Source organism: Microtus pennsylvanicus, chromosome 1 (genome assembly GCF_037038515.1).
Source record: "Microtus pennsylvanicus isolate mMicPen1 chromosome 1, mMicPen1.hap1, whole genome shotgun sequence".
Lineage (NCBI taxonomy): Eukaryota > Metazoa > Chordata > Mammalia > Rodentia > Cricetidae > Microtus > Microtus pennsylvanicus.
The window spans coordinates 206,029,069-206,145,819 of record NC_134579.1 but is presented as its reverse complement, the minus strand read 5'-3'; the positions used below and the strand labels follow the sequence as shown (position 1 = coordinate 206,145,819).

The 116,751-nt window shown below is 45.1% G+C and overlaps 3 protein-coding genes across 13 annotated transcripts; 2 read left to right on the top strand and 1 right to left on the bottom strand.

The window, feature by feature from the left end:
• Nucleotides 1-34,983: 34,983 nt before the first annotated feature.
• Nucleotides 34,984-49,894, bottom strand: Dcph1 (damage control phosphatase 1). Of its 3 annotated transcripts, none has more exons than XM_075949809.1 (5): nucleotides 49,651-49,894; nucleotides 47,437-47,542; nucleotides 43,879-44,123; nucleotides 38,069-38,231; nucleotides 34,984-36,630 (listed from the first exon to the last, which is right to left on the bottom strand). In XM_075949809.1, the coding sequence occupies exons 1-5, from the start codon at nucleotides 49,689-49,691 to the stop codon at nucleotides 35,866-35,868; spliced, it is 1,320 nt and encodes a 439-aa protein (XP_075805924.1). In that variant the 5' UTR covers nucleotides 49,692-49,894; the 3' UTR covers nucleotides 34,984-35,865. The 3 variants fall into 3 exon arrangements, with proteins under 3 accessions (XP_075805924.1, XP_075805931.1, XP_075805941.1); XM_075949816.1 differs by lacking the exon at nucleotides 49,651-49,894 and adding an exon at nucleotides 46,709-46,840 and having other exon boundaries at nucleotides 43,879-44,119; nucleotides 47,437-47,538; XM_075949826.1 differs by lacking the exon at nucleotides 47,437-47,542 and having other exon boundaries at nucleotides 49,651-49,762.
• Nucleotides 49,895-49,988: 94 nt separating this feature from the next.
• Rmnd1 (required for meiotic nuclear division 1 homolog) lies at nucleotides 49,989-84,990 on the top strand. 6 transcript variants are annotated; one of them, XR_012907960.1, is made up of 13 exons: nucleotides 49,989-50,101; nucleotides 56,132-56,649; nucleotides 61,709-61,817; nucleotides 65,132-65,207; nucleotides 66,719-66,758; nucleotides 68,842-68,942; nucleotides 69,757-69,863; nucleotides 71,248-71,312; nucleotides 72,872-72,948; nucleotides 75,618-75,738; nucleotides 81,300-81,416; nucleotides 81,725-84,649; nucleotides 84,746-84,990. XR_012907960.1 is itself a non-coding variant. In XM_075949792.1 (12 exons), exons 2-12 carry the CDS (start codon nucleotides 56,146-56,148, stop codon nucleotides 81,755-81,757), a joined length of 1,350 nt encoding a protein of 449 aa, XP_075805907.1. In that variant the 5' UTR covers nucleotides 50,810-50,991; nucleotides 56,132-56,145; the 3' UTR covers nucleotides 81,758-82,533. The 6 variants fall into 6 exon arrangements, 2 of the variants coding, with proteins under 2 accessions (XP_075805907.1, XP_075805902.1); XR_012907966.1 differs by lacking the exon at nucleotides 84,746-84,990 and having other exon boundaries at nucleotides 72,872-72,929; nucleotides 81,725-82,533; XM_075949792.1 differs by lacking the exons at nucleotides 49,989-50,101; nucleotides 84,746-84,990 and adding an exon at nucleotides 50,810-50,991 and having other exon boundaries at nucleotides 81,725-82,533.
• An 8,307-nt stretch (nucleotides 84,991-93,297) lies between these two features.
• Nucleotides 93,298-115,661, top strand: Zbtb2 (zinc finger and BTB domain containing 2). Of its 4 annotated transcripts, XM_075949766.1 has the most exons (4): nucleotides 93,854-93,951; nucleotides 106,974-107,115; nucleotides 107,375-107,559; nucleotides 112,825-115,650. In XM_075949766.1, the coding sequence occupies exons 3-4, from the start codon at nucleotides 107,387-107,389 to the stop codon at nucleotides 114,194-114,196; spliced, it is 1,545 nt and encodes a 514-aa protein (XP_075805881.1). In that variant the 5' UTR covers nucleotides 93,854-93,951; nucleotides 106,974-107,115; nucleotides 107,375-107,386; the 3' UTR covers nucleotides 114,197-115,650. The 4 variants fall into 4 exon arrangements, with proteins under 4 accessions (XP_075805887.1, XP_075805864.1, XP_075805872.1 ...); XM_075949749.1 differs by lacking the exons at nucleotides 93,854-93,951; nucleotides 106,974-107,115 and adding an exon at nucleotides 93,304-93,436 and having other exon boundaries at nucleotides 112,825-115,661; XM_075949757.1 differs by lacking the exon at nucleotides 106,974-107,115 and having other exon boundaries at nucleotides 93,818-93,951.
• Nucleotides 115,662-116,751: the final 1,090 nt, after the last annotated feature.

Below are 116,751 nucleotides of genomic sequence, written 5' to 3'. Positions count from 1 at the left end.
CTGCTATACACAGAGGAAAGAGACTTGTTCCGTTTCCCAAAAGCAGCTCATACTGGAGTCATAGTTTTTATTCAGAGCCTCTTAAAAACATCAGTGTTGCAAAATAGCCTGAATGCTGCCATTACTGGCTCCGACAAGAAATCAAAACACTTTTCACTAAATCCCCAATTTATAGCTTTTGCTGGTTGTTGACCTGCCCGATCCTTGGGTAACATTTTCACACAAGGCTATTGTTGCAAGTGCACTGGGTCTCATGGCATCCCACGGTTCTACCATGCTGTTTACAAATTCTCCAGAGCACGGCACCCTCCTCCCTGCCTGAGAAGCCCAGTCAGGTTCTAACACTGCCCACCGCTCTCATGTTTTCTAGCTTTGTGAAGCTCTTCTGGTGAGTGATTTAATTTTTGGAAATTCGACCGAGAAAATTTTAGCCTGAAATCTGCCTCCTGACCATGAACACTAACTCTCCAGGAAAAGCAAGAACTCATTTCTTTTTCAGGCTCACTCTTGGATCTTCAAGAGGGACTGGTTGAAATATCAGTGACAGTATTAGCAGTAGGGACACCAATGGCTGACTTTAATTAGTACCATAGCAGACAGTCTGTGAAGTGCCCTTCATACACTGACTATGAAATCCCCAGAAGACACTACGTGCTATTATGATCCATGCGTGGTGGTGGTTTGGATGAGAACTGCCCCCCCCTCCACTGTCCACCCCCCCATCCCACACCCCGCACGCCATAGACTTCCATATTTGGACACTCGGTCCCTGTTGATGGCACTGTTTGGGAGACTATGCAACCTTTAGGAGGTGGAGCCTTTCTGGAAGAAGCATGTCACTGGGGCTGGCTTTGAGAATTTACAGCACAGCCACACTTCCAGCTTGCTCTCTCTGCTTTCTGTGTGTTTTAAGATGCGATCTCTCAGCTCCTGGCTCAAGCCACCTGCTGCCATGCTTCCCACATGATATGGATTCTCCCGCAGGAGCTGCAGGTCCACATCAACTCCTTCTTCCATAAGTCATTTCTGGCCATGAGATTTTATCACAGCAAAAACAAAAGGTAATAAATGTGTCATATTTCTGGTGAGAACATTCAAGTTCTAAAATCCGAAAGAATTTTTAACCAAAATAGTCTGGAGAAGTAGAATAATTCGGATTGTTTGAGGCCCGCTTTTATTCCAAGCCTTTTATTCCAAGGGTGACTCATCCCTTCGACATCTACACTATCAGAGAGGGGCCTCCTACCCAGGCTTTGCATTCTAATCCATGCTTCAATGCAGCACAGCAGGAAATGCCCAAAGCTTTCAGGAGACAGTCAAGTCTCAGTTGCATCCTTTATCACCTGAGCAACCCTACTATATAACTTGAAACCCCTTCATTATCTACCTAAGATTATCTCAGATGAAATATTTTATAAACTCAGCTTCTAATGGAATACACGCTGGTTTTCTGCTTCCACCCTTCTCAATAAAGTCTCTCTCTTCCAAACCAGCTCAAACCTCAGGTGTAGTAGAAATTCTCCTTTACATAGGTAGGGGCTTATCCTAAAAAAAATAATTATACAATTATGATGATTGTCAAACAAATGTTTTTATGTGTATGAATGTATTGCCAAGTATATGTGTATGAGCACCATATGTATTCCTGGTACCCGTGGGGGCCAGAAGAGAGTGGTGGGCCCCCCGGAAGTAGAGTAACAGATAGTCACGAGCCAGCATGTCAACATAAGGTCAATACATGGTCTAGACCACTGAGCCATCTTCCCGGCCCTTATAACCGTTCACTTATCACAGAGGGAATTTTACAGTGGAAGCATCTGGCAGATATAGTCCCCATTATTGGGAACATCAACAATGACTGCCATGCTCCTAAAGTTATGCACCAACAGACAACATCTACTAGTAGTCTCCTACCAATAATCAGCTCAGGGGGGCCAGTTACAGAAAGCTGAGGAGCTAGTTCAAATTTAAAGACACTAAACACAATCTGCGTGTAGGAGGAGTAAAGTATTTTCTATTTGGGGTAATTGCCAATTTAGCAAATAATATACATTAGATAATACGATTATAAAAATTCTAAATATTCTGAACTTGACCATTGAACTTTGGCGAGTTCCTTTATTTTTACAAGACTATATTTGGAGGTAGGATCTGTAATTTACATTGAATGGACTTACTAAAAATATATTAATAACAAAAGTATCATGTGCTTATATATGATTCAACCATCTTAATTCACAGAGAATTAAGATAAAATACAATACCAAATATGAAATTGTCAGAAGAAGAATTAGGTGTACTTGCAAACCGTGATATTGGTCCCCCACGGTATGTGAAGAATTGGAGAAGCCTAAAATTGGGGTGATGGTCAAGTGTGCTAAATATCTGAGCTGTGATAGCATGCTGGAGAATCCAACTCATGTTCTTAACCAAATTTTGCTTAGAGGGTGTACACGGTTGGAATCCTCGAGGACAGTTCCTGGGTTAGAGATTTATTCTGAAAGCAGTACACACACACACACACACACACACACACACCAGCGTGCGCTCCCTAGGAAGACCCCAGCCTCGTCCAGAACTTCCCCATTCCTGTATGCAAGTGTTACACTTCTAAGTCCCCAGTGCCAAGAATCCTAGGAGTAAGGGAATGAATAAATAGCTCCAAGGAAACACTGTTTGGGGACCTGTTAGCAGCCTACAGGCTGGAGGCCTTGAGGGGCCCGGTGCTAATCCCACTACCTCCAGGGTAGAAGAAGCTGCTCCAAATTGAAAAAGCAGTTCTGTGAAGCAAACCCTTTGTTCCCTGGGGATAGGGTGGAGGAAGAACTGCCGGGAAAAGCCACTGGGTGGAATTCGGCCAGTTTCAGTGGTCAAGGAGGCCGCGTGGCACCACTTCAAGACCTGCTATTCCTGACCACTGCCCCAGTGGGAACTGAGCGGCTCTAGTCTCACCCAGGACACCCTGCAAACAGGAGACTCCAGAGCCCCTCCCATGAAACAGCTGCGGGGACTCTACCTCGGGTGGTGAGGCGGCGTCGCGGGGGCGCTCCATGCTCCCGGAGCCCGAGGTGCCGCTCTGGCTCATCTTGGCTGGCCCCTCGAGATGATGCTGAGACCCAAGAAGCCGGGAGTGTTGTTCTGAGCGCAGAGTCAGGGACACTGGTGCGTCTCCTAGAGCAACAAGTAAACAGAATAGGAGGCGGCGCCTGTTGCCTGCAGTAGCCGGAGGCCAAAGCCTGCTCCAGACCTGCAAACCACAAGGCAATTATCCCTTAGGGATCTATCCTCCTACCTACTAAAGACAGTTAGGGACAGAGACAAAGGGGGAGAAGGGGGACACATTACCACCCGCAATTAATTCCAGGTTCTTAAGGCAGTGCTAGAGACTGAACCCAGGGCCTCATGGGTGTTAGGCAAGCATTCCAAACAACTGAGCCGCATGTCCAACCAACCCTCTTAGCTGGTTTTTTGCTTTGTTTTGTTTTTTTAAAGAGTCGCGCGTTCAGTCTTTCCCTGATTCTGCAAAGTGGTTTGTCCTGGTGAGTGAACAGTCTTCGTTCCACCTTCTCAACAACCCCACCTCGAAGCACAGATGTAGCAACGCTGTGCCGGTATCCTCGTGGCTTCTTGCGACAGAGTTGAAGGTGGCCTTTCACCAACAGGAGCTCCAAGTGTTCCCCCGAGATTTGAGAGTGGATATATAAGCCAACAGTCACAGGGCAATGAAAGAAAAGTCAAGGACACACAGCTGCCAATGGAAAACTGAAGACATCCCAGGTGGAGGAGCTTGTCTTGGTTAGAGAGACTGAAAGCCAACCCCAGGGCCACATCCTTTGAAAGCCCTGGGACACATGTGCTGTTGGAAACACACATGAAATTGGGGCTGAAGCGGCTTTTCTCAGATTCCATCCAGCCATTCTAGATGTATCCATTGCTGTCTCTCGGATTTCTTGGCCTTGGCAGTGGTTATTGTTGTTATCTTTCTGAGGTTTTGTACAAGGATATATTGTAGGCTGAGCATAGTTCCTCTCCCACTATCCCCACTGCCTTTCTGTGACCTCGTGAGTCCCCTCTGCCCCACTGAGAGTTTTCTTTCTGCTTCTCTGCCTTGAATATACATAATTTACATATACACACATGCACACAAAATCTTGGAACCACAAATGGGAGAAAATTTGTCCTCCTGAGGCTGGCTTAGTTCACTTGATGGGATTATCTTTAGTTGCAGCCATTTCCCAGCATTTTCCTTTGTGACTGAATGACTACTGTGTGTGTGTGAGTGTATATATATGCATATGTATATATGTATATATGTATATATGTGTGTATATATATATATATATATATATATATATATATATATATATTCCTTATCCAGTCCTCTGTTGTTGGATACCTAGGTTGATTTTATAATTTAAATACTATAAATAGTACTGTGAAAACAACCTGCACTGTCTTAATTGACACATGTATAGGGTACCATGCAGTGCTTGGCAGTAGCTTGTAGCGTTACAGTAATATAGCCGTATATCCAATATATCTAATATTCAATATAAGCATTATAATAATATACCCATATATCCTATCTAAGCTCATGTCAGTATTCTCACTTGAAGACACATTAATTTTTAAGTTTCCTCAGTGGAAACTATGCTTTTGGAATCTCCTATTTACAGTAGAATTCATAGGAAACACATCTTCCAGTGAGTCTTTACATGGCAGTGGAACTGCTGTGGATTTATTTACCTTTCCATGAACTGGCACTGTCCAAGCAACTACAAAGCAGATGAAAACATGAGGTGTCTGGGAAAACCAGCCTGGAAAAAGGCCCCTCTCCATTAACTTCTATGCTATTGTAGAATTCCATTTGCTAAAGTCTATTTCTGGTCACTCTGGTTGACCTCAGTTTTTTTTTTTTTCATGAAAACAAGAGATCTCAGTTTTCACAGTTCCCAAGGCTCATTGTGAAAAGATTTGTCCCCTTGTCAAGGCATAAGTACTCTTACAGTAATGGACACAGGAAAGTATTGCCTGTGCTCTTTCTTCCATGTTAAGACATGAACCCCAGTGACTCTTGGTACCTACATCTGATGCTGGAATCTAGCGATGTCTAGGCAGTTGGGCAGGTGGGCTCAGAGGCCTGGGTTACGGAGGGGCTGCACTGGAGAGCACTGGGCCTCTGGCGTGATAGCACTTTGGGCTGGGCATTGGAGCATACCATTAAGATGGTAGCTTTAGCAAAAGAAAGAAATAAAATAAGTAAAGTTTGCTCCCATCCTGTCTTCTCCCAAAACATTGAGGGTGGGAGCAGCCCATGGGTAAGCAATACACTAGGGTCCACAATTCCCCTGTGGACACTTATATCTTTCTTTACAATGACAACAGAGGCATGAGCTACCAGCTGCACACACTTGTACACAGCACATGACTGTTTTTATAGAAGAGAGATGCTCCTAATTAGGGCTCAGGCTGAATTTGGACAGTGTGGACCTGGGGTTCTAAAGGTAGTAAGCTGGGGAAGAGCAATATGAACACTAAACTTCAAGAAGGCAGAAGGACAGCAGTGAGCTGGATGTAGAAAGAGAGGCGTGGCAAGGAGGCCCCGGGGAGAAGACTGCCACAGGGAACATGAGAGGTGAGATTCAGTAGAGGGTAGCGGAATGATGAGGAGACGGGAGACCCATATGTGTGAACGCCTATTTCTGACCTCACTGAACTCAGGGGATCATAGTGGGAGCCAGTAAGACAGCAAGAGGACAAAGCAAAGGAGGGAAGAAGAGAAGGGGTTCAGTTAGTGACTGTCTTAGTTAGGTTTCTATTGCTGTCAGGAGACACCATGACCATGGCAAATCTTATAAATGAAAACATTGAATTGGGGCTGGTTTACAGTTCCGGAGATTGATTTGGTCCATTATCATTAAGGAGGGAAACATGGCAGCATGCAGGCAGACATAGATCTCTGTGAGTCCGAGGCCAGCCTGGCCTACAAAGCAAGTTCTAGAACTGCCGAGGCTGTTACACAGAGAAACCCTGGCTCAAAAAACCACCAAAAAGAAAAAAAAAAGTGTGTCATTCAAACCACTCCTATGACACTTGAGTAATGTAAGGATTCTTTTTAAAAGTATGTTTGGTTTAACTCCAATCAAGTTCCTATGCCTATGTTTGTATCTATCCAAGATCATATATTGGGGTAATTGTAACAGTGGGAACAGGGCTGTCTCTGACTCTTTTACTGGCTTTTGGGACCCTACTCCTCATACTGGGTCACCTTGCCCAGCCTTCATAAAAGGGGAAGTGCTTAGTCTTACTACAACTTGATAAGCCATGTTTTGTTGATACTCATATGGGAGACCTGCCCTTTCCTAAACAGAAACAGAGGAGGAGCGGATTGGGGAAGGGGGTGTGGAGATGGGGGAGATCTGGAAGGCGAGAAGGTTGGGGAAACTGCAACTGGGCTGTAAAATAAATGAATACGCATATTTATTTATTTTAATAAATATGTTTGTTTGTTTGTTTGTTTGTTTATTTTAAAAGAGAGATGAAAGAGATCAGTCCCTGTGAAAGAGTTGCTTCAGCAAGCTACTGTGGACACTGTGTCAGGATGCCCTCATCAGGAAAGAGCTGAGCCAACAAACACCAAAAAATGCTGGTGGCGCTTTCACCTTGAACTTCTAAACCCCTAGAACTATGAGGAGTAATTTTATGTTTACAGTGACCCGTTCTAATTTTTTTATATTTTATTTTAGCAACCTGCATGGACTAAGACAGAACTAAATGGAACCTAGTCAAAGGCTACACATAGCTATTTAGCCACGTAAAGAAAAGAGAAATAATTTCAGCACACATTACTGAAACCTATGGAAGAGCAGGGAAAGGTCTCCCGAGGGTTTGCTAATCCTTGCTCTCTAATAAATGAACAATGGTTATCAGTTTATCAGTTCATCCTAAAATGGATCCCCTGTCTGTTACTTGTGTTCCTGTCATAGCTGGTTGGGAAGCACCAGTGTCACTTTCGGTGATTGCCACAAATGACCATTCCATTGTCTAAGAACAAAATTCAAGCTGGGCAGATGGTTCGTGAGGTAAGCCAGATGGCCGGATCTCCAGTGCCCACGAGGAAGCTGGCCAAGGCGGCACATACTGTAATTTACAGAAGGGAGGTGGACACAGGAGAGTTCCTCAGACGCTATGGACTAGTTAGCCTGCAGTTTACAGCATAGCAGCAAATAAAAAAGGAGACCCTTCCTCTTTAGACACACACATGCACATAGACAGAAATAAAATAGAGTCTTAAAAATTAGTTGCCGGGTGGTAGCAGCGCACACCTTTAATCCCAGCACTCGAAAGGCAGAGGCAGGCAGATCTCTGTGACTTTGAGGCCAACCTGATCTACAGAGTGAGTTCCAGGACAGGATCCAAAGCTATACAGAGAAACCTTGTCTCAAAAAAACAAAAGAAAATTAATACCATGGGCAAAAGATTCAGGAAAGCATCTAAGAGATTTGACTTTCTGACGTTGGTAATGTGCTTACTTTTGAAGTTTTGAAGACTTGAGTATGATCCCCAGAGCCCATATAAATCAAAGACGGGTGGGTGTAGTGATTCTTGATTATAATCCAGTTATCCTAGGGAGGCAGAGACAGGCACATCCCAGGGGTTGATCCCAACCAGTGTAGTCTAGTCGGTAAGTTCTAAGTAAATAGGGTTGGGGGGGACATTGGCAGCTGTCATCTGTCCTACATACACACACACACACACACATACAAATATACACACTCGGGCACAAACATTCACCCAGAACTGGTTGCAGGTTAGATTTGGCCATGCTTCCAACCTGCAATCCCAGATCTGATGTATAAGGGTCGGGGGATGGTCTCTGCAAACACCATGGCCAGCAGAGTGTCAATCAAACAAGACAAGAAGGAAATTCATTTCAACATGACTCTGTATCTGGTGTTGGTTCAAACTTTAAAAGCCTGACCCCAGTTGGTTTATTTCAGGCATACTTAAGCACAGCCCAACTTGGTAAAAAGATTCCTGGGGGTAATGGACTCAAGCCTATGTGTACAACACAGCTTAAGACATGACTGCTTGAAACTCTTGTAAAGTACAAGTGACATCACCCATGAGTGTCTCGGACTCTCGGCACTGGGGCCCAAGTCACGAACTAAAAAACAGTACCCAGGAGGGTGCTGTGTTAGCTAGCAGGCTACCTGCTTGAGTTGGGGGCAAAATAGCCCCACGTTGGGCGCCAAAATGTAACGGCGTAAATGAATGCAGACAGATTGTAAATATATATATATATATATATATATATATATATATATATATATATATCTTTAATGTAGAAATAGACTTACAGAACCACCGTTCCCTTGGAGACCAGGAAAGCAGAAGCGACAGCTGGGAGCAAGCTCGCCAAATTTATAGGCAGACATTAGCCCGAGGCGAACACGCCCCCCAAGGGGCTGGACTTATCCCTACACATGAGGATAGGTTCTATAGATTAACTCCAGAAATAGGCTCAAGATAAACCAGGTCAGAAGGATCTAGGGTAGCAGATGTGGCCTGGTCATACAAACAGTGCACAGGCCACTCATCACATCCGATGCCAGCTTCTGGGTGGAAAACGCATCATACATTTCTCCCTTTGAAGAGATCATACATGTCTCCCTGTGTGTTTAACATTCCTTAGTGCTCATCGGTGAGTAGAAGGTTCTACATGCCTTCTACAGTCTAGAACAAAATTTGAAATATAGATACACTTCCTTTTATTTATTGTGTTTGCATTTTGGGACAAGGTCTCACTCTGTATCCTTGGCTGACCTGAAACTCACTACATAGACCAGGCTGCCCTCGGATTTGCAGTAATTTTCCTGCTTCAGTGCAAAAATTACAGGTGTGTGCTGACACGCCCAGCTTTAAATTTCCATCCAGAATCAGTTTAAGGTAGCTGGTGTAGTAAGTGATTGCCTAGGAAGTGTTCAGATACAACGTTACATCAACCTCACAGATTAAGTGCCCTTAGTACCTCTGTATCACAGGCAGCAAAATAGGCTCCAAGAAATTAAAGAATTTGCCCATGATCATAAGACTAGGAAAAAGCAATATCAGAATTTGAACCCAGACAGCCCAGCTCAAGGATGTGTCCACCCTGGCAATCTGAGAACTTCAAAGGCTAGGGATAAATTCAAGAACTTTCCATAGTTTTTAAATGAACAGATATCTTTTACTTTATGGGCATTTTTTCCTATATGTGAAAAGATCTTGATCTCATTAATAATCTGATTTCAGTGAAGGACGGATTGCCAACTTAGTTAAAGCCAAGAGAATGCTTCATTCTACATCATTTTCATTGATGCATCTATTATTTTCAGTCATCAGGAAGAGCCTCTAGGTGACCGAGGAAAGGCTAGCATTTGGAAAACACTGTAAAGGGAAATAGCAGGATTTCCTAGTAGCATTGAGGGAACACCTAAGGTTTATGGCCAAGGTTTTGAAACCAGTGATCTCTATTGTATTATATTATTTTTCTCCTCCATTCCAATTTTTGGAGAAAATGAAACACATTTGCTTTCAACCAAAGTCAAGGTTACAGTAGGCCAGTAAGATCGAGAGGAGAACAGAGAAGTTCCGTACTTGCAAGGGAGTCGTCACAATAACGGATATGGACTATGAGGGGATAGTAAAGGAGGTGGAAGAGAAATGAAGGCATGTGATAGTTAAAGAGAAATAACGAGGTCATAGCATCGATGAATGAAGGATGGGAGGAGGTCAGCACCCCGCAGCAGTGGGCTATTCTAGTAAATAATTGGGAAGACAGTGGGTGCTGCATAGAGTGAGATGTTTGAAGCCAGAGAGGGTGCAGTCTCCTGGGCTAGGCTGTAACCATGGAAACGGGTAACTCAGTTGAAAAATGGGGGACAAAAATCATTGCTCCCAAAGCAGGTAATCAGAGAACAAAATGGCCCAGATGTTAGACAGGTCACCTGGTGGGATGCTGATGTCACCAAGGATGGTGGTAGAGGAGGACAGCCAGGAGCAAAAGTCCTCAATAGATATGTCACTCAGAAACCAAAACCGGCCTATGGAGTTGGCAGGATTTTTTCTCAGACAAGAGCCTAGCTCTTTCTCTTGATGGCTAAAAATAATTAATGGCTCAAAGAAAATGATGTAGAATGAAGCATTCTCTCAGCTTTAACTATGTTGGCAACCAGTCCTTTACTGAAATCAGATCATTAATGAGATCAAGATCTTTTCACATATAGGAAAAATATGCCCATAAAGTAAAGGATATCTTATCATTTAAAAAGTATGGAAAGTCTTTGGACTTATCGCTAGGCTTGGAAGATCCTAAGATCACCAGGGTGGGCATATCTTTGAGCCAGGCTGTCTAGGTTCAAATTCTGATATTGCTATTTCCAATCTTATTATCATGGGCAAATTCTTTAATCTCCTTGAGCCTATCTTGTTATATGTGATATAGAGGTACTAAGGACACTTATTCTGTGAGGTTGATACAAAGATGATATTGTTTAACATGTGCAAGGTATCTGCCATGCAGAATTTTGGACAAAGTTAATAAGTATTAGCTGTTAGCATTATTATCCTAGAACAGAATAGAGAATTCTCCCAATAAGGATCAGAAAAAGAGAGAATGCTTTTATTCTGCCAGACTAACAACTTTGAAAGACCACAAGCTTAAATTATTCTAATTAAATGTACAAGAATAAATTTTTATAACATCTTCTTTGCTTTGGGAAAACAAGAAATTTTAGAAAGGAGTGAAAACATCTCACTTTTAAGATCAGACATCAAGCTGGTCATGGAGACACATGCACGTGACACCAGCATTTGGGAGGCAGACTCAGGAAGATCAAGGCCACCCATGGCTACATAGGAAATCTAAGGCTAGCCTGGGCTACATGAGGCCATGCCTCAAAACAATACAGGACCTTAACAGTTGGAGGCATTTCTGATTTTTTTAGGCCTCCTATTCTTAAACTACAGCAGAGAGATGCAGAATACCTTATAGAACTCTAATATTTCCTGAGCCAAAGGAAAGCCTTAATCTAATTAACTTTCTCATCACACTTAAAGAATGTGGTCAACATGGGATAAGTGGTTCCGTAATGAGAGCAGGAGACAGGGAAAGCTGTAGACCTCAATCACTAATGCCTCATCCCTTCGGTAGCTTTGTTTATGACCTAAGATAATAAGTAGGCATTTAGTTTTGAAAGATCAAGCCTCCACTCAACACAGCACCAAGCAAAACCTGCTAGAGCTGGAGGGATCTAAGAACTTCACTCTCAACGATACTCAGCTGTGCCTGGACCCACACCGTAGCTTTGTGCTATCCTCGGCCTGAGGTCAGAGAAGCTTCCTTTTACAGTGGGCAGCAGTTAATTCAGGGCCTGGTGGTTGACTGTTGCGTGCTCGGCCCTAAGCATAAGCTCCGTCCCATCGAGGGGGACATCTGGAAGAGGGGGCAGAAAGAACGCGATAAGAGCCGGAGGATGAGAGGAGAACCCAGAAATGTTGCCATCTGGGCACAACATGGCCATAGCACCCACAAACACAGCAGCAGTTATCTGTAGCAGGCCTGGTCTAGATCAAGCCTGTCAACATTTATTATCATTATTTGATGTGAGATTCCCCTCTGTATGCTGTGAATACCATTGGTTAATAAAGAAACTGGCTTGGGGAAAACTAAACTGAATGCTGGGAGAAAGAAGGGCAGAGTCAGGGAGAAGCCATGGAGATGCTGTCAGAGACAGATTTGTAATAACCTTGCTGGTAGGCCACAAACGTCATAGTAAAATATAAAATACTGGAAATGGGTTAATTCTAGATATAAGTGCTAGCTAGCAATATGCTTAAGTGATTGGCCAAGCAGTGATTTAAATAATACAGTTTCTGTGTTGTCATTTCAGGTCTGAGCTGCCGAGTGGTCAGAACTACCAAGTGGCCCTCCTACAACAACTATTATTGTTGTTGTTATTATTACAATGGCATAGAGCCTCATCCATGGGAGCCCTGGTTTGTTCACATGTGTGATGAGGGTGGCTGGCTGAGCGTATGCCACAGTACACCTATGAATTTGTCTTCCTTAGGATCCTGGACCATTTGTAAGAAGTTTCTGCGGGTAATCTAAGAACAGTGTGTTAACAGAAGACTTACAGCAACCTACTCGAAGGTATTCAAGAATACTCTGAGATAGCAACGAAAAACCACTAACATTGGATTGTTATTAATAATATTGTCATTGTGGGGTGTGGCATGCATGCGTGGGGTCAGAGAACAACTCTCTGAAGCCAGTTCTCTCCGTTCACCTTTATGTGAGTCCCCAGGATCAAATCCAGCACCATACCTGAGCAGCAAAGCATCTCTACCCGCTGGGCCGCCCTCCTCGCCAGGACCCTTCCCGACACCGCAAAGCTCTCCCAGGAGCAAAGAGAACCCTCCTTAAAGCACGACAACTTTCGGCTAAAATCAAGCGGAAGCCCCAGCTATCTCTGAATCTTTCAAATGCTTTTATCAGTTTGGAAAGTCTCGCGTCTCTGAGCGGGGTGGAGAGGGATGTGGGATATTCCTGATCCCATTTTAGACATGTTCCGGATGGCTTTTAAAACTGTGCCAACTTTCAAACAAAAGGCCGTTCTCCTTTCTTAAAATCAAGAGGGAGAGCTACCTCGCTCGCACTGCTTCTGGTCCAGCTGCCTGGGCTGACTTTATGTTATCACCAAGGGTTCTTCTCTTCTACTGATTCATAGGTTGATCTCAATTAAATCTATTTATAAATTTGCATTACCAGTCATGAGCCTACTTGACTAATAAAACTCTTTAAAGGAGAAAGAAAAGAAAGATGAAGGAAGCAAGATACAGGAAGTATCTTGGTAAACATATGATCATTTTAAAAATAGGCAAGCCCTTGAGTCTTCCCCAAGTTTCTTCACAAAGCTCTAGAAGTTTCATCCCAGACAAAGCAATCAGTTCAGAACACCAGCTTCTTCTCTTTCATTTAATAAATCGGTCTGCTCAATATGCGCATTGATCAGGCAATAGGAAGGATTTAGGGCTCCCCTCTGGGTTCAGATCGATGAGAAACAGTGAGATTTCAAAATCTCAATACGTTTATTGTAAACCTGATAAATAATAAAGCATAATTCAAGGTAATAAAGTCATGGAAAAATACAATCAAGGAAGTTTTCTTTAAAAAAAATCGAAGACAGGTTTTTGGGGATGGGGCATGCAGAAGGGATTTGCAGCAGCTGGAGAACTCAGCTGGAGCCAGACTTCGCTTCCCTCACAGGGAAGGGGAACTCGGAGAAATGGGAGGCGATGTTTAGAATTCTTTGAGAGACATAAGGTGGAAGGAGGCGAGTTCAGCACAAATCAGGGTAGTTATAAATTTTGCAAGCGCATTGGAATGTCCAGGTCAAGAGGCAAACTGGCCAAGCTGGTATTTCTCAAACTTTCCGAGGTATTTTCGGAGTCTGGAAAATTGTTGCCTCTGGCGAATTCATTTCCCAACATAATCTCTGTGTGGCGATTTTGCCCTGTTGGTAAAACCACTGACTCGAAGGAGAGTTTTGCTCTTTTTGCCCATTCTGGAGCCATTTTGATTTTTATGTTACCAGTAATAGTTTGATGACAGGCTAGAAAATGACTTCCCAGGGAAGTAGATATTACTCAGCCTGTCAAAGACAGACAGGGAGAAATGCTCCCCTCGCTGATATTCTGGAGCCTCCAGACAGGCGTTTGGACCTCCCATGAGCACACAGATCTCTGAATCAGCCCCTATGCACCTAAGTATTCACTCTCGGTCACAAAACACAAAAAGCAGCTTTAGCTCGCCCCAAGGCAAAAGTGTCGATTTATATTTCTATTTTTCTACCACAGTCATAGGGTCGCCAACTGTTTCGCTGGTCACAAAACATAGTTAGGTGTGACCCTGAAATCTGACCTCTGGGACGTGGGCAAAAGTGAAATATATGACTTCCGAGTTCAGCCCAGGAAAAGACTCCCCTGTGCTTGCCGCCTCTCTTTTCCCTCGTTTTCATAGACCATGATTTCCTTAGGACCCCAGAGTCTCCCTCTTGACTCCGCAGAGCTAGATGCTTCCACACGTATCCCAGACAAGTGGACTTCGTAAGAATAATTTCTATTCTATCAAGCTGCTGAGTTGTGGCTGTTATAGAAGCTAGCACAGTCTTAATGATAAGGTGTCCTGTCATTTAAGACAAAGAAAACGGGGTGGGGGGGTGGGGGGGACATAAGATGGCTAAGCAGGTAAAGGTGTGTGCCGCTGAGAGTGAGGATCTGAGTTCACTCATTGGAACTCACACGGTGAAAAGAGAGAAATGACACCCACAGATTGTCCTCTGACCTCTGCGTGCAGGCATGCACGCACACACACACACACACACAAACATACACACACACACACACACACCAAAGAAAGAAGGAAAGGAAAGGAAAGGAGGAAGGAAGGAAGGAAGGAAGGAAGGAAGGAAGGAAGGAAGGAAGGAAGAAGGGGTAACTTGAAAAAGAGAGGGAAAAGGAAAGAAAAAAGGGAGGGAGAAAGGAGGAAAAGAAAAAGAAAGAAAAGAGATATACTAAAGTTGAAGGAATGGCTCAGTGGTAAAGAGCACTTCAGTGGACCTGGACTCAGTTCCCAGTACCCACATGACAGCTCACAACTTTCTGTAACTCTAGTTCCAGGGTATCTGATGCCCTCTTCCGGCCTCTGCAGGTATTGCACACACATGGTACATTGATACTTGCAGAAAAAAACACTTACATACATAAAATCATTTTTTAAATTATCTTTAAAAAAGAGTACCTCTGAGCTGGGCAGTGGTTGTGGCGCACACCTTTAATCCCAACACCAGGGAGGCAGAGGCAGGTGGATCTCTGTGAGTTGGAGATCATCTAGGACCACACAGGGAAGCCATGTCTTGAAAAACAAATGAGTATCTCTGTATATTTGTCCCCACTATCTACAGGTACCATTTCTGGCATTGCAGATGCCCTCATCAACCCAGTCTGAAAGAACTGGCATTTGCCTTAATCCTCTTAAGGGAGGAATTAACAGGGGTGTTAGTTTTATTATCACACAGTACTTTATTACTAATCTCATACTGTGCCTACTTTATAAGATAAATCTTACCACATGTAAGTATGTGCTGTAGTGCATTTATTTATTTATTTATTTTTGGTTTTTTTTCAAGACAAGGTTTCTCTGTGGTTTTGGAGCCTGTCCTGGAACTAGCTCTTGTAGACCAGGCTGGTCTCGAACTCACAGAGATCCGCCTGCCTCTGCCTCCTGAGTGCTGGGATTAAAGGCATGCGCCACCACTGCCTGGCTATAGTGCATTTAGAATGGATTTCAAACACCCCATTCCCAAATGTTTTAGACCCATTGGGGTGCTTCATATTACCAGGGGATTTGAGGTCCCCTTTGAGGACCCTTAGACTCACTTGGAAAAAAAAATTCAGAAAAAAACTTAAAGAAAATTTTATTACAATTTAAAAGCAAAGCCCAGAGCAAGCAAGCTATAAATCTTAGCAACCCCACCCTGCCCCACCCAAAGAGGAAGATGGAGAAGCAGTAGAGAGAAATTCATGCTGTTGACTTGAGCTGACATATTCAACAGTGGAGGTAAGCCACATAGCAAAAGGGGATGGGCTTTAGAGAAAGCATGAGGAAGCCCCAACTGTTAAATAAAGCATGCTTAGATAAGAGACAGAAGAAAAGGAAAACCCATATGCTTTCCTGACTCATTCAGAAAAAATGGGCTGACTTAGGAGGCTGGACGGCTGTGGTTTCATAAGGGACCACACAGGAGCCAGGAATTCTGGGAGAGAAAACTACACTTATCTCATTAAAGGGATAAATATTCCTCCCATCTCTTTAGCATAGCATTAGATGAACCCAGCTTCCTAGAGGTGGTCTCTTGGCCAGGAGATTAGCCCGCCCACCTGGATTAAGTCTTAAAGGAGTAGACAATGGCATGTCTCCACCTAGAGGTAGATTCCATCCTTTTGGCTGGGAAGCAACAGCTTAATGGGCTTTCGGTGCCTGTAACACTGGGGGAATCCTGGAGGGAGTGCTCCAGGGATAAAAGGGAATACTTTAAATGAAACAATGTTCAAAATTTTTTTGGGGGGGGATGCTATGTACTTATGAAAGGAAATTGCTGTGAATTCACTTTCATTTCTAAAAGTAAAAACAAAACATTTGAACAATGAATACAGCTAAATTCTAAGTGAAGTTACACTCATAAAGTATGACAAGTCTACATAACTAACCTCATTGCCCTCTCTCCATTTGCTGTGAGGTCAGAGTAGATTCTGTCTGTGGGGGAGACTAAGACTTCATTCATCACACAGAAAGTGTTTAGCTGTGTGATAACACTCTCACTTGGCAACACCTTATCCTGATGAAGTTTTACAGGGAATCAAACACACAAAGCAGACTATGCCAGTGCTGCCTTCTCGAGAGGGACTTGAGTATGTGGCTTCAACTTGGCTTCTGGCCCCTCAGAAACATTGTGTGTGTGGGGAGGGGGGTGTATCCTTGCTGTATTTTTTTCCTACCATTGCCTCATTCACAACTGATGTTGGATTTCCCTCTGTATGCTATGAATACCATTGGTTAATAAAGAAACTGTCTTGGCCTGTTGATAGGGCCGAACTTAGGTAGGTGGGGAAAACTAAATAGAATGCTGGGAGAAAGGAGGCAGAGTCAGAGAGAAGCCATGTAGCCCCACTGAAGACAGATGCCTGAACTTTACCCAGTAAGCCACTGCCACATGGCGATACACAGATTAATAGAAATGGGTTAAAGTAAGATATAAGAGTTAGCCAATAAGAAGCTAGAGCTAATGGGCCAAGCAGTGATTTAAATCATACAGTTTCTGTGTGATTATTTCAGGGCTAAGCAGCCCGGGAACTAACTAGTGTCCTCCTTACAACACACACCAATGTTACATTATTGCCTTTGCCTAGGTTTACCCCACCCTTCCAACCCATCTTACACACATTCTCTATTAAGCTATTCTCTGGTCAGGCAGCCCAAAAGGCCTTCATCAGACACAGACCTGACCTACTCACTTTTTCCCTACAGATCTCTCCAATGGATACTCTTACACTGTGAGGAAGACCTAAAGACCTTTCAGTAGTAACCAAGACCTCCCACGGCCTGACTGCATCCCCACAGGTGTACCAGCATTGACTCCACTGCCACAGTGTAACCACCTGAAACATGGCGACCAGTTCCCCAGGCCTGATCGGATCCCTCATGGCTATGTGGCTTACTTGTATATTTTTTTTCTTATCTGTGGTCCAATTTGACCTACTTGGTTACCTCCCCAACCACTCTTTCTAAGAAAGCCCCTTTCTGTCTGCCTGACTGCCCAGTGCACAACTTTCTTGGCATTTAAGCCTGGGAGATTTGCATGTTTTCTTCTTTTCAAGATCCTTGAAGAGAGATTGGAGAGGTGGCTCAGCGGTTGAAAACACTGCCTGCTCTTCCAGAGGACCCGGGGTTCAGTTCCCAGCACCCACACGGCAGTTCACAACTATCTGCAACTCCAATTCCAGGGGACCTGAAACCCAGGGCAAAACACTAATGCACATAATAAAATTAAAAAACAAAAAGCCTTGAAGAGAATTTATTTTCCCCAATGCTAGACACTGAACTCAGGGCCTTGCAAATTCTGGGCAGACACCTTTCTAATAAGTGATAGCTCTAGCTCAGAGAATGGGGATGAGGGGCCCATCACTCGACTTTTCACCCACTACACCCGTGTTTAGCTGGCACCTGTTTGTTGCTCCATAAACAATATAAAAGGATAAATGGATGGATTTCCTAGCGAACTTACAGCACCTGATTCTTTCTGTCCCAGAAACATCACAGCCCTACAAGAGAGCCCGCAGTTCCTTCCCACAGCTTCTTTCATTGCCCTTTCCTGAGCCTTGTCAATCATGATACCCATGCATCATTCCCAGAGATTTTATGCTAAGCGAAAGAAGCCATTCAAAGGCCTGTACTGTTGGGTCCCATCTATGTGACATATTGTGGAATATTAGTTGAAGATGTGTTACATTTGTTTACACTGTGGAACATTTATTTAATGATGCAAAGATGTGTTACATTCTTTTATGTTGAATTTGTTTAACTCTGCAAAGCTGTGTTACTTTGCCTGTCTAAAACACCTGATTGGTCTAATAAAGAGCCAAACAGTCAATAGCTATGCAGGAGAGGGAAAGGTGGGGCTGCCATTCAGAGAGAATAAATAGGAGGAGAAATGGAGGCTCCACAAGAGGAAGCCAGGGTCCAGTCACCCAGCCACACAGTCAATCATGAAGTGAGAAGGAATGAAAGATATATAGAATAGAGAAAGATAAAAATCCCAGATGCAAAATGTTGTTAAAGAGAAAAAGGATAATTTAAGTTAGAAAAGTTGGCTAGAAACAAGGCAGGCTAAGGCTGAGCATTCATAAGAAAGAATGAGTCTCCGTGTATTTATTTAGGAATTGAGTGGTAGCCCTTCCAAGAGAGAGAGAGAGAGAGAGAGAGAGAGAGAGAGAGAGAGCAAGCGAGCCATACTGGGCATGATGTCATGGTGCTGTAATTCCAGGGCTTGGGAGACAAAGACAGGAGGGCAGCCTGTGAGTTCAAAGCCTCCCTGGTCTACACAGAGCTCCAGGCCAGCCCCGACTACATAATGAGACAAGTCTCAAAAAACAAAACAAACAAACAAACAGCAACAGGAGAACACTTGCAAGGATAGATCTGAGACCCAAGAATAAGAGGGAAGGTAGGAGCTGGGCACTGTAAGTGCACAGGAGGCCTAGGGGAGTGGAATTGTTTTGCATCTTAATTACGGTGCTATTTGCATGTCTGTATGTTGAAATTCACAGAACTGTACTCTAAACCCAAATTTGTAATATGTCAATTTAAAATGTGATGTTAAAAGCAAGCTTTTATTCTGAGTGTGTTTGTAAAATAGAGGAAAAGCAACGTGATGTCCATACATGGAAACCTTCTGAGAATGGAAAGAGAAATCTCCTTCTAATCATTCCCTCATGGTTTACCCTTTTTAAAATTATTTGTTTGTTTACTTCAGACAGGGTTTTCACTGTGTCATCCTGGCAGTCTGGGAACTCAATCTGTTTACTGGGCTGGCCTTGAACTCACCAAGAGCCTCCCGCAAGCTGGACTAAAGCTGTGCACACCACACCCCACTCATGATTTACCTTACAGGAACCATTTTAAATCTGCCAAACTGCTAAGCTTCCAAAACCACATTGTGCAGTAGCCCAGGTCCCTCTCACCTGCTCAGGATGGCTGTGTCTCAGTGCACTTTCTCTGAGGAGAGCAGCTTGAGCCGAGGGGTTCTGATAGCTCACCAGTCTCTTACCACGGCAGAGGACTCAAGGCCCCAGGAGTGTGGTGCAGCAAATCACACCTGTGCTTTCGGGCCCCTCCCAGGTATCTCAGATAGGAGTGAGTTTACGTCAGATTATTCATTACAGCTGGCTATTTGTACACGAACACGTTTGTCACATGTAGCTTGTCCTTGTGATTGCACACTTTGCTCACATGACTCTTGTAAAGTCTCAAACTATACATTGTCTTGTATTTTGTATTTTGAATAAAATCGGCTATTGCGTGAGACTTTAGTCTGCCTCGTGTATTGGCTCCATTCTCCTGGTGCCACAGCCTCTAGAGTGGTAGAGAGGCCCCTTCCCACCTTAATTAGCTTGATCAAGATAATCGCCCACAGACACGTCCACAATTTCTAACACGTCAACACCACCAATCACCATATATCTCACAGGGGTTTTCCATGAAGAAAAATGACACTAAGTGGGGAAGAGGGTGTGGAATTTCTTTTATTAAGTACCAACTTTCAAGCAGAAAAAGTTACCAGGATTGTCCTGTTTGCTGCATGACAAAAAGAAAGACCCAAGCAAAGAAAAACCATCACAACCACATACACACACAAGCAACTGGACACTAAAATTATTGCCTGAGCTAAAAGTGACTTTAGTGTTTATGGATAAAGGACCTTAAGTATAAAACTAACTGAACACTGAAGCCAGATATGCTATCTGAAAGGGCAAAGTTAATTAGTATTGGGGTAGGACTGGAATCCTTGCCCAAGTTCTCAATCCTGAGTCGGTACCCATCTTGATAACGGCCAGGTGCATTTTCCACAGTTACGAGGGCTTCAGCAGCTCAAGTCAAAAGAACCAAAGGAAATGGAAACATCGAAGTCTCCTTCAGAGACGAACATAAAAATGGACCTCATTTAATTTTAACTAATTTGTTGGGAATGTTGTCAAAGACCAAGCTAGAACTGGGATCGTTTTATGAGCAAAATTTGGATCTCACCAAGAAAGCAAAACAAGTTTTATTAGCATCCCTTTGGTTAGAAGAGCGCGCCAGTTCATCTTTGTCAAATGCTTCCATCTGTCCCCCCAGATAATTTCCTTTTTCTTCCCCACTAGCTTCCAGCTGCTTGTGGCCTGCACTATGAGCCATGTCTTCTCATCGTGGGAGTTGTTCATGTTGGGGCTCTCGACACTGAAGATCTTACAGAAGGGTTGCATCTCATGTGATCTTCAGCTCATTGTAAAAACCTAGGAATTTGAATGTGCCAAGTGATGCTAACTGCAACATTACCAAAAAACAGCCTCCATCTGTCCACCATGGATCTTCATTGCAGAACTTGGGAGGCTGAGATGTAGTTGAACTTTTTTTATTTAACTTTATTTTATATGCATTGGTGTGAAGGTGTCAGATCCCTTGGAACTGGAGTCTCTGACAGTTGTGAGCTGCCATGTGGGTGCTGGGAATTAAACCTGGGTCCTCTGAAAGAGCAGCTGGTGCTCTTAACTGCTGAGCCATCTCTCCAGCCCCCTGTGATGTATTTGAAATTCATAGTGCAGCTTACATTCACAACCCTGCCTCCTGTTGCTGCTGTTAGTGTATTTACTCATTGAAAATAATCGCATGGCTATAATTTATGCTAAAATGAAGTAACTTACAAAGATATAAACAGAGTTTTGAATTCCAACAGAGTGGAGTTTAAATTTTGATTCACTGACTAGCTAGATAACCTTGTGCCTGTAACTTAAACTCCTGTGTTCAGTTGGGCGTGATGATTCATGGTCATCATCCCAGCCCACTAGAGGCTGACACAGGAGGATTGTTACAAGTTTGACATCAGCCTAGGCTATACAGTGAGTCCTAGGCAACCCTGAGCTACAGTGTAAGACCTGGCCTCAAAGCAACAACAAACACTCTTGCCATTTAATGTCTGTGAAAGCCATCCATAGTAAATATATTTGCCTGCAGTATCTGCAGGCATCTGTATTAGCATATTGTGCCACGTTTAATACTCTGCCTGCAATGCAGAGCTTCATCCATGGTATCCACACATTTTGTGTCTGATGCATTTTATGTGCCTCCAGTCTGGAAAGCCAAAAAAATGAATGAAATATTAGTTCGTGAATTTTGGTTCTAGGTTCTAAATAGGAAAACCATTCCATTGGGGGTTTTTCCATATTTTGCTTGCCTTTTTCATGTTCTTTTTTTTTTTTACTGACTTATATCATTTGTGAGACAGTGTCTCATAGAGCCCAGGCTGGCTTGGAACTCACCATGTAGTCCAGACCAGCTTCCAACTCCTGATGGTCCTGACTGCCCTTCCCGGATACTTACTTGTAGAGACACACTCCTACTTGGGATTCCTCTTCAACTTTGGTTTTGTTTTTCAAGACAAGATCTTGCTGTATTGTTCAAGATCTTGAACTCATGGTCATTCTAGTGCTTCAGTCTCCCACATGATGAGGTCACAGAAATGTACCACCATGCCTGGCTTTCTTGGTTTTTATAAAAAAACAAAACAACAAAAATCTTTATGTCAGGGTTAGTGGCATACACACTTGTAATCTCAGTACTTGGGAGACAGAGACAGGAGGATTACTATAATCTTAAGGACATCCTGAGCTACATAGACAGTTACCGGCCACAAAGGGTTACATAGGAAAACCCTATCTCAAACAAACAAACAAACAAATAAACAAAAACTAATGGCTTAGTCTATATGCATACATAAGAATCTTTCATTTGCTAAGTAGTGGTGGTACATACCTTTAACCCCAGCACTTGAGAGACAGAGACAGGTGAATCTCTATATTTGAGGCCAGTCTGGTCTACAGAGTGAGTTCCAGGACAGTTGGAACTACAGAGAAAAATCCTATCTCAAAAAAAAAATTATTTTAAAGATTCATTTGAGAACATTAAGGAGAGAATCTCTATTGAGATTCAAGATAAAAAGAAAAACACACTATAATCTGTCCCCTCAATGTGTGAGGTTGGAAGGGCTAGGGATGTGACTCAATGGCACAGTGTGTGCTTTGTGTGAGCAAAAAGACCCTGGAGTCTAGCGCTAGCACCAAACAGAAAAATAAATAGAAATCAAAACAAACCCAGCTGTTCTTTTCAACAACTTCATGAAAGGAAAGAAAGGAAGTATGAAGAGAAAAGGGGGGAAATGAGATTTTTAGCTGCTTTTATACAGTAATTTGGACTTCTCCAAATAAATGTTTAAAGGCTTTAAATCAATTTAAGAATGGACCTAGGGTTCTGACTGAGACACGGTGAGGAATCAGCACTGAAGGAACTGTCATCTGATGTGACACATGACTGCTTGTGCTGAGATCTACAACACTACAGCTTAATTAGAGGATATTAAAAGTACAGACTCACCACCCCCGCAGTTTATAAACCATTGCACTTGAATGCTTCCCTCTGACCCTCTCGAACACCAATGTAAGAGTCCCTGAATTAGAGATGTACCAAGCCCAGTTTCTGTCTTCTTTTGTTTGATTTGTTTTTCGAGACAGGGTTTCTCTGTGTAGCTTTGGAGCCTATCCTGGAACTAGCTCTGTAGACCAGGCTGGCCTTGAACTCACAAATCTCTGTCAGCCCCTGCTTCCTTTGTGCTGGAATTAACGGTGTGCGCCACCACCTCTCAGATGTGTCTTTTTTTGTGTGTGTGGTTTTTCAAGACAGGATTTCCCTGTGTGGCCCTGGCTGTCCTGAAACTTCCTACGGAGACCAGGCTGGCCTCAAACTCAGAGATCCACCTGACTCTGCCTCCTAAATTCTGGGATTAAAGGCATGCGCCACTACTGCCTCACTCAATTTGTGACTTTATACATGAAGATAGTCCAGAAAGTTATTCCTTTAAATCGGTAATGTGGGATTTCCTTCTGTATGCTTGAATATGTTTTATTACCATTGGTTAATAAAGAAGCTATTTCTGCCAATGGCTTAGCAGAGTAAAACCAGGTGGGAAATTCGAACAGAGATATAGAGAGAGTAGGAGAGTCAGAGAGACACCATGTAGCTGCCTAAGGAGGAAGACACCCTGAATCTTTCCGGTAAATCACAGACTCATGGTAATATACAGATTAATAGAAATGAGCTAATTTAAGATGTAAGAGCTAGCAAGAAATATGCCTGAGTCATCCGCCAAACAATGTTGTAATTGATATAGTTTCTTTAAGATTATTCAGATCTGTGCAGATGGGAAATAGGTGAGCAGTCTCCAATTACAAAATGGTGCCCAACAGAAGAACCCTACCAATTACTCAGAGACTATCTGCAATTATACCAGACAGTAATCCTGAAACTTAACCATTATTTTAGTTTTTAGAGGATCCCATAGAAATAGCATTGTCCCCATGACAACTAGAAGTAATTCTAGAAAACAATGTCCCCTCTGCCAACAAAGTTTGTCCTCAGGGTTAAGGACAGCTATTAGGGGTTGGTAATAACTGGTATAGGGTAGGGGGTAGAAATAAAGTAGGCTCAGGGATCTCTCTTGAAAAAAAATAAAGGGGAATGAATGGGATGGGATAACAGGTAGATTAATGTGAGCTTGCTGGAGAGATGGCTCAGCAGTTAAGAGCATTGCCTGCTCTTCCAAAGGTCCTGAGTTCAATTCCCAGAAACCACATGGTGGCTCACAACCATCTGTAATGAGGTCTGGTGCCCTCTTCTGGCCTTCAGGCATACATGCAGAAAGAATATTGTATACATAATAAATAAATAAATATTTTAAAAAAGATTAGTGTGAGCTTAAGCACACTAATAATAATAGTAAGTATTAGTGAGATTATTTATGAGCTATTTGTTTTTAGACAATTTACATTGGTATAGATTCTTATATAATGACAAAAATTCAAATTATATTTGTTATATTGAATATGCTCCTATTTCTGTTTACAATATTTATGCACCTATGCCAAGTTATTTTTGTCATATTACACGCATGCATGTTTCTACTTCTGCTTAAGATATTTTGTATATATTTATCATATTACACTATACATTTCTACCTCTGACCAAGATACTTATATATTGTTTACATTTTGAGGTCCTCATTTGCTGCACAGTTGTTTAAAGATTGCTTAATTTCTTAATATGAAGCCTTAGTTAGACTACTCAGGTTCTTTAGATGCAGAGAGATTGTATTCCACATAGATAGGTAATCTTTAAACACTTCAAAGAACTGTAAAATATGGTATTTAAATAACTTAGGATTCTGTTGACGTGAGACACAATTGCTCCTTGCAGCACTGATCTATTCTGAAGAGAATGTTGGGCACTGAAGACACTCCACTTGGAGTTTGTTTTCTTCTTGACAAAACTGACCTTTGGGCAAAGAACTGCCCTTGCCTCGACCACTGACAAAATGCACAGTGTCCAGACTGGACAGCAAGATACAAGCAAAAAGACTGCCAACCCTTGTCAGGACAGAGTCAGACAGTTTTTCAAATTGTCCTGCCTCTGAAAATGGTCTATCAGTTATTCTAGGCCTCAGCCAAAGTTGGTCGCCCCAACATTGCAAATGAGACTTTGGGTGATTGCTCAGGTAGTCATTTCTTGCACCTTTTGGAAGTTGCTTGATTGTACTTCCTGTTTACTTGACTAATATTATTCCCTTCTCAGGTCTTTGATAGGGTTGACTAGATCACCATAGTTACTTTTCTCCCATGACTTAACCAAGCCATTTTTAATATAAGACTTAGACTCCTTCGAATGGGATAACTATTGAAAATCTAGCATATGTTATTTGTTTGATGTGTTCATGCTGGTTGTAATTCTATTTTTTATATATGTTTTTGCCTCTTCTTTTCCCTGGACAATACACTTGGTATTTGTTCTTATTGTATATAGTTTTGTATTAGGCTTAGAACTCTCTTTAGAACAGAGAAGTCGACCAATGGAATCGAATAGAAGACCCTGACTTTAACCCACAAACCTATGAACACCTGATTTTCGATAAAGGAGCTAAAAGTATACAATGGAAAAAAGAGAGCATCTTCAACAAATTGTGCTGGCAAAACTGGATGTCAATCTGTAGAAGAATGAAATGAGATCCATATCTATCACCATGCACAAAACTCAAATCCAAATGGATTCAAGACCTCAATATCAATCTGAACACACTGAACCTGATAGAAGAGAAAATGGGAAGTACTCTACAGCACATGGGCACAGGAGACCACTTCCTACGTATAACCCCAGCTGCACAGACATTAAGGGCCTCATTGAATAAATGGGACCTCCTGAGACTGAGAAGCTTCTGTAAAGCAAAGGACACTGTCACTAAGACAAAAAGGCAACCCACTTACTGGGAGAAGATCTTCACCAACCCCGCAACTGACAAAGGTCTGATCTCCAAAATATATAAAGAACTCAAGAAACTAGACCGTAAAAGGCTAATCAACCCAATTATAAAATGGGGCACTGAGCTGAACAGAGAATTCTCAACAGAAGAAGTTCAAATGGCCAAAAGACACTTAAGGTCATGCTCAACTTCCTTAGCGATCAGGGAAATGCAAATCAAAACAACTTTAAGATACCATCTTACACCTGTCAGAATGGCTAAAATAAAAAACACCAATGATAGCCTTTGCTGGAGAGGTTGTGGAGAAAGGGGTACACTCATCCATTGCTGGTGGGAATGCAAACTTGTGCAACCACTCTGGAAAGCAGTGTTTCGGTTTCTCAGGAAATTCGGGATCAACCTACCCCTGGACCCAGCAATACCACTCTTGGGAATATACCCAAGAGAGGCCCTATCATACAACAAAAGTATATGCTCAACTATGTTCATAGCAGCATTGTTTGTAATAGCCAGAACCTGGAAACAACCTAGATGCCCTTCAATGGAAGAATGGATGAAGAAAGTATGGAATATATACATATTAGAGTATTACTCAGCAGTAAAAAACAAGGACTTCTTGAATTTTGCATACAAATGGATGGAAATAGAAAACACTATCCTGAGTGAGGTAAGCCAGACCCAAAAAGAGGAACATGGGATGTACTCACTCATATTTGGTTTCTAGCCATAAATAAAGGACATTGAGCTTATAATTCGCGATCCTAGAGAAGCTAAATAAGAAGGTGAATCCAAAGACAAACATATAGGCATCCTCCTGAATATTAACCTTCATCAGGCGATGAAAGGAGACAGAGACAGAGACCCACATTGGAGCACCGGACAGAAATCTCAAGGTCCAAATCAGGAGCAGAAGGAGAGGGAGCACGAGCAAGGAACTCAGGACCGCGAGGGGTGCACCCACACACTGAGACAATGGGGATGTTCTATTGGGAACTCACCAAGGCCAGCTGGCCTGGGTCTGAAAAAGCATGGGATAAAACCGGACTTGCTGAACATAGCGGACAATGAGGACTACTGAGAACTCAAGAACAACGGCAATGGGTTTTTGATCCTACTGCATGTACTGGCTTTGGGGGAGCCTAGGCAGTTTGGATGCTCACCTTACTAAACCTGGATGGAGGTGGGTGGTCCCTGGACTTCCCACAGGTCAGGGAACCCTGATTGCTCTTTGAGCCGATGAGGGAGGGGGACTTGATCAGGGGAGGGGAAGGGAAATGGGAGGCGGGGAGGAGGCAGAAATCCTTAATAAATAAATAAATTAAAAAAAAACAACAAAACACTCTTTACCTAAAATGTCCACCCCCAGCAAAGAAGCCTGGTGATGCAGGGGGCAGGGAAGGAGTGTAGCTTAATTTTCGAAGTTGTGTACATGTGGCTCCCTGTCTTGAACACCTGATCTTAAACAAGTGCAGAACTGTAAAGCAAAAATGAATACCTTATTCCCCGCATGCCTTAGTACACTTGCAGATATTTTTATAGAACCCCCCTTACTCCATGTTTGCCTTCAAAATAATTCTCAGATGCAAAAGTAGCAAAAGAGAAATACAAAAAAGCCATGTACATTTTATCTGAAAAACCATATTGGTTGATTTGTATGTAAGATATCAGCAGATCAGGAGCAATTGCTAAATTTGGAAGGGTAACAGCTCACCTGGGGCTGTGCTTCCGCTAGCCTGTTCTGGTACCTCTGCACCGACTCTTGTAGTTGCTTCTCTTTCTCGTCTTTTGATGGTGGTCTTCTGCTCATGGTGCCCAGTGTGATAGAAGGCAGGTGCTCTGGCTGATTACAGCTTCACAATCAACAAAAAAACAGATTAGCATCAGAAGAAAGGGTAAGGTATAAGCTGATTGTAAAGGATGATTTACTTCGCAAAAGTGTTATATTTTCTCTTATACACACAAAATTCAAATATAAAGCAGGGTTATATGACTTTGGGGGAACAATCTGTCATCTTAAATTTCCAGTTGGCATGGGAAAGAGCTACGGAAAAAGGGGGGGCACATGTGTTTATGAGGATGGGAGAATACAAATTATTTTGCTGATGGCCCACTTATCCTAAATTATATAAAACAAGTATTTTTTATTTTAAAAAAAAGAACTCTCTTTAGACAAAAGGGGGAGGTACTGTGGGAACTCCTTCAGCCAACAGCCTTTAGGATATCAGCCCACTGTGGGCGTGGTCTCTACTATAAATGAAGATGAAAAGTGTGTGTGGGCCTCTTGACTGCTGGATTCAGTTCCAGTGCACACAGAGGACTGTGGATCGCTACTCTTTCTGTGAATTTATCCCCAAATAAATAAAACTTTGTTATACTCCATTCTGGGCTATCTTAAAACTCTTTTGTATGCCAACAAGTCCACTCAATTGTGTTTTTAAAACATCACGTGTTACATCCACAATTAATACATTAGGGAAGTTTATGGCATTCTTTCCTTTAATTTACTATGTGTAACATTCAAGCAAAGGCTGTAAGAATGAGAAGCTATTTCTTTTTCATAGAAAGATTTTTCTACAGTGTGACTGTTTTCTGATATTTTTCATCTTCCTGAATTTTAGTTTCCAGTCTGCCTAATGACAAATCATTGTAATATGTTGTTGCAAACAATTTATGCAGGAATTAAGTCCCCAAGATGGATGAGGACATGCACCTCTATACTATGCTTGCCCTGATCACCATGGCAGATGGCTGGCTCCACTGGAGTCATTTTAAAGTTGAAAACACAAAAATGCTTGCAGCCAAAATGAAAATCATGTTTTGCTAGCCTTTCTTGCTGAAATTTCTGTGCACAATCCAGCCACTCCACTGCGCTAACAGATCTCCCCCTTGTGCCTAAATTTTGTATTAAATTCCAGCAGAACTGAAGTCACCAAAGATGCAGGCCTTGGCTGTCCCAGAAGGTGGGCAACGCCTGAAATCCACCTATGAAAAGTATCTTCAGGATGAACTGGTTCCTTTGTTTATTTTGTAGACAGTCTAGAGATAGAGTGAAGAAATATTCAAGAAACTGAGCAGGGAAATGGGATGCCTCAAAAAGCAAAAGCAGAAGGAAAAGAGAATAGATTGGATGGTCTCTGGTGGGACTGCTTAGCATGGGCTGGGGTTGCAGAGCCACCGAGGTTCTTCAACTAAGGAAGAAAAAAATGTCAGCATTGATGCAATATTCTAATGCCCATACGTAGATACCAGAATGCTACTATGTGTTAATGTTTATAGCTTCCCTAATATAATCTGCTGTTGAGATTAATGTAGCCCAAACAAACCAGAAAGAACATCTGGCTTCACAGTATTTCTTGAGATTATGATTTGGGCCACACAATTAATAGGAAACGGTATCATGATTTAAATGTGTCTCTTTCAAAATTTGGGTGTTGAATTAATGACCAGTAGGATGCTGTCAGGGCTGCTGAGCATGGTTATGCACACCTTTAGTCTTGGAACTAAGAAGACAGAGGCAGGAGAATTTGAGGCCAGCCTGATCTGTAGGCTGTTCTAGGACAATCAGAGCTACATGGTAAGACTCTGTCTCAAAGCAGTCAAAAAAGAGTCGAGGGCTAATAAATATGTGGGGGAAATGTTCAACATTCAGAATAGCCAACTTACACCGTAAGACCAAGTACTCACAAACAGAGGCATGGGTAAAGAAAACATGGCTAACATACAATGAAGTTTTAATCAACCACAGAAAAAGAAATGGAAAATGGGTGTGAAGATCATCATATTGAGCAAAATAAGACAGACTCAAAATTATCATGGTTGGTGCCATTAACAGACTCCTTCCACATCCTATGAAAGCAGAAGAGGCCTGCTCTGGCTTAGTCTCATATGTAGTATCTATCAATCTTCAGGCCACTCTTAGCTTGAAATAACCCCATCGCATAAAGCTACAGTCTTAACCTGAGTCATGCCGCTTTGAGCCTCAACAGCAGGAAGGAGCAACTGTAACACATCATGTTCAAAGGCTCAAACAACCACTGTCAGCCAGTGCAGAAGGCACAAACAGATAATAAAAATGACGCCTAAGGATGCATGGGATTACACAAGCCATTCAGTCACAGTTCCACGGCGGTGGAACCTCCCTCCTTCTCTACTCCCTTCCTTCTATGAGCCTAACTTTCTCCTCCTACTTATTCTCTCTGCTCGCCAGCCCTGCCTATCCCTCTCCTGCCTAGCTATTGGCCATTCAGCTTTTTATTAGACCAATCACGTGCCTTAGGCAGACAACGGGGAAACAAAGGCAAGACATTTTTACATAATTAAAACAAATACAGCACAAACCAATGTAACACACTTTCACATAGTTAAAATATGTCGCAGCATAAACAAATGTAACGGATCTTTGCCTAGTTAAGGTAATATTCCACGACAGAGGCAGGCACATTGACTAATCATCCAGTCACCTGTCCCCAAGTCCTCATCCAAGAAATACTGCTCCAGTCAAGGATTCCTGCCAGTGTCCCCAGGCTCCAGTTCAAGTGCAGTTTCTCCCACCCTTAACCCTCGACCTATTTCAAACTGACCCATGAAATGGCCTGGGACTTCCTCCTGACATTCTGCACCTGCCCAGTTCTGGGTCTACGGCTCCTAAGGCTTTTTCTGAGGTGGTGATAAATCACTGACCAAAAACCAGCTTAGAGAGGCAAGTGTTTGGCTCGCAAGAACAGCCAGCCCAAATCAAGCAAAAGCCCAGGCAGGATCCTGGAGACAGGAACTGAAGCAGAAACTATGGAAAAGCCCTGCTTCCTGGCTTGCTCTTCTGATGTACCCAGCTGGCCTTGTTTATACAACTCAGGACCACCTGCCCAGGCAAGGCACTACCTGCAGTAGGCTGGCCTTCCCACAGCCATCAATATTCAAAAGAATACCCCACAGACAAGTCCACAGGCCAACCTGATGGAGGCGATTTCTCCACTGAGGCTCGCTCCTTCCAAGTGTGGTGTCTCTCTGCAGGGACCTCACTTCTCACATGGTGCCAAGTCTTGACTTCTCTCCATGATTTTCTCCATCCTGGGGTTTCTGCTGCACCTGAAGCTGCACCTTCGCCTCACAGTGCCAAGCCTCAGCTGCTCTCCGTGGCCCCGTCATTCCTTCAAACCCAGCACCACCTGGGAGGCTCTTACATGCTAGCAAGTTTGACAGCCAGCACAAGCACAGCCTCGGCCCCTTCAGGACCACAGCTTCTGACCCTGAAGAGAGAGTTCCCAGATTTCACCTCAGTGATAATGGGCTCTTACAATCACAACTGGGTTTCCAGCCCTAGCAGACCACTGTCCATTGTCCCAGGAAGGCAAAGGTTTCACTTCTACAGATTCATCACTCAAAACGATCACACAAATGACAAGTGTCTTCAAAGGACTCTCACAAGCCAGGCTTCCATTGTCGGCTTTTTTTCTGAATATTCTTACCTTCCAAGTTCCTGCAGCAACTCACTAGGCTCTGAGCACTTCCAGGCCAAAATTCCAAAAGCTTCTACAATACACCTCCCTCCCTCAAACTAACACAGTCAGGTCCATCACAGTGACTATCCACATCCTGGTACCAACCTCTGTCCAGTCTGGTCAACTACAGACTCTTCCTTGCTCCTTAAATCTGACCCTGACTTTGGGAGTTTCTGAGCCCCAGAGCCTCGTTAACCTTTTCTTAAGCACGTGGTGTGTGTGTGTGTGTGTGTGTGTGTGTGTGTGTGTGTGTGTTCCCATCCATCTGCAGGTCAATCTAATGTGTATATTTAATAGAAAGTTAGAGAATAGAAAGACATACAGACATACAGATTGTCTTTTGTTTGCTGGCTGGTTGGTTTTTCAAGACAGGATTTCTCTGTGTAGGCTTGGCTGCCTAGAACTCACTCTGTATACCAGGCTGGCCTCAATCTCACAGAGATTCTGTTTCTGCCTCCTGAGTGCTGGATTAGAGGCATGCGGCACCATTGCCTGACCAGACATATAGATTGTTATCTCAGTACTCAAGAGGATGAAGCAACAAGAGGACTGCAAGTCTGAGGTCATAGTTATGGAATAACCTTTTTGTACACTGTGACTGTTTGTTGCTCTCATTGGTCTAATACAGGGCCGAATGGCCAATAGCTGAGCAGGCAGAAGTTAGGTGGGACTTGTGGACAAAAAGAGCATGGGGAAGAAGGGGAGTAGAGTTGCCAGCTGCCAGACACAGAGGAAGCAGAACACGCTGAGCTGAAGAAGGTTTCACCATGTGGTAGAGCATAGGTAAAAAATATAGGTTACTCTAAGCTGTAAGAGCTAGTTAATAATAAGCCTAAGCTATTGGCTGAGCATTTATAATTAATAGTACGTCTCTATGTGGTTATTTGGGAGCCTGCAGTCCCAAAGAAAAACTCCACCTACAGGTCATAACCTGAGTTACATGGCCAGTGCCAAGCCAACCTGAGTCATATAACACTGTTTTAAAAAAAATTAAAATAGGGCTGGAGAGATGGCTCAGAGTTTAAGAGCATTGTCTGCTCTTCCAAAGGTCCTGAGTTCAATTCCCAGCAACCATATGGTGGCTCACAACCATCTGTAATGGGGTCTGGTGCCCTCTTCTGGCCTGCAGGCATACATGGAAGGAATGCTCTGTATACATAATAAATAAATCAATTAATTAATTAATTAAAAAAAATTAAAACAAGTAAAATGGATAACCTAGAGAATTGCAGGAAAATATTTACCAATCTTTTATCTGGTAAGATAATTTCCTGGTCCAATTTTTTGTTGTTAAGACAGGGCCTCACTGTGTAGCCTCAGCTGGTCTGGAACTCTAGTATCTATAGTCCCAGCTCACCTCAAACGTATGACCCAAAGAAATATAGAAATGGTCAGTATGCTCATCATTCGCTCAATGCCCAGCATCATGGATATAATCAAAACCATCAACTGCTGGGTGCTAACAACGGTGTGGGCCACTGGAGCCCTGATGCACTGCTGAAGGAACTATGAAGCGGTGACATTTGAGAAAGTTCAAGCCACTACGTGACCTAGCACTATCACTCCTCAATATCTACCTAGAAAACAGGAAACTCCAGTATCCATCCATCAGTAGCCATAGCAACAGCATCCTGAATGAGCAAATGGAAACTCTGGACCAGCCCATCACTGTAATCCCAGCACTTGGAAGGTGGAGGCTCGGAGATCACTAGTTTGCATCCTAGGATGCATAACAAGTTCAATGCCAGCTTGGGCAATGTGAGACCCTATCTGAAAACAAACAAGAGAAAGAACACTGATGGGCAAGTCAAATGTGGTATACCTATACACCGGAGTACTGTTTAACTGTCACAAGGGAGTACTGAAAATTGTGACTACTAAAGATCCTTTAAAAGAAGCCAATCACAAAGGGCCACACATTTTATTATTCTATTTATATTAAATGCCCAGTGTATGTAAACAAATACACAGAATTTAGTGTTCTCCACGGTGCTGGATCGACTTTAGGGGTGACAAATGTTCTGGTCTGTTGTACAGGTGACTGCACAAGCTTATGTGTACTAAAATACTGTGCACTTGGACTAAATCGTTTCTAATTACGGCAATAAAGCTGTTTTAAAAATCAACTGGTAGGCGGGCATATCAAACATACCTGTAATCTTAGCGCTTGGAAGGCTGAGGCCAGACAATAAGTTTGAGACCAACCTGCACTACAGCTGAGAGTTCTAGACTAGCCAGGTATGGAGGCACATGCCTTTAATTCCAGCCAGGGGACAGAGGCAGGTAGATCACTGAGCAAGGCCACCTGGCTCAGTGTTTAGGACAGCCAGGGCTACAGAGAGACGCTAGCCCAAACAAACAAAAGGAGTTCTAGGCCAACATTGGCAATATAGTAAGTACTAAAAAAATTGGGGGGGGAGGGAATCATTAGTTCATGTCTGTAATCTCACCACTACTTGGGAGGCTGAGACAGGAGGATCACAGAGAGTTCAAGGGCACCCTAGGCTACACAGAATGAATCTGTCTCAATGAAAAAACAACCAACAGGAAGGTACCGTTTCCTACTACGCATCCATAAGAACTCCATCTTGAACTTACTCTTCTGGATGACCCTTTCTTCTCTGGCTCTCCCTTGCAGGGGGTGGGGCTGAACCACTTTCTCAAACACTACAATGTGTGTTCTTCATAAACCACAGAGCAAAAGCAGGGGATGCCAGAACAGCGAACACCAAGTGTGTTGTATGACGGCTCACGTCACTGCCACGAAGTGGGGGACGCCAGAACAGTGAACACCAAGTGTGTTGTATGACGGCTCACGCCACTGCCATGAAGCGGGGGACGCCAGAACAGTGAACTCCAAGTGTGGTGTATGACCACTCACGTCACTGCCATGAAGTGGGGGACGCCAGAACAGTGAACACCAAGTGTGGTGTAGACGGCTCACGTCACTGCCACGAAGTGGGGGACGCCAGAACAGCGAACACCAAGTGTGGTGTAGACGGCTCACGTCACTGCCATGAAGCAGGGGACGCCAGAACAGCGAACACCAAGTGTGGTGTATGACGGCTCACGTCACTGCCATGAAGTGGGGGACGCCAGAACAGTGAACTCCAAGTGTGTTGTATGACGGCTCACGTCACTGCCATGAAGTGGGGGACGCCAGAACAGTGAACACCAAGTGTGGTGTATGACCGCTCACGCCACTGCCATGAAGTGGGGGACGCCAGAACAGTGAACACCAAGTGTGGTGTATGACGGCTCACGTCACTGCCATGAAGTGGGGGACGCCAGAACAGCGAACACCAAGTGTGGTGTATGACCACTCACGTCACTGCCACGAAGTGGGGGACGCCAGAACAGTGAACACCAAGTGTGGTGTATGACGGCTCACGTCACTGCCATGAAGTGGGGGACGCCAGAACAGTGAACACCAAGTGTGGTGTATGACCGCTCACGTCACTGCCATGAAGCCCGTCAAAACATCTCATTCTGAACATCAGGTTCTGCAGTTACAACTTACTGAGCATTTCAATGACTTGATGCTTAAAACTGACCTGTGAGCAGGAAGCAGCACATCCCAGATGGCTTTAAATATCTTGAAAGAAACCCAAGACTGAGCAAGAGCAGGGTCTAACTTCATTTACATCACACGATCTCACAACAGCTTTAGGTAACAGTCAAAATACACAGTGCGTATACAATGCAGATCTCATCGTCAATCTTCTCCTTTTCACCCGTCCCGAAAGAAAGCAAAACTAGTGATATTTCTCAGTAAAATTCATTTATTATTCCAGTACACAAAACATTTCCTGGTTTGTTTCCAATTTGTTTCAAAACAAAGTAGCATGAACTTGCAGACTCTGGCAGCTGAGGTCAAAAACAATACAAGTGTAATATAAAGAATGGGCTTGGACTGGCCGTATCCAAAAGAATGTAAAACAAGCTTTTACACCTGACACACTCTTGTGCTACTGAGGACGGAAACTGCTCTCTGGACACCTGTGTGTTGACTTCCGCATGGAAATCTGAGAATAGGAAGGCTGGATTTGTCCTTCGTCAGACACTGCTGTTTCACAATGTCCAGTTTGTGCTCTGACCCACATCCCAGACAAGTCAGGCAAGGAAACAGGCTTTACACCTTAGATGCATGCAGGACAGCAGGTGGTGGTTCGGTCTGAGGTAATTCTGTCTGTGTTCGAGCAGCACGACATGCCTCCCTGCAGGGCTGTCACAAGGCATATGCTCATTAGGCCATTAATGCAAAAGCCAAAACTAAGTTAAATAATATTTAGTCTTCTTAGAATATTAAATAATCATTCTATTCAAGGAAGGAAAAAACAAGGTTAACAAACTTAAAAAGCAGAATTCACTTTTTGCATTCTTTGCAATTAAAAATGAGTTCATTAAAAACCACTTAAACGTATGCATTTAACTTGAAATAGGGATTAAAATTCCAGCATAGTGTAACTAGCTTAAAGACCCGTCTTCCCAAACACGGCAGCAGGGAAACTGTTCCGCCATCTACCGTGTAAGGTGGCACAGGAGCTGAGAAATGGGGCTGCCCGTGGCTGATGAGAAGCAGGACTAGATCCATGCACTGCTTTTCTGGGGCTGAAAGGAGATTAGCTGGGAATTCCTGCGCACAGTCAAACGGGACCATCGAACTGAAATATCCCATACTTGCCAGTGGTCAGCCAGTGGGGATCAGACGCCATGAGCTGCTCGGCCTGCCCGGGCTGGAGACCCACCTGCAGCTCAGCCTTTAATGTTCTTATGCTACACAGAGGTGCAGGGTGGAAGCCACTCAGGGCCTGATGGAATGGAGTGGTAAACTCCCACTTTCTGTCACTCATCAGCTTCCTGTAATTCAAATCCCCCTTGAATAAAACAAGGCATGCCTTTTGTAGTTCAGCGTACAGATCAGGGGCGACCTGGGGCATCGCACAATATGGGTGAGGCAGAGTCCAAAATATATGATCGTGGTAAGTCCATCTGCCCATCCTAACATGGTCTGCCCAGTCAGCACCACAGGCAGACGTGGACTTCTGGTTACTACTCCTCACGTGTTCAACCGTCCAATTAAAGTCATGCACAGTAACGTCAGACACAAACCACGGGATAGTTTTCCCGTGAAAATGAATCTCAGTAGCTAACTCAGACGATAACAAGAAGTCAGCAAATACTAGATCTGTAACAAGTTCAAAGCCAGAATTATCCAGAACAATGTCTACTCTAACTACGGATGTTTCTGCTGTTTTCTTGCATTTACTGAGCAGTGTCCAAAGAGATTCTGTGTCATCTATCAGAATGAATGGTTTCAGGCCTTCCAAAGAGTTGATGACATTGGTCTTCTGGGAACTGCTTTCTCCACCTGACAGAGACAAGTCACACTTATTTCCCCAGAGGGAGATCTGAAATGGAAAGGGGAAAAAAGGCCATTACTCTTTTACATAACCAAGAAAAACTCCACTGTACAGGAAGGCACCCAAAACATTCATAGTATCTTTACAAAATTCCTAAAATGTCCACTAAATCTACATTTTCTCCAATGGCACAGAATGTATTTATGTGATCCTGTACTAAGGTAAAAACAATGATATTTTAGTGAATATATGAAAATTTTCAGCAATATAGTACCTACGTTCCTTACTTAAATACAAAGATATTAAAATGCCAAACAAATAATGTCTACATTCAAAATAAAAGTCTACACCAAGGGGTCCAAGGCCAGCATGAACAGCACGAAAGGCCCTGTCTCAATTAATAAATAAATGAAATGAAAAACTAGAATTGAGATGATACACTTTCAACCACGTGCATCATTGTTTTTAAAAAAGATCAATTGATGATTTTTTTTAAGGCATAAGGCTAAAATAAAACCTAAAATGGGGCTGGTAAGATGGTCCAGGAGGTAACAGCTTTTGCTACCAAGCCTGATGACCTCGATTTAGTCCCTAGAACTCACATGGTAGGAGGAGAGAGACAAGCTCTGTAATTTGTTCTCTGACCTCCATGTGCACACTATGGTAAGCACGCACCCCATAAATAAATGTAAAACCAAAGTTTGCAAAGATCACATGTACAGTGGCTACAATGTCTCCAGCTGAGATGAGGCCTTGGGGCCCTGCACACCCCCTTCATCCCAGCTCAGATCACCAAGTCCTAGGCCGGGAGTGGCAACCCCCACTTGTAATTCCAGCACTCGAGAGGATGAGGCAGGAGGACAGCTGTTGAGTTTCAGGCTCATCTGCACTACATGAATTACCATTCTGGGCTACAGAGTGAGACTCTGTCTCAAAACATGAAACAAAGAAAATTATGGCTGCTTGGGTCTAGGAAAGTGCTTGGCATAATAGGTCCAAAATTATTTGTGTGAGCAGTCACAGGGCTATACACTTTGGAACAGACCACTGCCCCCTGTGGACTAAAACAACTTTAGACTTCTCTTGGGACACCAATCGCTTGCTCATGGTGGCAATATGAGAAGACAACTCTGGCCTTCTCTAGGGGGAACAGGAGCCATGGGGACAGCACCTGAGTTAGAGCTGGCGGACAGCACCTCCTTTCCCTTTAGGGTCTGGTCTACTTCTGGGACAAAGGACACAGGAAAAAGAACTATCTCGTGACAGAGTGAGCTGCACGTGCAGTGTTCTCTTTCTTTTTAAATCTCAGGCTAACAGAAAGGACAGTTCAGAGACAAAACACCAAATAAAAGAAAGAAAAGTAGCCAAAACCATAATCATAATATAGGTGTCACTGACATAAATATCTGCATAAACTAATAGACATTTGTATAAACTAACACCCACAGCACTGTTTGCAGACTGAATATGGAAACCATGCAGATACCTGCAGAAGTCTAAGGAACTCCTCCTTCCGCCGGTCTCCACTGAGGTCTCTGGCTGGTCTCAGCTGCTGCAAGTGCAGACACAGGGCGTCAATTGACTCCTGTGACTCAAAGAAGTTCTCCTCTTTGCTTTCTTTAAACACATCGAAGTCGTGGATGGGAGGGCTGAGGTGGGAGGAAACATGCGTGAAGCATTTATGTGAGTCCTTCCCTTTGAAAAACAAACAACAACAACAAAGCCTCACCTGGTTGACGCAGTTCCCTAACGGGAAGAACACATTACCACCTTGACAGCCAGCACTCACAGATAGTAGACAGCACCAACAAATTCAATCACACAAAAATAAACCTCTGGGCCGGCATGGCTGCTGGTGCACATCTTTAATCCTGGTACATCAGAGGCAAAGGCAGGTTGAGCTCTGAGTTCAAGGCTAGCCTGGTGTGCAGAGCAAATTCCAGGCCGACCAGGGTTTCATAGTGAGAGCTTATCTCAAAGAAAATAATACAAAACTCAAACTCCTCAAACTATTTTACTAGAACTAGCTAGCAATTATAGTGACTGTGTCCACAATCATTTACCCAGCAGACATAAACGGGAGCGGGAAACGAGATTACAAGGTAACTGTTAGATCCTTTCGCACCCTATGTGGAGGACTCCTGATAGTAAACACACCCCTGAATGCCACAGTCATCACCAGACAGCTGGAGCAGAGCACTCGAGGGAAACACAACTAATACTCTTGTCCATACTAGCGAACGACAAGCGGTCATTTACGCACAGATTTGGAGTGTGTCAAATTTTACTCCCCGGTTACTTCTGGTCAAAGGTGAGGTTTGTGTTGTGGCTCTGTCAGCTTCATGAGAAGGTATGTGAGAAAATAACTAACAAGATATAAGTACGAAAATGATTGCTGTTCAGGAATTGAAAAGACATCCTGATTAGCTGATGTTTGCAATTAACAACATTCTTCATAGGCCATCCACGTTAGGTTAAAAATTACACAGGGCTTTCTGTAATGACTTTTTTTGTTTGTTTGTTTGTTTGGCGGGGGAGGGGTGTTTTTTCCGAAACCGAGTTTCTCTATATAACAGTTCTGGCTGTCCTAGAACTCGCTTTGTAGACCAGACTGGCCTCGAACTCAGAGATCTGCCTTCCTCTACCTCTCAAGTATTGGACTAAAGGTGTGTGCCAACACTGCCTCACTTATTTTATTTTCGAGACAGGTTCCCACTCTGTATCCTAGGCTGGCCCAGAACTCAAGGCAATCCTTCTGCTTCAATTTGCAGAGTGCTGGGATTACAGGCATAAGCCACGGCACCAGGCAAGGTTATGTTTTTAAAATGACGTACCAGGGGAAGGCTGCTCCTTCTGACCTCTATTCCAAGGGCGCTGTCACTGCCAGAGCACCCTGTAGCTCTTCTTTGGGAACCCTCTTCCGAACCTGTGGCATATTATTAAACACCCTGTCAGTGACCCTGGACCTCTCCACAGATTACTTTCAGCAACAGGCAAGTCACTGTCACTTGGTGGCTGGGCGGTGGTGGTGCACACCTTTAATCCCAGCACTTGGGAGGCAGAGACAGGTGGATCTCTATGAGTTCGAGGTCAACCTGGTCTACAGAGTGAGTTCCAGAACAGCCAGACTACACAGAGAAACCCTGTCTCCAAAAAAGAAAAAATCGTTCAGTAATATCAGTAGAATAGACCACAAACAAGCTGAGTAAAAACATTTGATTAACAAACTTGAGGAGTGACTCAAAAATAACAAAGCTAATTTTCCTTTTTAAGGACTAGAAATGGGCTCTGGAATAAATTTAAAGAATTTAAACATATTTTTTTAGCAATGACAGTGTTATTGAAATCAGTCAGTCCCTCAAGGTGATTTAGAAGGACAGAGGCCATTTGGATACAAGTTCAAATGTAAGGGATTGCTAACCAGAGTCCACAGACCCCGCTGAGACCTGTTCGGTCTGACCCACAAACCAAGAATTGCTAACAGTGAAGCGGAGAAGCAGTAGTAGCCTACGTCCATGAGCCCAGTGCTTAGAAGGCTGAGTCAGGAGGATTCCCTTGAGTCTGGGGACAACCTGGGAGTCATAATGATTTCTAGGCAGCCAGCCCCGTCTTAGCAGAAAAAGGAAGGGAGAGAAGGAGGGAGCGGGGTGTGCCACATTCTGTGCCCCACAGAACGGAAGCTCAGTGTCGGCAACCCAGGTTGTAACTACAGCACTTGCTGACCTGTGCGCTATGGCTGTAGCACATCACGGTGGCAAGGCTGTGTCCCTATGACAGAGACTGTTTAGTCACAAAGCTAAACACTCTCTAACCCTCCACAGAAAAGTCTGCAACCCATGGTCATGTTTTTAAATTAACAGCCATTCATTAAAGTCACAGCTCATGCTTCAGAGAGCAAATGTCACATAGATATGTACGGTTCCTCATTTTAGAACACTCATTACTTCAGAATCTAGTGACGCTGTGTATGTGCACATGCTCTGAGTCAATACATGTACATATAGTCCTAACGGAAACACATGTGTATGTTCATCAGAAACATGTCAGAATATGCAGAAAGATGGGCTCAGTGGTTAAGAGCACTAGTTACTTCTCCATAGAACCAAGATTCAATTCTGAGCACCCACGCAGCAGCTCCTAACTATCTGTGACTCCAGTTCAAAGGGATCTGAAGCCTTCTTCTGGCCTCTGTGAGCACTAGCCGCCCAAATGGTGCATAGGCATACATGCAGACAAAACACGCATACACACGAATAAAATAAAATGTATCTTTAAAAAATATCCATGCTAGGGGGCAGAAGAGATGGCTTAGCAGTTAAGAGCCCTGGCTGTTCTTTCAGAGGACCTGGGTTCAATTCCCAACTCTCACATGGTACCTTACAGTAACTTACAACTGTCTACAACTCCAGTTCCAGGAGATCTGATACCTTAACACCAATGCACATAAAATAAAGTTAAATTATTGTAAATATATAGGTATATGCACATATATGTATATATAATTAAGGAAATTATTTTTAATGCATATATGCACATATATAAAAATGTTTGTAGCTTTGTTCTTCATAAAAATCCCATACTGGATAAATCCCACCAATACAACAGTCAGTGGAGGAAGCCTGTCATAAATATATATCATACTATTTAATTTAAAGGAAACTTAGGAGCCAGGTGTGGTGGTACACACCTGTGACTCCAGCATTTGAGAGACTGAGACAGGAAGACGATCATTTTGAAGCCAGCCTGGGCTATGTGAGTTCAAGGATGATGAGACCATGTCTCAAGATGGGGGGAAAATGTGTATATCCTCAATCAATAAATAGCCTGAAAGTAGGCAAAACTAATACAGGTCAGATAGCTGTCTCTGAAAGATGAAACAGTTCTAGAATCTATCTGTTTGGCAAAAGCAACAAATTCCTATGTTTGAAAATATAAAAATTAAGAAAGGAAAAAAAATCCTAGACTGAAAGTTATACTATTTCTAAAATAAATTTATTTTATAATTAGTATTGACTTGTTTCATTTATTTCTTCCTTTCTTTCTTTTTTTCTTTTCTTTCCTTCAACAGGGTTTCTGATTCAAGGATAGACTGGAACGTACTATATAACCCAGGCTGTACTCAAACATACATTCTTCTTGCCTCAGTTTCCTAAGACCTACAATTACAACGTGAGCTGTAATCTACACTTTGATCATCCTGTGCGGTGTTTAGAAACAGGTACTAAAGGATTCCTCTTACATCAAACTTGTATTTTTGGAACCTAAAAAATAAAAGGACAATTCCCATCGCCTCTTCTTCTGCACTGCGAACCAGATGCACGTCAGGATTTCTTAAGAAAAAATAAACAGAATAAATGATCTATGAAAGGATTTTTTTTGGAATATGTAGCATTTAAACTTTTCTCTAGTCATTAAAAACAAAATACTAGGGCTGGAGAAATACGGTGTTTAAGAGCACTTCTGTTCTTCCAGAGGACCCAGGTTCTGCTCCCAGCACCCACAACAGGTGACTTACAACCTCTTGGAACTCCAGTTCCAGAGAATCTGACACTCTCCAGACTGAGCTGGCACCCGTGTGCAAGTAGTGCAAGCACACACCTACACACTCAAGTAGTAAGCACATACACATATACACACAAGTAGTGTATAACATACCTACACACTCAAGTAGTGCATACACACATATACACTCAAGTAGTAAGCACACACCTACACACTCAAGTAGTAAGCACATACACATATACACACAAGTAGTGTATAACATACCTACACACTCAAGTAGTGCATACACACATATACACTCAAGTAGTAAGCACACACACATACACACTCAAATAGTGCATATGCACATATACACTCTAGTGCACACAAAGTAGTGTATACACACACCTACACACTCAAGTAGAATATACACATATACACACAAGTAGTGCATACACACACATACTCAAGAAGTAAGCACACAAATATATACTCAAGTAGCACACACATACATAAGAAAGTAGTACACACACACACACAAGCAATGCGTACACACATACAGTGATATACACACATACACATGCAAATAGTGCATATAAACACACACATGTTGTATATAGACACATATAAATATGCATATGCATGGAAGTACTGCCTATAAAAACATGTATAAGTCTTTAAAACAAAAAGAAAACAAAGATTAAGACAGCTTGTGACAAGAGTCCCTATTTTGGTGGTTCCTTACATGGAATGGGTTCGGATATATTATTTGTAATGACTTCTATTGACCTTGGAGGCAGCTCTCTGAACAAGTCTGTGAGAGATTATCTACATCAGGTCAATTGAGCTGGGCAGACCCAGCCTAAATGTGCTGCAGGAAAAGGAGGACGTGAGCTGAGCTCCAGCTCCATCATTCCCTGCTCCTGCCTGCAGATGTGCCCGGCTGCCCGCACTGCCCACTCATGCCGCACGCCTTCCTGGCCATGAGCAGACGCATGCTGTGCACTGCAGCTAGTATTACCCTCCTCTTAAGTTGCTTCCTGCAAGTGCCCAGCCACAACAGTGAGAAAAGTGACTGCGCACATTCTTGTTAGAAATAAAGCATTTGTTTTTTGGTTTTTTTTTTGTTGTTGTTGTTGTTTTCTAAAAAAAAAGTCTCACTATGCAGCCCTGGCTGGAACTCATTATGTAAACCAAGCTGGCCTTGAACTCACAGAGATTCGCTTGCCTCTGCCCCTTAAGTGTTGTGATTAAAGGCATGCACCATGACACACAGATTCATCTTAAATTGTTTTATGTAATCATTTCAAATTAATGATTCTTTTACTCAGTAAAATCTGTTTTTACTGTAGAGGTATTTGTAAGAATTTATAAGGCTGGGTGTGAAGGTGTAAGGACAGAACTGATTCCGATAAGCTGTCTTCTGATTCCACACGCATGCATGGCATGTGTGCTCATACACACAGACACAAAATCTTCACTAAGATCATATTATTCAATCATTTGTGGAAATGTCCAAACATTATCCTTACTATCTGCTGAATTACTTTCCTTATACTTATTTATTGAGGGGTGCACACATGGCATGGCACACCTATGAAGTCATTTATTGAGGGGCGCCCACGACGAGGCACACCTATGGAAGACAGACCAGAGGACAACTTTCAGGAGTCAGTTCTCCCCTTCCACTATGTGGGTCCCTCACTTTTGGCAGCAAGCTCCTTACCTGCTCAGCCATTTTGCTGGCCCCTGCTCAACTATTCAAAAACAATCATCGATTACTAAACACTTGTTATCCAATAGCTGTAAACTTGCCTCTGGATGATGGCTTCGTGAATCCTCCGATACATGTAGCACTCTACAAACAACCAGGGCGAGAAGAACCAGCGAGGCTCCCCGTCGCTTTCATTTAACAGACTCCGCTGATATTCCAGGTACTGATTCCATATGTCAGCGTCAACACAATTATCAACCAAGGGGACAATTGGCTTATCTGTCTGTAATTCGTTCCGTAATTTAGAAAGAAGAGAGATGGCTTTCTTTTCAGCTTCCACTCCTTCCTGTGAAAGTACAAAGGGACAACGAGAAAGTTTGGCTGTGTCTGTGGGTGCACAAATCTATGCATAGTTCTTGAGAGTAGCATATCTTTACAGACCTAAAGTGAAGAAAGAAAAAACAGCATTGTAAACCTGCATTTCGCCTTTTATATTATCTTAGAGACATTACATTTTGACTTTTATATGATCTTGGCCTTGGCATGACTTAAACTTTCTTATTTTCTAAGATCTAGCCTTTTTAAAAGGCTGAGCAGCACACCTAGGGAAGGGAACCACTACCAGCCGTGTAGCTTCCCACTCGCACACCTTCCGCTGACAGGGCTAGAAAAGAAACCTGGACTCCCTGAGTCACCCCTTCCACCCCGCAGCTCTCCAGAGATCAACCTGCCTCTGCCTTCCAATCACTGGGATTAAAAACATGCACCACCAAACCTGGGCCCCAGCTGAGATTTGTATAAGACTATAAAAGCATTATTGCTGAGGAATATTTTTTACACTGGGTGAAAATGTGTAATTATGATTGGTTTAATAAAAAGCTAAGTGGCCAATAGCTAGGCAGGATTTTTCAGGGCAGAGAGAACACTAAGAAGAAAGGAGACCCAGAGAGTTGCCAACCAGAGTGAAGAAAGCAGGAAAAGAGCGTGGGCAGTACAGAGTAAAGATAATAAAGCCACAAGACAGACAGTAAATTAATAAAAATAAGGCAATTCAAGATATAAGAGCTAGTTAGAACAAGTCTAATCCATTAGCTGAGCTTTCATAGTAAGAAGTCTCGGTGTGGTTATTTGTGAGCTGGCAGGTGGGATGGAAAAATTCCAACTACACCTCCTCCCTTGTTATTGGCCATTCAGCTTTTTATTAGACCAATCAGGTGCCTTAGGCAGGCAAGGTAAAATAGCAATACATTGTTAAATAGTTAAAGATTCTGCAACATAAACAACTGCAACGCATCTTTACACAGTTTGGCAAATATTTCACAACATAAACAAATACAACATGTCTTGCCATAATTAAACCACACATCTTTGCATAAACAAATATCCTACAACATCAATTCTTATTTCTCAACTTGTTTCATTCCAGTTCAAACATTTTTCTGAGTCCTGTGTGTACCAGACACTATGTTCAGAGTCAGAGACAGATGGCCTGGTGCTATCCCCAAGAGACTCAGCATCTACCCAACCAGGTAGTCTAGGAGGTGGGCTTTGAGAACCAAATGGGGAACATGATTCCCTTGAGAACATAGCATTGCTCAAAGAAGATTCTAAAAGTATGGGCGCCCTGAAGAGGTGACAGGAAGACCACCAAGAGCTGACTCTACTCTGGCAGTGCTTTAAGACTGTGCTGACCCCAGCACAGTGAAATGGAACAGGGTTACATCAACAATAGACCATGCTTCCGCAGGCTTAACCAGAACAGCCACCTCTCACAATGAGCACATGGGCCAAAGACTTAAGGTAATGTGTGCTAAGTAAAGAAGTCAATATTCAAGCAAAGTACTTAAATTTGGTTCATTTATGCTTAAGTAAATATGTACACCCACCAAAATGAAGTTGCATGTATAGGATAAAACACTGGGAACATGATGTGGGATTCCCCTCTGTATGCTACGAATATGTTTTATTACCATTGGTTAATAAAGCTGTTTCAGCCAATGGCTTAGCAGAGTAAAGCCAGGCAGGAAATCCAAACAGAGATACAGAGAGAGAGAGTAGGCGGAGTCAGGGAGACACCTTGTAGCTGTCGAAGGAGAAAGATGTTCCAGAACCTTGTCAGTAAGCCACAGCCTTGTGATGATACACTAATTAACAGAGATGACTTGATCTGACATGTAAGAGTTAGTTAAAAATAAGTCTGAGCTAATAGACCAAGCAGTGTTGTAATTAATATGATTCCTGTGTACTTATTCAGGTCTGGGCAGCCAGGAATGAACAAGCAGCCTCCGTTTACAAAACTCATCTACTCAAATGTCAGTGTCCGAGATGAGCTGGATGTCAGCAATAAAGAATAACAGGCAGTGGGGTATGGTGGTATAAGCCTCTAGCCCTAGCCAAGAAACAGAGGCAGAAGAATCCAAGTTCAAGGCCAGCCTAAATTAAATAGTCTCAAGAAGAGAGGGGGAAAAAAAGATGATCCTGTATTACTCCAGAATTTATTTGGAAAGAATACAACACTGGGGCCGGAGAGGTGGCTCAGATGTTAAGGGCACTCACTGCTGCTATTGAGCACCTGGGTTTGGTTCCATCACCCACATGGAACCATCTGTAACACCAGTTCCTGGGTGGGGATGTGATACCCTCTTCTGACCTTCATGACCACAGCATGCATGTGGTACACAAACATACAAGAGACCAAACACCCATACACATAAAATAGATGATTTTTAAAAAAGAAACATAATTCTACACATTCAAAATACCTGTGTACAGCTTTGTTCCATTTCAACTCAGTCAGGAAAGAAAGAGAGAGAGAGAGAGAGAGAGAGAGAGAGAGAGAGAGAGAGAAAAGAAAGAAAGAAGTCACTAACCACTGCTCAACACATTCAAGAAATGCACAGGCCCTGGCATGCAGCTCAGTTGGTATAGCACTTGCCTAGCATGCAGAGGTCCTGAGTGAAAAGGAGGGGAGGGACCCCAAATTCATTCTCCAGTAGTGTATAATCTGTACGTGGTGGCCCACACCTGTAATCCAAGCATTCAAGACCTTTAACGACTCAAAACCTGTCTCAAAAGAGAAAGATGGGAAGGAAGGAAAAGAAGCTGGAGCAGGTGTAGTCTATGCAGCCGTCTACAGCACACTGAGCAATCTAAAGATTACTGGAGTCATAGGTTTAAAGGCGTTGATTGACAATAACGTAATTATTTAGGCTTTTTCCTCACCCGTTGATTGAACAGGCAAGGTGGCTTTTAAAGTCTTATTCTACTCCAATCAGCAAATCTTTTAATCACACTGAGCACCAATCAATCATAATTCACACCGCCCTCCACTGTGAGTTTTGCACTTTATCAAGATCTCAGGTTAGAAAAGCAAGTCCTGTAATACAGCTAGGTCTGAAACCTAAAAAGGCTTCTCCTTAGAGAAGTCAGCAACTTCATTTATAACAGAAAACAAGACGAGGGGTCCATAAACGTTTCGTGAGACTAAACAGTAAGCACACAGCACATTTAAACCAGAGGCTGCTGTCCCACCTCTACACACAGAAAAGCAGGTATGTGTGTGCACCAGAGACCAATGTTTACGTGAGAGCTGCGACCTTCCACGAATACTGTAATTCTCATGAAGTAACACAAAACTAAAGTTGAGACATAATTCTTACCTCTCCGTGTTTTTCAAAAAATTCACTTTTATGTCGATGCAACGTATCAATAGCCTTGGTTAGGATCTGTGGTGTTCTGTCCTTAATTGTGAGATATGCAAATGACCTAGAAGAGAGAGTCACATGTGACACTTAACATAGGAAAGTAACACTGCTTCTTCAACACTGGAAGACGAGTCCAAATTTCCGGGCACCTCATTTGGATTCAAATTTCTTTGTATACATATTAAAGGCAAACCAGTTTTATCTGCTTTATAGAGAGAGACGGGTCTGCGAATGAAGCTCAGCTGGGAGAGCGTTCGTATGAATGAAGCCCTAACACAGGTGAAACACAGTGGCGCCCCACTGTGATCCTAGAGCGCAGGAGGATCGATAGTTTAAGGCCATCCTAGAATGCTTAAGACCAGTCTGGAGGAAGGAGGGAGGAAGAGAGGGAGAAAGACAGACAGAAAGACACAGAAAATTTGAAATCTCTCTAATGTCATGGGAGCTAAGCAGACTATAATACCAGGTTCTGCCCCAGAACTCTGTTTAATCATTTTCTGTCTATTCTTTTCATTTTCTTTTCCTAAATCAGAAACTGCTTCAATAATGTGTAAGTTCAAAGAGGCTCCGATTCCAGGCCTATCACGAGGGATTTCATCTACTTAGAAAGATGGAAAGGGAAATGGGAGTAACGGAGCCACAGGGTGCTCGGGCCTGGAACAGCCGAGCAGTGAGAAAGACTGTTTCACTCCTGTCTAACCCTTCGCTATTTCATTTGCCCCATAAAGGATTTCCTCACTGTCTTCTCTACACAGAGAACTATTTCCGACCCTAAACAAATACGTACATGGTAGTCTCTCCCTCCTGCTGAAGAAGTAGCGACTTTACACAAGTGTCAAGAATGAAGCAAGATGCAGAGGAGGAAAACCTATTCTTGCATCAAAGTACAAAGTCATCTTGACTCGACATTAAAAAAACACACACACAAAGATTTACATAATTTTTCCTTTAAGGACATGCAATCCCATTCTTATCACTTTTAGTTGTGGAGAGGGGGTATGTGCACGTGCCTGCAGGGCTAGGGATCTAGAGCTGGAGTTACAGTTAGCTGGGAACCACCAGACCTGGGTTCTGGAACCAGACCTGGGTCCTGTGCAAGAGCAGGGCTTGCTCTTGATGACGGAGCTCTCTGCCTGGCTCCTGAAACACTAACTTTTTAACATAGGGTTCAGGGCTTAGCCGGTCAGTTTCTCTGCCCAAATCATCTCTGTTGAATTTAAGCAATTATTTTCTTCAAACTCAAGCGCCTTATTCTGGCTTTTTAAACTATTGCGCTTAAGCATTTCTTCAGAAGGCTTCCTTGGGCTCTGTGAGTCTCGGGGAAGCTCTGAACCTGCTTCCTAGGACCTGCATGCTTAGCCATTAGTACTCCTGTCAAAGGGGATGGGGAGAAGGACCTGATCAACACGTGGACTTTCTAAGGCAGCAGAAACAGAAAGTGGCAGCCCTTTCTCGAGATGCCTGGAAAGCCTTATTTCTCTATCACCCTCCCCACCACCACGCCAAGTACGTAGAAGAAAGCTGTAGATATGAGACTTGTAGGCTTCCACTAGCGAACAACCTCTGACGGTATTTATTTTGGGGACCAGCGAGATGGTAAATCTGGACGCCTGAGTTCTAAATTCCTCGAATTTCTATGAAGGTTAAAGGAAAATGAAAAACAATGAACTCCACAGAGTTGTTCTCTAACCGCCATTGAGAATAACGGTGTGCTCACACATATACACACCCGGACACGGACGGAAGGACGGACACACACACACACGCATTTAAGACATTTTTAAATTTTGTGGGAGTATTAGTTTGACCCAAACCATAAGTACACGAGTCCTAAATTTTAGCCCCCGCAGGGCTATGCCTCCTCGCTGGTTTAGTTTGAGGCAGGCAATGTACCCCCGGGTGGTCTTGAACTCATTACTAGAGCGAGCTGGCCTCAACTCGCAGCAGTCCTCCTGTCTCAAGTTCCGAAGCGCTAGCAATACGCGACAGCACGGAAGAAACTACAGGGCAGGTCCTGAGGCTGGCGAGTGCGGCGTGCCGGCTCCTTTCCAGCCAAGGCGGGACTCGAACTTTCAGCATCACAGGGTCAGTCCCCCGACCGTCCACAGCTTTCTCCCGCCCCAACCCGGCTTTAACTCAGAAGTGCGCAATAGAAAAAGCGAGACGCACCCCACTTCCTGAGCGGAGAGAAACGCCGGGGCCTCGGCCATGGCTGGCGACACGCGCCGCACGCCGGCGTCGCTCCGGGTTCAACCGCCGCCTCCGCCGGGCCCAGAAAGAGAAAGCTGGGGCTTTAAGAAAAAAAAAAAGGGAAAAAATGCGTTTTTGAATTAAAAAACTTTATTTGGTGGCCCGGCCAGGGACAGAGCACGGGACACAAGAGCCTTCCGGCTACGAGACCGGAAGCCCGAGACGACCGGAGGGGCCTGTCCGCCCAGCCGTAAAAGGGGGAGCACGGGGAGGTCACGTGGTCAGACTGTCACGTGTCCCGGCCGCCAGGCCTGGGACTCGCAATGCGCCTGCGCCGCAGCGGGGCGGGGCGGGGCGGAGCGTGTTTCCGCAAAGGCTCCTGCGGCGGGAGCGTGCGCGCGGGCTCTGCCGTCCTCCTCTCCGCGCACAGGTCAGTGCTTGGCGCTTCCCTGGCACGAGGGGCTGGCGAGGAGGTGTGGGCTTCGGCGGGACCGCCGGAGGTAGCCGGGAGGCGAAGCACCTAGGACAGAACACTCCTGACCCCTCGTCGGGATCAGGGCATGGTGGTAGCCGTCACAATGCATGAAATCACCCTTGAGTTTAGGAATTGGAAGATGTGCTCCCAAAGGTCGGCACCGTTGGCCCATCGGATCGAACCGGGACACAACCGCCCTCTTAATTGATAGTATCCTGAATCTCATACATGCATACAATTATTTTGATAATGCCAACTACCACCCCCAGTCTTCCCCCACGAACTTCTAGACCTACGCCTCTTCTGTGTCCCCCTCTCAACTTAATGGAAAAATATAAAACACTGAGCCCAATTAGTGCTGTCCTTAGGCATACACGGGCATATTGTTTAAAGATAAGTGCCCAGTAACGGTAGCTGCCTTGTGTCTGATTTTAAAAATTTAGTTGACACCTATGCCCTACTATCGCTGAACACAAGGATACAAACACAGACACTTACTTTGAGGAGAGACAGAAATCGCCGTTATTGCTTTCTGATATCACTGTCATTATCTAATTTGCATTATATTGATTTGCCACATCTGTTGTTTGCCATTCCCAGTAAAGCGATCTTTGCCCGATTTCAGCTGGATTAGGAGCTAGCATAATGCCTAGGACATTAATGCCCAGTTCATAACCGTTGTATGAATTCATAAAGAGAAGGTATGTAGGTGATGTTAAATGCGATGAGAACGTAGAAAATGGAGAAAGAATGGGTGGGCATTAGTTCTGTGGACCTGAAGAAAAGAGCTGAAGGAGGCTAGGAAGGGAGCCTGGCAAATCCTTGGGAGGAGAGCCTGAGGACAGGTAAGTACTAAGACCCAGGGGGCCTAGAACAGAGCAAGCAAAGGCAAGAACTGTCGGGAACTCTACAGTGATGCAGAAGGCTGTGAACATACAAGCTCGGGAGGCCGTCTTAGGGGCTTTGGCTTTTAGTGTAAATGTAAAGCAGTCTTCAGATTCGATACTGGAAAAAGACACGGTTCTAGTTAAGGTCTCAGGATTTTGCTAGAGTCCGCTGTTAGGAGGCCCAGTGTGCAGTCGCCTTTTTTGTGAAAAGTTGTGTGAAGGGGAGACAGCTTAAGGGAGGGGCTTGCCACTCCCGCTAGAGTCCATTATAGCGGATTAGGCATGCTGTCAGGAGCTGGCCACCTTCCTTGCACGGCTAGGAGGCAGGGCGATCAAGGCTGGCACCGTACTCTACTGTGCCCATGCATAGTACCATCCACACTTCAGGTGGGTCTCCTGGCCTCATTTAACCTCCTCTACAAAGTCCATCACAGACACAGTCAAGGGTGTGTCTCCATGGTGATTCTAAATCTAGTCATGTCTGGGTCAGCCATCGTAAACAGGTAAAGAGCTATTATAATAACCAGTGGGAAAGACAGGAGAACCCGTGCAGAGTTCTGATCAGAAAAGGCCCGCGGGATTTACTGACAGATTGAATGTGGGGACTGAAGAGAAAAGCTCAAGGGAATTCCAGATTTAGGGCTAGGATTGGCACGTGGATGGGGAAAGGTGCAGTTCGGGTGTTTTTGTGGAAGAGTTGGCATGCTCAGTGTTGAGCAGGTTACATTTTTGATGCTTAGAGTCATCTGGAGTCATATTTAATATGTGCTACTCCTCAGTGATGGTGTGTCGTTGGCCAAGGTCACCAAGAGACTGGCAGGAAGAGAAATGACTCAGAGACTGAGTCCCGATGTGTCTCATTCTTGAATGGATGCGTAACTAGCAAAAGAGACCGGGAGACGAAAACAGCCAATGTGATATTCTAGACGCCAAAGAAAACGGGGTGGGGAGAAAGTTCCAGGGGATCTGATGCCCTCTTTTCTTTTTTTTTTTCTTACTGATTTTATTGAGCTCTACATTTTTCTCTGCTCCCCAGCTTTCCTCTCCCCTCCCCTTCAACCCTCTCCCATGGTCTCCATGCTCCCAATTTACTCGGGAGATCTTGTCTTTTTCTACTTCCTATGTAGATTAGATCTATGTATGTCTCTCTTAGGTTCCTCGTTGTTGTCTAGGTTCTCAGGGATTGTGAATTACAGACTGATTTTCTTTGCTTTATGTCTAAAAGCCACTTATGAGTGAGTGCATGTAATATTTGTCTTTCTGGGTCTATGTTACCTCACTAATGATGTTTTCTAGATCCATCTATTTTCCTGTAAAATTCACGATGTTGTTATTTTTTCTGCTGTATAGTACTCCATTGTGTAAATGTTTCACATTTTCCTTATCCATTCTTCAGTTGGAGTCATTTAGGTTGTTTCCAGGTTCTAGCTATGACAAACAATGCTGCTATCAACATAGTTGAGCACATGTCCTTGTGGTACAATTGAGCATCCTTTAGATATATACCCAAAAGTGGTATTGCTGGATCTTGAGGTAGGTTGTTTCCTAATTTTCTGGGAAATCAGAATACTGATATCCAAAGGGATGATGCTTTCTTCTGACCTTCATGGGCACCAGGCATGTACATAATATACAGATATGTGCAGGCAAACACTTATGCCCATAAATAACAAAAATTGTAGAAGAGGGTGGTTGACCAATGGGCACAACAGCAACGGGTTGCATGCTGATGATCGCTGAGGGCTCATCTTGTAAAATTTCTGTTTCTGTTTTGTTAGTGAAAGAGGAAGCGGGCTGGAGAGATGGCTCAGATGTTAAGAGCACTGGCTGTTCTTCCAGTGGTCCTGAGTTCAATTCCCAGCAACCACATGGTGGTTCACAAGCATGGCAGGCATACGTGCAGTACAGAACACTATATACATAATAAATATATAAATCTTTATTTTAAAAACGAGGAAGCAAGGTTATCATTGAGAATGAGAAACACGGGGGAGACGTGAAGATCCAAGGAGAGGGGAGACCGCAGGAAATAGCAGGGATAGGGTCCTGAGCAGCATAGAAGACCCACCAGAAGAGAGTGGCCCTGGCTGGAGAGCGAGATGGGAAATGGTTAGTTGGCTGCCTCGTGAGCTGCAAGAGCGTAGCCACAATTCAGTGTGGGGGCTGGAGTTCTTTAGGACTGGGGTTAGGGGAGGCATTCATGGGGAATGGGAGGGTTATAAGAGTAGACCTGGATGTGAAGATCAAAGCAGGGGAGGAAAGACTGAAAGTTGTATGTCCTGCCTAGGTGGGAGAATTGTTAGCTTTGGGTGGGAGAAGGAATGGACTGGAAAGATGGGGGGCAGTGTTTGGGGGAGTGACAAGTATAAAATCAGAAACCTGGGCCACACTTACAGGAAACACCAGGGAGATCTTACGGTTTCTAGAGCATGCAATGGTAAAAGAAAAAAGTGGATAAAATTAGCTTTAATAACATAATCTCCTTTACAGGTACCTAAGATAGTGGTAAGAATCTGGTCCTTGCAATAAGGAAAGCCTGGCTGGCTTCACTTTCTTTAGAGATGGGGAGAGTTCACAGACACCACAGCATGTGGAGGTCAGTCGGAGGGCGGCCCACAGGAGCCAATTATCTTTACCCTGTGGTTTGGGGTGTTGAACTTGGGCCATCAGGCTTACCAGCAGACATGTTTACCCACTGAGCCATCTCTCCAGCCCTAAGCAACTCCTTTAGCCTCTAGACCTCAGTTTCCCCCTCTGGGAAATGTCTCCTGGGCGGCGTGTAGCGTGTGGAAGTGCTGGAATGTCACATCTAAGTTTTCCTCGGTTCTTCCTTCACATCATTAGCGGAGACATGTTTCTGAATCACACACCTGACCACACAATTCCCTTATTTCAAACCCTGTGGAGCCCGTAGGATCATTTAATGTGCCATGTGGTATCCGGCCACTTTGATTCATCTCCTGCAGCTCACCTCTCAGCTGAGGTTGGTTGTTCTCATCCTGTTTGTTAGATAAAGAATACTGTGTACCTGACCTGTTTGCTTTGCTCGGCTATCTGCCCTTTCATGAACCATTGTAAATGTCACCTCTGAGTATGTCACACTCCTGACCCCAGGACCTCCCTTGTCAAGACCACGTACCCTTTGTACGTCATATTCTGTCTCTATGGCTGGACTGTGAATTATAAAGTCTCTGATCAATGCTTGTATCTTTGGCACCTAATTTTTAAGAATTGTTATCATCACTTACTGTAGGTAAGCTTTTTAAAAATGTGCTATTTTATATTGTAAGACAGGGGATCACACGTAACAGCCCATTTCCTTTGGGCTGTGTGTGTGCTTGCCTGTCTGATATGCCTAACACCACTCCTTATGCCCAGCCCCAAACTGAATAGCGCCTTCCCCCTTAAAAAAGAAAAAAAAGCCAGTCTTCTTTCTGGGAGCCTTTCCTGTAGAACTGAGTGAGCCTCTTCTGTTTGCTCTGCGTCTTGTGCTCAGCTGTGTGGTTTGGGCTCTTCCATGGCATTGTGATGAAAAGGAAAAAATGCCCAGTCTCTCCAAAGGCTAGAATATGATGGCAGGGGTACTTAACCTTGGATGCACCTATGACCTCTGCTAGTTGATGTTTTTTGTTGGTTTGATTTTTGTTTTTCTAGACAAGCTTTCTCCGTGTTATAGCCCTGACTGTCCTGGAACTCGTATCATAGACCAGACTGGCCTTGAACTCACAGAGGTCGCCTGCCTCTGCCTTCCAAGTAGTTGAATGTGGAAGTACAGGTTGGTGTGTGTGTGCGTGCGTGTGTGTTGGTTTTGTTTGGAGTTTTTTGTTTGTTTCTTTGCTTGGTTTTGTTTTTAAGAGAGGGTCTCCATATGTATCTCTGACAGACTTGGAACGCACTGTGTAGAGCAGGATAGCCTTGAACTCACCGGCCTCTGCCTCCTGAGCACTGGCACTAAAGATATGCACCGTCACACCCAGTTTTTTAAATACTTAAGATTACAAAATAATGAAACGGTTCCATACCTTTTTCTCTTTTAACATCTTTGTTGTTGAGAATAAATTTATGATTTTATAATCTTCCAGAAAGACACCAAATAATGACTTAATGGGGAAAAAAAGAGTGTTTGTGTGTGTGTGTGTGTGTGTGTGTGTGTGTGTGTATTTTTTGCATGATTGTGTAAACCAGAACTTTGTTTATCCTAAATAAGTACTCTACCACCAAACTATGACCTTTGCCATTTATGTAATTATATATGGGTAAGTGTATGTATGTGTGTGTATATATAGGATTAGGTTATAATATTTCTGTTTTACAATTTTTATGAGTGTGTTGCTGGCTTGTATGTTTATGCACCTCGTGCTTGTCAGAAGAGGGCACAGTGGATGGTGGTGAGCCACCGTGTAGGTGCTGGAAATTGAACCTGTGTCCTCTGCAAAACCAAGTGCTGGATCTGGTGTAGGTGACTTTAGTCCTAGCATGCAGGAGTCGGAGTCAGCGGATGTTTATGCATTTGAGGCCAGCCTGGCTTCCGAGTGGGTTCCAGGCCAGCCAGGACCGCTTGTTGGGAGACTCTGTCTCAGAAAACAAACAGAAAGCCGGCTGGTGGTGGTGCACTCTTTAGTCCCAGCACTCGGGAGGCAGAGGCAGGTGGATCTCTATGAGTTCGAGGCCAACCTGGTCTCCAGAGCTAGTTCTAGGACAGACTCCAAAGCTACATAGAGAAACCCTGTCTTGACAAACCAAAAACAAAAAGGAAACAGAAAAAAACCACATGCTCAGGGCTGGAGAGATGGCTCAGCAGTTGAGAGCACTGACTGACTCCTCTTCCAGAGGACGAGGATTCAGTCTGCAGTGCCCACGTGGCAGCTCACAACTGTCTGTAACTCCACCTCACACAGACACACATGCAGACAAAACACCAGTGCCCATAAAGTAAACCATTAAATAAAAAAGAACACGCGCTCTTAACTGCTAAGCTCTCCCTCCAGCCCATGTTGTACAAATTTTTAACAGAAATATGTGTTTCCTAAGGAAGTGTATGTGTATCTTAAACATATTTTTAAAATCCAGCCTGACTTTTCAACTCTTTTGATTGCAGCCTGAGATGTGGTCATGTCAGGCAGACTTCTCCAGAGCCTGGCCTCTTTACACAGCGTGTCATCAAAAGCACGTCAGTGCAGGAGGCTCCCTGGGCTCCCGTTAGAACCACGTTCGGAATCTGGAAGCGCAGCATGCCGGAGCACCCTGAAAATACAGACCCATTTAGGTTCATTCTGTCCTAGTGTAAGAGCTGACAGCTGGAATAAACCAAAGATCCTGGGAATGAGCGGGTTAATACCAAACGCAAGCGGACCCTCTCCATTACATGTTGGCCGTTGTTGGGATGGAGAAGCACGTCTGCCAGCCATGTGCCCCTTTGGGACTCCCAGGAAAGTAACTTACAGACCAAATCTCTTATGCTCTAAGTGGTTTATAAAAACAGTAAAAAGGCATTACTCTGTATCGACAGACACACTTGTTCCAAAACAAGACCTTCCACAGATCAAGAGGCCCCTGAAGGCATCCCGGACCCGTCAGCCATCCAGGAGCAACCTCCCAGACCTTTCTGTGAATGAGGTAAAGCCTACTAGTTCAGTGCCCCCTGAGTGCATCTGTCCTTGTGTGCCCTCTGTGCCTGCATGTGTTGCACCATACCCTCACTGCCAACATAGGGCAACTGGGCAACCAGCTGAGAATTCTGTTCGAGACCTTTGAAGCGTGACATAGCCAAACCAACAAAAAGTTTATCTTGCAAGAGCTAGTTACCTGTATCACGTGTGGCACAAAAGGCCTCCGTCATTGTTCAGGGGGGTTGGTGAGGCCTGAGACAATTAGAAAAGGCGCATCCATCCAGTCCAGCCAGGGTGCAGCTGTGAGAATACCTGCTTCGTGTTGTGGTTGTTGTTGTTGCTTGTTTGTTTGTTTTTTTTTAAATTGAACCAGATGCTGGGGAGGGAGGTGGTGCACATATTTATCCCAGCATTCTGGAGGCAGAGGCAGGCGGAACTCTGTGAGTTCGAGGCCAGCCTGGTCTACAAAGCAAGTTCCAGGACAGGCTCCAAAGCTACAGAGAAACCTTGTCTCAAAAAATGAAAAACAAAACAAGAATTGAACCAGCAATGCATCAGGAAATTGAGATTTACCTGCCAACCGGCAGGTGTTTGTTACCAGCCTGTGGTGGCTGTGCAGGGTGAGGGAATGACACAGCAGACAGAATGGAAGCAGTCAGGTCTTGCTGGTTTACCCTCTAGAAGTTCAAGAATGTTTTGGTATTGATTTTTATTCACTGTTAAGGAGTTTCTGAGCTTTTTTTTCAGGGGCCATTTGCATTTGTCCTCCAAGCTATAAACAGTTTAGGGTCAGAGTCAAGGCCTTTGTTCACTTTGTATCTTGAATGATGTCTTCACCATGCCTTGTACTAAGATGAGAAAAGAGGCAAAAGGCCTTTACTGTCTGTAGGGTTGTAGGTGGCGCTGCACATATCCAGTCTCCATTTCAGCTCAGGAGGCTGAGTCAGCTGGAAGATCTGTTTAGCAAGGTCCTGTTTGCAAAGAAAAGAACGTGCATGTTTCAGCCTTGGTTGGGCCTCCTGAATCTGCCAGAACAGTCAGAATGTCTGTCTTCAGACTTGAGAGGCTGGCCCCTGAACGTGTTTATATTGATGGGGCTTGTTTTAACAGATTCTGAAAAGGGAAACTTTGTCAAGCACCTCGTGGCTCAGAAGGCTGAGACAGGAGGATCAAATTTGAGGTCAGCCTTGGCTATATAGTGAGACCTACTTTCAAAAGAAAAAGAAAGTACAAGCTGAGGCCATGATTAATCTCAGCACTTGGGAGCCTGAGGCAAACAGATCTCTGAGTTCAAGTCCAGCCTGGTATATATATATAGCAGGTTTCCGCCCAGCCAAGGCTAAATAACAAGGCCTTGTCTCAGTAAAAAGAGAAAAACCATGCCACGGTGCATATGCCTGGTCGTTGGGCATTGAAGGACTTCATGAATGGCTTGTATTTGGATCCCAGTTTGGCTTCACTCCTGTGCTGCCTCTACCCAGACTGTCACAGATGGCAGTTTCTGCAGCAAGGGCCTTCTGCCAGAGCCTTGGGGTGCTCTGCCAGTTAACGTAGCCTCCAGCCTTCTTACCTACCTCCGCAGAGGTGGAGCCGAAGGGTGCACATTTTGAATCAGAGTTGGTGTTCCCAGCATCCAATCCCTATCATGAATTCACCCAGAGCCCAAGAGTTATCTTCACAGAATAAAGAGCATTGCTTTCATGCTAAAAATTCCAGGGGGTATGGAATGTGTGCCAGGAACAAGAAGAGACTCAAGTGATGCTCCAGTGTCCCGTATCACTAGGGAACTACACTGGTTTCAGCTCTACGGGGAGCTAAGGATGAAGGCTAAATCCAAGTTCCTTCTGTCCTAGTGTCAGAGAAACGGAAGCAGCATTGCCATGCAGGCTGCTCATGCTGCAGGAGCGGCGCTCTCAAAGAGGAAGCACGTAGATTGCTAGCTCCATCTGCTGGACCGTGTGTCTTCTGTAGCCAGAGGAGTGATCTAATCCAATAACTGTTTAAGAAGCTTTGGTCACCTATTTAGGAACAGGTTCCCATCCCAAACCTAAAGTATGTGCCAACATATGTAAATTTAACTAGCACTTTAAAATAAAGATATGCTGGAAAAGGTAGAAAAGACTCATGAAAATGAGAGCTGCTTACATCAATAGGCCAAACCAAAAAAATAACAAAACACAAATTCAGCCTACTTCATGGATCCCTTTCCTCTTTTGAAATGGGCTTAAATAAATAGCAAACAAGATTTCAGAAAGAGTCTATTTATAAAGCTTTTGAGGTGCTGGGTGGTGGTGACACACACCGTTAATCTCAGCACTCAGGAAGCAGAGACAGGGGAATCTCTGAGTTCAAAGCCAGGCTGGTCTACAGAGCTAGTTCTAGAACAGCCAGAGCTACACAGAGAAACCCTGTCACCAAAAACAAAACAATAGAAAAAGAACAAAAATCTTGTGAGGCATTTATTAATAGAAGCATTCCGTGGCTGCACACGCAGGAGTACAGGAAAGTCGCGTTAACCTGAGCTAACTCTCCTGAGAGATGCTCTCCAGCATGGGAGAGGACAGCTTCCAGCAGACTCCGCTAAGTAGAGACCGTGTGTCTGAAGATGTGTTCTTCATCTAGACACTGACCCGCCTTCTCCTGAGCAAGGTAGCCACAGGCCCACCCTCTTCCTGCATTTTCTCCTCTTATGCCAGCCTCCGTTTTCTACATCTGCTGTTCCCACGGCAGCTCAAACCGTGCTGTCCCAGAAGTCATTTAGACACCCACCCTGCTGCCCTGATTCTGCCCCAGAAACCAAAAAACGCTCCAGGTCTCACTGAGAGGAGCCTGCCTGCTGTGTCCTGAAAGAACTCCTTTCAACCATCTTAACCTCTGCTCGCATCACCCTGGACTCTTAGGAACCCCTCATATCCAGAAGCACACGCCTGCCTGCTACCTGCTGCAAACTGCCATCCCCACCTTTGGCTCCCTTGACCCACGGATGTTATAAAAAGCATATCATGCTTTCTTGAATGTGACTGTGAAATCTAGCTTACCAGCTGTCTGCAAAAGGGAAGGCCAGTTGGTTGTTCCCGGTCACTTGGCTTGCTTAGCCCTGAAATAACCACACAGAAACTCTATTAATTAAATCACTGCTTGGCTCATTAGCTCTAGCTTCTTATTGGCTAATCACTACATCTTAATTTATCCCATCTCTAGTAATCTGTGTATTGCCACCTGGTTGTGGTCTACCAGCTAAAGTTACCGGCGTCTGTATCAGGCAGCGGATCCATGGCATCTACCTGACTCCACCCTTCTTTTTCCCAGCATTCAGTTTAGTTTCTCCTACCTACCTAAGTTCTACCCTATCAACAGGCCAAGGCAGTTCCTTTATTCATTAACCAATAAAAGCAACACATAGACAGAAGGACCTCCCACATCAAGGAGGGTGCTGTTTATCTCCACATTCTTCACTCGTTGCAGCTTATCTGACTTGGTTTCTTCTGGAGTTACAGACAGTTGTGAGGGCCGTGTGGGTGCTAGGAATCAAACCCGGGTCCTCTGGAAGAGTAGCCACTGCTCGCTATTAACTGCTGATCCATCACTAGTCCCTGGCTCAGTTGCTTCCATCGAGGCTATGCTACACTATACTTCTGAGCAGGTGTTTCCTTGGCTTGCCATTCCATCTTAGTGTGGATGTTGACGCCATCCTCCACTGGTTCTTCTGCTTATGAAGCAGAACAGAATGTATGACGGACGCAGGAAGAGGGAAGGCTGGCTGAATCCGTTTTTTGAGAAGTTGAGAGTTATTCTAGAGTGGGAAGGATGTAGTTCTTACAGTGCCCCACCAAGGTTCATGCTGAGAACACCAGAGCATGGGGAGAGCCTGGCATGGACAAGTAGACAGCAACAAGTCGTTCTAGTAAATTCTGAACAGGTCTGAGCACTTTATCAACAGCCCTGTAAAGCAAGCATTTTATTAATGTAGTGCATTTTCCCCAAAATTCTATATCTGAAATCTTTGTTTGTTTCTGTGACATCAGTTTTGAAGCCGTTGGTTTTCAGACTTTGGGCCGTATTTCTAATAAAAAGAATATTTACATATATAGTGACCCAAATGTATGGCAGACAGCTGTGTGACATTTGTTCTTAGGAGTAATGTTTTGCACCCTCCCTGCTGGCTTTGTTGTGCAGTGCTGAAGATCACACTGTACATGCTAGGCATACCCCTCCTCACCTTACTTGTCTGAAAAGCTGGTTTGGGTGCTGGAGAGATGGCTCGGCAACTAACAGTGCTGCCTGCTATAGCAGAGGGCCCAGGTTCAAACCCCAGCCTCTACACCAGGTGGCTCATAACTCCCTATGACTACAGCCCCAGGCGATCATCCTACAGCCTCTGGCCTCCACAGTAACCGACACAAACTTGGTGCACAGAGAAACTCAATGCAGGCATACACACACACACATAAATTAATCATAAATCTAAAAAACTGGTTTGAGCCAACTAAATTGATAGGAAAACATCCAAATGGGTTGCCGTGCCCTGTGCTGTCTGAAAAGGCACCGAGTATTGCTTACCGTGTGTTAAACACACACCGGGACTGTTTGAGTAGCACTCTGCTGTGTCCTGGAATGCGAACCGGAAGGTATCCTCAGATGCACAGACCACTTTATTTCCTGCATACCAGTGAAAATACTGGAGCTTTTGTGGAGTGAAAGATCTCATGAAAGCTAGTGACAGTGGAATGACGTTGGCTGCAGCCACAGACTTTTTGCACTAGCAAACTGAAATGTCTTCCAGCCAGGCTTCCATACTGTGCCGTTGTTCATTCTGTTTGGTCCCGCGCTGGTGCAGAGGCCTTCACTTTCAGTGCTGCCCTGCCCGCTTTTTTAGCTAGTGGAATCTTTTGTACCTTGAGTGGAAATCTACCTCAGTGCAATTCATTCCTCTTCGTCTTCACTGAGATCCGGAATCACGCCCTCGGGTGCTGTTCTGGCAGGATAGGGTTCCCTAGTGGAATCCAACTGCCAGGGCAGGTGCTTGAGCCCTTTGCTAACCCTAGTCTGTGCTCACCCCTGCACAGGACCTGATGCAGTGCACGGCCTTTGCAACCGCGGAGGAGTATCACCTGGGAAGTCTGTCGCAAGAGCTGGTCTCCTGCGGATATGTGGAGGTGACAAGCCTGCCTCGAGGTACTGCGGCCCTAACCCAGGGCCACGTAAGCTACTTAGAAAACAGCTCTCCAGCGGTGGTGTTTCCTTTCCATTGGTTTGTAGTAGGAAGGTAGTCCCAGAGGTCCTTATTCAAATGATGCAATTAAACACACCTGTGGAGAAGGTTTGGCTTAAGATAAATGTGCTTTGCTTATCTTTATAGGGTGGATCACTGTCATTTGAGATCAGGGGATGTGTGTGTTAGCTTCCTGCTGCTGTACTTAATACCTGCAGTAAATTTAATCAGGAAAGATCGACGTTAGCTCCCATTTTGGAGAGTCCAGTCCATGGTCAGACCCCATGTTTGGGAGTCTGTGTTGAGGCAGCGTATCCTGGCAAAGAGTGTGTCGTGTGGCAATGGAAACCGCCCCACAGAGCGACAAGGATCCTTCTCAAGGGTGCACATCCAATGACCTGTCTTCCTTCCAGTAGGCCTCACCTCTTAAAAGTTGAAGCACCTCCCAGTGTGGTGAGCTAGACCCAGTGCTCTCACACACGGCCAAGCCACTGCTCCGTACGCTGCTTCACTGTCGCATTAGAAACCTATTTTAGCCAGCAGTGGTGGCGCACGCCTTTAATCCCAGCACAGGCAGACGCAGGCAGATCTCCGTGAGTTCGAGGCCAGCCTGCTCTACAGAGTGAGTTCCAGGAGAGCCAGGGCTGTTACACAGAAAAACCCTGTCTCAACGAAAAAGAACAAAACTCTGTCCAGAACCCCTGAGATGAAAAATTGGTCAGGGGTAGCCATGACCGCCACTGATGTGACCCTGCATCTCTTCATTTCCTTTGCCATACTCTGGGAACTGGCAAGTATGCTCCAAAAGGTCATTTAGGGGTTTTGTCGCTGTCAAAAGTCTACCAGGAATCCTGATGTTAGAAACCAAGTCAGAGAACTTGTTCCTCTAACGTCAGCACTCAAGAGGCTGAGGACCACAAGTGGGAAGCCATCCTGGGTTATGACTAGCCATGGTCTTAAACACATAGAGATTTAAAAAGGAGGAGAAATCGTACATAACTATACAAATTAGTAACAATGTTTTTTTTTAAATATTTATTTATTTATTACGTATACAATATTCTGTCTGCGTGTATGCCTGCAGGCCGGAAGAGGGCACCAGATCTCATTACAGATGGTTGTGAGCCACCATGTGGTTTCTGGGAATTGAACTCAGGACCTTTGGAAGAGCAGGTTAAGAGCAGACACTCTTAACCACTGAGCCATCTCTCCAGCCCTAGTAACAATGTTTTAATTGGAATATTCTGCTTGTAATTTACATTATAGAAGATATGCAAGGGCTGGAGAGCCGGTTCAGAGCTTAAGAGCACTGACTGTGCTTCCAGGTCTTGTGTTTAATTCCCAGCAACCACCCTGGTGACTCATAACTATCTATAATGAGATCTGGTGCCCTCTTCTGGCCTGCAGGGAAACATGCAGGCAGGATACTATATTTATAATCAAATCTAATTAACCAAAAAAGATATGCATACAGGAACTCTTACTACATTAATAGGCAAAACAAATACTGATGAATATTGATATATTCAACAGTATTAAAAGGATTTAAAATGTTATGGTTAAAGTAATTATAGTGGTAAATTTCATGATTGGCCTTAAAATTGTCTAAGTTTTTAAAATATCACTTTCCTTTTCTCTGTTCATTTTCTATCATCCAAACTCCACACAGTTTAATTTAAAATTCATGGGGTGAGGGATATGAATCAGCTGTTAGTGTTTGCACGCACACAGCCCTGGCTTTGACCACCAGCATCGGTAAAACCAAGTGTGCTGGTCCACACCTGTAATCCCAGCAAGTCTGGGCCGAGGGATCCAAAAGATGTTCAAGGTCGTCATTAATTACATACGGAGGAGGCCTACTGAAGAATGTGAGACCTTATCTACATAAGTATAAGAATTTTAAGAGGCAGTTAAAGAAATAACATATTAACTGTATATGTATTATTTTAAATTAATTTTGTACAAAGACATTTAATTCCTGATAGCTATATTGAACCTAAAGCTGTAATATTTATTAACTGGACTACTGGTTACTGAGTCAGAACTTGGTGTGAATGAGCAGTTGTAGATAACACTGCTAATGTTACAGGTTATAGAATGTTCTAGAAACAAAATTTCTTACTTTCCAATTTTCTTTTTTTTTATTTTTTTATTTTATTTTGGTTTTTTGAGACAGGGTTTCTCAGTAGCTTCGGAGCCAGACCTGGAACTCGCTCTGTAGACCAGGCTGGCCTCGAACTCACAGAGCTCCACCTGCCTCTGCAGGTGTTGGAATTAAAGGCGTGTACCAACACCCGGCTCCAATTTCATTTTCTAAGATTTTCGTGGTTTTTTTTAAGTATTATTTATATGGGAATTTTGCTTGTATGTATGTCTGTGCACTATGTGCTCACCTGGTACCCTACAGAGTCCACAGAGGGTGTTGGATTCCCTGAAACTGAGGTTACAAGTGGTTTTGAGCCACTGTGTAGATACTCAGGATGGAACCTGGATCCACTGGAAGAATAGCTGTGCTCTTAACCTCTGATCCATCCTCTGAGATTTATTTTTATTTATATGTGTGTCTCTGTGTGCATGCACATGTGTGTATGATCACCTGGAGCTGGAGTTACAAGTGGTTGTGAGCCACTAAACATGAGTTTTAGGAACAGAACTCAGATCCTCTGCAAGAAGAGCAAACACTCATAACCACTGAGCAGTCTCCCCAGCCCCTATTTTGGTTTTGGTGGGTTTTTTTTGTTTTGTTTGTTTTGGGTTTTTATTTTTTATTTTTGTTTTGGCTTAGTTTTTATTTTTTTTATAAATATTTATTTATTATGTGTACAATATTCTGTCTGTGTGTATATCTGCAGGCCAGAAGAGGGCACCAGACCTCATTACAGATGGTTGTGAGCCACCATGTGGTTTCTGGGAATTGAACTCAGGACCTTTGGAAGAGTAGGCAGTGCTCTTATCCACTGAGCCATCTCTCCTTGGTTTTGATTTTTCAAGACAGGGTTTTTCTGTGTATACTTGGCTGTCCTGGTACTAGCTCTGTAGACCAGACAGGCCTGGAATTCAGATTCCAGCCTGCCTCGCCTCCCAAGGCTGGGATTGAAGGCATACACTACCACTGCCTAGCCCATTTTCACGTGTTAAAACCCTTCTTCAGTGGGAAGTTGATAGTGGAACATCAGGGGTTGTGAAGTGATCCTCAGAACAGATTACAACGTGGACAGGCCACTGTCTGCAGTTTGTCACCTCTCGACACAGCCTTGACTGACGTTTTAAATCACAGATGCAGCAAATATTTTGGTGATGGGTGTGGAGAACGCTGCAAAAGAAGGTGATCCCGGAACAATATTCTTGTTCAGGTAAGACAGGATCAAAATGGCTTTGGAAAGATGGTTGCACTCAGATGATTGGAGTCTCCAGGGTGGGCATGCCTCTCCTGGGATCTTCCTATGCCAGTGCATTTGGGGTTTGAATTTGCCATCTGATTGTGACTTCATCTGGGACAAATGTCAGGGTTATGAATCTCCTGGTAAATCATCTTTTTAGAAATATGTTGATTTTATGTGCATGAATTTTTTGCCTACATATGTATCTGTATACTATGTGCATGCCTGCCTGAGGAGACCAGAAGAGGGTATTGGTACCCCTGGTACTGGAGTCACAAATGGTTGTAAGTTATTGAATGTGGGTCCTCTGGAAGAGCAGTTACTTCTCTTACCTATTGAACGCTTTCTCCAGCCCCTGGTAGATCAACTTATAAGATGAAAATTTTTAGTACAAGTAAATCATTATTGCCTGCTGTCTTTCACTGAATATACAAATAGTGCAGAGCAGCCTTGTCACTGTCCTTATGAGGCTCCATGCCTGCTGCCTCCCCTCCCCTTCTGTCGGGTTTCAGCGGAGGCTTAGCCTGCCGTGGCCATTCCAGATGCCTAACAGAGGGACCCTGGTTCACACTTCTTGTCCTTTTAAAGACTGGAATGACAGGACAATGGCAGTAGCAGCCATGTGTCCCATTTAGCAACCAAGAAAAGGGAGGGTCAGATGCATTTGGGAAATAACCCATAATCTGAGAACCAGTAAGTGGCAGAACAGAAAGATAGACATCCAGAAGAATATAAACTGTTAGGCCAATATGGTGATTCACACCCATATTCCCAACAGCCTGGAGGCTAAGGCAGGAGGATCACTGTGACTTTGAGGCTAGCCTGGGCCGCAGAGTGAAACAATAAAAAGGCTAAACCTTAAGTCACACATGGTGGCTCCTGTCTGTAGTTCCAGATTCAAGCAAGCCAGTCTTCCTAATCAACCAAATCATTGTCTTCACTTACATTCTTGTGTTCTAGAGCTGTGGCTCTCAACCTGTGGGTCGCGACCCCCTCAGATCAACCCTTTCACAGGGGTCACCTAAGACCATCAGAAAACAGTTGCTTACAATTCATAACAGGAGCAAAATTGTAGTAATAAAATAGCAGTAAAAATAATTTTATGGTTGGGGGGGTCATCATAACCTGAGGGACTGCACTAAAGGTCATAGCATTAGGAAGGCTGAGACCACTGCTCTAGAGGATGCCGAAACATGGCTTTTGATATGTCTCTGAAGAATGTTTTCTCGGGGGCTAGAGAGATGGCTCAGCAGTTAAAAGCACTTGCTGTTCTTGCAGAGGACCCAGGTTCAGTTCTTAGCACATGTACTGGTGAGTCACAACCATGTGTAACTGCAGTTCCAGGGAACCTAGCACTGTCGTCTGACCTCGCTGGGACCCAGGCACTCATAGTGCATACATACAGGGAGGCATAGTAAAGCAATAAATCTAAAAATAATGTATTCTCTCTTTGCCGAGGCTGACTCTCCTGTTCTTTGAATCAGGGAAGGAGTTACTGTGTTCTGGAACGTAAGAGACAAAACTGTAAGTATAGTAAAGGACAGGCATGTAGATTTCTGGGTTGTTTTTTTTTTTCTGTTTGTTTGTTTGTTTTGATTTCTCTGTGTAACAGCTTTAATTATCCTGGAACTTGTTTCGTAGACCAGGCTGGCCTCAAACTCATAGAGATTTGAGTCTGCCTCCTAGTGCTGAGATTAAAGGCATGCACCATTACTGCCCAGGTGAACTCTAATTTTCTAAGAATAATTTGTCACTAGTATTCAGCACAGGGACATTCTGTAATCCACGTCTGCTTTTCTGTGCGTCACACAGTATTTAGCCTATCCCTTTCATCTTCTAAAATATAATTTTCAATTGTCTGCATATGATACAGTTGAATTAAGAGTTGAGCCAATACTTGGTGCTTAGTAAAGTACACCATAAGTCATGTGCATGCCCGTCATCCCAGAACTCAAGTGGAGGCAGGAGGATTGTGAGATGGAAGCCAGTACCTGAGCTACAAAACCTGCCTCCAAAAAGAATACAGAAAAGAAAATTCTGGGCATGCTTATAATCCTAACACTTGGGAAGTAGAGGCTGCAGGATAGGCTACAATGTGAGGCCAGTCTCTTGGTTACAAGAAGAGAGAGAGAGAGAGAGAGAGAGAGAGAGAGAGAGAGAGAGAGAGAGAGAGAGAGAGAGAAGGCCTGCCCCAAATCTTTCTCTGCTCATCTGCTCACCTGAAATTCTACTCCTCAGGTAACCATGAGTAATCCCAGTGCCTCTCCTTCTGTGTTTTCAGGTTCACTGAGAGGAAGAAGATACCCACAACATAGGGGAGGAAAGGTGTGACCACAAAGTAAATGTACCAAAGTGGCCGCCTGACATTGCAGAGGGAGAAAAGGCCAGTGACAGGCCTTGCATTTATGAGCACTCGTGAATATTTGTACTCATGAATATATAGATACAAAAAGGGAAAGCTATTTTGGAGAGCAATTTGGAATAGTTAGCAGAATTCAAGGCATGTGTTTCTGTCTCCCCATCCACTTATCCCCTTCTTTGCTGGGCTGGCAATAGCATGCTAGGCCTCTGCCATAGAGCTTAGCTCCTAGCAGTTCTTCAAGAAATACCTCAGAGCAGGAAGATAGTGCAGCAGGCTGACGCCTGAGACAGTGGAAACTAGAAATCGCTCCCAAGGACGGGCACTCAGAGTGTAGAGGTAAACTGCACATTCACCTTTCAGAAGAATAGCCGTGAAGATGTCCATAGGTAGAGTAGAACCCCACTCACATGAAAAACAAAGCAAAGGACACATGTGGGACCTGTCCTTAGCCCTGCAGACACAAACAGGCATTCTCTAGGTTTACTCATGGCTAGACCAGGACTAGAGAGCACTTTCTACACCGCTATGTTGCTTTAGCTCATTAAAAATTTATCTTTTGGGGCTGGAGAGATGGCTCAGAGGTTAAGAGCATTGCCTGCTCTTCCAAAGGTCCTGAGTTCAATTCCCAGCAACCACATGGTGGCTCACAACCATCTGTAATGAGGTCTGGTGCCCTCTCCTGGCCTTCAGGCATACACACAGACAGAATATTGTATACATAATAAATAAATAAATATTTTTTAAAAAAATTTATCTTTTGTGTGTGACTGCATCATGTGAGTGCTGAGTGCCCAAGGGAGTCAGAAGAGGGCATCAGATTTCCTGGAACAGGATTAGCAGGCCGTTGTGAGCCACCATATGGATGCTAAGACCTGAACCCAGGTCTTCTGCAGCAAATGCTTTTAACTGCTGAGCCATCTCTCATCTTTACAAGTAATTTGCCTATACAGTTATTTTAGACACCTAACAAATACAAACTATAATGTTAGTAGTGTTTTTCTTTGGATGCTGAATAATGGCACATTTATTTATTTATTTATTATTTCTGATGCTCATCTCTTTGTACTTTCCAAATGTCAAAGGAAGTGAACACGTCACTTGGTTAGTTTACTGTCACGGTGAGCTTGCCTTTTCCTTAAATACTGAGACTCAGAAAACATGTAGCAAACATAGCAAACGTTCTCAAGCAGATAGCCCGCGTGGCTTGTACAGAGTCAGTGTAACGCCAGGTGACCCCTCTCCTAGGTGAAGCACGTGATGCAAGTCCTGGAGAGACACGAAACCCAGCCCTACGAGGTGGCTCTGGTCCACTGGGAGAACGAAGAGCTGAACTACATGAAAACGGAGTAAGCATTTCTCAGCGTATTCTTGAAGAGGACAGGCGATCACTGTGAATAAATATGTGGAGATTCTTTAAGTTACTGATCAAAGCCAGCACCCACACCAAAGAACAGGAGCTGCATTTAGATTGTCATGTTAGCAACCTCAATTAATGACAGCATGCTCTCAGCAGGATGAGTTTATCAGGTTGTTCCAGGAAGGATTTACTTTTAAGTATTTTTTTTTCAGTTGAGTTTGAATATGACAGAAATGTATTGAGGAGGTGATCCAGGAGAACCACTTTGAGAGGTGCAAGGTCCTGCCAGGCGTCCTTAGATGAGGAAGTATGGAAGTCGCTGTACTTTCAGACCCTCCCAGCTCCTCCATGCTGTGGCTACAGGCCCAGGCCCCCAGCTCTAGCTCTTTTGTTCTGTAGAATTAATCATCTAGTATATCTTTCTATTGAGTCTTTGTTTTTCCTGCTCCTGCAGAGGACCAGGTTCAGTTCCCACCACCACGTGGTGGCTCAATGACAATTTATTGGCTAGGTATGGTAGCCCAAACCTGTAATTCAGCACTAAGGAACCAAGACAGGAGAACCGCCAAGTGTTTGAGCTAGCCTAGGCTACAGTGTGACACTGTGTCTCCGAAATATAGTCAAAATGTTCATGGTACACAGGCTTTATCTGATTGTTTTAGTAGGTTAGTTTTTAGGAATGGAATTACTCAGATCAAAGTAGTTTATAAGATCTCAACAGTTGTCGAGTGGCTTCTAGGAAGACAGGTTTTCAGAAGTGCACAGCTTTTAAGATTCAAAAGATGCTGTTCCTCTTTTCATAGGGGACAGTCTAAACTGCACAGGGGAGAAATCAAGTTAAACTCGGAGCTGGACTTAGATGACTCCATTCTAGAAAAATTTGCTTTCTCCAATGCTCTTTGCCTCTCAGGTAAGTTAGTCTACTTTGTGCAGATGGCCTATTACACAGCTTCATTAAACATCTGTAATGATAGCGGTGATGGTGCATGCCTTTAATCCCAGCCCTTGGGAGGGAGAGGCAGGCAGAGCTGAGGTCAAGGCCAGCCTGGTCTACAGAATGAATTCCAGGACAGGCAGGGAAGTGGGAACCCAGAGGGGAGTGGGAAATTGGGTAGTGATTTCGGATTGTTTTCATAGCATTCAATACAGCCTTAATATTCCTTTTTCTCTTTAAAAAATGTATAAAATCTGCCATCCACTGGTTGTTTCATTGTATTAAAACCTTCACTTCTTCAAAATGTATTTCCTGTTGCTGGCACTGCCTTTGTTCTCTCTTCTCCATGACTGTTAGACTCAGCAGCCTCTAATCCGAGAGCCCAGCCATGAGTGACTGAGAGCAGGGCACAGCACTGGGATCATGGCCCCCGTTAAGCCTCGGGTGCTCCTCCCTAGGTGTTTATCATGCGCTGCATCAGGCTGCAGGGCCAGTGCAGACCCCGTGGGAAGCCTCTGAGCTTCTGTGACTTGCTCACAGCCCTGAGGAGTCTCACCCCTGCCTCCTGTATAGAACTTCCCATAGGGCTGGGCGTGACCCACAGCACTGCATTTCTGAGATGTGAGCAAAAGTCTGGAGTGGGAGATACGCCTGTGTTCCGCCAACACACTCAGAACGTTGAAGTTCACCTCCCCCTTTCTTTACTTTATTGCTGTCTTTTATCCTCTTTAGTTTTCAAGTTCTGCTACTTTTGCTTTTTCTGTTTTTTTATTGAAATTATTAAAAATTCCCTTGTTGGGCAACACTGGCACATACCTTTCGTCTGAGCAGTCAGGTGGCAAAGACAGGTGCATCTCTGTGAATGCAAGGCCATCCTGGTCTACACAGAATGTTCTAGGCTAGCTGGGGCTACATAGTGAGACACTGTCTCAAAAATAATTAATTGAGCCAGGTGGTGATGGCACATGCTTCTAATTCCCTCACTCAGGAGGCAAAGTTAGGCAGATCTCTGTGAGTTCTAGGTCAGCCTGATCTACAGAGCGAATTCCAGGACAGCCATAGCTACACAGAGAAACTGCCTCAAAAAAAAAATTAAAAATGAATTAATTTATTAAAATGTCATGTGACATTCCCTTCTTATGCCTGGGTCACACTTAGAAAGTGCAAACATGGTTTTTGTATCGCAAGCCAGCCTCCAAGTCCTCGGTGCTGGGGTTACAGGTGGGCATCACCATGCCCAGCTGTACATTTGTTTCTTGGACACTTACCTGAGTGGCAACAGAGGCACCATGACATTATGCATTCCGTGTAGATGTGACGGTGGTGGTAAAGAAAATTCCTTTTTTCCTTCTTTTCCCAGTGAAACTGGCTATTTGGGAAGCAACACTGGACAAATTTATTGAGTCTATTCAGTCAATTCCAGAGGTAATTATATCAGCTCCCTGCCTTTTTTTTTTTTAATCAAAAATTGGCTTCTTGGGGGGAAAATACTAATTGCTCAATAATATGCCCATTTGAGTATAAAGCAGTGATAACTAAAAAAGCTGCAGAAAGTATAGTAAAGTGATGAAGTCAGGATAAGGGAGTCCGCGTTGGTGTTTTACTGGAGACTTCAGATGACTTGGCTGTGACTTCATGGTATTTTCAGTGTGACCCAGTGACACAGAAACAGGGCAGCTGTAGCCCCGTGGTGATGCCATGGCCCAGCATGTCTACCGTAACAGAATAACAGGACTAAGATTGGGAAAGAGGCCCCACTTTTCAATAAAGAGATAAGGAATGAATCTGGGCTGCAGAGATGGATATGTAATTAAGAGCACTGGCTGCTCTTGCAGATGACCTGTGTTTGGGTCCCAGCACCCACATGGCGGCTCACAACTGCTTTTAACTCCAGTTCCAGGGGATCCAATACCCAGTTCTGGTGTTCACTGGTATTAGGCACTTGTGATGCACAAACATGTGTGTAGGCAAATCCTCATACACATAGAATAAAAGCAGGTCTCTTTGAAGTGAGAGACAAGGAATGTTATATCATGGAACAGATACTAAAGAGGATGCATTAGCTTTCTCTCACTGCAAACACAAGCCTAGGATAACCAGTGTTTTAGTAGGAAAGGGTTATTTTGGATCACAGTTTGTAGCTGGACGTGCATTGTTTAGGCCTTGGTGAGGCAGCAGCTCATGACAAGAAGCACCTGGTGGGCAAGCTGCTTACCTCACAGCAGCCAGAAGCGGTGAGAGAGGAGGACTAAGATCCCAGCAGCCCCTTCAAGGCCATGTAACCAATGGCCTAACTTTTTCCCAGTCAACTTCACCTCAAAAGGTGTTAACTACTTTCCAGTAACACAAGCCAAGATGAAGCCTTGATGAACAGCCTCCAGGAGCCATTCAGGATCCAGACTGTAGCAGATAGAATGAACAGCCTGGGTATAAAATTCTAGAATCTTGATATGACTTAGGACATTTCATCTGGATAACGGCTATCTAGATTATTCATCGTCTAAGACGAAGTGTCGCTTGAGAACATGCTACATAGCCCTGACAGTGATGAGAAAGATGTACATGCGATGCCCCTCCCCCAGCATCTGGAGGATTGCCTGTTCCAGGAGTACTCCCCACCCAGTGTACCAAAATCTGTGCCTAAGACGTCAGTGTTTGCTGTGACATACGTAGAATAACAAAGAAAAAGAGTGTGCCTGCTAGACAGGGACACTGGAGCTACAGATACTGACCCCACAGATACTGACCCCACAGATACTGACCCCACAGATACTGACCCCACAGATACTGACCCCACAGATACTGACCCCACAGATACTGACCCCACAGATACTGACCCCACAGACACTGACCCCACAGACACTGACTCCACAGACACTGACCCCACAGACACTGACCCCACAGATACTGACCCCACAGACACTGACCCCACAGACACAGGCCCATTGTGGATGTTGTTTTGATTTTGTTTTCCTTCCAAATAGGCATTAAAAGCTGGGAAGAAAGTCAAGCTGTCTCATAAAGAAGTTATGCAGAAAATGGGTGAGCTCTTTGCCCTCAGGTACAATGTCCTCTTGTAAATGAGGGATTTCCTTTAAGAGAAAACATTTAACTATAAGCAAGAAAAACTCTTCCCCCATGAGAAGCCAGGAGGCTCCATTAGGACTGTCGGGAAAGCTGATGAATACAGAAGGGCGAAACTATTCTCCATTAAACATGCCACACGTCCCAAGACCCCCAGGAAAATAGGGCAGTGCACATCATACTGAGTGTGACGTTTTACACCTACTCCCTGAGCATCACTCTTCTGGGAGGTTTCCCCCTAGTTTACTGAGTTTAGCACTGTGCAGTGGTACAGATGAGGAAGACCTGTCTCCTAACTGGTGATTTCCTGTCTTTGCGGAGTGATGTGTCCTGGTTGCCATTGTCCGCTGGGCATGTCATCGAGCTCCCTCCTTTGCACATGGGATGAGTGTCTTCAAGGCTCCTTGTCCACAGAACTGTCTTCCCACCCCCTTTGATCAGCCCGCAGAGGAGTGGTTCAGGGTTCCAGTATCTGTGTTCCTCAGGCTCAGGGATGCTCATTCATGGTCATTCATTACGAGCATCCAGCAATAGAGCCACACAGACTTGTGTTCTCTGAGAAGTAGGGGAGATTGTTTCCCCCTCTTCTCTAGCCAATACAAGCAGAATCTGACAAACAATTTGTAATGCCCAAACTCAAAAGTTAGGACTAAATAAATCTAATTTGAGACTAGCTTCTGCTAAGCCTGACTTTCCTTACCCTGTTTTGCCCTTTACAATAAGTGTTTCTGTTACTGCAAAGAAAGTCTGAGCAAACAGGTGCTGGTCGCAAGCCTGGAAACCCGAGTTTGATCCTAGGCACCCAAGTAAAGGTCGGGAAAGACAGACAACTCACAAAGCTCTCCTCTGACCTTCACATGCTTCCCATCACACACACATGCAGACGCATCTCATAAACAAACACAATAATTCTTTAAAAAAAAATAGGACTAGAAAGCAATTGAGAATCTTGCTGCTCTCCCAGAGGATCTGAGTTTGGTTCCCAGCACCCACATCACACAGTGCACAACTGCTGTACCTCTCGCTCTAGGAGGTCTGACACCCTCTTCTGGCCTCCAAGGACATATGCACATAAATAAATCACAAATCTTTGTGATCTGTGATTCATGGCTAAGTATGTCAGGTAAAGAGTTGAGTCTTGGGGCTGCAGCTGTCACTCAGTTGGTAGCAGTCTGCCGGGCATGCACAAGGGCCTGACTTTGATTCCCAACACTGCAGGGAACCATGGAAGCAAAAGGATCAGAAGTTCATGATTCTCGGCTGGGCAGTGGTGGCGCACACCTTTAATCCCAGCACTCGGGAGGCAGAGGCAGACGGTTATCTGTGAGTTCGATGCCAGCCTGGTTTACAAGAGCTAGTTCCAGGACAGGCTCCAAAGCTACAGAGAAACCCTGTCTCGAAAAACAACAACAACAAAACAAAAACAAAAATAGCCAGGGTAGACTACCTGAGACCTTGTCTTTATTTTTTTATTTTTTTTTCCAAGACAGAGTTTTTCTGTGTAGCCTTGGCTGTCCTGAAACTTGCTCTATAGAACTGGTCTGCCAGCCTCTGCCTCCCAAGTGCTGGGATTAAAAGTGTGCATCATCATACATGACTGAGACCTTGTCCTTAAAAAAAGAAGAAGAAGAAGAAAATTGATGCATGTGGTGCTGTGTGCCTTAAACCCCATTGCTGTGGAGGTGGAAGAACCAAATCTCTGTTAGTACAAGACCAGGTTGTATATGCATTGAGTTCCAGGTTAGCCAAGGTAACAGTGAGATCCTGTCTTAAAATACAAAAGTTGCAAATTATACATATAGTATTATTCTATTTGCATAGCAAAAATGTTTATTTCTCTTGATATATGCATACACACATCTGTTCATGAAGAAATGTACAGGTGGCCCTATCAAAAAGTTTTGCATTGTTTGGTAGTCTTAACATGCTGTCTACTGTGTTTCTGCTTTCTTCCCCAACATATATCTTAATGAATGAATGGCTATTTGTATTTTACTATGTAACATGCATTTACATTTTTGTTTGTTTGGTTTTTGTTTTTTCGAGACAAAGTTTCTCTCTACCTCTCTGGCTGTCCTGAAACTCACTCTGTGGACTGGCCTTGAATTTACAGAGATCCACCTGCCTCTGCCTCCCTGGGTGCTGAGATTAAAGGTGTGCACCACCATCACCACATTAGATTAAACACTTGTGATACCACAGTATGGGTGAAACTGAAAGAGAGCACCAGTGTGGCAGCACACCCCTTGGTATACCTAGTACACTAGAGACTAAGGCTTACCAAAGCCAAGCTAGCCTGAGCTACATGGTCAGTCCCTGCCAAGCTAGCCTACATGTACTGCCACCTGTCTTGTGTTTATACAGTGACTGAAAGAATAGAGGTGGCCAATGAGCCCAGAGGGTGAGAGGAAGGGAAAGCTGCAGGTAAAAAGAAAAGTGAGGTTTGCCCATCTTTACCTTTTTATTTCTTCTTGGTTTTCCTTTAGAGGATGCACAGGTGTGTGTGTGTGTGTGTACACTTCTCAAATACTTTTCAAAGAACAGAACTTAAAACTGTTCTTATTGTAGCATGAATATATGAAATATAATAGGAACTGATTGTTAATTCACCATAAATGAAAGACTAAACTGTACTTTTTATTTAAGGCACCGTATAAACCTGAGTTCAGATTTCTTGATGACTCCTGACTTCTACTGGGACAGAGCTAACCTGGAGGAGCTTTATGATAAGACCTGCCAATTTCTCAGCATTACTCGAAGAGTTAAGGTATGTATGTTTTAGAGAAAAAGACATACAGGGTGGTGGTGGTGGCACACACCTTTAATCTGAGAGCTTGGGAGGCAGAGTCAGGCAGATCTCTGAGTTCATGGTCAGCCTGTTCTACGGAAGAGTTCCAGGACAGCCCAGACTACAAAAAGAAACCCTGTCTGGAAAAACCAGAGAGAGAAAAGGAGAGGTGGGATTCTCTGCTACAATTTACTACTGAAATTTCCAGCTAAGTATATTTAACTGCATTTGGAGACATACTCTTTGACTTCTGGTCATGTCTCCTTGGATTTCCACTTCCCTCATCTTTCCTCTTTGCAGCCAGTTTAGATTCTTTTTCTCAGGAGACTGAGGCAGGATGGCTTTTGAGTTCAAGACTAATGTGTGCTACACAGATACTGTTTCAGCCCTGATCACCTAAAGGACTATATAAAATAGAATGGATTGTTACAAGAGGGGTTTTTAGATACAAAGTGGCATACTGTAGCCCTGGCTGGCCTCAAACTCACAGTTGTCTTTGCCTTAGGCCTAGTCCTGAGATTACAAACACCTGGCTCCACTTCTCAGTTTTCTGTGTCAAAGGCTCAATTCTGATGTCCGTGTTCTTTGTTTTGTCTTAATGTTTCCTTGTTTTTGAGGTGGAAGTCTCCCTACATTACCCAGGCTGGCCTTGAATTTGGGGATCCTCCTGCCTCAGCCTTCCACATAGCTAAACGTTTCATCTTTGTATGATGTATATGCCCATGTAGATTTTGGTTTTTCAAGACAGAGCTTCTTAGTGTAGCTCTGGCTGTCCTGGAACTCTCTCTGTGGACCAGGAGGGCCTCAACCCCACAGATTCACCTGCCTCCGCCTCCCAAATGCTGGGATTAAACGTGTGCTACCATCACCCGGCTTAAATTAAACATTTTAAAAGTAAACTCGGACTTCTGATAGCAGAGTATGGATAAACTAAACTAAATCTTGTAGGCCCTCTGTTTATGTGGGTGCTAGTGACCTGAAATCAGCTCCTCATGCTTACATTACAAGTACCTTATCAGCTGAGCCATCTCCCAGCCACCACCTGCTTTCTGCTGAGGGTTAGTGTTTTCAGTGTACAGGAACACTGCTGATGCTACATGTGCTCTGTGTGGGGGAGCCAGGTGAGGGCATGGGTGCTATGGTATGTGTGCGGAAGTCAGGGCAACTCTCAGGACTCAGTTCTTCCCTTCCACCACGTGGGGACTAGGGATTGAACTAGTCGTCAGGCTTAGCAGGGAGCACCTCTACACACTGAGCCATCTTACTGACTTCAAAGTTACTTTTTCTTTTCTTTTTTTTTAAACTTCCATTCTTTCTTTCAAACACCTTCTAAAGTCTCCATTTCTTTTGTTGCCTCGAATAGTGTTTCACTGTTTCCTGGTCTACATTCTTTTCGATACAACTTCAGTCACGTCTCAGTCACCATATCAAGTAAATGACATAATTTCAAAAAATCCTCTACAAGTCATTGATTGCTATGTACTTCTAGAATATATCCTTTTCTCCAACACTTGTCCTTTGCATAAAAATCCCATCAAAGGTGTCCACAATCTGTCACTCATCTCGTTCTTCGTGTCTTCTAATGCAGGAAAGTAGATGCCTTCGCTGCTTTGGCAAGGCTGATGATCGGTGCTGGAGTTGTTTTAGAAGGACTCAATGTAGTGTGAGAACCAGCTGTCTGAGACACCTGACAGCCCGGGCTGTCTGGACAGATGAAAAAGTCTGACTTTCCTGATGTAGTAGTGCCCAAGCTGAAGATGAGGATGTGAGAGGCGCCAAAGCTCTATACAAATGAAGCCTCTCCAGCGCTGGCTGATTGCTGCTATACACTAAGTTTCCCCCAAACTAGCAGCTAAAAGCAGCTCGTTCTCCTAGTTTTATGGGTGGGGCCTCTCTCCAGGCTACAGGCATCTCTGAGGACTGCTGGGAGGATTCACGTTCTGTCTGTTTGTGTGGTGGTTGCTAGGCTCAGTCCCTCAAGGCTGTTGGACTAAGGTCTCAGATTCTTTCCACAGGAGCCTCTGTACAGAGCATCTACTGACTTAACTACGCATGGTTAGAGTCCTAGAGTGAACAAGACAGGAGGCAGTATCTTACAGCCTGATTACAGTCCTGGGCAGCTGGTCATTGTGCAGTGTTCTCTTGAAAATAAATCAGAGGCCCACCCATACTCCAAGAGCGCCAGGTCAGGAACATCTAGATGGTGGCTTAGAAGTCACCTGTCAGGAGGGTTTTGAGAGAGAGTTTGTTTTAGAAGTCTTCTTTGTACAGCGGCCTACATCATCCTCACCCCACCCGCATGGTGCCACGTGACCATCAGTAACTCCCAGACACTCAGGAGGTACACATTCATATGCATAAAATAAAAATGAATCTAGAAAAATGAAACTCTAGGAATTTCTAGGAAGACAAATGTCCTACAGGGTGAAGAAGACAAACTACTTCAGCTGCTGGAGACATAGCTCAGTTGGTGAGACTTCCCAATCTGCATGGAGGAGCCCTGTTCCAGCTCCAGCAGTGACTAACAGCAGGAACCATGGTGCACATCTGTAATCTCAGCACTTATGGAGACAGCTGGTCAAGAGTTCTAGGTCATCATAGTGAACAGGAAGCCAGCCTGGGTTACATGACCCTATCTCAAAAGGAAGAGTACAACACCAGTCCCCAAGCCCAGGCAGATGGGGGTAACACACTGCAAAGGAATGGTAGTGAGCTGTGGCAGCGGAAGTGTAGTTCCGTGGATAATGTCTTATTAGAATCTGATACTTTAGAATGAAGGTGTAATGTAAATTATGTCTCCATTAATTTGGAAATAAATCTCCCATGGTTTTTAGGTGCAGCTCTAGTTGTGAAATTTAAAATACTCGAATTTACCTCTCTTGATATCTCTCTCCGTGTGCTAACTTTGAGTATAATCGTTATAATGAAATGTAATGTAACTGCCGCCAAGACACAGGTGTCTCTTCCTCTTAGAATCAGCATGTCCTCACTCAAGCTTGATGAAATTGACTAGGGAAGAGCCAGGAGCTCAGGGCACTGCCTGCACCGCACGGCCATGTTTTCCTGACCTCCACTCTGGTGGAGGTCGTTTTCACCACACTCCTCTAGCCACATTTCCCTTCATGTGTCTCCCTCAGGCCCTCCACACTGACATGCTTAGGCATCCCCAAGCCAACTGTTACTCCCCACTAGTATGTAGACTCCTTGGCATCTGCTACTGTATTTGTAGAATAAACACAGGCATTTAGATTTCAAAAGGAAACAAATTATATTCTCATTTTGAAACTGCTTTGGCCTGTACCAAATGCTTGGGTTCTCCAGATCTGAACTAAAAAAAAAAAACAAAAAAAAACAAAAAACATTTTAGTCATCAGGAGACTTTTTTTAAAGACAAAATCTAAGTAGCCTGGAACTTGCTATGTAGACCATGCTGGCCTAAACTCAGGGCGCTTTTGCTCCAGAAACTAAGATTTAATGTTATTCACAACCAGGACAGTTCCTTAAGATTTATCGAGTATGTCTTCATGAGCTTTTTACAGTACGTGCATGCAGGTGCCCGGAGTCCAGAAGAGGGCATGAGACCCCTAGAACTGGACTTGTGAGCTGCCTGGCAGTGCTGGGGAACAGCCTCAGTTGTCCTTTGCAAGAGCTATCAACATTCGTTGCTGAGCCCAGGAGACTTGAACACTGCACAAATTGTTTTCAGGTTTTTTGTTTGTAAGCAATAGTTGGGAGGTAACATGTTTTCCGTTCTTTGGTCACAACTAAAATAGAGGTCTGTCAGCAATTTGAAGAGAGAAATAAGCTTAAATATGAACACATTAGAGGTCAAGACTAAGCAATCAGTAGACGGAATGGACAAAAAAAGAACACAGTGCCTAGGTACTTACAGATTAGAAACTACAAGGTGGGCCTATGAGCCAGGAATGTGTGTCCCTCACTAGTGAAGTATTGGAATGCTCTTGTAGAACCCTGAGTATGACATGTTTCCACTCACACCTAGACAATACTGGCCAAACCTGCACCAGTATAATGTTCCCCAGTTTTACAGCTTTCCAAGAAACGTACAAGTACTAAATGGGTGTGTAACTGCTAGTACTCACATCCAGGATTGGGACACTCATCCACACCCACTCCAACCAGTCTGTCCAAGGTGTTAGAACCCAGACCCTTTGCCAGTTCAGCGGGTAGTGGTGCCTTCCAGTGGGTTACACAGAGAGGTCCCTTTGTGCTCACTTCCATACACAACTAGAGCTATGGACACTTGCGCCAGAGTAGTCTCGGCATGCTTAACAAAGTTTCAAGTTTCCCTAACAAAATATTAGGAAACCCTATCTTTAAAATTTCCATCAGGAGCTGGGCAGTGGTGGCGTACTAATCCCTGCACTTGGGAGGCAGGTGGATATCTCTTCAAGGCCAGCCTGGGCTACCATAGAGAGTTTCAGGACAGAGAAACCCTGTCTCGAAAAAGAAACAAACAAAAAAAACCTTCCATAAGGGGTTGGAGAGACGGCTCAGTGGTTAAGAGCACTCTCTGGCTGCTCTTCTAGAAGACCTGGGTTCAATTCCCAGCAGCCATCAAGGCAGCTTACAACTGTAACTCCAGTTCCAGGGGATCTAACACCCTCACACAGATATACATGCAGGCAAAACAATGCACATAAAAGTAAACAAATCTTTTTTTTAAAAAAAAGTTTAAAACCTCCATTAGCTTTAAAAGGATTAGTATGCCAATGTTTTTTTGTAGGGCCCATTTGTTCATCCCGGCTGCCCAACTAGCTTAGTCCCGAAATAACCACACAGAAACTGTATTAATCAAATCACTGCTTGGCCCATTAGCTCTAGATTCTTGTTGGCTAACTCCTACATCTTAATTTAACCCACTTCTATTAATCTGTGTATCATTACAAGGTTGTGGCCTACCAGCAAAGTTCCGGTATGTCTGACTCCGCCCTTCTTTTTCCCAGAATTCCGTTTAGATCCCCCCCCCACACAGCTCTGTTCCCCTATAGCTCTGCTATAGGTCCAAAGCAGTTCCTTTATTAACCAATGGAAGCAACACATAGACAGAAGGACTTCCTACACATATTGTTTCTTTGAAGCTACAATATAAAGGGACCAGTGAATCTAACTACCCCAGAACTGCATATAAACAGATGTGGTGGTTCATGGAATAATGGGACTCTGGGAGGTGGGAGCAAGACTGCAGGCTACCTAGGTTACAAAATAAGTGAGGAGTGGAGACGGCTTGGTGGTTGAGTGCTTTCTGAGTTACCACCAGAGTTAAGAGCTCAGCACCCACGTAGGTACAAATGCTTAATGAAAGCTCTGAGGGGTTCATGGCCCTTCTGGCCCCTGCAGGAACCTGCACATATATACATTCAGAAACATACGCAGTAACAAAATTTCACTGCAAATGTTTCTAGATGGAGCCACTAAACACTGCTTGTCTTTGAGAACTAAGCAGCAAGAATTTAATAAACCATGTATATCTGTTTTCTCTTTAAATATAAAAGCATGACAGTAAGATTTTCTTGCAGGTCATGAATGAAAAGCTTCAGCACTGCATGGAGCTAACAGACCTAATGCGGAATCACCTGAATGAGAAGAGGGCACTCCGCCTGGAGTGGATGATCGTCATCCTCATCACCATCGAGGTCAGCAGCTGGCTTGTTTCAAATGCTCTGATGTGCTCCCATATTTTACAGACAGCATTCGCTAGTTTTGGCTGTAAATTTATCATGTACAGCCTAATATCAGATCAGCTACCTTCCTCAGGCCCGCAGCTTGCCATTTGACAAAGGAGTGCTTCCTCCAGGGACCCTTCCCATCACCGCAGCTGCTTGATTATTCTGTCAGCTTGACACAGTGTACACCACCAGGGATTTGTAAGCCACGGGAAAAACCTCAGGATGAAGTTTAGTTGTTTCTGGAATTAGTAACTCTTGCTTTCTGTTTTTCTAAGGTAATGTTTGAGCTGGGAAGAGTGTTTTTCTGATCTTGTGACGAGAACATCACTGGAAGAGATAATTCAAGTCCTACAACCAAAATAAACCAGCATTCACTATTGGGTGACTTCTTATGTAATAGGTATTTAAACCTTAAATCAACTGTCAGTGGGCACAGGACACACCTGTAAATTCCAGCACACTGAAAGCTGAAACAGGAAGATGAGTTCCCCGACAGACCTTGTGCTGCATAGGAACCCAGCTATGAGGGGAGCTGACTGGGGGGACACCAATCTCTGCACTTGGAAAGCAGAGGCAGCTATAATATAGCAGGGTTGACTCTAGATAAAATAAATGTCATAATGACCTTCTGCAGCTCTAAAATATATTGTTGCCTGAATAAAAATGACAAATATGATGTTTGGGTCAACATACTGAAAGTTCATAAAGGAAATGTTCCAGCAGCTTTAGTGGCCTAATTTGAGTGTTCATAGGCACACTGCATTTCAGTAGTCAACCCTTTGTACTCAGGCATCACGTAAGCCAATCTTCCTACACACCTTATTATGTGCGTGACTCATGCACCACTCAACCACAAACATAAAACTCAAAACAATCAAGCCAGCACTCAGGAGGCAGGGGCAGGTAAATCTCTAAATTCAAGGCCAGCCTGGTCTACAGAGCAAGTTCCAGGACAGGCTCCAAAGCTACAGAGAAACTGTCTCACCCCACCCCCAAAAAAGAGATGCATTTCCAAAAACGGTAACATCAAATTCCAGTGGATGACAGGTGCATTACTTAAGCTAGTAAAACTATGGTGCCTGACAAAATTTAATGTATTTATAAATGTTGCAAAAAAAAAAACCCCAAACAAACAGATTTTCACAAACATTTATTAGGATAAAGGTTTATGGGGGACACGTACTACAAAAAGCAGTAGCCAAAAAAAGGAATACAGATTTGAATAGTTTTCCTGTATTTGAGTGGATAATGGTGGACACTTATTAAGGTATTAATCCCATTTTCATTTCCTGCCCCAGTATTGCACCCAGCAACCACACAGCACTGTATACCTACTCTACTGGTCACTCTTCATCCAATTCAGCACTACTTCAAATTCTCTTATATGGCTCTCAACTCCAAGATACCATAGAGCAGCTGAGAGACACCCCTGCTCGACAGAGCTTACCGGCAAGAAGGCTATAGGAAACCACTTTGGGGACAGGAACTAAAAATTGACTGGACGAACTTAGATGTCACCGTTTGAATTTTAAAACAACTTGGAACAGTAAAGATTTAAAACTTTTAACTTTGCTTCCATACAAGAGACTTGGAATCTGTTTATACGGTAACAATTTTTTAAAACATTGCTAGTAAAGAGTAGAGAGAGGTCAGGCTGGGTGACGTTTATCAACTGAAGGCTTACAGAGGGCACCTAAGAAACACCAGCCAAGTGCTTCCATGCACATTACCACTCCTGCCTGCTCCAGGACCAATCTTGAACTAAAGCCATGTGCGCTGGGTTCTGGTCATCCAGGCACAAGAAAATTATGCATCTAATGTCTCCTGTTTACGCCTATTAGGATCCTCTCTGCATAGCATGGCCCACCATCCTGGATTTTTCTGGAGTGAAGGTTTCCCAGGAGCAGTCACTTTCTGACCCAGACTGTGCAAGTCAGGCAAGAACTGACCCCACCCCCACTTTCAGACCTCCTCTTTCCACTGATGCGGGGTGGAAATTACCTTTCAGTTCAACTCTGCTGTAATGCTACAGAGCCACGGCTATGCCGCCTCTTCTACCATCAATGGCTGTTGTCACAAACCAACATTATCAGAGCAAGTACAGATGCTTCTCAATTTACTACAGTGCTCTAACCCCCCGCCCCCCCAAAAAAATCAATAGGTGGAAAATATAAGATGCACCTAATTTGTTTAACTCCAGTTTCCCAACAGTACCAGTTAGCAGATGTGATTACCAACTGGGATCTGCAGTTCACTCAGAAGAATCAAACCAGAGCTCACCTGCATCCTCAAGGAGATCTGAAGGTCAAAACCTTCATTGTCGGCTGAGGATAAAGCAGTGCAGAGTGCTTGCTTAGCACATGCTACAGAATGCATCAAACAGCCCTGTACTAACGCCTGTAATCTCAGCACTTAGATGGAGGCAGAAGCTCAAATTATTCTGTCTACCTTCATGAGTTCAAGACCAGCCTGAGCTACAGGAGACTCTTAGAAAACAAGACAAAAAACTAAATTGAAAACGTTGGTAATTTTCTTATAAAATTTCATCATTTAAAAGCCCTGAGTCATAGACAGGCTTAGTGGCACACATATCCCTGTCCTCTAAGAGGCAGAGGCAGGTGGATCTTTGAGGCCAGCCTGGTCTACACAGTGAGTTCCAAGACAGCCAAAGCTACATAGTGAGACCCTGTCTTGAAAAAAATAAAATCTTGAGTCAAATGGGACTTGAATAACTACAATAGTACTTTAGCAGGGCACAGTGGTCTACACCTGTAATCCCAGCACTTGGGAAGCAGAAGCAGGAGAGTTCAAGATTATCACCTGGCCTACCAGACCCTGTCTCAAATAGAAGGGACCACCGGGGCCTGAAAAGATGGCTCAGTAGTTAAGAGCTCTTGTTGCTCACCAAGGACCTCAGGTCAGCTCCCAGTACCTGCAAGTCAGCTCAGAACCATCCATAATTCCAGTTCCAGAGCATCCCAAAGCTGACCTGGGGCACCAGGCACACATGTGGTACACATGCATGCAAAACCCTTATATTACCATACACATCCAATTTAAATCTATAGGGCTGGGGAAAAAAATGGCCCAGCAGTTAAAAGCACTTGTTGCTCTTGCAGAGGACACAACTTCAGATCCAGCCAATACTCTTCTGCCCATAAAGGGCACCATGCACACGTGGTGCACATACCTACACACAGGTAAAAAACATTCATTCACATAAGCCTATTTGGTTGGAACCTCCAGCTCATTCCTACTTGATCCACAAAGCCCCATTCCTGTCTCTCTCCAAACAGCACTCTCTGAACAAAGGAAGGCACCAAAAAGCCCAGTTCTTCATATATCTCCCGATGTTGCCTGCAGTCCAAGACTCCACTCAAGCATTCCAGCTTTTGCCCACACTTGGGCACAAACCCAGCTTGTGGCAGACACGTCACCACCCCTCACCTACAGGCTATATATAAGCTCCCTGCTTTAGTTTGGGGCTGGAGAACTCACCCAGGAGTTGCTTAGCTCAAATAAACCTATTCTTTACTTTTAAATTTGGCTTGCTCTGGCTTACTGTGTCAGTGGAGAAACCTATTATGGGGTACAGAAAACCTATTATCTTGGTGGCAAAACCTGGGAGCTGAGGCTTCACACGGGGTGGACTTGGTTCCCTTTATCTTCTCTCCACCCGGGGTGACTGACTTGACTGGGTAAGTCACCCATTTCCCAACCACCGCCTACAGGGGTACTGGGTACCTCTCTCCAGGTTCAATCTCTAGTATAGGAAGAAATTAGAAAAATCAAATTTCAACTACTGAGTGTGTGCCAAAGTGGGTTTCCCCCCCAAGATTTAGTTATTATACAGTATTCTGCCTGCGTGTGTGTCTACACACCCGAAGAGGGCACCAGATCTCATTATAGACGGTTGAGGCATCATGTGGTTGTTGGAATTGAACTCATGACCTCTTAAGAGTAGCCAGTACTCTTAACCTCTAACCCATCTCTCCAGCCCCAGAAAAAAAGGTTTTACAAGCCTATAGTCCCAACACTTGGAAATGAAGAAAGACTAACAAAAGCTCAATGGGGCAAGAGATGGATCCAGGGTCAACATCTGCTGCTCTTTGAGAGGACCCCTATTCAGTTCCCACATGGCAGCTCACAACAGTCTCGTAACTCCAGTTCCAGGGGATATAGCACCCTCTCTGGCCTCTGAGTACCAAGTACACACTGGAGGTACATATATACATACATGTAAGAAAACATTCATACACACAATGAAAATAAATGTTTTAAAGTTAAAGGCCTCATGGGGTATATAATAAGTCTGAGACTAGCCTAAGGTACATGAAACCACCCACCTCTTTTCCTCAAAATTTAGTTCTAACTTGAATGTGTTTCTTACTTTATTTAGCCAAATTAAAGCAGGCACTCTGAAATGGCTACAAATTTTTACAATTCTATTTACATAAAATGCTGGGAAATGCAAAACTACAGTACAGCCAACAGAGAAAACCAATGGAGACTTGATGTGAAAGACCTGTCTGGAAACCTAAGCAGTTATTATACATATATAGTGTTGAAATTAACAGGACTGCACACGGAAAGAAAAATCAACTTTATTGTATGTATAATTTGAAGTTGTTTACATAAAAGTTATCTATTTCATTGGTATATTAACAAACACCATCACTTACTGAGATACAATGCTAGATAAGCACCCCCTACATTATACATTACACAACCCTAATAAATTTATCCCTGTTGGGAGTAAAAATGGACGTTAAGAGATCAAACAATATGTTAGATGTAGCACAATTTCAGACCAGATACAACTGTAAAGCCTTTCCTTCTTGTGTCCCTGTGCCAGAGTGTTTCTGTGTACTTGAAGCCAGAGGTTAGGAATCATCACCACCTTTCTATTGTGTGTGCACGTGCCTTGCTACAGCATACACGTAGAGGAGATCAGAGACAACTTTGTGGGCCCAGTTATCTTCTTCCACTTTTACATGGGCTCCAGGAATTGAACTCAGCTCAGGAGGCTTGCTCGGCAAGCACCTTTACCTGTTGAGCCATCTGACCAACCCTCTGCCTTTTTGAGAGTGTTACTTTATTTAGGCTAGAGTGGCTGGCCCACCAGTGATGCACCAGCAGTGCAGCTTACAACTTCTAGGTGGTGTTGGGGTTCCCCAAGCCCTCATGCTTGCACAGCACTTTACTCACTGAGTCATCTCCCCAACCCAAAGCCTATCCCCTTAACCGCGATGTAAAATACTGGCTCCACTGTTCATAAACACGAACCACGACTCCTCCCCCAACAGGTCCTTTGTTCTATTTCCAACTCAACACATAACATGAAAACACAGGTAAGCCACACAACGACCTCACAGCAGCACCATCCAAAAGCGGAATTCTGCTGCGGTAGAAATGTTCTCTGGTGGGCGTGCGGCTGTCACCTGTACCAGGTGTGCCTTAGCTACTAGACCGGACCACACAGATCTAAAGAAATAAACATTCTAGATAAACAAGTAACTTATGGCAATTTATCACCAATAAAGGAAAACAATTCAAGGTAGGTATCATCCAACTAAAACTACTTTTTGTACACTTCCTCTCAAAACTCGACAGTTAGTTTCCACACCAACTTCACCTAGTCTACCATTCTCTCATTGTGTCTTCCCCACTGCACCTTTAGTGCAAGGCTAACCGTTTACACACACACCTATACCTAGATGTTTTCTACAACAATCACTTCTCCACTCAGTGCTAGTAAGAAAAATAATCTTAGCCCTCCCCCCCAAGCTTTAATCCTTCAACTACAAAAGTAGATAAGCACCAGTTCAGAACTCACTCAAGCTTACAGTGAGGTAAAGGTTAAAAAATACATATAAAATAAACCACCATGTAGGAGTGGAGACTTCTCTCCACTGGTAAGTGGAGTGTTTGTCTAGCACAGAGGAAGGCCTGGGTTAGCTCTCCCGCACTCCATAAACTGGGAGTGGTGCTGGTGCAAGTCGGTAATTCAAGCACTTGGGTGGTGGAAGCGGGGATCAATAGTTTCAAAGTTCAAGGTCACCTCTGGCAATCAATACCAGCTCAGACAACCTGAACCAGACCACAAACAGACTATTAAGTAGGAACAGGAACCACAAAGGTTGCAAGGTAAGGCAGTCCGTAACAGTAATCCCAATATTCTAGAGAACAAGGATACGACCATACAGGAAGTCCCAGGCCAGAACAGGCTACCAAGTGAGACCATCTCATTATAATGGAGAAAAAAAGGTTAAGCAAATGTTTTAAGAGAAAAGTGTGTCATCTTCCACCTGCAATCGTGAAGTCTAAAATAATCTATGGTGTCCTATCTATAATTTAGAATAGTCTAAGAGTTCCCAAGGGGCATGGTGGTCCACTCCTTTAATCACAGCACATGGGAAACAGAGACACTGTCTCAAAAAAAAAAAAAAGTTTCCATACAAATTTCACAGCAAGCTGGGATGGTAACCTAAATCATGTGATGGAATCCCAGCTACCTAAGACTGGGGTAGTGCCAAGCTCAAAGTCAACACGAGTAACTTAGCAAGACCCCATCTCAAAATAAAAAGTGAAAGGACTAGGGGCTTACTTCTTCAGTAGCAAACACTTGCCTAGCACACACAAAAAGGCACTAGATGCAATTCCCAGTCCCAATAAATAATTTCACAGCATAAAATACTGTAGTTTTCTTCATACTTCATCCTCTTGTGGACTGAAGGCACCTGCACATGTGTACAGCCAAACACACATACTATGGTGGTGTTCCCCCATGATGCAATTCATCAGCTGGGCACACTGGTAGTGCTGTTTGGGAAAGTTTGGACTCCTTCAGGGTAGGAGTCTTGCTAGATGAAGCAGACTTGCTAGATGTGGCAAAGGCAGGTGTTGAGTTTGCAGCATCCCTCCCCTTCAGCTTGCTTTCTCTGCTTCAGTGTGTGGCTGAAATGCAACCTCTGAGCTTCCAGTTCTCCTCCTGCTGCCGCTAAGCCTCTCCTGTCATCATGGACTGACTCTACCCCTGAAGCCGTACACCAAAATAAACTTCCTTTCTTAAGGTGGTTCTGGTCATAGTATTTATCACAGCCACAGGAAAGTAACTAAAACGTACACATATATACATAATTAAAAAGAAAGTCTTTAAATCCCAGCACTCGGGAGGCAGGCAGGCCAGCCTGGTCTACAAGAGCTAGTTCCAGGACAGGAACCAAAAGCTACGGAGAAACCTTGTCTCGAAAAATCAAAAAAAAAGAAAAAAGAAAAAAAAAAGAAAGTCTTTAATATCTACAGAAATGGGAGAGATGGCTCAGTGGTACAAGTTTCCAGCACCCAATCCAATGCCCTCTTTCTACAGAAGCACCAGACATCCATGTGGTACATATAAACTCATGCAAACACACACATAAACGTAAATAACTATGTGTTATTTATGCAGAGGTTATATAAACACACAAAGCTAAACATTATCACAGGTCTGCAAATTGGGAGACTAGACAACATATCTACACTGTAAGTTCTTTAAGAAAGATTAAAAAGCAATTACCAATTTTCTCATCAGCAAACAGATTATTCATGATAAAGCTCAGAGAAAATTTTACTTCTCAAACACTAACTCAGGCCTTGGGTTGAATAACCCCTTACCTTCCTTGAGCCTCCTTTCACTCAGTTAAGGCTGAGCAGAGAAACCAGATGCCCTTACCAGAAAAGAAAAACTGACTTCATCAACGAACTACTCAGATTGACTCTAGCAAGGTTTCTGATTCCATCCTAATTCGTCTAGGAACTGGAAAAACACTAAACTGAGCCAGCTACAGATCTGAGCCAGCTACAGCCTCCTCAGCGGCGGACTGAGGAGGAGGAACAGCTTCCTCCCTCCTCCTGTCAGCCTAGACCTGTGCTGTGCACTGCCACTAGGAGGAAGCACACATGACTGTGTGTGGAGGCTCTGGGGGAAGCCATCCATGCCAGGGATAAGGACTCTTAGCAATCCAACAAAGAACTGGAGGCTGCAACCAACTACTGGCAAAACGGTGAACCACCTTGGAAGCAGATCCAGTAGCTACAAGAACTTGACGGAAATTTCTGGATGACCCTGGCCCAGCCTCTCAGTTCCACTACTCCCTGATACCTGTAACCCACAAAACTATGTGAGATATACATGCCTTACTGTCTTAATGCTGGGGTTGATTATAGCAGGAAAAAAAATTCAGTGTTTCCTCATACTGTGGTCCCAATTTTGGTTGGCATTATGAAATAAATGTAAAACAGCCCAATCAATTTCACAGATACATACACCTTTAATTATGGCACTGGGAAAATAAAGGCAGAAGAATCCAAAATTCCAGGGAATACGGCCAGCTTGGGCACAAGAGATCTTTCTTTAAAAAATAACAAAAAGGGCTAGAAAGATGGCTCAGAGGTTAAGAGTGCAAACTGCTCTTGTAAAGGACGATTCAGTTCCCAGCGTCTACCACACACACAATTTAAAATGTGGCTCAGCAGGTCAGAGTCTGCTGTGCAAATCTAATGACCTGAGTTTGATCCCTAGAACCCAATGTAAACGTGGATGGACCCAAAGTATTCCTTTGACTTCCACACTTGGGCTACAGCACACACCCTCACGCCTATACCCACAGTATTTTAGAAGGCATTCATCAGCACCGCAGTGAATTCTCACAGATTTACATGCCCTTAACCACAGCAACTCACTGAAGCATAAGGAATTCATCTCTGGGGACTGTGACCTGTAACAACCAACCACGAACCAGTATTTCTTAAAACTCCTATGATATAGCCAACGAAATAAATATGACAGTCTTCGAAATAAATTGGGTTTTCACCTGCTTTGTTTGTGGGGTTTGTCAGGTTTTTGTTTTAAGATTGGATCTCACTCTGTAACTGACTGGCCTCAAACTCACAGCAATCCTGCTGCCTCAACCGTCTGATAGCTGAGATTACAGGGATGTGCCACACTTGCTAAAATGCATCTTTTCTTACTTCTATGTTAAGCTCATTATATAAAGAGGGTATGAGGCAGGCATGCTGTCACATGCCTTGTAATCCTAGCACTCAGGAGGAGGCAGAGGCAGATGGATCTGTGAGTTCAAGGCCAGTATGGTTTATATAGTGAGTTCCCGGCCATTCAGAGCTACACAGAAGACTATGTCTTAGAACCAGAGGCCATGGTATACCACATACACACTCTGAAATCCATATAAAAGCACACCATTGTAGTTCCAGGACAGGCTCCAAAGCCACAGAGAAACCCTGTCTCGAAAAACTAAAAAAAAAAAAAAAAAAAAAAAAAGCACACCATTGTCCTAATTTAAGGTTACTCAATAGGACATCCTTCATAAAATCTAGCCAAAGACAGCACTGGATTCTGATCACGTTTATGACCAAGATCTTCCTGCTAACTTTCTTGCAAAGGTTTAAAGGAAATTCCACATTAACCTGAGCACATACAAAACTTTCATGGAAACTGAGGGTTAAAGGTAACTTCAGAACTGTTATAATCAATCTTTTTTATTCGCTGTAGATGTCACACAGGAACTATCTTCTTCAAAACATACAAGAAATGCCTACTTTTGTGAAAGTCCCTCAACAGAAGACAAACCAAATCTCTCATCAATACAAGGCTTCACAGGGCATTTACTCATCTTTTTGGGATGAATCCACTCAGATTGTTAGCACTGTTTTCTTTGAACTCCCAATTTGCTCGATTTTCAAAATACAAAAACAATTGGTAATAAAACTAACAACTTATTATTCAACAAAAAGCAGGTGTGGCTTTTCTGTCAACAAGAGAAGTGATAGGTGCCCTCAGCACGGCCCTTCTCTGTAAGGTGTAAGGGCTGCCGTTTCCCCAGCCCTTCCATACAAAGGCATCTTTAGACAAGCTGGGTGAAAGCAGAGCCCACACAGCCTCTTAGTCAACCTACCAACCCATGATGGGGACTGAAATACAAAGTAAGTTGCTCACTTGGCAGAAGTCAAGCCGGCCTGCCCATGCCTTGAGAACTAGCAGCAAAGCAGCCAGGCTCTAAGGAGACAAGGATGCTCTAGACAGCACATTCACAGCAGCAGCTCCTGAAGGCATGAGGATGCATGCCCTCAGCACCACATGCCTTAGGAAGGATACTGTCACAACTACACAAGGTCCTCAAAGATCCCTATAATCCTAGCACTGCATAGGAAGAGGAAGATTGTGGCAAGGTCCAGGCTAGCCAAAAACTATATAACTTTTGAGACTGTCTCAGCAAACACCAAGATGTTCCTTAATCAGTCCACCTTCACAGAGAACTCCACAAGCACAATTTAAGATTTAAAGATCTTAATCATGACTCTCTACACAACAAATCAGATCCATTTCAGTCTCTTACTAAGAGGAAATAGGCCAGCCACTCCAATGAACCAGTCAAGCTGTGGCCCTCCGAGTGCCGCCCTAGAGCACTTAGGTCAGGGTCAGAATTTGTTTGTGGAGGCAAACGTTTAAGCACTCCACAAGTCTTTCCTCTGGCTGATCAAAGTCTAGAAAGTTCCAGGCGGGTATCCACTGAGTCTACTGTTCACTCTGGGGTCACACCAGTTCCACGGATGCTTGTCTTCAGAGAAGACATTAGTCACCAGTAGTTGTATATACAACCAGATTGCTAAATCAAACTCTAGACTTCCAGGATGAACACTGCCAATGTGCCAGGCATTGTGCTAGGGGTCTGCCTCGGTAAACATCAAATGAGTTTGGCATCAAGGTCCTTACAGGTTACTGCGCTCTAAGACCTTCTGTAACCTGGACACTGCTGTCTCCATTTACTTATGACCCAACCTTTAAATCTAAGATATATAAAATAAACCAGTAACTCGAGCCTTCAAAGGGGATAGAACTGTACTTCCTACAAAGAACTAGAAAATAGGAACACAAGATGTGAACCTGAAAACCTTATGAATGCTCATCAGGGAATTCCAACGCCCACACCATGTTACCATGCTTCAGGATCTCCCTGTTCCATCTAACAGGTTGGCAACTCTGAACCCACTCTACCAGATCCTCGGAGGCCAAAAATCAGCCAGAGTGGTATCCCGTGCAGACACACACACACACCGCAAAGCGCCACAAACTTCGGCTCAACATAAGGGAATAAGCAACTCATCCCATTCAATCCTAAAAACATCTTAGCCCACAGTTGCCTATGTAAGCACCTCGACCTCGCTGCACAGGACACACAGCGACATCTACTTCAGTATGACTTTCAGCCACCAACGGTGGCAACACCTCGGTGACTGACAAGCGGCCCACTCAACTTCACATCTTGGGATGAAAGGCTAACACGGAGCAGCCCGGGTAGAACGGCAGAGCCACAAGATGTCAAGCATCTCTTGACAGGAGGACGGGCATGCATCTCGTTCTGCACCCCGAAATGACCATCTGCATCCGCAGAACTGGTCCTACCTAAACACTCTGTAAACAAGGGGGTCGGGCAGCCAGCCTCCGGGCCGACCGCTGCGGAGAAGTTTCCTCGCCTCGGCTGCACATGGCTTGCAGAACTTTGGCTGGAGCCGCGAGCCGAGGCTGGGTGGGAGCCGCAGCGCCGAGCTGCAGGCGGCGGCGGTGGTGGCGGCGGCGGCAGAGCAGCAGGAGGCGGAGGCGGGCGGGGGGGAGGGGAGCGGCTGGGGGGGCGGAGGGGCTCTTGCCGCCACTGCTCTCTCGCCGCCTCTCCCCCCCGGCGGGAGCCGCTCTCAGCCTCTTTGCACTAGTCGCTCCGCTCTCTCGGTCATGTGACCTTAACGTAACCGGACAGGAAAAGCCCCGCCGCCGCCGCCAGCCGCCGCGCCGGAGACACCGACCGCGGCGGCAGCAGCAGCAGCAGGAGCAGCAGCAACAACGCGGGGCAGAGGCGGCGGCCGGGACAGTTAGGCCAGGCCGCCGGGCTCTGCCTCCCCCTCACGCCCCTCCGCGGCCGCACCGGCGACAGGTAAGCGCGCACCGCCACCGCGTCCCGGGGCCCACGTGCCGCCCCCGGCCCGGGCTACGGGAAGGCGCAGGGAGGGGCGGGAGCCGCCGGAGCTCGCAAACGGTTCCGGCAGCGGCCGTGGCAACAAAGGCGACGGATGACTCCCGTCCCGGGGCTCCGGGCGAAGGCAGGCGGCGGGCCCGAACGTGCGGGGCGCCGGGGTGGGAAGGCTGGGGCGGGGGGCGGGGAGGGGGGACCCGCGGGGCGGGGGCGGCGACTGCGCCTGGCGCCGGGGCTCTGGCCGCCTGACAAAACCATCCCGGCAGCCAGGCGGCGGCGAGTCCCGGCCGCTCCATCCGGGGCTTCGCGAGAGGGGGAGGGGACGGAAGCCGAGAGGGCGGGCGCAAGGGGAGGGGGCGCTCCGCGTTCCGGTCCCAGTCGCCGGTCCCTGCTGCCCGCCGCGGCCAAGGGCGTCCGGAGCGGGCGGCGGCCGGCGAGCGGTCCCGCGCCGGAGCCCCTCCAGCCGGGCCCGTCAGGTGCGTACTCCGCCGTCGCCTCCCGCTGTGGTCGTCGTCGCCGCCTCGGCGGCCAGGCCGCGAGCTGCGGAAGTGGGTTTGGGGGAGGGGAGGGCGCAGGGAGGGGGAGGGGAGGGATCCGGTCGGACCGGAGCAGGCCCGGCCTCTCTGGCGCGTCTCCCAGCTGCAGCGGCTCCTACAGCTGCTGCCGCTACTGCTCCGGCTCCGCCTCCCGCTCGCGGGCGGGGGCGCGCACGCGCGCTTCCGGCCTCGGGTCTCGCGCTGTCTGCGGCTCTCGCGCGCGCTGCTCCCCTCCCCCTCCCTCCCTCCCCGCCCTCCTCCCCCGCCCCTGGCGCCGGGGCCATGGCGCCGGCCGGGGCGGCGCGCGCACGCGCGCGGCGTAGGCGTCGGCATTGTGTTCGGCGCCGCGGGACTTGGGGCGCGCGCACGCGGGGCCTCCGGGAGGGAGGGGTGAGCGAGCGGCGCGACCTGTGTGCGTCGCTCCCCGTCCACGGCGGCCCCTGGGGCGGGGCCGGAGCTCGGCTCTTCCCCCCCCGCCCCCTCCCATACGGGGCGGGGCCAGAGGCTCCTGGGCGGGGCCACGCCTCCTTGGCCAGCCTCCCGGGCGGCCGCTCCCTCCTTTGCCTGCACTGCTCGCCCCGGGAGGGAGGTTTGCGCTGAAGGGTTAGCCATGGTACCCACTGGAGCAAGCCCCTAGACCATTCGTTCGCAGGCCAGAATGCACACGCAATTAAAAGCTGCGTAGGAGGCAGGCCTTTTGTTGCTTTTAGCTGGGAGTGAATTATAAAGGCTCTCCTGCAAGTAAGCTCGTGCTGCCGAGCAGGAAGAGCGAAACCCCTGTGTCTGACAGGCCATTTACTGCGAGAACTTCCACCCAACTCCTCGGGGAGTCGGCTCGAGCTTTTGGCCTCCCCTCCCCACCAGTCTGCATATTCCTTCCCACCACCGTCATACAACGCATTTGGTCCACTTAGTGTGAGAGCCTAGATTCGATTCTTTTTCATGGTGTGTTGTTTTAGTACAAGTCGGCCGTGGATTGGGGTCTCGCAGAACTCCGGGGTGATCTGGACGTGTCTAAACAGGCTGTTGTGTCCTTCCTAGATGACGCTATCTGTATAGTGTGTATACTGTAGACCCTGACCACCCAAACCAAGGTGTCCACAACCAACATTTGTGATGCATGAAATGATACTACATTAGAGCTAAGGCATTTTAATCCTCATCGCTATGCTTTCTCACAAACCAAAACAAATTTGAGAGGAGGGACATTCAGAGTAACATCCTTACTTTGCCAGGATATTTGTAAGCTTGATAATTTCTTTTCCTTCTTTTGAACGGGGGAGGTTTCAAGACAGGGTTTCTCTGTGTAGCCCTGACTGTCCTGGAACTGTCTGTAGACCAGGCTGGCCCCAATCTCAGAGATCCACCTGTCTCTGCCTCCCGAGTGCTGTAATAAAAAAAAATATGCCAGCCCACCCCTCATAACTTGATAATTTTTAAAAAAGAATGTAATTTTATATGTAATTCTTTTAACGGTGATATTTAATTTCTCATTTAGTAAGCTTCGAGTTCGGTGTGTGTGTGTGTTTTCCCCTAGCTAAGGAATTGATCCATTGTTGAAACCATCATATTTAAAAAAAAAAAAAGGTAGAAGGGAGCCACAGAGAGAATGCCCTAGTCCACAGCCATACCACCCTGAACGGCCTGATCTCGGCAGCTAAGCAGGGTCGGGCCTGGTTAGTTCTTGGATGGGAGAAAGAATGCACTAGTGCGTGGCAGAAAGCTTTGTCCTGTTACTCCTCCTCCTGTGCCCAGTTTTAAGCTTCCCTTCAAACAATGTGTGCATAGATGGATGCAAAACTCCCAAAATACTCCAATTAATGCTAGGAATGCCTTCATCTCAGCTGGTAAAGTGTTTATAGGGTTGGGGTTTATAGATGACTATAAATTTTACAGTGACTTCCAAATTTTTTATTTTTGTTTTGTTTTCTGATTTGTTTCTTTGTTCATTTCTCGAAACAGTGTCTCCGTAGCTTTGGAGGCTGTCCTGGAACTCGCTCTGTAGACCAGGCTGGCATCGAACTCACACAGAGATCTACCTGCCTCTGCCTCCTGAGTGCTGGGATTAAAGTCATACACCACCACTACCTGGACCAGATTTTTTATTTTACAAGACCTTTGTGGTATTTCTAATAAGAACGGTCCTGGTCATATATTTGAATGTTTAGTCCCCAGGGAGTGGCATATTTGAAAAGGATTAGAAGGACTAAGAGGTGTGGCCTTGTTGGAGTAAGTGTCAATGGGGAGATGAGCTTTGAGATTTCTGCCCTCCGAACTCTGCTTCTCTGGCACTAGCTGCCTGCAGGCCACCATGCTCCCTGCTGTAATGATAATGCGCCTCATCTCTGCAGTTGGAAACAAGCCCACAGTTAGATGCTTTCACTGAGTTGCTGTGGTCATGGTGTCTTCACAGCAATAGAACAGGGACTAAGACAGCCATATGAAACACTTTACCCGAGTACCCACTCAGGAACTGTTCCTTGTCACCCTGTGATTTCAGATACCCACTGGCTTGCCCCCCCCCAGGGTGGGAGGGGTGTTTTCCTGCCTGAGAATTCCTATACCTGGTAGGCAGCGAAGGAAACACCTTCCCATCAACTTTAGAGTGGGAACCTTGCTTGCCATCTCTCAGTGTTCCTGGGTTGTTCATCCCTCGATCCCAATCCCCTTTTCCTGTAGGAAATGAAAGGAGCTGGACCAGAGGTATGATACAGGATATAGTAGCAAGTACAACTGTCGAATGGCTGGTCTAGGCCACAGGGCACCCATCACTCTCCCTGCATCCTTGTCTGTGTTCCTTGGCTCTCTGAGCAGGACACTGAATGTTTGAATTGCAGATTTCTAAGCATTAGATTGAGGACATCCTCTTAGCAAATTACAAACTAACATTACAGATTGATGCTAAATGAGATTCCAACTTTTTACAGTGCTACCATGATCATTAAGATGTGGAATCATGCCAAGCATGGTCACATGTTGGAATCTTGAGGGTCAGGAATTCAAGGCCACCATTCTCAACAACAGAAAATTTGAGGTTGTCTAAGATTACATGAGACTGTGAAGAAATGGGGCAGAGGGAACAGAGCCCTTACCAGAAGAAATGGCAGCCCAAGCTTTATAGGATTGTTCTTCCCTGGTTCAGAGGCCAAGTTGGATGCTGGTGTTTACATTCAAACAAATCCTAGAGTACGTGCGTAAGGGATAGATGTGTGACTCATCAAGCAAACTCAAGCCAGACATGGTGTTACACAACTGTAACTCTAGCACTGGTGAGGCTGAGACAGGAAAATTGTTGTACTGCAAGTTCAAGACCAGCCTGGGCTAATTAGTAAGACTCTCTCCCAAAAATAACAGGAAGGAAGGAAAAGTTGATAGTACAAAGTTAGGAATTCATGAAGCACTTTAATATATCTGGCTAACTGCCTGGCAGTGGTGGAGGCAGAGGCAGGCGGATCTCTGTGAGTTCGAGACCAGCCTGGTCTACAAGAGCTAGTGCCAGGACAGGCTCCAAAACCACAGAGAAACCCTGTCTCGAAAAACCAAAAAAAAAAAAAAAAGTATCTGGCTAAGTACTTAAACTTTTTCATTTTTCTAATTTTTTTTGTTGTTAAGTGTGGTGCATTCCTTTAATCACAGCTCTTGGGAGCCAGGGGCAGATGGAGCTCTTGGGAGTTTAAGACCAGCCTGGTCTACATAATGGTGATAAGTTCCAGGAAAGCCAGGGCTATGTAGAGAGACTGTTACAAAATTGCAAAAACAAAACAAAAACATGGTGTCACACATCTGTAACAAAAATTTCTATATACTGTTCCTTTAAATTATGTGCACGTTGTAGATTCTGTACCAAGGAAAGTGTAGAATCATCTCAAAATCATGTGTGAGTGTGCTGGGCCAGACCGGCTGGTTATTGTGATTCTCTCAAGCCCTAAAATGAGTCTGCACAGTGGCTATCTAGGTATTGAGGCGTCCTTGTGCGTCCCACAGGGCTGTCAGGCTTCCATGTGGTTGAAACAATTTTTATGATAATACCGATCTTACTGTCTTTCTAGTGTGTTAACATTGGGAAAATACCATAGTCCAATGAGTCAGAGTTTCCGAACGACCCCTGGATGACGATTTTATTAAAGGTGTGCATTGAGTAAACCTGCACAGCTCAGCAGGGAAAGGCCCTCACTGCCAGCCCAGGGTGGAAGGAGAGAAGCGAGTTCCTCTGAAAGTTGTCATCTGATCTCCAAATGCTTCCAGAGATTCCAAAGACAGACAGACAGACACACACACACACACACACACACACAGAGAGAGAGAGAGAGAGAGAGAGAGAGAGAGAGAGAGAGAGAGAGAGAGAGAGAGAGAGTTGAAAGCAGAGAGGGACTATTTGAAGGGAGAAAGAACCTTTAAGGAAGTGAAGGGGGCAGAGGGCGGTGGGTGAAGGTGGTAAGTAAGGAATATTAGCAGCTTGTGGTGGTGGCATATGTATGTGAAGATGTCTTTGAGAAATCCATTATAGTTAAAGTAGAGAAGTCTGAGTTTGACACCACACACCAGGTCAGCCTGAGCCAGATGGCTGGGGTTGTAAGAGGAAGGCAGCTCCGCTTTGGCTGGGGATGAAGTTTTTCATTTGCCGCTGTGGTCCTCTGTGTCTTTAAAGTTGACTGTAGAATAACTTTTAGAATTATCACTACTATCTTCTTGACTTCTGAATTCCCACCTTTAGATTCCATACCTTTAGAAATTTAAAACTCATTTAAATGTGAATTAAATGTAGTAAAAATAGAACTGCAAGACAAATCTTTTACAAATGGCGCATTTTCCAGTAGGAATGTGCTAGTAGATGTCTATGCCTTCTCTTTTGTAATTACTGTTGAAGAGGATTCAATAAAGGAAGAAAAATGCATTTCCTACCTCTGAACTGAAGTTCTGAAATATATTGATATTCAAATGACCAGCATTATTCAGGGTTAGTTCATGCCTGCCTACCTACGTTAATTTTTAATAGTCCTAATTGAAAAGGCAGTTTTCAATTTTTATCCTGGTAAGTGGCCTAAACTACTTGACAGAACCCATCTTATCCCGAAAGATGCTTCTTCAGTTACTGATGTAGCCTGAGCATCGCAGTGTTCATTATTCCTGGTAATAAAGGGAGGGCTGTGAAGGGCCCTGTTAGTGCCCTGGAACACCAAGTCTTATGGTGTATAGTGAGCTCTGAGAGCTATCGTATTGGAAAGAGAACCATCTAGTCCCCAAAGCTACTGTTCTTCAGTTTTTAGACAGAGAGGGAAAGAGGACCTCAGATTGGCAAAGCAGATCTGACTATGCAGTCTGCTCCTGGGTCCCTCTAAAGCCCGAGCTGCCTGGGGAATCTGCGTGCACTGGCTGGAGATCTTCAATGTGTCAGAGTGAGGAAGAGGGGAATATAAGAACCAAATCATTGAACAAAGGAGAGTGACCGTTATAACTAGCTCTGGGAAATGTCTGCTTTGGGTTTTACTTTTGACATGAATCTATCTTAAAATCTCTAGACTTACTTAAGAAAATATTGTGCACATATAAAGTACATAAAGAAGGCATTCTATAAAAATCCTTTTAAAGAAACATTCTCTCCAGCAGGTGTGATGTGCACACTTTTATCCCAGCCTACAGGAGGTAGTGAGTTTGAGACCAGCCAGGGCTCCACAGTGAGCTGCTGTCAAAGGGGTGGGGTGGGGTGGGGAGGAGATACTCATGGTCTTCTGTCTCTCACCTTTCACTTTTCAAATTTAGGACAAATAGATGACTTTTTTTAATGACATGCGCACCACATGTATGCCAGTGCCTCCAGAGCCCGGAAGGCCCAGCTAAGTGACTTTTCTCAAGTAACTTCGTTTTTCTTTTTTAATTTCTACTTAACTGTCAAGTAAGTTGCTAGGGTTTTTTGGTTTTTTTTTTTTTTTTTTTTTTGTCGTTGAGAAAAAGTCTCCAGTATCCCAAACTAGCATTGAACATTGAATTGTTTGTTGGTGAATGACCTTGAACTTTGGAGCACCCTTTGCCTCCCTAGTGCTGGAATTATAGGCCCGTACTGCCTACAGTCGGTTTTTGTGGTGGTAGGGATCACACCCAAAGCTTTGTCCATTCGAGGCAAGACATCTGCTCATTGAGTGCTATCCCAAGACTGGTTAAGGTTCTCTATACAGGTCTTAAGCATGCAGTCTCATTGCTGGCTTGGTGACTAGCGTCAGCCAGAATTTTTAGAAATACTTGCTCTCTACTCTATAGAGTACATACTCTGTAGAGCAAGGCAGGGTTGCACACAGAATGGAAACCATACATCCAGAAGGCAGCAGGCTTCAGTTGCCTGGGTCTTGGCCCTTTGAGCCCCTCGCACACAGTACCATGACTACACACTGACATGATTTGAGGCTTCTCTGAAGGCCTCAGACATCAATCAACAGACTTGTAGTCCAGGCCATTATGGCCAGAGCTTTGTACCCCATCCCTCTCATCCTAGAGGCCCCAGTGGCCTCTCAAATGCAACATATTCTTTCCCACCAAACTAAGGCTTTGTCCTTATCTCCCAGAGACTACTCAGCTATTCCAGTAAAAAGTCTCCTAGTGCTTTGGCCTTCCCAACCCTTCCTCCTAGTGATGCTGCAAACTGGAATCTTCTAGATGTCTCTAATCTGTCTTCTCTCTTTCTTAGTCCCCACCCTCAGGCCTTGTCTACCCTGGAGACTGAAGGGACTCCCTTTGTATTTCCCTTTTAGTCTTCCCATTGTGTCCTAGGAGCCTTCCCATTGTTCCTAAAATAAGAGCTGAAGTCCTTTCTGGCACCTCAGGCTGCATCCTTAGCCTTTGTGCCCCGCCTCTCCGCCTATGGGTCCTCTGGGCTCAGAATAAACTCCAGAGCATTAGCCACAGCTTAACATGGGCAGAAACATCACCTGACATTTATTTATTTATTTTTATTTTTTGGATTTTCGAGACAGGGTTTATCTGTAGCTTTTGGTTCCTGTCCTGGAACTAGCTCTTGTAGACCAGGCTGGCCTCGCACTCACAGAGATCCACTTGCCTCTGCCTCCCAAGTGCTGGGATTAAAGGCCACCACCCGGCTTACCTGACATTTTAGATGGAGAAAATCGTCCAAGTTATAGCACGCATTAAATTGATGAGAATTTTTTAGGGAAAAAAAAAACTATGCTTTTCTCCCAAATCACCAAGGAATTCAGGGCCAAACCATAGCCGACTCTCCCCTTTGTTGAATACCTAGTTAGTAGTTTAGCAAATGGTAACCACTGCTAGACAACCTCCTGGCACCTGGCCAAAGCTTTCGGGAAGCATCAGGCAGACTGCAGAACTGGAGCACACGTGTGTGTGAGAATACACGTCAGTGGGCAACTTCTCTGCAAGTAGGTCCAAAGCAAAGGTTCTAAACTTTAGGCCCACTGGACCCTCTGACCTTGGTGACTAGAGATGAGGCAGCCCAGTGTGGAGCTTGAGAATCCTGCATTCTCTCTGGAGCCAGTAATGGCCCCAGCACCAAGGACCTGGGGAAAGGCTACCTTTCCTCAGCAGTTTACCCAGAAGTTTCCAACTAAATGAACACCTTGTCTCACTGACCAGCATCCTTAGGTGAAACAAGACGGCTCTCTTAATTGTTTCTGAAACAGGATCTTGCTGTGCAGTCCAGGCCACTCTTGAGTGTAGAATGCTCCTGACTCAGCATCTCAAATGTCAGGATAACGAGTGTATGAAACAGGATTTTTGATAATGCTTGGATTTTAGAACAGGCTGGACGCTGTAAAGATCACCAAACTGGCTGGGCAGGTGGTGGCGCACGCCTTTAATCCCAGCACTCGGGAGGCAGAGGCAGGTGGATCTCTGAGTTCCAAGCCAGCCTGGCCTACAGAGTGAGCTCCAGGACTAGCTCCAAAGCTACAGAGAAACCCTATCTTGAAAAAACAAAACAAAAAAAGAAAAACAAAGATCACCAAATTGATAGTTTTATATCTTGTATGATTGTCACATGTCAGTAATGCCACACTCAGGTAAGATCATAGCTTCAAAGGCTGTGTGGACTACATAAGAACCTGTCAGAGAAATAAATAAAATTTAAAAAGTAGGTAGACATTTAATGTCATAAAATTAGATTATTTGTTATGCCTTATTTGTATTAGAAAAATCATTTTTCATAGCCAGGCTGGTGGTGCACACCTACAACCCCAGCATTTGACAGAGCTCTGTGAGTTTGAAGCCAGCAAGTATAGACTAGAGAATCCATGGCTACATGAGACCCTATCTCAAAAAAAGAAAGAAAAAAAAAATGAAAGGAAAGATCACTTTCCATCTAGTAATACAGGTCTTTATGACGTAGTGACCCCCAATCATAAAATTATTTTCATTGCTACTTCATAACTATAATTTTGCTAGTTGTGAATCATAATGTAAATATCTGTTTTCCGATGTTCCTTTTTTTTTTTTTTTTTTTTTTGGTTCTTTCAGCTCTTCTAAGGTGGTGTCCTTTCTACACATTTACGTGGGGTAAGCTCCCATCATCGCGGGGCGATAAATACCTAATTCCTCTGGGCCCTCATTTGTTCAGGGTTTATTTTCTCTTTTTTTTTTTTTTTTTTTGTTTTGTTTTTCGAGACAGGGTTTCTCTGTGGCTTTGGAGCCTGTCCTGGCACTAGCTCTTGTAGACCAGGCTGGTCTCGAACTCACAGAGATCCACCTGCCTCTGCCTCCCGAGTGCTGGGATTAAAGGCGTGCGCCACCATCGCCCGGCCTCTTTTTTCGTTTTTCGAGACAGGGTTTCTCTGTAGCTTTGGAGCCTGTCCTGGAACTAGTTCTTGTAGACCAGGCTGGCCTTGAACTCACAGAGATCCGCCTGCCTCTGCCTCCCTAGTGCTGGGTTTAAAAGGCGTGCGCCACCACCGCCTGGCTCCAGGGTTTTTTTTGTTTGTTTGTTTGTTTTTAGTAACTGCGCAGTTAGGTCTGGATCAACGCCAGAGTACCTGTGCGTGAGTGGCCCATGGCCAGGGAACTATGGTCACATATGTCCTCTGGAGGGATCACTGTCCTGTGATGACTGGGAAGGTGGAGCCGGAGGGAGGGAGGGAGGGAGGGAGGGAGGGAGGGAGGGAGGGAGGGAGGGAGGGAGGGAGGGAGGGAGGGTCGGTCGGTCCTGCTGACCTGGTAGAGAGCGCTCGGGCTAGTCAGAAGGTGGATGGAGAGTGTTACCCTGCCCCCAGCCGGGGCCCTCTCCACAGGTCCTGCTCCAGGTCCTCATTGTGGGTGGTGTTACACAGGTTCGAGTTTCAAGGGTAGAAGCGAACACGCGCCACAGACAAGACACTGAATGTGGACCTGCTTCAGAGCAGTGCTAGAGGGGGTAAGAGGCAGCCATTTCTAGAGAAAGGCTTGTCTACAAGGAAGAAGGGTGGGCCGTGCCACTGAGAGGGCCCCAGGAGCACGTGTGCTCGTAAGTCCACACTGCCCGGGAAGGTCTCTCAGGACCTTGCTAAGCCATTTTGGCTAGCAGATGGCAGGGGCTGGTTGTGGTGGGAAGAGTAGGCAGGCTTTCCTCTGAAGCGGGGGTAGCCTTATCACTCACGCAGCTAAGTATCATTTGTGTCAGCTGAGCTTCATGGAATAATATGGGTACAAGGGGAAGGAGAGGGGCGCAGCAGAGAAAAGACCCTCTCCCCTGGGCAAGGCACCCAGAAGTGCCACCTCTCACACCTGTCCCAAGTGACTTCCCCTGTGGAATGTTCTAGGTATTTTGTCTTACTGCAGGGTGAGCTGTTGTTGTTTTTCCTCCCAGGACAGGGTTTCTCTGTGGAGCCCTCCTGTCCTGGACCTCACTCTGTAGACCACATTGGTCTTGAAATCAGAGATCTGCCTCTGCCTCCCAAGTGCTAGGACTAAAAGTGCTCACGGCCATCACTCGGTGGTCTACATTTTATTTTAAAAAGGGAGTAAAATGAATTAAAGTTTGCAAAGAGACGCTAAAGCAAACAAACAAATGTTTTTTTTTTAAATATTTATTTATTATGTATACAATATTCTGTCTGTGTGTATGCCTGCAGGCCAGAAGAGGGCACCAGACCCCATTACAGATGGTTGTGAGCCACCATGTGGTTGCTGGGAATTGAACTCAGGACCTTTGGAAGAGCAGGAAATGCTCTTAACCACTGAGCCATCTCTCCAGCCCGCAAATATGTTTCACATTAAATATCACTCATATCATAGGGAAAGAGCCTGAGAAAAGTAGGCATGCAGATCTTGGGCGGTGTGACTCAGTAAGAACTCTCTTACAGCGTGCGCCAAGCCCCAGGTTCCCCCCAACACTAACGAAAAGAGTGCCAGTGTATGGGGGGTTTTACTGTTCTGGCATCTGAGCAGGCTGCCTACCTCCTTGTGCCATATCCTCACTTATAAGTAACTATACCTCAAATATCTCATTAGCATGAAATAGAATGATAGCACGTGAGGATATCAATAGTGAACACGACAGCACGTGAGGGTGTCAATACTGAAGTGAACACCCCACGATCAGCGGCCCTGTCATCGACCAGGAGAGACCCTGAGCTGGTCTGGCCTCTGATACTGCAGGAGGTAGAGCATCTTGGGTGTTTTCCAGAGTTAGCTCATCAGTATCTTGACTGTATGGTTGTCAGTGCCGAGAACACCATTTCACATAAGTACAGAGTGAAGAATGGCAGAAGTAGGTGTAGGCTCATTTCAACACTTATTGGAAATTTTGTCATAATTTCAAGGTAAAATTTGTATAATGATTTTTCTTTTTTTTTTTTTTTTAAGTGAAAGTCAAGTTGGCCACTCAAACAGCTGTTGGGGGGTTGTTTGTTTGTTGGGGGTTAAGACAGTGTTTCTCTGTGTAGCGTTGTTTTTTTTTTTACAGTCTGGCTTTCTAAAGTTTACTAACAGTCCAGTGGCCTTGAACTCACAGAGATCCGCCCACCTCTGCCTCCCAAGTGCAGAGGTTAAAGGTGTGCGCCCCTCTGCCTAGCAGGAAAACATTCTAGATCCTGTTTTCCTTGATTAGAGCACTGTGCTGCTGTGAAGCAGAAAGCATCACGTGCTTCTGCAGAGGCGCTACAGACACCACAGACACGTACAGGGTACAGGGTGCTCGTGTGGTGAAGTCCTGCTTCGCGGCTGATGGGGTTGAGAAATGCTTTGTTACCGTCATTTTTGTGCCCTTCACAATCAGGTGACCCCTGTGGGCGGGGCTGTATGCCCACTAAAATATCGGCATTGACACATCATCTATGTAGCAATGCCACCTGCTTCCCCTCACCTTAGCACTGCAAGTCTGGTCTCCATTTCTCTGGACTCCGTGGGTGTTACAGCCAAGGACTCAGCAAGAAACCTTCCCTGACGTAATTCACTCCCAATACAGTATATCTTCTGTCTACAATAGTTCATTTGTTCTGTTCTGTTTTTGTTCTGGAAACAGTCTCACCGTAGCCCATGCTGGCCTCAAACTCGCAGTTCTCCCACCTCAGCCTTTGGAGAGTTAGGATTGGTGTGTTTGCCCCCAAGGTCACGGTGACTCATCCCTTGCAGTGACTAAGTGGTTCATCTCACAGCCACTACAGATGTTAATGTACAGTTTTGTGTAAAAGCACATTCGTTTATTGGAATAAACGTATCAGTAGCCATTGGGTTGTATGTAGTCTCCAGGCTATCTGTGCCATCTCACGGTCCCACCCCCCACCCCCATGAGTGTGTGCTGACCCTGCTTCCCTGGGGCTGGAATCCTGAACATGTCTGTCCACTGACCATCTGTCTTTCCCTTCAAGTATGTCTCACTTCCGGTTTATCCGTACTGTTGACTTTCCAAGTTCTCTTCTTTGCAAGTACAGACACTGTTGAGGAGTTGTGGGTGTCAGGTGTCTCCTCCCAGTCCTCACTCCCTGTCCATCCTCTTAGCTGAACTGTTCCAGAACCAGCGCTTGTAATTTTACTTACCAAGTCCAGCTTTACCAGTTTCTCCTTTTGTTGATCCCTAAGGGTTTTATTTTTTATTCTAAATTTCCTGTAGTTGTGTGCTTTATACTGAAGCCCGCGGTGCATTTTCAGTGTGTGTGAGAGTGTGGAACTAGCCTTTGGCGTCCAGCTCTCCGTGCTGCCCTGGGACATCCAGTTCCAGGCTCTACTGAAGTAATGTCCATCTCTTCTCATCTGATCCCAGGCTCGAATGCTGTGCCACTCTCAAATCTGGGGCGAGTCGAGGGACCAATTTCCTACCTTTTCTTTCTTTCCGAAAAACCTAGTCTACTTCTTTTGCCTTCCACACATTTTCAAACAGTCTTGTCTGCCTTCAGAAAGAAATCTTGCCAAGGATTTGGGATTCAGCAGCTTGTGTTTTTCCGTGTATAACCCCTACATATTTTGTTAGGTTTGCCCGTGGATTTCATTATTTGGATTGTAATGATTCTGTGTGTCTCATTTCCATGTTCATTCCTAGTATATGGAATTACAATTAGGTAGGGTTTGGGATTTTTTGATACATTTTACACCTTACCAAATTGTTAGTTATAGAAGCTGTTGTATTAATTCCCTGAATTTTGTGTATTATCGGTTTACTCCTTCTTTACCTGGCTGTAGACCTTCATTCCCATCTTGTTTTGGTTTTCTGCTTCACAGTCTGGGTGCCACAGGAGGGAAAGGGTTCATTTCTTCGCCTCGCCCTAGTCTCAGAGAAAGCCATGCTGATCCCTGGGGTGGGCTTTCCTGTTTGCTTATGAAAAAGAGCCATCTAGGGATTTCGTGAACACGGCAGGTTCCTGCAGCTTCTCACTGTAAACAGAGAGGGCGAGGATTTTGTTCACTGACTGAATAATGGAAAGTACAGGATTTGAAGTAGGTGATTCAAATTTAAATTGTAACTCCTTTGCCTTCCCAGTGAAAGGCCTGGGGCAATTTACAAATCTCAAAATCCATTTCCTCCTCCACAAAAGGGAGGCCCAGCTCCAGAGCTAATGGATTTGCAAGCCGTTGTGGCCCTGGCTGGGTGAAGGAGGAGCCTTGCTGAGACTCTGCGCCCGGCACTTCCGTGGTGGAATTCTCACTGGGAATCTTCAAAGGACTTTAAAGGACTAGGTAGTACGCATTTATCTTTCTAGGACTGAGGTACACTACTCGGGTCTTTCCCCAGCATCCACAAGCCACTCTGAGTTTCCCTAGGTGACCTCACCTGAAAACCCGAGTTGTGGATTAAATGAGTTGATACTTGTACCTTGTCTACCAGTGCCTGACACGTTAACCTTGTGACATGTTAGCTGTGGACATTTCTGTAACGTTAGGACACATTCTCATTTGTGGAACACCGCTCTTAAAAATGAAATTGTTTACTTTGCAGATTTTTTAAAAAATGGATTTGACCAACCATGGACTTATTCTACTGCAGCAGTTAAACGCTCAGCGCGAGTTTGGGTTCCTGTGTGACTGCACGGTTGCAATCGGCGATGTGTACTTCAAGGCACACAAATCAGTTCTTGCTTCATTCTCCAATTACTTTAAGATGTTGTTTGTCCATCAGACCAGGTAACTAAAGCGGTTGATAATATCTAATGACTGTAGACCTCCTGACTCTGGGTCCCTCTTCCCACTGAGCACACTCTTGGCTTCATCCAGACCACTGTCTCTCTGCCTCTCCCTAGGGTCCACCTGTTCCCTGCCTTTCTTGGTCATTCTCTTCATTAGCACGTGAGAATCACCTGCACACCTGGCTCCATGCGGTCCCGCCCCTTCCAAACTGCCTTCTGTGTGGGGATCACCTGTGGTTGGCAGTGACAGCCAGGGCCTCAGTGGCCTCAGTTAGTAAGCCTGCCTGCTCCTCCGAGAGTCCCCTAAATACCCTGCCTTGAATACTTAGTTTCAGGTGAGAAGCTGGAGGGCGCAGATTCCATCTCCCTCCTCTCTACTGTAAAATCTGTCTTTGCGCTCATGGTTTTTGTTTAGTTTTCCTTTGATTTCTCCTAAATGAGATTCTTAGAGAAAAGAATCTCTGGGTGTGTAAAAAAATAATAATCATCATCTCCCCCTCCCTCTCTCCCTCCCTCCCTCCCTTCCTCCCTTCCTCCCAATTCTCTATTTTATTCTGTTCTCCTATTCTCTTCTCTCCCCTCCCCACCCCTGTCTGGGCAGAAGACCTTCCTTGACCTTGTGGCTCCTGGAGTGCAGCCCTGTTCTCTGTTCTCCTTGAACCTTCTTAAAAGGCCCCTGCGCCTCTGTCTGCTCACCCCACACTCTTCCTGTCCATTTGTGGTTTCCTGTCTCACTGCAGCAGTCACCCCACAGGGCACCGCTCCACCCGAACACTGCCGTCCATCCTCCTGTTCTCCCCAGTCCTCATCTGTGACCTAATGTCCTTGTTCTTCACCTCTGTGCTGGACCTTGGGCTCCTGAGCACAGTGTGTCCTTGCACACTGTCTGTGGTGGGCAGGTCATCTTTTCCGGCTTTGCCTTCTCTGAAGTTGCAGCTCCAGCCTCCATCTTTCTGTCTGCAGAACCTGGTCCTCAGTGCCCCGCCCCCAGCTGTTCCCACTCCGTTTTTCTCATTGGACATGGATAAAACTGGATAGGCTCTTCCCCAGAAAAGCCCTAGCTGGCCTATGTTCTTACCTCCAAGAAGCCCAAGCTTCGGATCTATTTCAGATCAGATCTCTTCAATACATGTCGCATGTGCTCTGTCCCTCCTTTCTTCCTCCCATCCTGTGAGTATTCATTCCCACATCAGTTTGGAAGACTGCATGGGTGAGGCATGCCTTTGACCAGAACTTAGGAGAGGATGAACTGAGCAGATCCCTCTGCACAGCAAGGCGCTGGCTGTCTAAGCTCCTGGGAGTGGGACACTTGGGCTTGAAGCCTGACCCTTATCACCTGAGCACTTCTGGAACACCATCTTCTCTTTGACCTGCCTGCTTTTGTGGCTTATTTACCTGAACCAAACTTTCTGAGTGTCCTGCCCATTCCCTGATGTCCCTAATCCTTGCCTTCTTCCTAGTCAAGCAGACAGAATCTTCAAGGATGACTGTGTTCTGCTTACAGCAGCGCCTCCTCTACATGACTACCAGTGTACTCTCCCCTCCCCCACCTGTAAATCACTGTCTACTCACCCGCCCCCGCCCCACCCTCTGGTCATGTGTGGCAGAGCAGTGAGTTTTACAGATCTCCTGGGACACCACAGGGTAAGGCTAGGTGTGTGCTTCTAATAGCCACTTGATAAACATCTGGAGGGGCAGAAGGGCCAGGAGCAGGTGACTTGGCAGTAAGAAAGAGCATTTGTCTTCCAGCACTGAAAACGTGTCCTTTAAGCAGGGCACGTAAGATGCAGTCCTGTAATCTCAACTCTTAGAGGCTGAGGCCAGAGAGCTGTTGGGTCCTCGGGAGACAGAGAGGTGGGATCTCTGTGAGCTGACCAGCCTGGTCTACAAAGCGAGTTCCAGGGCAGGCTCCAAAGCTACACAGAGAAACCCTGTCTCAGAAAAAAAGAAAAGAAAAGAAAAGAAAGAAAGAAAAAGTTGTCAGATCTAGACCAGCCAAGACCCTCTCTGAAAACAAGTTTGTTTATATGTTCACCACCTTTAAAACCATTATTATGATAAAGATGTTATTTGCAGCCATTAATCTCAACACAGTTTGTTAAATGACCTTGAAAAAGAAATGTCTAGCTGGGTGGTGAGACTCCAGTAAACCTTTAATCCTAGCACTCGGGAGGCAGAGGAAGGCAATCTCTGTGAGTTTGAAGTCAACCTGGTCTACAAAGTGAGATCCAGGACCGCCAAAACTACTCTATCACAGGGATGTGATCTATGTGCTAGTTTGTGCCATGGCAGCAGCCTGCCTCTCTGCTGCCAGGGCGGTCACACCACCATCACCTGTCACCAAGTGCCTCTCCACCATCAGCTACGCCACATGTGCACCCCTTAAAAGTACCCGCCAGGCACAGCTTGCTCTCTTGCCTCTTGTTCCTCTCTTGCCTCTCTTCATCTTGCCTCTTCCCTGTTCTGTCTGCCTGCCTCTCTCGTGCCCCCACTCCGATAAGGCCTTCACCCTCTCACTCCCCCCGCCCCCCGCACTAACTCTGTTTCTCATGCCATGTTTGCTCGGTAGCATATGTTGGCAGGGCCCACCGAAAGGTGCCCACTTTCCCTCCCCCCCCCTTTTTTTTTTGTCACTACGTTTTGTAGCTGAGTACACCCACCTGATGATTCTCCTGGTACATCTCTATGTGGAGAAGTCAAGTTCACTGTCACAAGCAGAGCAGAGACCAGCTAGTCCTGCCTGGCAGAGGCACTTGTTCCCCCTCTAGCCAAACTGAGCCCGACTGGATTTTTTCAGCTTTAGAACAGTCCATGTCCTATAGTTACCACTAGGTGTCTCTGTCTTTTCTCTGTAGACTAAGTGCTCAAAAATACAACCTCATGCTAAGAATAAGCTGCTAAGTGTGGTGGTATGTGCCTTTAATCCAGCACTCTAGAGGCAGTGGCAGGTGGATCTGTGCGAGTTCAGGACCATCCTGGTCTACATATGAGAACCTGTCTCAAAAACAGAGAAAAGTTTAAGCATTATTTAAAACTCTTATTCTAAAATTCAAATGAAGGAGAGACTGAACCCGAAATTACTCGGAGCACCTGCGCAGCAGTGTGTGGCCGCGCTCCCACTCCCTTGGCCCGTCTGCATAGAAGTGAGACAGAAATGCAGACAGGTGTCGGTGCAGCAAGGCTTAGGTGGAATTGCCTGTGCGTACTGTAGAAGATGGCGACGCGACAGCTGGGCCTTGTTGTGTCCCGGGGGTAGAGAAAAAGAGAGGGTTAACCAGTCCCGTGTTTTCTCAGCGCTCCCTCCAGGCCTGGCTGAAGTTCTGTCCTGGAGAGGCTTATTACTTACTGTCAGTGACTTAGCAGCACTCAACAGAATCTTCCAGGACCTATTCAGCCACAGGGAAGGACTGCAAAGCCCTTGTGGAAAGCACCCCAGCTGGGTGGGTGGCACCTTTGTGAATGCTGGCAGGGAGCCCATCTGCATTTCCATCCTCTCTGAAGGATCACATTCATTACCCTGGAGAAATGCCCTTCTCTGAAGGCCTAGGGTTCTGAGTTCCCGAGGTCTCTGCCTGATCCTGCCAGTGGTGGTGCACAATTTTAGTTCCATCACTGGGAGGCAGGAAGTGGATCTCTGTGAGTTCCAGGATAGCCTGATCTACACGGATACACAGGAAGACCTTGTCTCAGAGAGAGATTAACGATGATGAGCAATCTAAGTTTTTTCTTTCTTTTTTTGCTTTTGTTTATCGAGATAGGGTTGGGTTTTTTGTTTTGTTTTGTTTTTTTGTTGTTTGTTTTTTGTTTTAAGAAAACAGTATCAGGCTCAAATTTCCCATGGGTACTGATTTGTGTGCCTGTCTGTACTGTTTGACTTGGGTGTTTGTAGTTAAGTGTGACTGTCGTATGGAGTCTCAGGTCTTCATGAAATCCACTTCGATACCTATCCAGTAATTATCCATCTCTGTCCTGTCAGAAGTGAGTCTTAAAATCAAATTAGCCTTTTCTCTTTTGTTTTACTATGACCTCTTTTTCCTTAGTGTCTCACACTGTAGCTAGGCTAGCCTTGACGTTCAGACAGTCCTCCTGCCTCATCCTCTGTGTGCTGGGATTATATACATCATACCAGGCTCATCTGTTTTTATTTTAACAAAATAAGATGTTATATTTAGAAGTCTGGGTATACTATTAAGATTTGAGAGTAGGGCTGGAGAGATGGCTCAGAGGTTAAGAGCACTGGCTGCTCTTCCAGAGGTCCTGAGTTCAATTCCCAGCAACCACATGGTGGCTCACAACCATCTGTACTGAGATCTGGCGCCCTCTTCTGGCGTGCGGGCATACATTGAGGCAGAATGTTGTATACATAATAAATAAATCTTTAAAAAAAAAGATTTGAGAGTAGTGAGGTAGTTGTTTTAATCAATGAACATAGTTGTAATTGCTAAATCTGCCAAAAAGAACTTTAAAGCCAAGAGTTATATAATAAAATTACTGTAAATTTTAAGGCGATCAGGGAAACCGTTTCTGAATGCACGAACTATATTCACCCCGTGGGTGATACCACATGTCTCTTGTACTACAGAGATGTGTATCTCACTGGGCTCAGGATACATCAGAACTTCTTTCAGTAGCGATGGTCTAAGGAGAGTCCCCACGTCTTCATTATTGCTATTGGAGGGATGCTGTTTGGGAAGTGATGTCATTCTGAAAGGAACCTTGACAGCCAGTGTGGCTTTGGAATTAAGTAGGCCTAGGTTCAAGTCCCAGTTCTACCACTCACCAACCCCTGAGCCTCGCCACCTGTAAAGGAAGGACTGTGGCAGTCGGGAGAATGGCTGTAAAGCCCACAGCAGGGCCCCTGGCGATGCTGACATCACTGGTGAATACCATTATTGTCCAGATTGCTTTCCAGTGCCGCCTGGCGACACTGGGGAGGTGACCGGCTCTCTTCCCCCTTGCTGGAGCGGATGCAGGACCCAGAGAGCTGGGGACCTCCAACAGTTTCAGTGTCCTGCTCTTCCGTGTTGTTATGCTGAGCAATCACTCCTACGTCAGTTTTCAGCTTGGAAGGCTTTCTAGTCAGATTAGATGGTTTTTCTTACCTGCCACGGGCTGCTGAGCTCTGAGCTGAGGCTCTAATGGAGCTCTGTTAGCCTGATTAGTGACCCACGGAAGTGTTTTTCTCAAGTGTCTCAGTTATTCAGGCTTTGTTTCCATTGAAGTCATAGGTTGGTGTTTCTTCATGGCTTTTACTGTTTTTCAGTGAATGTGTCCGTCTGAAACCCACTGACATACAGCCTGACATATTCAGCTATCTGCTCCACCTGATGTACACCGGGAAGATGGCCCCGCAGCTGATCGACCCTGTGCGGCTGGAGCAAGGGATCAAATTCCTGCACGCGTACCCCCTCATCCAGGAAGCCAGCCTGGCCAGCCAAGGCACCTTTTCCCATCCGGAGCAAGTCTTCCCGCTGGCCTCGTCACTGTATGGCATTCAAATCGCAGACCACCAGCTGAGACAAGCCACCAAGATGAACTTAGTGCCTGAGAAGCTTGGGCGGGAGCCTAGGCCCCAGGCATCCAGGATGAGCCAGGAACCCGTGCCCGAGACCTCACAGCTGTCCCAGCTGACAGCAAACCTGGCTCAGGTAAATCGGACAAACATGACTCCCGCCGACCCCATGCAGACCTCGTTGTCACCCGAACTTGTCTCCACACCCGTTCCTCCCCCTCCTTCTGGGGAGGAGACCAACTTGGAGGCCTCTTCCTCAGACGAGCAGCCTTCTTCCCTCACGATCGCCCACGTGAAGCCAAGCATCATGAAGAGAAACGGAAGCTTCCCCAAGTACTATGCCTGCCACCTGTGCGGCCGGCGATTCACGCTGCGCAGTAGCCTGCGAGAGCACCTGCAGATCCACACCGGGGTACCCTTCACAGCCGGCCCTCCCGGGGAAGGCCGCGGGCCCCTGTCCCTCTGCAGCAATGCGGCCGACCTGGGCAAGGATGCCCTGGAAGTGCCCGAGGCGGGGATGATCAGCGACAGCGAGCTGCAGCACATCTCCGACTCCCCCATCATCGATGGGCAGCCGCAGTCTGAGACTCCACCGCCCTCAGACATCGCGGACATTGACAACCTGGAGCAGGCCGACCAGGAACGCGAGGTGAAGAGGCGCAAGTACGAGTGCACCATCTGCGGCCGCAAGTTCATCCAGAAAAGCCACTGGCGTGAGCACATGTACATTCACACGGGCAAACCCTTCAAGTGCAGCACCTGTGACAAGAGCTTCTGCAGGGCCAATCAGGCCGCACGCCATGTGTGCCTCAACCAGAGCATCGACACCTACACCATGGTGGACAAGCAGACGCTGGAGCTCTGCACCTTTGAGGAGGGCAGTCAGATGGACAACATGCTGGTGCAGGCCAATAAGCCCTACAAGTGCAACCTCTGCGACAAGACATTCTCCACTCCCAGCGAGGTGGTCAAACACTCCTGCCAGAACCAGAACTCAGACGTGTTCGCCCTGGACGAGGGCCGGTCGGTCCTCCTGGGCAGTGGGGACTCGGAAGTGACTGACTCTGACCATCCTGTGTTAGCATCCATCAAAAAGGAACAGGAAACTGTGTTACTAGACTGAATGTTATTTGTCTTTTTAAAAACTGTCATTTTTACAAAGAATCTTCTCCCCACCCCCACCCCCACCCGGGACAGTTTCTCTATGGCATGATACAAACGGGCCCCACTCCTTTCCTGTCCCCTTCTCCCTTCTCCATCCCCATAAGGCTTTGTGCATTAGAAACCTGGACTCTCTTTACTTTAATTCAGGGGATATTGGAAGGATAATGGTCAGTAGTACTTATAAAGAAATAGGTTTTGAGAAGTTTTAGATTATTTTAAAAACCTACTTGGAAATCATTAAGAGTATATAATAAAATAACTAGACAATAATTTGGTAAGCTAAAATTATGACTGTCCCTGGGTAATAAGTCTTCCTTCTCAAAGAAACAAAGTCAGAAAATACAGCATGCTTCTTAGAGATAAAGCTGGGCTCTGCTATGCAAATCTAGAAGGTGTGGGGAAACTTGAAACCCAAGAAAATGTTTTTAATGTTTGCCCTCTAGGTGTCTGATTTCAGAATGTATTCTTTGAGATTATGTCCAGTTAAGGAAAATCACTAGAAATCGACTTGAACAATGCAGGAGTAATAATGTGATGGCAATCTTCATTTCTGGATGAAACCTGACGGGCTGCGAGTCCCTGTGCGCACGAACAGCACATGGATGCTTGCTCCAGACAGGGCAGTTGGTGCACAGGCCTCACCCGATGCCGGACAGGAACATGCTGGGTTCGGGTTTCTCATAAGCTGGTGATGCCGTAGACGGTCCTCCCGAACAGCAAATGCCATGCCGCTTCCCAGCAGTCGCCAGCTGTGCGAGCTTGCGTTGGCGCCAGCCAGCCACCTGTAAAATCAGTGTGGGCGCTGCAAGGCCGTGGAAAGATGCATCTTAACGGGAAGGGTGACTGTAATGGGTGTAAAAGGTGATGTTGCCTGGCTTGGTGGTGCCCATCCAGAACCCCAGCATGGGAGGAGGGGGTGGGGAGTGGAGGCAGAAGAATTGGGGGTTTGAGGCCAGCCTGGGCTACATAGAGAGACCTTGTTTTTTGTTTTTTGTTTGTTTTTAAATGCAATGCCCATAGTTCACTGGTGACATCTACCAAAGCCTCAAAAATGACAAAGAAATCAGGATGAGAAAATAATAATAATAATCTAATTTCTTCTTGGAGGAAAAAGAAACAAATTGATTTTGATGTGTATTCTCCAAGTTTTGTTAACACCAGAAATTTTCCCCACTGGCCTAACAGCATTAAAAGTTGTCCATTAATTTTCCCTTGGGCCAATAATAAAATGGTCTCATAGGATGCAACAGGAGCCAGAAGCGAGGACTAAGGGGTGAAGGGTGGGGATAGTGCGTAGCTATACCGTCCGTGTATGTTAGAAACTGAATATCCCATCATCCTCTTATATGTATAGTTGAGTTCTCAGATTTGTAAGTTTTTATACATCCTTTCATTGAATAAACATTTAATTAAATGGGCATGTGATTTTTCTCTTGTGTATTTGTCTACCCAAAGAACACAGAAGAGGTGTGTGGATGCCTTGCATCAAGAGTGTTCTAGCTGATATGTGCCTGTCAGACAGACCTCGGGCAGTTTCCCGACAGGGTGCCGCTGTTCGCATCAGTAAAGTGGAGAGGTTTATAATTGCACTGGGTCATGCAGCTATGAGACTCCCCTGAGCTCCAGAAGATGCTAGAGCCGGCTAAGAGGTTTATAATTGCACTGGGTCGTGCAGCTGTGAGACTCCCCTGAGCTCCAGAAGATGCTAGAGCCGGCTAAGAGGTTTATAATTGCACTGGGTCGTGCAGCTATGAGACTCCCCTGAGCTCCAGAAGATGCTAGAGCCGGCTAAGAGGTTTATAATTGCACTGGGTCATGCAGCTATGAGACTCCCCTGAGCTCCAGAAGATGCTAGAGCCGGCTAAGAGGTTTATAATTGCACTGGGTCATGCAGCTATGAGACTCCCCTGAGCTCCAGAAGATGCTAGAGCCGGCTAAGAGGTTTATAATTGCACTGGGTCGTGCAGCTGTGAGACTCCCCTGAGCTCCAGAAGATGCTAGAGCCGGCTAAGAGGTTTATAATTGCACTGGGTCATGCAGCTGTGAGACTCCCCTGAGCTCCAGAAGATGCTAGAGCCGGCTAAGAGGTTTATAATTGCACGGGGTCATGCAGCTATGAGACTCCCCTGAGCTCCAGAAGATGCTAGAGCCGACTAAGAGGTTTATAATTGCACTGGGTCATGCAGCTATGAGACTCCCCTGAGCTCCAGAAGATGCTAGAGCCGGCTAAGAGGTTTATAATTGCACTGGGTCATGCAGCTATGAGACTCCCCTGAGCTCCAGAAGATGCTAGAGCCGGCTAAGAGGTTTATAATTGCACTGGGTCGTGCAGCTGTGAGACTCCCCTGAGCTCCAGAAGATGCTAGAGCCGGCTAAGAGGTTTATAATTGCACTGGGTCATGCAGCTATGAGACTCCCCTGAGCTCCAGAAGATGCTTAGAGCCGGCTAAGAGGTTTATAATTGCACTGGGTCATGCAGCTATGAGACTCGAGCTCTAAGGCTGACAGTGTGTG

What these genes read in the sequence shown, in the direction of transcription:
- Dcph1 (XM_075949809.1), bottom strand. Translation starts at nt 49,691, where the DNA reads ATGGCCGAGGCCCCGGCGTTTCTCTCCGCTCAGGAAGTGGG. An exon ending in CTCTCCGCTCAGGAAGTGGG is followed by an intron (nt 47,543 to 49,650) that starts GTGCGTCTCGCT and finishes TCTCTCTTCTAG; the next exon opens with GTCATTTGCATATCTCACAA. An exon ending in TTTTTGAAAAACACGGAGAG is followed by an intron (nt 44,124 to 47,436) that starts GTAAGAATTATG and finishes GTACTTTCACAG; the next exon opens with GAAGGAGTGGAAGCTGAAAA.
- Rmnd1 (XM_075949792.1), top strand. Translation starts at nt 56,146, where the DNA reads ATGTCAGGCAGACTTCTCCAGAGCCTGGCCTCTTTACACAGCGTGTCA. An exon ending in CAATGCTCTTTGCCTCTCAG is followed by an intron (nt 69,864 to 71,247) that starts GTAAGTTAGTCT and finishes TTCTTTTCCCAG; the next exon opens with TGAAACTGGCTATTTGGGAA. An exon ending in GCATTACTCGAAGAGTTAAG is followed by an intron (nt 75,739 to 81,299) that starts GTATGTATGTTT and finishes ATTTTCTTGCAG; the next exon opens with GTCATGAATGAAAAGCTTCA.
- Zbtb2 (XM_075949749.1), top strand. Translation starts at nt 107,387, where the DNA reads ATGGATTTGACCAACCATGGACTTATTCTACTGCAGCAGTTAAACGCT. An exon ending in TTGTTTGTCCATCAGACCAG is followed by an intron (nt 107,560 to 112,824) that starts GTAACTAAAGCG and finishes ACTGTTTTTCAG; the next exon opens with TGAATGTGTCCGTCTGAAAC.